Source organism: Dunckerocampus dactyliophorus, chromosome 13 (assembly GCF_027744805.1).
Source record: "Dunckerocampus dactyliophorus isolate RoL2022-P2 chromosome 13, RoL_Ddac_1.1, whole genome shotgun sequence".
NCBI lineage: Eukaryota > Metazoa > Chordata > Actinopteri > Syngnathiformes > Syngnathidae > Dunckerocampus > Dunckerocampus dactyliophorus.
The window spans coordinates 8,451,577-8,572,259 of NC_072831.1; the positions used below are offsets into that span (position 1 = coordinate 8,451,577).

General features: G+C 42.2%; 5 protein-coding genes across 25 annotated transcripts; 3 read left to right on the forward strand and 2 right to left on the reverse strand.

Annotated features, from left to right (window-relative positions):
- Window positions 1–2,880: 2,880 nt before the first annotated feature.
- Window positions 2,881–15,495, reverse strand: bag5 (BCL2 associated athanogene 5). Of its 3 annotated transcripts, none has more exons than XM_054795821.1 (3): window positions 15,418–15,495; window positions 8,005–8,889; window positions 2,881–7,934 (listed from the first exon to the last, which is right to left on the reverse strand). In XM_054795821.1, exons 2-3 carry the CDS (start codon window positions 8,853–8,855, stop codon window positions 7,394–7,396), a joined length of 1,392 nt encoding a protein of 463 aa, XP_054651796.1. In that variant the 5' UTR covers window positions 8,856–8,889; window positions 15,418–15,495; the 3' UTR covers window positions 2,881–7,393. The 3 variants fall into 3 exon arrangements, with proteins under 3 accessions (XP_054651796.1, XP_054651795.1, XP_054651794.1); XM_054795820.1 differs by lacking the exon at window positions 15,418–15,495 and adding an exon at window positions 10,851–11,174; XM_054795819.1 differs by lacking the exon at window positions 15,418–15,495 and adding an exon at window positions 10,460–10,809.
- On the forward strand, window positions 10,199–44,261 carry LOC129192152 (kinesin light chain 1). 14 transcript variants are annotated; one of them, XM_054795808.1, is made up of 20 exons: window positions 11,584–11,855; window positions 12,144–12,341; window positions 15,071–15,134; window positions 15,230–15,320; window positions 22,024–22,291; window positions 22,383–22,613; window positions 22,701–22,779; window positions 25,468–25,696; window positions 26,142–26,229; window positions 27,433–27,534; window positions 27,797–27,970; window positions 29,605–29,704; window positions 29,774–29,826; window positions 30,754–30,821; window positions 30,900–31,047; window positions 33,135–33,296; window positions 40,161–40,294; window positions 41,189–41,255; window positions 42,703–42,812; window positions 43,895–44,261. In XM_054795808.1, the coding sequence occupies exons 1-19, from the start codon at window positions 11,724–11,726 to the stop codon at window positions 42,766–42,768; spliced, it is 2,454 nt and encodes an 817-aa protein (XP_054651783.1). In that variant the 5' UTR covers window positions 11,584–11,723; the 3' UTR covers window positions 42,769–42,812; window positions 43,895–44,261. The 14 variants fall into 14 exon arrangements, 10 of the variants coding, with proteins under 10 accessions (XP_054651787.1, XP_054651783.1, XP_054651784.1 ...); XM_054795812.1 differs by lacking the exon at window positions 11,584–11,855 and adding an exon at window positions 10,199–10,332 and having other exon boundaries at window positions 42,703–44,261; XR_008573360.1 differs by lacking the exon at window positions 41,189–41,255 and having other exon boundaries at window positions 11,585–11,855.
- A 455-nt stretch (window positions 44,262–44,716) lies between these two features.
- Window positions 44,717–51,448, forward strand: zfyve21 (zinc finger, FYVE domain containing 21). 3 transcript variants are annotated; one of them, XM_054797653.1, is made up of 8 exons: window positions 44,717–44,917; window positions 45,864–45,914; window positions 46,059–46,227; window positions 46,391–46,466; window positions 47,507–47,615; window positions 47,893–47,946; window positions 48,213–48,343; window positions 49,510–51,448. In XM_054797653.1, the coding sequence occupies exons 1-8, from the start codon at window positions 44,792–44,794 to the stop codon at window positions 49,655–49,657; spliced, it is 864 nt and encodes a 287-aa protein (XP_054653628.1). In that variant the 5' UTR covers window positions 44,717–44,791; the 3' UTR covers window positions 49,658–51,448. The 3 variants fall into 3 exon arrangements, with proteins under 3 accessions (XP_054653628.1, XP_054653629.1, XP_054653630.1); XM_054797654.1 differs by having other exon boundaries at window positions 44,718–44,917; window positions 47,507–47,598; XM_054797655.1 differs by lacking the exon at window positions 47,893–47,946 and having other exon boundaries at window positions 44,718–44,917; window positions 47,507–47,598.
- A 2,200-nt stretch (window positions 51,449–53,648) lies between these two features.
- On the forward strand, window positions 53,649–116,858 carry brf1a (BRF1 RNA polymerase III transcription initiation factor subunit a). Of its 4 annotated transcripts, none has more exons than XM_054796556.1 (19): window positions 53,649–53,800; window positions 54,587–54,797; window positions 59,526–59,606; window positions 63,405–63,578; window positions 63,825–63,856; window positions 66,897–66,969; window positions 73,379–73,528; window positions 76,065–76,158; window positions 76,303–76,429; window positions 77,561–77,600; window positions 78,259–78,351; window positions 78,676–78,990; window positions 89,335–89,396; window positions 89,629–89,710; window positions 89,781–89,836; window positions 90,973–91,238; window positions 108,134–108,185; window positions 114,886–115,054; window positions 115,377–116,858. In XM_054796556.1, exons 2-19 carry the CDS (start codon window positions 54,617–54,619, stop codon window positions 115,409–115,411), a joined length of 2,082 nt encoding a protein of 693 aa, XP_054652531.1. In that variant the 5' UTR covers window positions 53,649–53,800; window positions 54,587–54,616; the 3' UTR covers window positions 115,412–116,858. The 4 variants fall into 4 exon arrangements, with proteins under 4 accessions (XP_054652531.1, XP_054652533.1, XP_054652534.1 ...); XM_054796557.1 differs by lacking the exon at window positions 53,649–53,800 and adding an exon at window positions 53,971–54,133; XM_054796558.1 differs by lacking the exon at window positions 78,259–78,351.
- On the reverse strand, window positions 67,445–71,381 carry LOC129192475 (BTB/POZ domain-containing protein 6-B-like). The gene is made up of 4 exons (XM_054796560.1): window positions 70,542–71,381; window positions 69,901–69,991; window positions 69,690–69,808; window positions 67,445–68,877 (listed from the first exon to the last, which is right to left on the reverse strand). The coding sequence occupies exons 1-4, from the start codon at window positions 70,940–70,942 to the stop codon at window positions 67,845–67,847; spliced, it is 1,644 nt and encodes a 547-aa protein (XP_054652535.1). The 5' UTR covers window positions 70,943–71,381; the 3' UTR covers window positions 67,445–67,844.
- Window positions 116,859–120,683: the final 3,825 nt, after the last annotated feature.

A 120,683-nucleotide genomic window follows, 5' to 3' on the forward strand; every position in this document is an offset into this window, starting at 1 on the left:
CTGTTTTGGCCTCGTGGCAGCCTGGCACGGATTGTGACGTAATCAGTGGACCTTCACCCAACCCTCTCATCCATGCAGCCATCAAGCCACTGGTCACGTGGCGTCCTCTAGTGGCAATGAGCAGAACTTCTTTGAAAATGAGTAACATCGTCACTTAAGTTTATTATCTTTAATTTGTGACTTTTTTTAATGTAACTTTTTGTGAGGACAGTATGTTCACATTATAGAAGCAGAGATAATAAGACCTGTCTTCTTTCTGCTCCCTTTCATTCTGTTTTGAAGAGTGTTTGTTTTTATGTCATATTGTTTTAATATTGTTAGTTTGTTTTCTTCTCTCTTGAATGAAATAAATGTAAAAAACAAAAAAAACACGTGCTTTCCAATTTGGTTTTCTTTTAACCTTTTGCAAAAAAAAGATTTAGCTAAAAACAAAAAAGATATAATTATAAATAATAAGTATATATTTGTAATTGTGTATTTTTTTTAATGTATATATTAAAAAAATAAAATTACTGATTTGAATAAAGCAAAAAATATACAATAAAAATATATTACTCTATGTTATATATATATATATATATATATATATATATATATATATATATATATATATATATATATATATATATATATATATATATATACATATATACTGTATATTATGCATTAAAAATAAAAAACACAGCATCGCTTCTGTTCTGAATGTTAATCTTAAATCTTAAATGTTTGTTTATTGAATGCTGTCATGTATAAGTGACTGACCGTGTTTTGTCGTCCTGGCGCCATTCGGCTGTATCGTTTTTGTATCCTTGTTAAAACATATTGCTCCTGTCGTCGTATTTTCCTCACACTGTTAGCATCTTCTGTTTCTTCTATTGTTTACAGTCACTGAACTCTATACTACTGGAAGGGGCGTCCCTGTTGACCGCATGAAGCCATTGGTCGGCCATCTTGTTTCACCCAAAAAAAGCACGCACGCATACACATACATGTATCTTCATTCACTACATTTATTATGGTTCGGTATAGAAATTAACACGAACTAACAGAAATTCAATTGAAACAGAGTAAATTTACTAGACCCAAATCTCAAAATTTCCCTCCAGTTTAAGTTTTTTTTCTACCTCTATTGTGTGAAATTACAATGCATAACAACTCAATTTCAGTGTTCACAAGGTATTTGTTATGAAAAGGATCTACGTACTATCAAAGTTAAATGCAACGCATACCTTTAGAAGATGATCAGGAAAGTCAAATATTGTTGGAACTGCATTTTGTCGTAATCTAACAGTCTGTCCGGTCCTGTCGAAGTTCTCCTCGGTGAAATGAGTACAACAGAGTTGCGATCTGGCTGCAGGAATCCACCTGTCTCTCCGCATATTTACTACCCATTGCTTTAGAAGTTGAGCATTGCAGTGTGGAAATCTAAAGGAAAATAAGGGGTAATTTACAACTACTTAGATGAAAAGATGCTTACAGATTTAAAGTATCTATTTTTTAAACTATTTTTATTATTTATAAGCATTTACCGACCTGTGAAATGTAAGTCCCTTCTCGCGATTTTCACGAGTATCACGATTTGTGCAATTAACAGCAGCACAAGACGGCATTTCGAATTCCTGTTAGTTCTGAGGCTTTCTTGTTTTGGGTGAAACAACATGGCGACTTCTATACTTCCGGTGGCTTCAAGCCTCCAATGCGCAGCAAGCGATCGGGGCCATTCCAGTTATAGAGTTCAGTGTTTACAGTATTAGCAGTTAGCAAGCAGCTCACACGGTTAGCTTGTTTGGTAGCCATGACCACAACAGGAGATGGCAAGGAGATTGATTGACAATGGTCTACAGTCTATCAGAACGCAGAAGACAATGGGCGGTGCAGACAGAAGAGAGAGAATAGAGAGACATCCCCATCGACGCCGCATCGAGCGCTGAGCCGTACGTCAACGTCGCTGCCATATTGGATGGGCCAAGGCTGCGCTGTAAATGAATACAAGTAAATGTACTTATTTTCATAAAGCACCTTTCTACAAAGAAATTTAAGTTAATTACTTTCATTTATACAGTCACACACGCACTAATATACTTGTGAAACAGTCAGGCACCGAAATCAATATGATTGTTTTTGTACAATGTGATTGTGATTGTTTTTGGTGCCTACATTCACTCATTTACAGTGCAGCCTTGACACATCCAATATGGCGGCGACGTTACGTACGGCCCAGTGCTCGATGCGGCGTCGATGTACATATATGTCTGTGACACCACCGCCTCATGCTAAAGCACAGAACTACAACTTCCCACAATGCAATTCTTCTTAAAGGGCCAAGCTCGGCCTGTAACAGCTTCACATGCTGTAAAAAAACAACAACCTACAATTGCAGTAAAAAATCCGCGAAAGGTGACCGCGATGGAGTGAGGGAACAATTTTACTTTATCATGTAATGACAGTGCCCCCTAGTGGTCGCACAAACCATCAGCTGTGTTACTTTGCAGCTCCAGAATTATTGACAACTCTCACAGCAGCTCAAGGTCACAGGTTTGAGTCCTGCCACAAAGAGCCTTAGAGACACTTACAACGACCCCTCCCTACCAGGATGCCCACTCTGGGGCTTCAGATAACACGTTAATGCACGTCTGCTGCAGCCAGCACATCTCAGGTGCATGAAATAGCTCTTAAGAAAGGAGGCTTAAAATAAGCCCAGAGAGCATCTTGACTGCTTTTAAAAATAAGTTCCTTGCATGCACACGCACACACATTACAATGCACTCTGCATTTGAACACACACACGCGCACACACGTGAGGAGCATTCACACTTTTATTTTTCTACAAGACTCTGAAAGTTGTTCTTGTAAATATTGAAAGACTTCTACAGCAACACATTCTCATCAGTAGCATTCTTTCTTTTCAGACACAAATTGAGCACATTCGTCCACATGAAAAGTGAAAAGCACTTCAAGTGTTGGCTATGCACAAAAGACTAAATTGTCTAAATCTAATGTTTGTGTTCACACAGCAGCTGTTTTCGCTTCTTCTCTTTGACCTGCTGGCTGCCCGAGTTACCATGGCAACCGTGAGTACACGTCATGTTCTCTTTTCGCTTGGATGGGAGACATCTGACATGGGACCAGTAAGACATATTAGACTGCTTGTTTCATGATGTCGTCTTTAGCTGCACCATAAATAACAAATATTACCAGTTAGAGCAGGCGTGTCCGAAGTGCAACACAAAGGCCATTTTCCGCCTGCGCCTCCGTTTTATCGGCCCTCTGCATACTGTAAAAATAAAAATCATCAATGAGATATATTATTAGATATGACACTAATTTGCTTTGTCACCTATAACACACAAGATTGTTTTGTTCAGATAGCTTTTTAATAATAATTTTCACGTTTTTATGTATAGACCCTGGCTGGAAACAGTCTGGATACACCTGAGTTAAAATGTTATAGTCAAACTATTCTTTTGTAAATGTGAAATAAAACATTCAGTGTAATGGAGTCTGGTTCCACAGACTGGACGCACGACTTTGCTTTTAGCGTCAAAATAGTGTGAATACACCCACCACATATTTGGTCCTGATCTGAAGAGTTTTAGACGAGTGCCCATGCACGTCAGTGAGAGCGGAGGACATTCTAGTAAAGCACAAGACACAGCGGCACCGTCTTGTATTTTAGAGCAAAATAAAAGGACTATCTTGTATTTTAGAGTAAAATAAAAGGACTGTCTTGTCCATCATGGACATATGACTTTTTAGTTATAACATGCATGTGCCATCTTTCAAATAAACCTAACATGACCTACATCCGGGGGGGGGGCAAACTTTTTACACCATGCTGACTAATCAAAAGGATGCGGGGGCATTTTTACATTTTTCATTTTGGATAAATAAAGACTAAAAATATTTTTTTTATACAGTGATACCTCTGTTTTCATCAGTTATCCATTCAAAAAGGTCAGATAAAAACCCAAACGTAACCAAAACCGATGCAATTTTTTTCATAGGAAATAATGTAACGCTAATTAATGCGTTACAGAGACCCAAAACATTAACAAAAAATACATTTTATAGAGAATATAGTTAGAAAACAATGCAAAAATAATGAATGGCTGGAAGCAATTATTGATACGGACTTCCAATGCATCCTGGCGAGATCGAATCCAGTTGTGTTTCTCACCTTATTTATCAACTTGCTGGCACGCACAACTTTCTTTAAAAGTGGTGGTTATTTAAAAGGTGGGTTATTTACTCTGTTGCACTCTCCATATAAGAGTTGCACGCAATAAAAAATGACAGTGAGTCAGCAACGCATAGGGTGCTTTGTTTGGGAATCCGATTCAGTGGAACGATACACTTCAGGGCATTTGAGAATACTTTGTTATGTGCGATACTCCATAAAAACGGACGCAAAATTTTAGCAGAATTTTCCGACGAAAACTGGGGGGATGGGGATGGGGGGGGGGGGGGGGGGGGGTACAAAAAACAAGGTTTGGCTGTCTTTAAAGATAAAAGGGTTCCTGGACAGATTTGTGTCAGGTGTACTCATGTGAGTGACTCGCTCTGGCGACTAACAGGGAAAAAGGAAGGGACATCATTTATTTAAAGACAAAACTGTGTTATAGGTGACAAAGTACACTCCTGATCAAAACTTTAAAGAACAGTTGAAAAATTGCAAGACTTTACATTTTGCACTGTTGGATCTTAAGGTTAAAGTAAGTAGAGCTTCAAAATGCAAAAAGAAGAAATTGGAGTGTGAAAAAAAAAAATTCAGTCAGCAATTTAACCATTAAATTGAAATAGTCTGTGTAACAGCTGATGAAAAGTTTGAAGAACATAACAAAAAAAAAAGACACACTGTAAAATACAATTTTTATTTTTTAAAAGGACTGAGTATGAGAATGAGTATCTGCACCATTTGATGCCAGTTTCCAGAAGGCCAATCCAGGTGAACGTGGCTTCACGGCAGGCATCTACTGAATGCAACTGATGTCCATTTTTGTAAACTTCCCTTGCCATCCATCCCCAAATGTTCTCAGTTGGATTTCGATCAGAGTGAAGTTATTCCTCTGTCAGGCGGGCAATGGTAACTGCAGCTTTGTCCTGGTGAAAAATCCAGTCATTACCACACAGACAAGGGCCGTCAGTAATGAGGGATGCCCCCTGCGAGATCTCCACATAGTCATCTGCCGTTTGACGCCCCTGCACAACCTGAAGCGCCATTGTTCCATTGACGGAAAACGCACCCCCGATTACGATGGTGCCCCCTCCGCTGTGCCGTGTGGAAAAAATCTCAGGTGGGATCTCCTTGTCATGCCAGTAATGTTGGACGCCATCAGGACTGTCAAGGTTACATTTTTTCTCATCAGAGAATAAAACTTTCTTCCACCTTTCCATGTCCCATGTTTGGAGCTCTTGTGCAAATTCCAAATGGACAGTTTTGTGGCGTTGAAGGAGATGAAGACATGTTTTGTTCTCTTGCAGATGCCTTCTGAAGGTTATTGCACTGCACTTGGCACCAGTAACAACCATCATTTGAGCCGGGGATCGTCTTGACAGTCAATCGGCTCCTCCGGCTCAGGGCTTGTGACATTTTTTGGGATCTACTATGTCACTTTTTTGTTCCATAACCCTCAGGATCTTTTAAGTTTAAAATGACTGTCTTACTGCGTCCAACCTCAGCAGTAATGGCACACTGCGAGAGGTGCTGCTTATGCAGCTCAGCAATCCCACCACGTTCAAAGAGAGAAAGCTATTTTGCCTTTGCCGTCAAGAGATAATGACAGTGTGAATACCTGACAGAAAATTACAATGAATCCACATTTTTTAAAAAGGCTGTGGCCTATATCAGTTTCATGGTTGTTGGCAATAAATTGCTTACTATTTTTTTTGTCTCACTCCCATTTCTTTTTGCATTGTGAAGCTCTACTTAGAACCTCCTTAAGATCCAACAGTGCAAAAAATGTAAATTCTTGCAATTTTTCAACTGGTCTTAAAATTTTGATCAGGAGTGTATTTAATTAGTATTAATATTATCTTGTTTGTTTTTCCCACCTTGGCTATAATTCTTTTCCCATAATGCTACTGGCCAATTAAAAAAAACAAAACAAGCAGCGGGCTGCACTTTGGACACCACTGACTCACATTAAAGCTAAAAAAAAAAAGCTCATTTAATCTCTGACCTCCTACAAACACTACTGTAACAAAAGCTACTGTTACAGAGCCTTACTTACATCACATTTAAGTCTGTCAATCTCAAAACAAATACTAATTAACTTAAATATGCTAAATATGAAAGATAATAAGGTGGTGAGAACACATTCCTGTCATCATTGAATTGTAAGGTGGCAATGCTTCACCTTCAATACTTGACACTTGCTCAGCTCTAATAACATGATATATGGTCTGAAGTGTTGGGACATGAGAGGTTGGGCTAGAGTCAGTGCACAAAGCAAGGTCGATAAAGGTATGCTTGGAGGAGTTTGCTGTGGACATACATCACCGATCGAAAAAAGTTCCCACATGGACACAGTTTTCCTGGAGAGCGGAAGCCTCTCTAGCTGCAGATACTCACTTCCCGTGGCTGTCCCAAAACCCTTGTACATGCAGTCTGTTTAACAAGTATATTTTTACGTCCCGGCCTACATGATACTCACTTATAGGACACCAAGTCCAGGTTGGACACTGCAGTGTAAATCAATACAGACTAAAGAGGACACATTAGTGCAAGTTTGTTGTGCTCTTCATGACACTCTGTGTTTGAGGACGGCGGTGATCAGAGGGTGCAGGTGTCTGGTCACATGATACAAGGCGGTTTGGGAAGCGTGAACATGAAGGCACAGAGATTCTACAAGGTTCCGCTGGCTACCATCTTCCTGCTTTATTTTTCAGCCTCGTGGACGTCAGTCGTCATCCTCATCTACAAACAGCCTCTTCATCCTCCTCCATTTGTCTCTGACTTCCTTTTATAGCCCAGCACGACATCACAAACGCTTCAAACAGGAAGTAGACGTCTCTGAGCTCGCCCCCCAGCTGCCGCACATCTACGCCCTGAGCTCATGCTTCTGGTTGTGGTTCACTCTACATGCCAGAACTCCATCATTCCCTTAAAGCACACAGCTCTGCTCTGTAGCCAAGCTCTCAAAGTCAAGGTGGGTTGCCTTCATGGTGTCTACATTGTTGAGGTTTAAACAGCAGGCGTCTACAGTCACACTACAACACAATGACACACACACACACACTGACAGTCTACAAAAAGCACTAAAGTGTTTCAAAGTAGTTTTTAGCAGGCTGCACAAGGAGAAGGAAAGTGGTGCTGCAGTGCATTCTGGTTTGAAGTCCATATTTACAGCCCATGTCATTGCTGCAGTGAAGTCCCATCATTGGTTAGCGAGGGTCAGTACTCCCACTCGTCCGTCTTCATGTCCAAATAGTTGAGAATGTTCTGGGCGAACTTCACCGCCTGCTTGCGCGCCACCTTGGTTCCCTCGTCGCCCTGCGGGTCCACGGCATCCAACGTCAGCAGCTGCTTGGTGAGCAGCTCCTCCAACATCATGTAGCTCTTGTCAGCGCGCTTGCCATCAAAGCCCAGCACCTGAGCCTGGAGGTCCGACAGGCTGCCCAGGACCAGCCACACAGCCCGGTGAGACGGGTGCTCACTGGGGCCCGGCTGGCGGCACACAAGGGCCTCGCGGAGGTCCAGGAAGGTGATTATGGCCTGGACCTCCACCACAGCGCGGCGGCGGGCCTCGCGGATACACGGGTTCTTGGCCGTGTCCACCTGGTCCAGGTGCGTGAGGAGGCTCTGCAGCTCAGCTTTGGGCCGGAAGCCCAGCTCGCCCATCATGCAGTGACGCAGGACGCCCTCACGCAGGTGCGACACGTGAGCGCGCACAGCCTCAATCTCACGAATGGAGTTGTTCTGAGCCAAGTCGTACCTACACACACAAAAATGGCACTAGCTAAGTTTCCTAACCAATTAGTCTACGTCCATGGCTAGCGTCTTACCTGCGAGTGTCTTCTCCCTCCCCCTCCAGGTCCAAATGCTTCAGCAGACCATTGATCTCCTCCACCACTTGTTTGCGATAGTTCCTGATGGCAGCGTTCCCGGACACGTCTAGAGCGTCCAGCTCCACCTGCATCTCCATCAGAAGCCGTGAGAGGTGAGCGCAGCTGTCCCTGCCGCTCAGACCCATCAGCAGGGCCACAAGCTGGCTGCGCGCCACGCTCACCTTCGCCATCACCTGGTTGATGCAGTGCACAGCAGTGTGGGTTTCGCCCGAGAGCGGCAGCGAGAGGGTCTGCTGCTGCGTGCGGCCCTCCATCACGTCTTGCACGGCGCACAGCCGCGTCAACGCCCGGTAGCGGGCCTTCCGCAGAGGTACCCTTCCCTCTGTCTTCACCTGTGTGAGCCTCAGCACCAGCTGCTGCAGCAACTCCACCAGCTCGTCATCGATCTCCGCGACACCCCCCGAGCGCTGTGGCGCCACCACGCGCTGGTCCATCAGCCGCCGCGCCTCATTGCTCAGCTCCTCAATGGCCAGACGAGACGGGTGTGTGGCGTTCTCCTCCAGGTAACGCAGGAGGCCCTCCACTTCCTGTGCAGCCCGCTTGCGCGCCCCCTGCAACTCCACTTTGCCCTCCGTATCCACCTGGTCCACCTCCAGCAGCAGGCGGGTCAGGTCGCGCTCCAGACGCTTGTAGTCGCGGTCGTCCTGCAGGCCGCTGAAGGTGCATACCTGAGGGCCCAGGGAGGTGACCTCCTTGTGCACCTCATAGAGACGAATCATGGCGGGGTGCTGAGGAGGGTACTGCTGTTCCATTGGCTGCTGCTGCTGCTGGGTCCCCCCATTATCCATCCTCTTCCCACCATCAAAGGGCTTCCCGAAGAGGCTGGAAAAGAGGCATAATATGCGGAAGGTTAGAATAACAGTGACATCCTCTGTGGCATTGTCTGCTGACCTCCAAAGTTGCCTTTCACTTCCTTGCAGAATGTCCAAATAAAGCTTGGACATCAGCCAAAGTCCACACCGCTTTAGAATATGGCCCCACAAGCCAGTGACGACAAAAGCGATTTTAGTTAGCTCACTTTTCAGAAGGTTTCTGATCACCTTGTATACAAAACAACCCCACATCAACTTTTGATGAACGCTGAAGAACCAGTAAACCAGGCATTTGCCGCATTTATGTCTCGTAACTAAACATTTAGTTATGATAACCAAGCACAGAATGGGCCTGGAACCAATGCACACACACACACACACACACACACACACACACACACACAGAGATGAGATGTGTGCACTAGAGAGAGTGAATGAGGCTAACCTACATTTGTTTTTTAGCCCACAACACCCACTCAAGAGGACAGCTTAGCTTGTCCGTTCATGCTTGATGAGCTGACACCACCACCAGCGCGCAATCATCCCAGACTTCCTTGGAACAGCACACTGAATCTATGACCCCTCTAGCGTTCATTAGCATTCAATACTCTTTATCCTTTATGACTGTTGCGTGTGCATGTATCCTCTCTCAGAGCTTTTTATGATGTTCATTTTCACTTCTATGGTGATAGCATTCCTTTTCTTTGGCGCACTGCTGATTGGGAGACATAATGATGTCTGAAAAGGTAACTAATAAGCAATGTTATTATTCTTCCTCAGTGTGATTGCGCAGGCACATACTGTATTCTTCCGCCCAGCACGAGGCACACACCGCATTCTTGTGCTGCGCATGGCGCATATTCTTCGGCCGGCGCCCGCTGTATATAGTGTAGATATGGGAGCGCATTTCTAACCCAGAAACTTCTTAACACGGAACGTCGAAAACCAAGGACCACCTGTATTGTGCTTGTACAAGTATACTGTAACACACATTAGTCTAATTATCTTTGTAAAGATTTTTTGTGGCCACCGCTTGACCCTGGAACAGACAAGTTTCCATATCCATAGTTTTCAATGAATGTTCATAACATTTAGCAACACTGCAAAACTGAATATTGAATGAATGAAAATATTGAATAATATTTCCCAAAAAAGTATTACGTAAGTGGGTGATGGACTGGTCATTTCTGGATGCAAGCATTCTACAGACCAAACCTATAGTACTACTGAGGCTAACATCAGCTATTTCTTCTAGGCTGGACCCACTTTCAACCTCGTTACATCCATGGCAGACAAGAGAGCGCCTCCAGGCTTTGTCTGACATGACGATCTTCATGCTAGGAAGCTAGTAGGAACCCTCCCTGTGGTCACACGATAAAATCCACGCAGCCACCGAGGAGGAGGGAAGATGCAGACCCTCCACAAAAGCTTTAGCATCGCCTTCCCACCACCGGTATGTCTATTCCCGCTTTGCAGTATTATGTCATACCAGGAAAGACAGCCGATCCACATGTGTCCGCGAGCACACACCTGCACATCTGTACACGCTCACATCTGCAAACACGGTGTCATCATCTCACCTCTTCAACACTCCGAACACATTGGCGCACATCTTAACTGGAGTGTCTTCCCATCAGGTGAAGCTCGGTGATGTTAGAAAGAAAATGCGGACCAAAAAAATGTGTTCTTTTTAAAGGAGCGACGCAGCTGTGCTCAGCATCAGCACCACTGCTGAGGGCTACTGTGGCCCCGCCCACAAACCTTCACATCTCTTTAAACGTCACCGAGGGCAGGACACACACTGGCAGCCAATTACTTAAAATTACATTTTAGCTGCAACAGAGCGACATCCGTTTGCCGTTAAAGCTGTATTTTGTTATGGAATAGAGGGACGTCGCTCACCTACCCTGCCCCGCCTAGCCTGTACAACTGTTTAACGCCTTTTAGCAGCAAAGCTTTTGTTATGCTTACCTGCACAGCCAGCGTACAGCCATGTGGAGTGTAGAACGAAGGTGCGCAGCTTCTTCTAGCAAAGCTAAACATTAGCTTCCCAAGCTAGCTTCTTCACTTTGTCGCTCACAAGGAGGAGCTAACACGGAGTTTATAAGCTCCCCGAGGTGCTCGCTTCAAGCAGCGTTATGTCTATTGTACAAATTAAACATGTATAGTGATAGTTAATATAGCCATGCGGGTTATTTGGTCCTTTCCACGAAGATCACAGGGCGTGACGTGTGTTTGATCACTAAGTCGGCTTCGTAACGGTGTGTAGGTTTTGTTTGGACAACCTGAATGCCTGCTCCATTTGAGGACCCGTATGTGCCGTCAGTAACGTGCCTGGGCGGGACCATGTGAAGCGATTTCCCCCCGATTTTGACTGCATGAAATCCACACAATGGCAAAAAGATGCATCACCAGGTCCATGAAGACACACCATGGAGAAAAATAAAGCATGCTAATATCAAACAAAGGAATGGAGGAATTGTATTAAGCTACAATAACTAAATCACTTGTATTTTACCCTTCGTTTTGTGTTGTGTATTATACTTTTTTGTAATGAGTCATTGTCACCTACGAAACCTCTCTAAGTAACCAATAAACGAATATGTTTCTGTTGCAGCACAATGAACCAAATACATGTGAGTGAACACGCCCGGTTACCATCAGAGGGTAGTCGGTCAATATTTGAAATGCACCTTCTGTTTGTCGTCACGTGACCGGAAGTATAGTGCAGCCCAGAGAAGTACGCCGGTGCTGACAATGCCGTCAGTCGCCGGTTTTTAACTAAGCTTTACCGACGGTGTGTTTTACGTTTGTTAGTGTTCGTCTTTTAGTGTCTTTGGCGTCATGGCTGTTAGAGCTGCTGCGGAAGGTTTGACGTGGCGCCGCTTGAGTTGTTTACGCCTGCAAAGTGTCATGGCGGCCATCAGCAGGCGACAGTGCAGCAAAGGGACAACCCAGCCGGACAAACTACACAAGGTCCGTACTATTTGAAACCATCCTCGTTTACAAAACCTGCTCTGCTTTATATCCTGAAACCGACCAACAGACGCCTTGAATGTTTGTATGGATACACGATTATTTGCCACAAAGCTTCTAATCTTGTGATACATTAACACTTTTAGCACAAACAAATCCAATTACCAAGCTATATGAACAAATTTCTGTAAAACTACAACATGATGCTGTCACCTCTTCCACGGTAGTTGAGGCAAATCACAATGAACACATTCAGTTTCATGTTTTGACTACTTTGTTGCTTTTCAGAGGTCAAAATTCAGGCCTACGCCCAGCCCCACACACGACTGGATCGGTCCACCAAACCCACTATCCAACCTGCGACCCGTCGTCTACCGCATCCCCGAGAACGAGTCAGAGCTGGAGGAACGCCTGAGGACTCTGAGGCAGGACACCGAGGACTGGAACCACAATTTCTGGACTAAACAGAACCTCAACTTCAGCAAGGTTTAACTGCCCTCACCATCAAACACTATCAAAGAAAAATGTTGCCATATACAGTGGATCTCTGCACACTTCAGATTCAAAAGTCGCAACCCCATTATTGGTAAAAAAAAAAAAAAAAAATAACAATTCTCTGAAAATGGGCAGTTTTCTCCACATAGAACACATGTCATTCACCCGAAATTGGCAATAATATACAGTATGTCACAAAAGTGAGTACACCCTTCACATTTCTGCAAATATTTTATTATATCTTTTCATGGGACACCACTGAAGAAATGAAACTTTGCTACAATGTAAGGTAGTCAGTGTACAGCTTGTATAACAGTGTAAATTTACTGTCCCCTCAAAATAACTCAATACACAGACCTTAATGTCTAAACTGCAGGCAACAAAAGTGAATACACCCCAAGTGAAAATCTCCAAATTGGGCCCAATTAGCCATTTTCTTTCCCCAGTGTCATGTGACCCATTAGTGTTACAAGGTCTCAGGTGTGAATGGGGAGCAGGTGTGTTAAATTTGGTTTTATCACTCTCACACTCTCTCATACTGGTCACTGGAAGTTTAACATGGCACCTCATGGCAAAGAACTCTCTGAGGATCTGAAAAAAAGAATTGTTGCGCTACACGAAGATGGCTTAGGCTATAAGAAGATTGCCAACACTCTGAAACTGAGCAGCAGCACGGTGGCCAAGACCATACAGCGGTTTAACATCACAGGTTCCACTCAGAACAGGCCTCGCCATGGTCGACCAAAGAAGTTGAGTGCACGTGCCCAGCGTCATATCCAGAGGTTGTCTTTGGAAAATACACGCCTGAGTGCTGCCAGCATTGCTGCAGAGGTTGAAGGGATGGGTGGTCAACCTGTCAGTGCTCAGACCATACGTCGCACTCTGCATCAAATTGGTCTGCATGGCTGTCATCCCAGAAAGAAGCCTCTTCTAAAGATGATGCATAAGAAAGCCCGCAAACAGTTTGCTGAAGATAAGCAGACTAAAGACATGGATTACTGGAACCATGTCCTGTGGTCTGATGAGACCAAGATAAACTTATTTGGTTCAGATGGTGTCAAGCATGTGTGGCGGAAACCAGGTGAGGAGTACAAAGACGAGTGTGTTTTACCTACAGTCAAACATGGTGGTGGGAGTGTCATGGTCTGGGGCTGCATGAGTGCTGCCGGCACTGGGGAGCTACAGTTCATTGAGGGAATCATGAATGCCAACATGTACTGTGACATCCTGAAGCAGAGCATGATCCCCTCCCTTCGGAAACTGGGCCGCAGGGCAGTATTCCAACATGACAACGACCCCAAACACACCTCCAAGACAACCACTGCTTTGCTAAAGAAGTTAAGGGTGAATGTGATGGACTGGCCAAGCATGTCTCCGGACCTAAATCCTATTGAGCATCTGTGGGGCATCCTCAAACTGAAGGTGAAGGAGCACAAGGTCTCTAACATCCACCAGCTCCGTGATGTCGTCATGGAGGAGTGGAAGAGGATTCCAGTGGCAACCTGTGAAGCTCTGGTGAACTCCATGCCCAAGAGGGTTAAGGCAGTGCTGGAAAATAATGGTGGCCACACAAAATATTGACACTTTTGGCCCAATTTGGACATTTTCACTTGGGGTGTATTCACTTTTGTTGCCTGCAGTTTAGACATTAAGGTCTGTGTATTGAGTTATTTTGAAGGGAACAGTAAATTTACACTGTTATACAAGCTGTACACTGACTACTTTACATTGTAGCAAAGTTTCATTTCTTCAGTGGTGTCCCATGAAAAGATATAATAAAATATTTGCAGAAATGTGAAGGGTGTACTCACTTTTGTGACATACTGTATGAATATGTGACAATACAGGTAAAACGTACGTACCCTGTGGTTGTCCGACACACTGGAGTGGCATTGCAAGGGAGGCAGAGACAGGCTTATTGGGAAGAGGAAGTCTCAATTATGAGAGCATTTTACGAAGTTGAATTTGATTTTACTTTTTACTTTCACTTTCCCTTTGGACCAACCAGAAACAATCATTGCAATCAGAATAGTCAGCCTCATGCTCGGGAGACATATTGAAGTGAAAAAGGTTAAAAGAACGAAAGTGACGTCCTTCCTAAAAGTAGCACTGCGCAACTATGTATTCTTCCGCCACGCGCATGTAACTAGTTCTCTTTTTGTACTGTATTAATAATTTTGGGGAGTACGTCGTAACCACGAAACATCGTAATATGTGGACCGCCTTTATATGTATTATTTTATATGTATTGATTGAAGTTGGTTCATGTATAACTTCATACACTTCATACAAGAGTCCTCACTTCAACTGGAAATTGAAGACTTGGTTTCCGTACATCAGAATCATTATTAGTAGCCAAGTATGTTGGGTGTTTTGGAATGTGTGTGTGTGTGTGTGGTTGTGCGCAGGACCATCAGTTTGATGCAAGTATTAACAGACTTAGGGATACAGATACTGTAAAAAAAAAGAAAAATTCCAAGCAGACAAGCAGCGCCTCAATGACGTCATTGAAGACGGAATCGCCCCGATTTCTGTGTGCAGTTACGTATTTTCACCAGCAGAGAACAGCATTACAAAACAATCTTTTTCCTTTCTACTATTTACCAGATGTAGGGCAGGAGAGCCAGTAGTTTGACGAATGTACTTTAATGCATTGTGCATAAGTCTACCTTTAGGTAACATCATATAACCATTAAGCATCATTTTTATGTTGTGTGCAGGAAAAAGACACTTTCATTGCCTCCCAGCTGAGGGCCAAAGGCATGTCTGAGCGGGATGAGCAAGGTGAGGCTGTGGAGACACACTATTGTCTTCACACATTTACCCATTTAGTAGATATTAGGTATGACAATAATTCAACTTGCATGCACCGCTTGCAGGACGACGTCGCACTCTAAGCAGTGAAGAAATGGCCGTGTTCTATAAAAATTTCTTGGACAAAAACCGAGAGCGACACGTTATTTACAACAAGTGAGTTGCTTTGGCAGCAGGGTGTCTCCCTCGGCACCCACCCACACACACACACACACACACACACACACGCACAGTCACTTTTCTTTTTACTTACTTTGCCTTGCAGGGAGTGGTATCGCCGCAACTTCACTATCACCTTCCTCATGGCCCGTGTCACCTTGCGCAACCTGTGGAGGAGCGTGATCAATAAACACAACAGATCTTCAACAACATGATCAGAAACACAACCACCCACCCGACAAGCATTTATTATGTAAATACACTTAAGTAAACACTTCATTAGGCACACCATCTAATGAGATCCAATATTAATAAAACAATTCTGCCGTTAAAATCTTCAGAGTGTGCCTATTGGGTCTGGAGCGTTGCTCCAAATAAAACTAAACTATATGAAATACAAATCAGTTTGAAGTCTGTTGATGAAAACAATATTTGAAAAATTTCAACAGCTCTTAATGTCTAATCATATGAAACTAATAATGGCAGCAGGCTCAGCTTTGAACAAAGGATGTTCATCCCAATATGGAGTGAAAGGTAAACAAGTGTCTCCTAGCAAGTCTTATGTTTCTATGATGAGATAGATACCTTTGTCTCCTATAGCGCGCTCCCCTGTATATCGGCGAGAACGTGCGCGCGCTCTCCTGTTTTTTTTCTAGACGTGTGACGCCATCGCTTCGGGGCAGTGGGCGGACCAGCTAACGCCATTTGTCGCCCCCACAAAGTCAGTCAGCGAACGAGCGAACTGTCACCTCCACGGGCTGACAATCGACTGGTACCCGGCCTCTTGAACGTCTCCTTTCTCGGAGTGACTCCTGTCATGGCAGCCCTGGAGAGGAGGCCTCTCCTGAGCGGCTCCGTCTAAAGGCTGGGCTGTGACAGCTAGCGCTTAGCTAGTTAGCTATGTAAGCCATTACCTGCTCCATCGTCTGGCGGCCAAACGGATTCCAGCCGGTGGGCTTCAGAGGACTGTTTGACAACTGCCTTTTTCACGGATAACCATTTGAACACAGTGGACACTTCGATCTTAAGAGCTTTTTATATCAAATAAAGACGGAGCGACACATTTTAGTTGCACAGACAACGGATGTCCTAGAGAACGGTAAGGCGGGCTCTGTGTATTTGTTGGAACGCCACATTAGCGCTTGAATCAGGTTGACTAACTGCAGTGCTGTAGTTACTGTGTTATAAAGTTAAATTACGAGCATTTAAATCGTGCCTTTTGTATCAGGTAAAAACAATTTATGCCTTAACCGCCCCGTGAGCGTTTTGTGTTTACATTATTTGCAGGAATTAGTCGGGTGAGCTGTGTGTGAGGAACATTGAATTCTGGATAACTGGTTCTGCAGGTCAAACTGTGTTTCACGAGGAAGCTCTGACAAAAGATATGCCAGCCACGGTTATGACATTGGTATTCAGCGCGGGTGGAGGTTCTTGAAAGGTTCTTGTGTTGAGCTGAGGCGGGACACAGTGGATGTCAGTGTGGGATCTACAGCTGGGATGGGGGGAAATAAAATGACTTGGCGCTGTCTGATAATACATAACTTGCATTGCTTTGACTCCGCAACCTAGCATGTCAACACGCGGGGCTCCGTCGTATACTCCTTGCTGCTAGTACACATGTGTCAATGGAGGGCCGAGACACTGCAGGGCTTCTCTTCAACCAGTTTCCCCAGCAAGTGATTTAATTGATGAGCTCCTTCCCTCAAATTGAAGGCGGTGCTGATCACAATCACCTGGGCTGGCAAGAAAACCTGCAGTGTCTCGGCCCTCCGTGGCACGAGTTTGACCCCTCTGTGCTAGTAGGACTTGTTCTCATGTTGTGTGCTGTGGTGCCCGGAGGGCCAATTAAACACACAAATTGCAGCTATTTCCGCCATGCAATCAGTGCAAAAAGTGTGGTTAACCTTTCCTTACTTCCTGTTTACGAAATGTGGAAGTGAAAGGCTGATGCAGATGTACGGAGCTGTGTTACATTTCATGTTCCCCCTCTGGACACATTTGACACACCATGCAACACACCACATCTCCACCATGGGTGCATATATGCAAATGTAGAGAAAGCAAGGCTTGTTATTAGGGGTAAGACAGTGGCTGTTGCTCAGTCTTAGGATGGCCAGTCTTTTGAGGCCAGATTAATTTTACATTGCATGCTTGTCTATATGTGCTGCTGACATGCAGCCAGCAAGTGAGACAACTCAAAGTGATGCACTTAAACAGAAAGCTGCAGTGAGACTTTCTCTGTTTTGGATTGAATCACGTCTCATATTATCGGTGAGCTCAAGCCCTCACAAGCTGACTAAGACTTCCTCCTCGTGCTAGAGATCAAACTTCCTGTCCTTGCACCACAGACTGTGCTGGAAATCCACACCAGTTTCACTACATCTCTGCAGCAGATGCTTCAGACCAGCTTTTTACATTTGAAGTGTGTGCGTGTGTGGTGGTCGATCCCCCATGAGGCCGCAGGGCTTTGATGGAGGCTGAAATCAAAGCAAAGACAGCAATGTGTGCTGTTGTGTGTGGAGCACTAATGTGCTATACAGTACATCCTGCAGTGCACTTTGGGAGTTAAACACTGAGACAACAAAAGTGTTGTTTTACGGAAGGCTTCAGCAAGAGTCCTTTGCCCCCAAAGCAATATTATTGATGAATGTTGTCCATGGACAGAAGATCATTTTTGCTTTTGTCTCAGTAGCATGAGTTTTTCCTTCCTGCGCCGCAGTCAGCTGACAACCTGCCCCTCCCTGTTTGAAGGGGCCCTATGCTACATTTGCAACTTTTCCGTCTCATGTACAGTGCATTCTTGGTTAGCGTCATTAGCTCGTTCCAGAAGGTCGACTCTAACCGAAGCAGACACTAACTGAATAAATTTTTCGTGTGAGAAAATGTGTAAATCCAATTAGTTCATTCCAGAGAGCCAAAAATATTAACACAAAACACGTTTTTTTTATAGCTTTACATATGGAAAACAATACAAAATGCATGTCAATGCATAAAAATGATGAATGAAAGGGATAAATGAACATATAAGGTTACTTTGACCTTCATTGGAAATGTGATTCTTGACCTGACGGTTCCCAAAGACACGATGTGGCAGCAAAATCGACACCTTTTTCTTCAATACCACTTTCCTGTATTGCAGATTAATTATTTCTTGAATTCAATCATGTTTCGCACCTCAATAATGCAAGTGTCAGAATTTTGATAAAGAAGGTGAGTAGGCCTGTCTCGATAATACATTTTTCTGGACAATAATTGTCCTACAAATTATTGTTGATAAATGATATTATTGTCAGCATTATTTTGAGACCATTTTTTCATTAATGTTATGATAATATATGGCATAATAATGCGAGTACTCCGCATCAAAAGCAACAAACTTTTATTATCTCCAGAGTATTTGACATTGTAATTGGAATGTCAAGCGCTTTTAAGTAAAATAAATTCAATGCATGGAAACATGATATTAAAAAAAAAATAGTTGCCCAAAGCGTATTGATTAAAAAAAAAATAGATGAGTAGAAAACCGAAAGGTAATCCGTACCATGGACACAATGCCATATTTCAGAATTTGAATCAGTGTCACTTCTGTTATGGTCTGAATATTGACAGAAAACCAGAAGTAAACTGAAAATACTCTAAAGTTCACATTGTGTGTCAATGCAGACGTCAGCTCATTTGCATATACTCTTCCTTGATTCACTTTTAGCAACGTTGTGTGTGAAATATGTTGTTTAATGTGGTGTAACGTGTCGGAATTTAGGTCAAAGTACATGTGCAGCAACCTGTGTTTGGTGCACAATGAGGTGTCATACTTTGAGAATCACGGCAGCTGAAAAGTAGGTTCCACCGTTTTATATTGATTATTTAAATGTCTTTGTCACAAACTTTTCCATGTCACAAAATAATGGGGGCCGACCCTCGACCCCTGACCAATCGCAACAGAATAGGCGTGTGGGGGAGGACGCTGCAGAATCCGAGTATCGGCCAAGAGAAGAAGAATGCAGATTTACTCTGTAAACAACTAGATGTTTACGGATTATGTTGTGCCCTACTGGGTTCCATATCATATCAGAAATGGGCAGTGTAGGACCCCTTCAATTTATGCACACTTGAAGAGACATGCGAGATGTGTTTTGGTTCATGTTGTCGCCTGGTTGCTCAGCAGCGTTCACGGCGTTGTCACTGTGGTGTGAGGGGATTAGACTGATCCTGGATCAGCGTACTTCCACGGAAAGCGGCGCAGTCATGAGTGTGTTTGGGAAGCTTTGCAGTATTTTACTGCCTGCAGAAATTCACCTATAATCCTCTTAAGAGGGTGTGTGTAATTGATACAAAGTCAGGATGGCGCGGAACAGAGTGCACTGTGTGTGTGTTCATGCACTGAACATACTTTTATAGAACAGTGACAAACACACACCTACGAATGATGTCTGCTGACACACACTTGCTGAAGGCACCACATCAATGAATAGTACTTTTGCTTATGTGCCGTTTCAATCAATTTAGCGATCTTAAATGTACTTTATGAATACAGTGACGAGAATCATAGATCTATGTCTATTTTTGTCAAGTGCAAGTTGTCGTCATCTCGGTGTTTCCCCCTACCGGGGTGCCGCTGGGTGGACTTGGTGCCCCGCACCCCCAAAAAGGTTGTTATTTTAATTTAATTGTAATTGTATGTTCTATATAATGCCAGATCACAACAGAAGCAATTGAAGGATACCTCTCATACAGAACAGGTATATACAGGTATACAGTGTTCATTTATTAAACTAAATATCTTCATATTTATCTCACATTTACAGTTGTCATCTGCTCTCTGTATCCTTTGTCGAGGAGCGATTGCATTAGTGAAAGACACGTCTTTGTTTTGAGTTTGTGGACTCATTTGTAAGGATGGGTATCAATTAGTGGTGTGTAGTCGGGGCCAGCAAGGCCTTCTCTGTTGGCCTAAACACAATCAGAAACACTGACCTATACAACTTCAATTCTAGTATTTGTTCTATGAGATTTTGTTAATTTATTTCCAACAGGCTTATTTTAATTTTTGTAGCATGTCTCTTAACTGTACTGCTTCCTTAGTGTATGTGTATGTAAAAAAAAAAAAAAAAAATTGTTTAGATTTCAGCTTCTGTCACAAAATCTCATGAGATTTCTCTTTTGGTGAAAAGCTGTATAGGGAGAACAGGGCAGTCAGAATCGAATCAAGTTTGAACTATGGCATTGCAGTAATATGGAAGTGGCAGTGCTGGAGGCATTATTGGAAGTGCACATTAAGTGCTTTAGATACACCTTGCAGCCCAACCTACCTTGGTGTTCTCAGCATCATTGAGTGATGTGTGGCTATTTTTTCCATCGGAGTTGCTGCTAATTAATGTCCAAGCTGAAGATGTAGTAAATAAACTATTGAATTCAAGAAATAAATATAGTCTATATAACTGACAATGCAAAATCGACGATGTCAATGCGATAAAAAATAAAAAATAAACAAGCAGGCATCCGTGTATTTTTTTGCGTGTTGATATCGACTTGATATTGAAGTATCGGGGGGAAATAAAACGAAATTTGGAAAAAAATAAATGCCACTGCCAAAAGCCCCAGAGTGGTAATATTTTGGTTTTAAACAGAATGAACACGGTGAGCGCCTGAACATCAACGAGCGACACGGACAGTTTCGTGCCGACTGTCAACGCTTACTGAGGCATTTGGTCGGCAAATGTAAACAAAACAGTGCAAAATGGTACACGCTCTTAGTGTCGCCGGCTACGCTGCAAAAACATACATACAGGCAACTGTGTCAAGCTAATGTCTCACATAGGTACACTGTACACTATACTTGAGTACCATCTAGTGGTTCAATTGTGAATTACACCTCCCATGACAATTATTGAAAAAATGGTCTCAAAAAATGTTGTCAATAACATCGATTATCGACAATAATTTGTAGCACAATTGTCGACCAGCAAAATCTGTTACTGTGCCACGCCTAGCCCCATGTAACTGTGGAGGAGTGATTGCAATACAGTCTACTACGCTGCATGTGTGCTATTTGTATTGATATATCGATTATCGGCGCAATGCCCCCAACACACACATACACGCTGTGCATGTCAAGTGTAACTGTGGAGCGGTCCCATTCGCGCACACATTTTGTTCACTCACCTTGTAGGTAGGCCTATCACGATAATCATCAATAAATCAATTAACCGCACGTTAAATAAAAACAAACTTGATCATTTTGCCCGCCTCGATGTATTGACATGTGCATGCGTGTTGGTTTTCCTCCTCTATCTCTACCAAACAGGCTGGATGACAAGAGCGTTCACTCTGCATCTGTCTCAACACCTGGGTGCGTTGGTTCTATAGTGAAATGAGTGGAGTGGGTGAACCCTCCTGTTAGCCATTTGAAGCCATAGCCATGTGAAAATATACTGCACACATATTGAATAAACAGGGGAAAGAGTGTTGAATTCTTTCTTTGTGCCTGCTGTGTAGAAGTGAAGACAGGATGAGAAAGTCAAGATCTGAAGGTTCTGTGTTTAACCGTGAACAAGCTCTGTGGTTAAATCCAATAACCACATGCTGGACTCATTCTGATGCTCCGTTCAATCACTTTCGTTATGTTTCATCACAGTCTGTTGCTCCTTTATGTGTCATGGTGACAACACCCCTCACATCATGACGTCTTCTATGACTTTAGGATGCGTGAGGACATGTCCACCATGGTGTGCGTGAAGGCGGAGGAGGACCCTGGTGAGAAGCTGTCCCAGGATGAGATCATCTCCCGCACCAAGCAGGTGATCCAGGGCCTGGAGGCCTTGAAGCAGGAACACCACTCGATCCTGGAGGGCTTGCTGGGAACGCTGCGCTGCCTAAAGCAAGATGAGGAGGGTGTGCTGGTGGAGGAGAAGTCACACATGATTCGCAAGTCCCTGGAGATGCTGGAGCTTGGGCTTAGCGAGGCACAGGTGCGTCTGCATAACAGCTACGGCATCCTGAATCTCACTATATTTATATGATGAACATAAAAAGAGATGCACTCTTTTTCCCTCCTGCTAGGTGATGATGGCTCTGTCCAGCCACCTGAGCTCGGTGGAGTCGGAGAAGCAGAAGCTTCGGGCTCAGGTGCGCCGCCTGTGTCAGGAGAACCAGTGGCTGAGAGACGAGCTGGCCGGGACCCAGCAGAAGCTGCAGAAGAGCGAACAGAGCGTGGCTCAGCTGGAAGAAGAGAAGAAGCACCTGGAGTTCATGAACCAGCTGAAGAAATACGACGAAGACTTGTCTCCCTCCGTGAGTCTATTTTCTGGTCCTCTGCAATGATTGAATAGCAGTGCTGACCACAATAACAAATGTCTTGTTTTACTCTATGTCCTACAGGAAGAGAAAAACTCAGAATCCAGCAAAGAGACTCTGGATGATCTCTTCCCAGATGACCATGATGACCAAGGTCCAGGCAGTAAGTAGGCCTCATACTCATTTGCTAACATAGGGGGTGCTATGTTAGCCTTGTATCAGGCTTTTTCTGCTTGACCAATTGATGTCCAAAAATATTTAAGCAAGCTAGCTTCACTTGTAACTAATAATATCATACTAATATAACTAACATAACTAATATAATATAATATAACTGATAATATTCACAGATATTATATTTTTCTGCCGATGATGATTTCTGTGCCCGAGTGATGACATGTTCCACGTAGCAACAAGCTTGCTAGCTCAGTGTGTCCACAGTGTGGAGATCATTCCAAGCGCTGGTTATCTTCCCTTAATACTCCTAATACGTTTCATTTATGCTGCATTCAAGAGTGATGTGCTGAATGAGCTCAGTTTATAATTTCACTGATTGTATGAGTCCAGCATTTCATAATTTGCATTTATAAGTAATTGGACTAACTGTAAATAAGACTAACCTGTCTTACCTGTTCATAGTAGGGGAACATGTTATTTTAATTGACTATTGGTCGTGATTTTTATAATGACTATTTTGTTGAGACAGTGTTTAAAATGAGTTTGATATGTTTATCTACAGCTTTTATTGCATATTGCAGCATATTGTTGTCTTATTTTGCACAAACAGTGTTTATTTCTGAAATACATCAAGTGGCATCACAGTAAAAGAAGCATCATGTGTTCATTCATTACACGAGATGTGACCTGATATTATTGGAGGGGAAGAGTTGCTGTCACTGTCTGTATCGGTTGATATTGGTATCTGTAATGAAGTGCTGGACAATATCGCTATATTGAATAGCGATAAGAAGGAACGCATTCATAATATTGCTTCTATTGCTTTGTAAACATACTGGGGATGTAAATCTTTATTCGCTTCGAATCTAGTAACACAGGTTATGATGTGATTCGAAAACAATACATTTAAAAAACAGAACGGTTTGATTTGATTCTACTGTTAATGTTTGTTGATGTAGACATTACTCTTACATTATAAAATAAAGATGCCATGTATATGAAATTGGCATTCGTACAGTATTTTTAATACTGAGCATCATATCCCCAAACATGCTGTAAGGCACTGGCAAAAATAAAGTCAACAGAATAACATGTCAAAGGTATTTTGTTTAGACACAGACCAAAAAAAGACCTGTTGAATGAACATCTTTGTTTGATGGCATCAATATTTTACATTCTATATTTTGTATCTAGATTTTTATAGCTGTTACATTTGGAACATTTAAGTTTTAACATGCCTTAATGGATGTGGTGCCAGCAAACTAAGTTTCGTTGTATACTGTGTGCAATGACAATAAACATCCTTCTATCTATATAAAATGTCACAATGAAAAAACAAGTCTTAACCTTCAGTCCAATCAATAATACAAAATAAAAAGCCCCTTAAATAATCACACATCTCTTCCAAGCACGATAAGTAAATAGAACTATTTGTGTGCAATGAAAATGCTGTTAGCTTGGAAAAGTAAACATCCCATTCTCAAAATGTCATAAAAATGGTAAGCGTGCAACATTTCAGACTGAGCATAGTGTTTTCAACACTCCAGGTAGGTAACAAAGGTGCAACAAAGTAAACAAGTTACAAAGCAAAAATATTACCATACTCGCCTCTGTTGGTCTGGCTGCTCAAGTTTTCCGCCCTTGTTGTAAAATCCAACAATGTTCCAAACTTTAGTTTTTGTTTTTTTTTTTTTTTTTGCTGATGTGTTGAAAATCTTTTGTGGTGACTTACGAGCTACAACACATCAGCAAAAAAAACGAACACAAAAAAATTGGTAGCTAGCGTGCCTGCTACTATGTACATCAATTCTCGTCTTCAGTCATGACAAGCTATGGAGCATATGTGATACCCGGTGCATATCTCTACAATCGATTAATCTAAAGCTTTATGGCTGATTGTTATCGATACAGGAGGCTGCTCCCGGCGCAGCCGAATCATTGGCTTGTCAAACCGGATATCAGGCCACATCGGTTTATCATTCACAACCATAAAACATACTCATTGTCTTCATTATTCACTTAGAAGGTAAGCAGTGTGGAGAGCCTTTGTAAGGGAATAATGTCTTGTGCGAGTTTATATAAAGCCGCTATATATGAAAGACAAATACACAAATATGAGGCAGCAGAAAATTGACTTTCAGGAACATAAATCGCAATAAATGAAACATCACTATGGCGGTCAATACTGTTGAATGTAAAGAAAGATATGGCGCCTCTCTTTTGAGTTATTTGGGAGTGCGGGTCATTTTTTTATTAGTATTCAGAGCTGCAAATAATTTTCCGATGCAAAAATAGGTTTTGAAAACTGCCTACTGTAAGCTGTAGTGTACGAGATGTCTTTGCTCTTGAGAGGAAGACATCATGGTAAATGTGTCCCGCTGCATCTAGAGCTCCATTTAGGGTGGCCTGCTGCCGACCCATACCTTCCCTTTTTAAGCGTGCCCAATGTATCTCCACAGAGATCATCATCCTCCAAAGGAATTGCCTGCTGCATTTTTTTATTCAAACTGCGTTAAAATTTTCTCTTGTTTGCTTGAGGTTGCTCTTATGCTTTTTGGTTGTGATTTCTTGATGTTGACATTCACATGCACTTCCCTTTTCTGTGAGGGTGTGGGCTTTTAACATGTCAGATGGGTCATACGGTTGTTGAAACGTTCCCCGCTTGTTATTCCAGTCCAGCCAGCCCATGGCAGTGCGGCTGCAGCCGCCGCCCAGCAGGGTGGCTACGAGATCCCGGCCCGCCTGAGGACCCTCCACAATCTTGTGATCCAGTATGCCTCCCAGGGCAGGTATGAGGTGGCTGTGCCTCTCTGCAAACAAGCCCTGGAGGACCTGGAGAAGACGTCTGGACACGACCACCCGGACGTGGCCACCATGCTGAACATTCTGGCCCTCGTCTACAGGTCAGCTGGTGGAAACACTGCCTTTTAACAGGCCTCATGACGTTTTCCTAGTTTTTCACACATAATTTTGCATTTTGTGTGTACTAATAAGATACAAATCAGCAAAGGGGAGATTGGAACTGCTGTAATAGTGGACAAAAACTCTCCTTGCATTGTGTGACTGGCTGCTAGACGACCATAAAGGTCCCTTTGGAACAGAGCAAACATGGCAGACAATTTACAGTACAGAGTCAATGTTCCAGTCTGAGCCCAACAAAGGAATGACCAAACTAGCTGGCCGAGAACCTTTATCCCCCCTCCACAAATCCTTTCTCTTTAATGGTCTGCTGAGATTTTTAGTTGGGACTCGAGTGTGGGAAAGCTACTAAGAAAGTGGCATCATGTCAGTGTTAGTAGTCCCTTGGCTTTATGTTTGCTGTCTTTTTTTTTTTTTTTTGTCTGTCAGAGATCAGAACAAATACAAGGAGGCCGCCAACCTGCTGAATGATGCCCTGGCCATCAGGGAGAAGACTCTGGGCCGGGACCACCCCGCTGTGAGTTCATCTCCTCTGTAATATAATGTCTTCCTAAAATGTTATTATTCATTTACACATGGACAATGTGAGTTAGCGTAGCATACTTCAACCATTCCAAACTGAAACATGATCACTACCGGTAATTTAATTATTTGACCTTATAGCGGGTCGTAGTTGACAGGGGGTTAATAAAACCATGCTGTTTCCTGTTTTTTTTCGTGTTGAAGATCTGCTAACGAGCTACCACCTGCAGTACAAGTTTACTGCAACCTCAGTTATTTTTCTTGGTTGATTGAGGCAGGGTGAATCATTCGCTGGTCTTTGTGGTCTCTAGCTTAGACTATCATCACCTTGACCTCTTTTTATCTTTGTGTATTTAGGAGGCTGCTGTGTACTGGTTCTCTCTTTGGCATCAATACTATTGATTTTTTTTAAAAAATCAATCTAGCCAGCTCCCTCTCAGACAGCATAGCCACTGCTTTTGTTTTTTCTCCTGGATTTGTCATTGTTGAAATCCCATTAAAGCTTTTTTAATATACGTATCCTTCAGCAGTGTAAATACCGGACCATAAATAGACAGAGAGGCTGCATTACTGTCCTGGGTGTTGAAGCCATGCCAACAAACTAACTATGTTAACCCCTTCAGGCCAATGTCACCATTGTCTGGATCTTCATCACTCTTCACTTTGTGAGGTCAGCCCTCCCCCATCCTCCCATCCTGCTTATCCACAAGAAAGTGATTCCATGTTGATTGTTGAAAGCAGTGATTCACAGTGTCATCCATCTTTTTCTCTCACCTGATTGGAATCTTAACTGCTCACGCTCAGTGCCACAAATATACCTGAGAGACAGGCTATACTCTTCACTTGTTGAAATGGTGAAAAAATACCCTGACAAATGTCACGACTTAGAATTACATTGTCCTTAAACTGCTCACCCCTCTTTCATATCTTCCTCCATCCACTCTGTCTTCACCTCGGCCTTGTCTGCATCCCAGATCAGAGTGGACCTTAAGTTTGATCACACCACCCATGGGATCAAATTACAACCCCCTCTAATGACTTCCTTTCTGCTTGTTGAGCCAGTGGCTTTCTCATCTGATCAGACGTTCACGGTCATCTTGATGGAGCAATCGCTCACTGTGCACGTGGGTGAAGGTGATGTGAGGCCTGCATGAAACATGTATTTAAAGTAACAAGTGTTGATGCTGTTTTTTGTCAGGTTGCTGCCACCCTCAATAACCTGGCCGTGCTGTATGGGAAGAGAGGCAAGTACAAGGAGGCAGAGCCTCTTTGCAAGAGAGCGCTGGAGATCAGAGAGAAGGTGAGTCGCTGAAATCTCTCAACTTCCCAGCATAGATCATCTTCTTGGGGCCCCCGTACGAAACTCTGCATATCTGAATCAACATGAAAACCACACCTTGGTAGCATCTAAATACGGTGTACACACAAGTACCTCGTTTAAAAAGTTAACACTGCACATGAGAATTTTAACTCCACATTAGTCACATGGAACACTGCTGTTTAAACCTTCAAGTGTTTCAGTATTGTCTTTAGCGCCCCCTCCTGTTGGTGTTGTCGTCCAGGTGCTAGGAAAAGACCACCCGGACGTGGCCAAGCAGCTCAACAACCTGGCGTTGTTGTGCCAGAACCAGGGCAAGTACGAGGAGGTGGAGTACTACTACATGAGAGCACTGGAGATCTACCAAACCAAGCTGGGGCCCGACGACCCCAACGTGGCCAAAACCAAGAACAACTTGGTAAGATGGGCACATTAATATTCTATTTGGTAATGGTCATGTATTTTTTTTTTTGTTGTTGTTGTAGTTAAGTTTTTCAAGCATGCTTAAAGGGACCCATCTTGCCCATTTCAAGGGCTTTTAGAGTCACACTAGATCCCATTTTCTATACCGCTTGTCCTCATTAGGGTCACTGGTAGCCAAGTGCCTGTACCAGCTGACCTCAGGGTACACCCCGTACCATAGGACACAAATATACTTACAAACATTCACACTCGCATTCACACCTCACAAAGTAGCGTCTACAATTAAAAACCTAACCCAGGGGTCTTCAACCTTTTTTTCTTCTCAGTGCTACCCATTTTTGTAACATTAATTGGTCACACTTGACAATAAGGTACCGTACACAAAAATACGGTATTTACTGAGGAACTAATGAGTTGCGTATTTACTGAGGAACTAAAGGAAATAAATTTTGAGTAGTTACTGAGGAACTAATGAGTAGTGGTTAGGGTTAGGTAGGTAGGTTCCTCATTAACTACTGTAATTTTGTGTACCTTTTATTGTAAAGTGTTACCCATTAATTTTCATATCTTATTTCAACCCAAACAGAATAAGCTTGTTTTGCCAGAACATTGACAAAATGCTGGTATCCACAGCTCATATTTTGTATTTAAAAATCAACAAAAAATGTTGTTAGTCTGCATTTTGTATTTCAGTATGCATTTCTTTCTAGTGCAGGGGTCTCCAACTTTCATCTGTTGTATTTATGTGGCTGGCAGCATTTAAACTGTACTTTATTTACAAAGCAGATGTACACTCAAACCATGTCGTCATTGTCTTTGTTTTCTTGTGGTAATTTGTTATTAAATAAAGGCATAATGTCTGAATTGAACAGTTAAAAAATACAAAGAGTTGAAGCAAATATTCCTTCACCCTTTGGTGAGTTTCTCAAAATCAGCCGGCCAGCTACCTGTTGGAGACCCCTGACCTAATGTACATATTTTTGGGATGTGAGAGGAAGCTGGAGTACCCGGAGAAAACCCACGCATACATACGGAGAACAGGCAAACTCCACACGGAGATGCCCAAAGAGAGATTCGAACCCTCCATCTCCAGACGGTGCAGCCAGCATGCTAAACACCAAGTCACCGTGTGGCCTGATAGTATGTTTCTTTTAATAAAATAGGGAAAGGTTCTTGGCTGAAACACTCGGCAGCCTCCTCCCTCGACTGTGCCCACTCTATTGCGAGTGGTCAGGGATCGAGTGTTGGCGCCAACCCCATCACCTCTCCGCCACCATTCAGAGCGGTTGCATGCGAATGGTTATCAGCAAATAGTAAAGAAGAATTGGATATTGGATATATATTGGGTCAATATTTGAGATTCTGGCATCAAACTGTGCTTTGTTCACAAATAGCTGTCCGTGAAGTGGCGAGAACAGAGGAGCAGTAAACATGACGGAGGTCTTTAGCGCACTCGAAAAGAAAATATCTTCTTTATTGCTGCCGTATTTTGTTGTAGATACACAATGCTTACATCTGAAAAAACACTTTTCTTTGCAAAATTAAACGATTGCAAATAATTGAAACACTGGCACCTGGTAGTAGTAGTTACCATCCCTACTCATTTTAAATGTTCTCCACCTCTCCCAGGCCTCCTGTTACCTCAAGCAGGGCAAGTTCAAGCAAGCAGAGACTCTTTACAAAGAAATCCTCACTCGGGCCCATGAGAGAGAGTTTGGCTCTGTTGATGGTAGGATGTACACATGTCATGAATGAGGCCACACATGAGCTTCTCACATCTCTGATGTTCACACCACAGGTGAGAACAAACCAATTTGGATGCATGCGGAGGAGAGAGAGGAGCAAAGCAAGGTGAGGGTGAATTTAATAACTTTATACTTCAGAGCTACTAGCTACATCAGCGCTAATGATAAATGTTTTAATAGCACAAACGGCATTCTCATTTTTGCATGAATTCCAGTGTGTGCCACAAGACAGCAATCTATCTGTCCAATTTGCACAAGTGGCCGTGACTTGTGTGTCATGACTGCTTTGAGGCCATGTCTGCACAAGTGCGGATTTTTAAACGCATATTTTCTTCTGAGTTTTGGCCTATCATCCACATGCAAACGTAATTTTTTTTTGTCATTAAAAACTGAGCTTTTTGAAAACTCTAGCCAGAGTGAAGATTTTTTTAAAACACGGCTCAGTGTTTGTGTGTGGACAGGTAAGACAGAGCTTTTTGGACTGTGTCATAAGAAATGTGCGGCATGATCTCATGTTTTTAAAACTTATTTAACAACAGAACATGAAGTTATTATGGATTATCCTAACTGGTGTTTTCTGGAGTACATTTAGCGAATTAATAGATATGATTAGATATGATTTTGATCAAGGACAAATTTTGCTTTATTCAGTAATGATACATGATGTATTGCCAATTCTTTAAAAAAAAAAAAAAAAAAAAAAAAACAAGTAACAAAATCTATTTGTGGCGAGGCACACTGGGAAACACTGAATTCATGTGTCACGATGGTGACTTGACCAGTAATGACATGATGAACGTAGAAGCTACGTTGTGAAGAAAAGCAAATCAGCGCATTCGTTTGAAGCTGGAGTAAGAAGGGCTAATGCAGAGGCCGTTATAAACCCACCACCAATACTTAACTTCAGCTTTAACTTTTGACATTGGTTCATTTCCAGCATAAACTGCTTTAAGTGTGAGAGGTATTAACTAAATCACACGTGGCTGTTGATTGCTGCTGGAGGATATTTATTAAAGGCCTTCTTTTCTCATAGGGGAAGCAGAAAGATGGCACGCCTTTCGGAGAGTACGGAGGCTGGTACAAAGCTTGTAAAGTCGACAGGTGATTAAAACAAGCCAAAGCATGAGGTTCTTCACAACATGATTGTTTGTGATGAGATGTTCCCACTGGTTTGTACAGCCCCACGGTAACCACCACCCTGAAGAACCTGGGTGCACTCTACAAGCGTCAGGGCAAGTTTGAGGCGGCCGAGACTCTGGAGGAAGCAGCCATGCGTTCTAGGAAGCAGGTGTGGCATTTTTGTCACGTGGCCAATAACAAGTTTGAAGTATGCTAACCTGTCCTTATTAGCATTGGCATACACCCTTCTTCTGTCCATATAAGGGCATGTGACTGCAGGGTTGTGTGCACAAACAAATTGAACAATGGAGTTGTGACAGAGCAATGATTTAACCACATTTAAACAATATTAACATTACAAGATAAAACAACTAGTATTGACGAAATCACTGGAACACACAGGCAATGATAAGAGACAAGAAATTGTGACTAAAGCTACGTCCTTCTTGAAAAAGAACCTCTATTTGGTTTATAAACTTTGGGAGTGAGGCCAAACAACTCATAAAGCAGGGATGTCCAAACATTTTCCAGTAAATTACATACTGGAAAATTACATACAAATTTAAGGATGTGGGGCCACATCTTAGCTTTGTATAATAGTAATACTTGAATATTATTTTGGAACCTTGGTTTTCATCATTAATCTGTTCCAAAAGAGCAGACAAAAACTGAATCGTAGGAAAACCAAATACATTTTTCCCATAAGTAATGGGATAATGTAAATCCACTTATTCACCCAACACCCAAAAATATTATCACAAAACACATACTGCAGAGAATTATTATAGTTCTACATGCACAAAACCGAGCAAAATACATGTAAATGACGAATTAAACTGGCAAATGAACATTTAACATAGCTTTGACCTTTTAAAGACTTGTTGGTGAGCCAGCTAATGAGTGGAGGGAGGAGGAGAGGCGATGGAAGACTCAAGTGTACGTTGTTTCATTCTAGTCCATTACAAATTTTAAAGAGTGGACGGGTAGAGATTTATACTTACTCACTTGAACTTTATTGTAAACTTTAGTAGCAGATAGAATAGTCATTACGCAATACGTACCGTAATTGGTGCTGCGCATGTGCGAGACCTACATCACTTCCTCCTTTAGCAAATTTTTAGGACAGCGCTTCTGCGACGTCACGTGCTGTGGTAGTTATTTTTTAAATGTATGAACATAAATGGTCAATAACCTTACTTATATACCATATACACTTTTATTTTTATATATATATATATATATATATAAAATTACATTACACAGACGGACAGACGGAAACGTCCTATGCAGCTACATATAGATACATAAATAAGTGTTTTTGTTTCTTTCTAAATGGAGAAATACCATTCAGCCAAACTTATTTTGTGTGTATTTTTTCAGCGCCAAAAAACGTGAAATAATTTATGCACCCAAGAAAATAGGGATTATAATTTATCCATTTGCACCATCAATATGATAAAAGAACAAAAAAAAGATCGATTTATGTTGTAATTTCTCAAATCTTAATAAAGCTTTTGGGAGTGAGAGGACGTAGAGTATATTGCTCCTGTAAAATAGAGCGACGGGCGACTTAGAGTACACATGCCTAACGTGTGACTGCCGAAAAATAGGCCGACCGGATGTGGACGCGTTCTGCACATGCGTAGAACCAATTCTGTTTCCGGTACGTATTGCACAATGACACGCACACAGGCCTAGCTCACTTTCTGTTATGTGTCTCCCAGTTCTTCCGGCAATCCGTGTTAAAGGTACCTTTACATTACAATCCTAATGTGACAGACACTACATTTGTTCTTTGCTATGACTTTTTTCTTGAATTCGATGGTGTTTCTCACCTTCTTTGTCAAAGTTCTGACACTTGCAACTTTGTTTGCAGCTGTTTTTTTTTTTTTTAATGAAACATTTTTTGTAACGCAATTTGTGTAACACTTAATACGTACTGCACTTGAACACATCATCAGCCATCCTCGCACTGTGGTTATTTAGAGGAAGGAAATTCAGTTATTGCAATCGGGAACCAATAAACAGTATTTAGAAGGTCACGAAAAAGTTTTATATGCTCTATGAGAATATAGCATGTATTAATATTGAATTCTACTTTGTGGAAAGTCACACGGTCAAGTCTGGAACCAATTAACTGCGATGAACGAGGGATTACTGTATGCTGTGGGCCATTTATAAAAAATAAAATAAAAAAAAAAATAAAAAAAGCTTCAACCCGAAAATGACCCCTGCCCGACACTTCAGATGACCCTGCCTTAAACCATCTCCTGTGTCATGTTGATGTTGGTTCAGGGTCTGGATACCGTGCACAAGCAGCGTGTGGCTGACGTCCTGAGTGAGCCGGAGGCCCGCGAGAAGCAGCGAAGCCGAGAGAGCTTGACCTCCGACACGGTCAAGTATGAGAGCGGGCCTGACGGCGGCGAGGAAGTGAGTATGAGCGTGGAGTGGAACGGGGTAAGTACAGTACACAGCCCTCGCCACTACCTCGCCACTCACTAGCTCTGTGACCAGGAAATGATGCATATCTTAAGCTTACTCTGAGCATTATTTCATTGATAGAATGTTTCCTGAAAGATGTTGTTCATCAGAGAGGTCACAGGTCAGGTCATGTGATGCTGATTGACTGTTAGAAGCCTGTACTAGATATTTTACTTATTCACCTCTAGGCCACTTTCCACCTAGCAGGGGGTACCAACTTGTCTTGATCTTTTTGGAACCCTTCATTTGGCATACCAAGCATAGTGGTAGGGTACCTAAAGGGGCGCTGCCGGACACAATTGAGTGTTGATTATTAGACACAGAAAGGTCAAGACAAACAGTGTTTCTGACATGATTGCGATCTGTTTGTTGGAGTAGGTTTGGGGGGGTGGACTCTACATTACAACATTGTTTGATTTGCATACTTAGCCCTGACGTATGTGCATGTAATTTTACAAAAAAGGCTAACCCCATCCACATTTAAAAACAAATCTTTGTGTGTGTATTAGCTATTAATATCAACATTTCAGCTTTTTCTTATTACATTATGCATTTTTGCTGTTTTTTTTTTGTTTTGTTTATTTTATTTTTACATAATGCTACGGGGCCCAAAAGCAAACAAGCCGCGGTCCGCAAATAGCCACGGAGCTGCACTTTGGACACCCCTTGTGTATGTATTTTTACCGGCAAGACGATGAGTTAACAAACAACGGAAGAGCTCCTCCAGGCTCTGTCTTCCTAGCACGATCACTAGTCAAAGCTGAGCTGCACGCTTATGGCAGTAATCTGCACGCTTCCATACCTCGCCTTTCTCAGCAGTGGCAATGCACACTTCTCGTACTTGTGGAGGGACCCTGAATATCTGGCTCTCCTCTCCCGTGGCATATATTTTGCCTTTCGGGACCTCTTGAATACAATTACAAAGCAAATGCATGACGCAAGAAACGCTTCCCGTCTTTCAATGTTAGCAGGTAGCACTAAATCAGTCTAAATATGTTAATGGCAGACTGCATCAAATAATTGAATGTGTGGGGAAAGACTGGAAAGATACCCTCCATTGTTATACTTGATTTCATCTTCTTTGTTGAATGAAGACACATCAGGATCTACACTTCCAAACACTGTACTGCTTGGTGGAAACGTGCATTTATTTAGTCATGTACTTGCATGTAGTAAGTTTTATCTCACCTGTAGTCAGAGAAAACTCACATGTAGACTAGTGTTGTAGTTTCTTCAGGTGTACATCTTGCTTTCACTCTTGACTAAGCATTTTTTCTCTAATAATATTGCAACTGACTCAGTGTTCTATAAAAAAAAGTGCTTCCTCAGCTGCAAAACTGGTCTCACGTCATCCTCCCCTCCCCCTGCCACTAAAGTCTCCACAAGAATCGTCTTATTTCTCCTGCTGCACTGCTCGCATAGCAACAGTAGTCATAGCGCCCCCTCCATCCTTGACAACCAATCAGCATCTCTCACTGCGAATCCCCCCTACGCACTGCAGCCTGTCATACACTTGTTTGTTGCCAAACAAGTGTGCACATCAGGCTGGCAGGAAGTGAGGCTTTTAAGTGCAAGTTATGAAGGTCATCTGTGAAAAGAAGGTGCATTGTAGATGTTCTCTCAGCAGGTACATTTGCTTCATGCCTACTATGAGTATGTCAACATGGGCTCTGTACTGTACTCCTTTATGTTTGGTGTGCGTGCGTGCGTGCGTGCGTGCGTGCGTGCGTGCGTGCGTGTGTGTGTGCGTGCATGTGTGTGCGTGCGCATGTCATTGAAAGGTTGAGGTTGACGCTTTTCTTCTTTGCATAAACTGTTAGAATGTCAGCAGCCAGAGAAGTAGGATGTGTCGGCTAAACTAACAAGAACTTAAACTAAATGCTAACCTTTTGTACAGAGTTTGTCTGGCTGCTGCCATCTGACCTTTCTACTTTTATGTTAAATAAAATGTACGCTGCAGATGCAGTACATTTCCAACTTTTTACTGCTCACATGTGCCGCCTGGTGACGAGAGAAGTAGACCAGTGTGTCCTTGAGTCTTTTCAGAATTTATTAATGAGGACTTTATCACGAAAGCCATTTTGGATAAGTACTGCGTCTGCCGTGTGCAGCTGGCTTTATTAACCTCTGCTGTTGTCTTTCTTCATCTCCTCTTCCTCCCGTCTTCATCGTCTTTCTCCCCTTTGTGTCTTTTCCTGCTGATCGTGTGACTGGACCTGCAGGCCTAATTCCAGATGCCTTCTAACGCTTCTAAAAGCTCGTCTTCTGTGACGGACGCCTCGCCTCAAAACACTTCTCCAGCTTTTGCCGTTTTCTTCACTTCTGACACGCCCCCCAACATCTCCCAACCTCTTCCCACACCACCTCTGTCTATCCTCTTCCACCTTCGACCTCTGTTGGGAGCTGTCATGCCAGGGTGCTCATTTTGCACCCGGCTACAGGACGTGTCTGAGGGTTTGGCTGTTGATGGGACTTCTGACTTTGTTGTTGCTTTTCTTCAACTTTAGCTTCTTCTCTTCTTTCTCTCTTCATTATCTTCCTCTTGTGCAGGGGTGTCCAAACTTTTTCCAGTGATGGTCGCATACATAAAAATGAAAGGATGGAGGGGCACTTTCACACATTTTGTACATTAAAGATGCTAAATGTATATGTTAAGCTATCTGAACAAAATATTGTAGCTTTGGGTTATATGTGACAAAACAAATTAGCATAATATCGAACAAATCATCAAAAATGTGTTTATTAATAGGCCGAGCTCCCAATAAAGAATTAGCTGCAGGCCACAAATGATGCTCGGGCTGCACTTTGAACATCCCTGCTCTAACGTACATACATAGTGCTCACACAACACACACGTCAACCAGATCTATATGTAGGTCCACTCAAACATCAACTTCACACCCCAGTCAAAAGTCGGCCAAACCGATGACATCATAGTCATGTGACCAATAAAGACTTATCCTGCGTTCCAGTAAGTGATGTTCTATTGCAGTTTTTTGAGAAGTTCTCTCTTACACACTAGAGTCATTCGTGGTGTCTGTAAATTGATAAATCAAGGCACTGTAGATATTTAAACTAAACGTAACATGCGTAAATGGTGCTTAGTGTGTCTCATGAAGAGGTGAAAGGTCACAGTAGTTGAGCTTCGGTTTGCTTGTGATTCACATGAAGCTTTAGTATCGTGCATGCCCATGTTCATTCTTTCCCCCAGAGCTGCAATCTATTTGTGGTAGTGGATTGGGGGTGGGATAGTAGGCTGCATGACGTCATTGTCGAATTTGCATAATTGGCCATGACGCATGTGCATGTCACTTTTGCGGACGCTGTGGGAGACAAAAAGTGAGTTAATAAAACATGAAAAGCAAAAGCAATATGTTTAAAAATAGAAATGAAATTCTTTTGTCACTTTTTTGTGTGTGTTGTTTTGTTTGTTTTTTTAAATGTCGCAACCAAGATGGAATTGGCTGTGAGTGCTTTTCGACGGAGGATGATGGGGCCTACAGCAGCACCGGCTGCTCATTGAGAAAAGTGATACATGCTTTCATGTTAGCCTGTCCTAAAGCAGTGGTCCCCAACCTTTTTTGACCCACGGAGCGGCTTGTGCTCCCACAAATCTCCCTGGGAGAGGGGGGGTTTCGTACATTATAGCCATATAATTTATTTATTATGTATTGTGTAAAACTAAGACATGAATAACATCACATTAAAAGCACAAAGTGAATGCCGACCCACCATCCACCAGTTCAAGTTCCAGCCAAGTTTTTCCAGAGAGATGATTGCATCGCTGTTTGACGTGTGTGGTAAAAGCTAGCTAGCATGAATTAACTTAAAAAAAAATGTACACATTAGCACTCAATAAGTCATCAAAACTTACCTTCATGCATTCCCACATAGTATCAGCATTTCACACCAAATATGAGGTGAAAGAAAAATGGTAAAAATACAGTAGTACTCTTATCTGTGGGGCATTTGATAAAGTTAGCACACGCACAGTGGATATGGCTTCAAGTGAGACGGATGTAATAGAGAGAATCCGGCCACTTTTCAAAATAAAACATTAAAAAAAATTAAATAATGGAAATTGTTTTTTCTTTCTGTGCGGCCCGGTACCAAATGACACACGACCCGGGGGTTGGAGACCACTGTCCTAAAGCGTCCAGTAAGACCAGAAAAAGTCTCTAGATTCAGTTGCTAGTCGCTTTTTTGAAACAGAATTCAGAGGTCTGAATACTTGAAAAATGTAGCAACAAAGTCACTAAGTGGGCAACACTGATCCCTCCTGCTACGTAATCTATGGTAGACCAGGTGCATAGGAGGTTTAAGAAGAGTTACGATGCCAACTACTGTACGGAGCTACGTTCTCTAGACAGTCCCATTGTGATGTGTTTGAGCGAGGGCGAACAGGAAGCGCAAAATCTGTTGGCCGCCACAAATAAATGATTGCAGGAAAGACACTGATGTCCTGTATATGACTGTATATAGACATTTTGGTTGGGGGAGTATTTGAACATGTAAAGGTCCACTGGATGAAAGTACGTCATGTGTTATTCTACTTCTATGTCTGTGAATATTCTCAGTCAGGCCATTGTATTGTCAGGGCATGCAAATCGATGGCAACAGGACTGTTCAGGTTGGCTTGGAAAACGTTTTCTTTCTCATTCGAGTAGGCTTCATCAATGCATGCTCAACGACTAGGTGGGACAACTTTAGTCTGTCCAGATAGGACAGGTCTAGTCTGAGGGGTTGGTGCAGGATCCAAAGTATTATTACTCTGAAGGTAGAGGCATGCCCAGACAAGAACGGTTTCTTTGTTGTGGTACAAAATGAATATGCAATGGAATGGAGCCTCTGCCAGCCAAAGACCGTTATTCCAGCCAAACGACGTTTGTGTATTAACTTATGAAGCCTGCTTGGATGTAAGGTTGGGTAATATGGACCTTAGCATGTATCACGATATTTTAGGGCTGTATCACGATGATGATATACTGTAATTAAATTCAGCAGAGTCTTGTATAAAAAGCTACAAACCTTAACCCATATAATTTAAAAAAATATATAAAAATTAATTAATTAATAAATTAAAAGTAAGCTTACCCATGGCACTGTGTAGCAAGTGTCCAAAGCAAGCCGGTCTATTCCACTTTCACAACATTAGATACACTGTCAGTAGTTACACATACTTGTTTCTTCTCATCTCAGTCCCATTCCTGGAGAAACACCTTCAACTCACTTGCGATGTTTTTACCTGTGTGTTCCTCTGGGAAAAACAACTAGTCTAGAGACAGGACGATTTCAAAGTCTAGTCGCTGGTTATATAGTGAACCGTGAGGCTAATATATAGGATATAATATAACACAGTATAATATACAGTAATATAATATATACTGCTCTACCGAAACCAAACCACTTCCATATTACAGAGGTACCGTACATCCTCGTTTAGCAACAATTTCTTTGTCTACAGTCTCTGCCTTCAGCTATGCTAATTGTCTCTCTTTTGGTTGTTTTGTTGTTTGCTCTGCTTTCTCCGTCACCACTGGACCATTCTGTGGTAGAGGCACAGGCGTCAAAACAGTGAGCCGCGGCGCGCAGTCGCAGGAAAAACACGTCATCAACTCGTTTGTTTATTTCTGTTTTAAAAATATGACTTATACTGGTATAAGTCATTGGATGAGAGGTGAAACATCCTCTAAGACAACCTGAACAGTCCAGTTGCTGTTGATTCAATGCCTTGAGTATTCTACTTCTACTAATATCCCCCTGCTTGTGCTCTCTTCTGTGTGCATCTTGTAATAAAACTTGAACTTTCTGCTCACGTCAACTTTTTAAGTGTTATGCTTCTTGGTATGAGCTGCTTCACTCCTTCAGCTTTTATGACACTTGTGTTTGCTTTTAATGAACATCTACACACTGCAATTTTTGCAGTCGCTCCTCTACAGGGCATCCCCCTTATACAATACAGTGGAACCTCAGTTTTTCCTCTTTGCTCGTTCCAAAAGGTCTGACGAAAACCGATTTTTTTTTTTTCCCCCTCCCTATAGGAAATAATGTAAATCCAATTAATCCGTTCCAGACACTGAAAAATATGAACACATTTTGAAAGAATAATTCTAGTTTTAAATGCAAAATGATTATGAATGACGAATGGATGGAATTCCTGTTGAGATCAAATTCAATAGTGTTTCTCACCTTCTTTATCAAATTTCTGGCGCTTGCAACTTTCTTTGGCCCCACGGCGGCTTATTTAGCAGCCACACTTAATAAGAAATGCATGGACAGAGAGTCAGTAACACCTAGGGTGCTTTGTTTGCGCACTTCATTTTGCACAACGATACAGTACAGGGAAAACGGGCTAGTTTGTTAATGGCAATATTGTACGAAAAACTGAGGAAAAAGTTTAGCGAAACGGTGTAGGAAAACCAAGATTTGATTGTATGCTGTAATACTCACAAGACGTTAGAGGATGTTTCAGATACATTTCAGGATGAACCTAAAATGTACAACTGTATAACCTTTACAGATGAACTTCATTTGAGATTCTCTAATTGAATGGACATGTCCAACATGTTCAATACTTATCGCACAACTTGCGGTTCTCTAACATAACAGTTGTGCATATCAGAGGCCACTGATGTTGGACCTGTTGTAGTTCTTCCACAGTTGTACACTGGAAGAATGAAGATTCAGATTTCCTAAGCACTCTAGCTCAACCTCTTATTCATTAATTCATCCTTAAGTCCCAATACTTTTGTCAATATGGTGCACACGAACGGATCAGAGACAGTTCTCAGTATGATTTAGAACAGTGCTGGTGTAACTGTGTGTGGCGTGTCCCCTCAGGACGGCTCGGGGGCGTTGAGGAGGAGCGGCTCCTTCAGCAAATTGCGAGCGTCCATCCGCCGCAGCAGCGAGAAGCTGGTGCGCAAACTGAAAGGCGGCAGCTCGTCTCGGGACTGCGAGCCCAAAAACCCTGGGTAACTATTCCCCGACATCAACCCCACCCCCACTTGAGACATCAGGGGCACAAGACGGAGGGAGCTCTGGGCCTGAAGGCGGCGCCTGACGCACTAACAAACTAAAGAGTGGATTTGCCTTTGAAGCTGTTAGCAATGGAGGCAGATTCCTATTTTCTCCTTTTGCATCACTGCTTTTCTTTCAGGCGATTTGATACTAGAATGCTGACAAAGCACTAGGATGATGCAATGCGCATAACGTGCACACAAACATTTCAATGCCTGGTTATGTCCACTAATATCTATTTATTGCACCTTGGGGCTTTCCTGCAGGTTATTTTATTCGTTCATAAACTTGATTTATGAAATTTCACTTTGGACTCCACTGTGGGCCTTTTTCAATTTTTTTTTCCTCTCTGGGTGCTTTTTATTTTGAAAGTGTTTGCATGGCTGTTTATTTTTATTTAAGAAGAATAAATGTTATTCGAATGTGGAGCAGCATGTCTCACTGTGTGTGTGTGTGTGTGTGTGTGTGTGTGTGTGTGCGCGCGCGTGCGTGTGCGCGCGCGCACGTGCACACGGCCGTGGGTTCACTTTCTGCTTCCTGTATGTCTTTTTCTGGCGCTTCCTGATGAAGAGAGATGATGTCACTGCCACCATCATCACCATATTGACCAATGTGGCACAACACTTTTCTTCATCATCAGCATCACGTGTCATTGATATATTTTTTGTCTATCATGTTTTATTAATGTCTGTTAGTTAATAATTTGACTGACACAACTAACTGTTAGCGTGTGTTATCATGGATGTTATTAACCAACGCTCAATGTCCACCCTCGCGTCCCCCCCCAACCCTCACCTCTGAACCCTGACCCCATGACCCTCCCCCGCATGGCGCCACTTGGGGTGCAGCTTGAAGCGAGCCAGCTCACTGGGGGTTCTAAACGTGGCGGACGAGGCGCTAACTGACCATTACCAAGTAAGGAGGCCTCAATGACTTATCACCTCAACCATGCAGAATGCTATTTTCATTCATTTCCGTCATGTTGTTCACATTGATATTATGATTTTCAATGACTGTCTAATCTCATCCTGAGAGGCTTTTTTTTAAATGCACTGCATCCTTAGAGGTTTCCATTGGAATATGCTAGCTTTATAATATTCACAGGGTTTACATTTCAAGACCACCTGTGGATAAATACGACTAATTGAGATGCTCAAAAGTATTTTTTTCCACTCCAAAAGCATGGATTATGCACCACCGTATGCTACGCCGGCTCGCTCCTCCCCCTCCACACCCTCCTGCTAGCTTGATGTAGACTTCCTGATTTCTGATCATTTGCAATAAAAGTGACTAATTATCTTGAACTCCAATAACCCTCCCCATATCCTCTATTTAACTGCTATTGTTTACTCACAACAAAGGAAGATAACAAGATAAATGCATCAAAGCATAATCCAGGGTAAAGTCATAAATATGCCTCACATATTTATTGAACACATCTTAAAGTGTAAAATGTATTGGTGTAATAGGTGATGATGGAAAATGATCCATGAACAGATGAAATCGGAGTTAGGTTAGTGCAGGCCCAAGCAGCCCGAGAAGGTGTTTCTCCACTCTGCGTCTCCACACTCCTTGCCTGTTGTAATTCCAGTAACAATTTACCATCTTATGATTTGTGGTCACCTCACTGCAAGTTCTGAGGCTGGATTATAAAAAAGTTGACTGTAGAAGATAGCACTTTTATGCTTTATTATTACGTACTTTTAAAATATTGCTGATATTAGGGTGAATGAGTTGTGTTTTTTGTGAAAACCTGCCTATTTTTGTGGAGAAAGGGCACAAGTGGGCCGGTTTTCCCGCAAATAAAAAAAATAATTTCACCAAGTCTGCAAATTTGCAGAGACGTGAACACTGAATCAAGTGTTTATACATGTGTCTACTTATGAATATAGCTAAAAATGGTAGTATGCTAAGGTTAGCATGCTAGCAATGCTAACTGCTAACATGATAGCGCAATGTATGGGGAAGGCTAATTGCCTCGAATGAGTTGCGAATTTTGACTTTGGAACGGTCTGAATCGGTTGAGAAATGTGGAAGTAATTAGAACTCTTTAGATCAGGGGTGTCAAACTCGTGTCATGGAGGGCCGAGACACTGCAGGTTTTCTTTCCAGCCAGTCATACCAGAGGGCGCACCCAGGCTGTAACTTTTGATGCGCTGCGATCAAGCTAACGTAAAGACGTTACTTCAGTCACAGTTTAGTCTTCAACTATTTCAAAATGACATGTGATGCACCACTGTGTCAACCATCTTAGTTATTGTTTATGATGTAATGCTGTTAAGTGTATTTAAATTACATTTGCATTCGTTTATCTCTCCATATTGGTGATGACTCTCATCTCAATCTGTTTGCCTTGGTTCAGGAACGAAATCATCGTCTGAGAAAGAGTCGCGACCTGAGTGCCAGCCACACAGACCTGGCACATTGAAGGTCTTTTTGACGTCTGCTGGAGTGACGGATGGAGGCTTAAAGGTCACTGAAGACACATTGATGTAAATAAAAATGCTTTGTTTGACACACAGAGAGCTCGTGAAGGTTATGAGGACATATCGTAACATAAACATGGCTGCTGTATCTCCATAAGTGGCTTTTAATGTCTTTAGGTGTGTTTAATAGTCTGTGCCCTTTAAGCCCTGTACTCCATTTTTGCATTTGTCTGTTTGTTTGGTAAAACTTGCTTTGAAATGTTTCTCACGTTTCCTTTTGAAGACTTGGTCTTGTGTTACATGAAGTTTACATGTTGGGCTTCTGCTGAGTGTGTGTGTTTAAGGATGTTGTTAAAGGGGCACATGAAGACGACACTCTCAGGACTTCATCTGTGGTAGTTTGACGCACTGACTCGTTAGTTTTGCTTCTGTGTTGGAGAAAAGTTACCAGACGACAACTTTGCATCATGAGTTAAGCTTTACTCCCGAGAAATAATCCATGTTTGTCCAGAATAACTTGGATGTAAAGTGGTACCTCGGTTACCATAGTACGAGTGTGCCTAACAAACCAGTTGGCGGAATTAAGTGCCCAAACAAAGCATCGCGTTGGTGACTCAGCCTCTATCAAGCATAGACAGTGGTTCTTTTTTAGCATTGGGACACTACGGACAGATTCCGGCCAGGAATTGATTAAAACATTTCATCAGATCTTTTGGAACAGATTATGACGAAAACTGAGGTTCCACTGTAGGTTATTCAATAGGCTGCACAACAGAAGCCAATTAGTTGCTTTAACCCCCATCTTCACGTTATCTAAATGATGTAGTCTCATGATGACTCCAATTAGGTCTTGATAGTTTTATATTTCATGGTATGCATTTAGTGTGTAAAGTGTGACCAAAAAAGACTCTTGTTATGACCTAATGCTTTTACTGCAATATCTTTATCATACTTTTTGCAGGGCTGTGCAATAAGCTTTGTTCCGAATGTAAAAAAAAAAAAGTTAATATGAAGGATGCTATTTCTTGCAAAATTGTTTTGTGTGAATCCCTCAAATGTAAATAGAGGAATGCATATAATACAACTGAATATTCTGTATTACAAAATTGTATTTTTTTTTTTTTTTAGGGAAATGACATGTACTTCATTGCTGACTGTTGATCAGTCTGTTAAGTCGTTATTTGATAGTCTGACTGCGGTGATGGACGGAAAAACAACAGCAGGAGTGTAAAGTCGAGAATTATGAATGATGAACGACATAAAATACATAGTCACAATGTGAGTTTTTCAAGTCACAGCGCCATCTGGCGGCCATAAAATGTAACTGGCAGGAAGTGATGCATCAGCAAAACTGTTTCTTCTGACACCCCTGCTTTTTCTTTTCTTACTTACTGTAATTGAGGCCAAAGTAGAATCTATTGCTACTCCATGTGCAGTAATGTTGAAAAGCACGGATTAACTGTTACTGAAGAATAAAACGGTGTGGTTTGTTCTGCATTGTCTTGAAATATGCTGTCAACTTGTCTTTGTCTTCAGTGCCCTCTGCTGAACACTAATAGTTAATACAGCCTACAGTTCCTCAAATGAATTTTCGTTATTGTCACAACATGAAAATAATTTGCTACTACAAATGGTGAATAAAGTTGACGAGGAATGTTGAAAAACACTAGTGTTTCAAACAATAATGCATACACCCCATAAACTATATGAACTTTAATTGCACCATCCGACCACATAGTTCAGTATAAAACCATTTAATTCGTTTTTATTAGTAACGCAACCCTGCTCAACACAAAAACATACGCACAGGAGGCGAAAATGACGAATTTGTGCGGAAAAAGTGACACGAAAACGTGTTCACTGGGTGTGGCAACAAAAACCAAAACACTACTGAGCCGTTTAAACCACGGGATGTCATCTCTGCGCTTTCATTGGCTGATCAGAGTGTCAATCTGGCATGTGGAGGGCGTGTCCAGAACGCCTGGACTGTGATTGTCAGAGGCGACTACAACGACGAGGGACAAAATGTCTTCAGTGCCTAATGGGAAAAAGCTCGTCAGGAGCCCGAGTGGCCTTCGCATGGTGCCTGAAAACGGCGCCTTCAACAGCCCTTTCTCCTTGAACGAGCCGCAGTGGGTTCCTGATAAAGACGTAAGATATTTGTCAGCTCGAACGTACCCGAACTGCAATAGCAGCTACCAGAAGCTTTGATGAAGTAGACTGTACTATTCCGCTTGGTACTATCAAAATAAAACGCTCGTCGACTGAGTTACTCTCAAAAAGACTAAATGGGCGATGAACGAAGAGCTCAACCTGACATTTCGATTAAGCTCTTGTCGTAGATCAGCACTTTACGTTAACTTTGTTTTATAAAAGCGTCGTTCGTCGTCGATTACGTTACGTTGTTTGATGAACATCCGGCGTTGTCCTTGCTAAATTCTTTGAACTGTACTCTGCTCTTAGCCTCGTAGTTGGCAGCTGAGCTATGTTTGGCTTGGTAGGTTGGCAGCTAAAGACGAACAAACTAAAAAGATTGTTATTTCGCTGGAGAACATCCCATTGACCGCAGTTATGACACTCCTCTGCAGCAGACATCGTTATAAAAGATAAAGAAGCGATTATTTGGCGTGACATAAGAAGCTAGCTTGTTTAGCTAGCTGGCAGAGTGCTAGCATAGAGCATCATATTGTCAAGTTCAAAAGACAACACGGCATAAAGACAAATATTCTCTGTCTGGCAGTTGGTGACAAACAGCTTCATCTGGAGTTCCGCCAGAATTACTCACTTTTCAATATAGTACCTATGTACAATGTAGTTGTTTTGCATTAATATGATCTACACTTACAGAAAATGACTTTTCTTCCCCTGCATTGCTGCTGAAATAAAATGTGATCATTGAATTGCTTGCAGCTGTTTGTTCAGCGTTGCTAGTGTATTGTGTCACTAAACAATGTACGCAAATGAAGCTGTGATTTGGAAGGGCTCTATTGAACTCGTGTTGCTGTGATAATTTCCACAGGAATATGCTGTCAGCCTGTCTGGTGACATGAGAGCAATAAAGTTTGGTTGTGTAACTTCCTGATTTTCTTCTTTGCAGTGTCCCAGATGTATGCAGTGTGACACCAAGTTTGACTTTATTAAAAGAAAGGTGGGTATTTGGCACTTGAGCAAATGTGAAAATGAAGCTCCAGCCCACCATGCTTGCTCTTTGTTTATTTGCCGTGGAAAGACCGCTGTTAGCACTTTAAAGTGAAACCTGTCTGCTGACATAACTGAATGTGTTTCCATGCAGCATCACTGTCGACGGTGTGGCCGCTGTTTCTGTGACAAGTGCTGCAACAAGAAGATGGCACTGCCCCGCATGTGCTTTGTCGATCCGGTGAGGCAGTGTGCTGACTGCAGCCTGCTTTCACAAAAGGAGAGCGACTTCTACGACAAGCAGCTCAAAGTGCTTCTGACAGGTGAGCCTTCAACAACATCTGACACTTCACAAGTATTAGGACGGTTTTATCATTTTGCCTCCATGCACCACCACGGTGGATTTGTAATAAAAAAAAAACAACATGGGACTTAAGTGCAGACTTTAGCTGAAGAAAAATGTCATATTTTGTTTACTACCTTCAGGAAGCACCTTTGTCGTCACTCTGGGAACGTCAAACAAGTCTGAAACCATGACGTGCCGCCTCGCCAACAACCACAGGTCACTTTAACTTTATTTCGTTTCATTGTTTCACATTAATGATGAATCATGTAATATACAATAGAGCCCTGCTTTTCAAGAGGGTTACTTATCTTCACCACCAGCGAATGGTGAAAAACCGCAAGCACAGTGGAACTTGGATTGCTTACGCCACAATTTTCATGCTATTCATTTTTTGACTGTAATTATTGTCACAAATATATCTTGGGTTTCATACACATACCTTCCTTACCCCTTTCAAGCACTGCGCCGTGCACCAATGAGGTGTTGAAGCACACTGTGTATTTCTGCGTTACCGGAATCTTTTTTTTTTTTTAGGATGATGTGGGGGGAAAAAAAAAGTTGCAAGTGTCCAAACTTTGACTAAGAATATGAGAAACACTGTTGAATTCAAGAAAGAAGTTGTAGCAAAGTAAAGGTAGCGTCTGTTAAGACAGAATTGTAATGTAAAGGTTCCTACGTTAACACATGGGGAATGAATTAAGGGAGACACGACAGAAAGAGAGCCAGGCCAGTGTGTGTAATGATGATTGTACATACTGCAGGAGTTTACAATTAAGTTCAAGTGCGCAAGTATCCAGATCTAATTGCCCACTCTTTAAAGTTTGTAACAGACTAGAATGAAAGCGCTCGTCCGTCTCCTCCCCTCTCTACTCTACTATTCTCGACTATATGCTTCACATATTTAATCATAATCATAATAAATGATAATGTAAGATGTTCCATGAACAAATTAAATCAGAGTCACGGTTTAGCCTTACAGAACATAACTATGGTGCATTCAAGGACTACAAAAATGTGAAATTTCAACGCTTGATGAAAAAACATTAGTATAGCAGGATTATTTATATTGCAGTATAACTATCAATTATCACGGACTTAAGGGGAATCAGATGTTTTCTGCTAGAAAAAAACTATTTTCAGACAAAAAAAAAAAACAACAAAAATGTGTTAATTTGCAGAGCTGTGAATGCTGAATCACGAGTGTGCAGAGATCTACTGTAACATATTGTCATTGTTATCATTGCCTGTCCATGCAGGTACATGTTCCTGGACGGGGAAAGCCACTTTGAGGTGGAGTTGTCTCGTATCTCCAGCATGCAGATTCTGACAGATGGAACTAGTCCAGGAGGTGAGAATCAGTGCGAGGTATTTTAAAATACACTCTTATCTGCAGACACTTAATTGGATACACCTGCATTTATTTAATGGCATCCACTGCAATCCCTAAGCATAATAATAAACAGATTGTTATGCTGTTTTAACGGCGTCAATCCAAAGTGAACATCTCGTTGGGTGGTGTACCTAATGAAGTGGCATAGAGGGACACTGTTTCCAAAGACTAATGCATTTATTTGATTTTTCTCTTATGAATTAACTCTTTTTCCACCTTGACTTGGCTCGGCCTGGCCTGGCTTGGTTTCAGAAAATGACATTCACACTTACACCAGCCTGCTGGACAGTCAGTGTGCTGACGAAGGTTAGCATGACCTTGCCTATTATTCCTTCCATCCATACATCAGTCTGCATGAAGCCATGCCAAGCTTTTTGTTTGAGCTCATTTTCTCCTGAGACCCCTTTGCCGTTCTGCTCTGAACCCTCGGTTCTACCAAACAATGGCATTGTTTTGTTTTGAAAGGCATGTCAGAGTGATCCCACCCTTCTTCACTCGGAGGATCCAGCATCCATCAACTGTTGTTCAGTCCAGCGTTAGCATTGATGTTCATGCTGTTTTCCTGCCTGCAGGAGTGCCGTCGTGGGCCAGCGGTATGCTCGTCCACTACAAGCCAATGGGCTGCCAGGATCTTCAGGAGCTTCACTTGGAGGCGGTGGATGACAAGAAGGTGGCAGCGCTATGGCTGGCCGCCATGCACAAGGTGACCAACTCACCAGCAGACACGACTGTCATTCTTCTTTTCTTAACAAGGGATATTTGACCCGCTAAAACAAGAACCTTGTTGATTTTTGACTGAGACAAGACAAGATGGCCGTTGTGGCCGGAGTTCGAAGGTCAAATTAGTACTTGTTCCTTGTCACACTCTCAACAGTCACAGTGCTTGACTCTGAATTCTTGTTTTATGTCAGCACAAGAACACTATTCACTTTCAATAGGCTATTTATTTTTAATTCTATTATATCTGAGATGATTGGGGTCCAAGGTCATATCAGCAACACACACTTGTGGTGTAACAGTAATGCAGTACAAACAAGGCAGGTAAAATTAGGCTTATCTCTGGCACCACCTGGTGGCCAAATTATGTGCATGGAGACGTTGGCAGTGTCTCAAATGGTACATTTGAGTACACTTCACTTCACTGTGAACAATAGATGCTAACAAGCCAGTATCAGAGTCGTTCATACCCAATTCAGGGAGCGACACTTCCCTTTTATCGTAGGTGTGAATAACAGGATAGGATTATACCACTGCTCCGCCCAGGCTTAGTGTAACGAACCAATAGGAGGAGGGTGTTGGCACACCAATTCCGCCCACTCTTACTGTATTTAAGGCCTAAGCTACCAGCACTTATTAGTTTGCTGACGAAGCTCTTCGGATGAGGAGCGAAACGTCCGACACCTTCTACACAGAAGTACAGATGACGTCTCAAGAAGCCTTTTCCTCGACTTCACTAAGTACTCTGTGTACACTGCATACTTGGTTCTGGAGAGTGTAAATGTTGAGTGTAGTGATGTCCTAAATCCATTATTGTCGTTGTACACTTAGCAGAAATGACAATCAATATTTACCTTCTACTCTGTACTACTTTCCCCCACTACGGGTTGCTTCTCAGCCACCATTATTTCAAATTAGTCCCTCCCCTTCCACTACGTAGCCAAGATGGTGACTATTGAGGGTGGTAAGTGTAAGTCACTGCACATTTTGAGTGTTATAAATGCAACATACAGGGTAATGACAGAGCACTGAATTTTGCCAAGTTTATGCAGCACTTGTGTGCACTTGTGCAAGTATGTAAGTTCACCCCAGTTGAGACACAGACAAAAGTAGGCGTTTCCCCTCAGTTCTTTGACCACTTCCTGTCTCCAGGCGGCCAAGCTGCTGTATGAAGCGAGGGTCCAGTGAGACAACGTCCAGTCAGGCAGCGCACACACCAGACCGAGCCATCTCTGTCCCGCCTCCTTGGCGGTCCTCCAACGTGGTCCACATCAATCTGGTCTCTGGTCACACATGTTGACAGCAGAACCTCTCACAGCCAAATGTTTTTAATCTCTGTGGGCACAACCTTTGTACTCTTCCTGTTTACCTGCATCATTTTAGGACACTTGAACACAGTCCACCATGGTGTCTCCTGATCTTGTAAGAACCTCAGCAGGACATCTGGTGCTCTTACTTGCTGGTTTACACTATAACCTTCTCTTTCGTGAAGAAAAAGGCCAGAAAGTAAGCCAAACAAAGCTGGGCTTGTTGACGCAAACTATTTGGTTGGTGTCAGTCTTCCACATGGAGCTCATACCTGTCAACCATCTTGCTTTTGGCAGTTTCCTTCTTTCCAGACGCTCTCCCGTTTTAACACTTTCACATATTTTAACTTTCATGAAAAAAGAACAAAATGGCAGTAAAATTTGCTACAAAATAGGCAGTCAGGTATTTATACCAGCTGCCCATTCCCGACCATCTGGCTAGAAATTTGGAAAGGGGGGGAGGGGCGGGTTTGCTCTTGTGGTTGTGGTGGAAAGACCAGAATTTCCCTCATTTTATTTTACCTAATTTTCTGAAAAATGTCCTTTTTCAAATGCAAACATTGACAGGAGCTTCCTCAGTTCTTCCTGAGCAGGGGTGTCCAAACCTTTTCCACTGAGGGCCAAATGGAAGCGTGTGGTGGCCAAAAGTGGTAGAAGACATGTTAAAAAGTGAAATTGCATAAAACAATCAATTAGTATGATAGCTTCTTGCTCTCATAGATCTTGTCCCCCCCCCACCATGTTTAATTTCATTTTCAGAATAAATTCAATAAAAATAAATAAATAAATAAATAAATAAAGGCCCCCAAGCTGCACTTTGGACACCCTTGTTGTAGTTCTACGGTGTTGTACACCTTTTCATGTACTTTGCTAGTAAATTACTTGAGTCTGAGGACCTTCTCAGTGGCCTGCTCCAGGTCCAGATGAAGTGAACCAGTCCATCTCGGATCCTTACACTCCAGCAGTGAACGGCATTGTGGGTAATGTAGGCTTATCAGGCGACGCAAGAACACCATCCATGCTGTCACGTGGACTTTGGACCTTGGTCTTCATTCCAGTGAAGACTTGAACGACTCATGTGGAAGTTTGATAAAAGCTATTTTGTTAAATCCTACTTCGAGTCAAGTGCTTACCTTTATACATTTTGACGTTGTCTTCCGATGTCTTATAATAGCCCTAGATGGACCTATTTTGGATAAAAACAACTGCAGTCACAGCAGCACAACATTGAAGCTTGGAACTGTTCCAAAACTCCCACTTAATGTGTCTTTGTAACAATTTGAGACAACAGGAAGGGCACAAACAAAAGTATCTGTTTTGTATTTGACAACTTGACAGTTGATGGATGGATACATAGTTTGTACACCACCATGTATTTCTACTTTTATATGAGGTGAATCATCGATAATACATTCCTGCTAACTGTCTTCTGAGAAGATGCACACTATTGACATTTACTTTACTGAATGAAGCATTTTAAATTGTAATTAGCACAGAAAATCATAGATGAAGATGGAGGGCAAAAAGAAACTTGCATGACAAAAATCTGAATGTTAACTTTGACACAACGTGCAGCTGCTACACACTTGGAAATGTACTTAAACTTTAGCTTCCTTATCACCATAATCAGCAACAGTTTATTTTTCTAAGCAAATCACTAAGTTTCTTAACATCAGTGCATCAAAGTTGTTCTCTGCTGCTTCAATAAAACATTTAAATGTAAATGCGGTTAAAAAATGTCATATTGGGTTCATGTATGGGCGATAAATAAAAACTTGTTTCTACTTTGGAGTGCTTGAGTGGATGTGTTGTCTTTTGGCCTTAATTCTGGAATTGATCGGTGTAGTAATGTACTCTATGATGACACCTGTTACTAATGCCACACTTACAAATTTTAGGGTTACAGTTGATCCCCACTTAGTAGGCGTTACGGTTCAAGACCATTTGTGAATGGCGAATTTGCAAGTAATTGATGCACCCATAAAGTATTTTTTCACAACACTTAGCTTCTTCCACTCCAAACCCTCTTATTAGCTTGATGTTGACGTTCTCCGATTCCGGATCAAAATTTGCAATAGAAGTGACTGTTCAGCTCCAGAACCCTCCACTTCCCAGAGAATTTTCACAGGCACTTCATTTGCCATTGTTCACAGGCGACACAATCCAGGTTTAAGTCCTAAATATGCCTTGCACACCTATTAAACACATTTAAGGTATAAAATGTATATATATAGACTCACAAATTGATAATGTAAGATGATCCATGAATAGACGGTATCAGTCACATTGTAGTCTTTAGCCAGATCATCAGGGTAGCGCTATAGAGAAGGCGTTTCTCCAACATAATCTGCTTGCCTGTTGTAATCATATTAACTTGTGTTCACCTTGGTGCAGGTTTTGAGGCTGAATTGACTAGAAGCTAGTGTTTTCATAGCCAAGCAAAACCTTTGCGTCTCAGCACACAACTATGGTGCATAGGGCCGGCAAACAAAGTCCAAAATCTCACCGCTTGAGGAAAAAGCATGATCGGTGATGCAAAAAGACATGTAAACATTGTGGGCTTTTCTAACAGTGGTACATGAATGCTGCACATTTTACCTGTATTATCACTCATTTATAAATTAACGGTGAATGAGATGTTTTCTGCAGAAAAAACGGCCTATTTTCGAAGAGAAAAAAAGGTTGACAATTTTTTTCACCAGAAATCTGAACGCTAAATGTGCGGGGATCCGCTGTATCAGTGGCGGTTCTAGCTATGGGCCACGTGGGCAATTACCCAGGGCGGCATTCCCTTGGGGGACGCTGCGAGGGGCAATCACATTTATTTGTGTTCAGCGCTTATCAAATCAGGATATGTGGCAGATGGGCACCCTCTACAGGTGGATACACGCGCCCCCATGCTGCTCAGAAGTCATCAAATGTCCGCCACGTGATCAAAGCAAACGCTGTGCCTCATCCCTCAGGTTAATTATACTGTTATTTTATCGCAGACCAAGAGTCTCAAACATGTTATTTCACTACTAAAATGAGAAATAAAAAAGGAATTGTGAGTCTATGAGCTGGTGTAGCCTTGACTGCTAGTTGAGTGACGGTGGGAGATGACATTTAGTGCCGTACTTTTGTCAACAAAACATGAAAAAGACAGTCAAAGCCATCAGGTGCACAATTTAGAGAGAAGAGAAAATGGGGGTAAAGTTACATGTATAACTTAATATAGTTGGAAAAATAGCTTTTGTAAAGAAAAACATAGTAAAAGTAAAACCATTGGGGTGGCGGTCACGCCACAGCATCGGTCCGCCCAGGGCATCATCCAAGAAAGAACCGCCACTGCTCTTTATTGCACTTATTTTTTGATGAATTAATTTCAGCTTCATGTTTTGAGCCAAGTGAGTATTTTTATGAGTTCACATTTTTTAATTACAAATAATATTATTAACATTATTAATATACAGTATATAGTAGTAGGTCGTTCAGGCTTTTTGAAGTGAATGAGAAAGCTTTTTTTCTCATCTGTTTTTCTGTCAAAGCCGCACCTGATTTTGACAAAATTTTTACACTGAGCAGAAGACCCCCATAAATTGAGATGTGGTGACTAGGAGCCGGGGTCTTTCAAGGGGCCCAGATTTTCTGGCAGCACCACTGCCTGGATGCGCCTTTTTCTTTTTAGTTTTGCACATTTTAATTTCTATTTGGTTGAATAATGTTTTGGTGCCTAACTGTTTCTCAAGTATATTAGTGCGTGTGTAAATGTATAAACGAAAGGTATTAACTGAAATGTCTTTGTAGAAAGGCGCTTTATGAAAGTAAGTACATTTACGTGTATTCATTTACAGCGCAGGCTTGACACATCCAATATGGCGACTACGTTGACGTATCACAGCAGTGGACAAACCCACTCGATGCGGCATCTGTCTATGTCTATGGACATGACCACCCCTCCCTTCCCAGCTGAGTTGGTATGGTCCAGCATAGTCAACACGTGTGTGTGCGAGAGATGCTTTTTTTGCTATTATTGAACGAACTTGATGTGGACTGTCACTACAACACACATACACGCTACAGGAGACTCCTTGGACAGTTTAACTTCAACAAGTGTGGGGGCGAGCACGCGCCCCGTGCGCCTTTCATAGCTAGAGGTACGTACTGTGCACACGCAAAGACACACGCGCACCGGCATGACGTGCACGCTTGTGATGTCCAGCACGTTGCATCATGTTGGTGTGTACTTTGGCTAGCAGCTAGCTGTCAAATTGCAATACTCACTGACAACACGAACGGAACCACACGCGTGGACACCTTTAAAAAGTCCGTTCTGGTTCTAGTGGGTTCTTGTGGACTTTTTTCGGTGTGTCATCACGATTGTAAAGTGAAGTGTTGTTGGAGCTCAAAGTGCTGACTGAGCTTGAAGGTGCCACGTAGCTAGCCGGCTAAGAGGCTGCTTCAGTGTATGGGAATACTTCTTCTTGACGGTATCTTACTTCCTCGCGTCACACTCTAACGGCACTTTTAAGTCTACTTTCATTCATTTGTCCTCTCGTAAGATGTCATCACTGACTGACGTTAATCAGTGCATAGTCATTGTACGTCCCTCTATGACGTCACATTACTCCATGTTTGTTTGGGGCAAAAAGCTACATGTATGGGTGCTAGCAGGGATCACTTCACTGTTGACATCCACTGAGGAGGTTCATGTTTTTTTTCGCACTTTATTTAAACTGTTCACATTTGTAGTCCAATCAGCTGTTCAACTTTTGAGGCTTCATTCTAGTAAATATTTTGGTCATGTTCTGGTTTGTGCAACCTTTTCTGGCATTATAATGTTTTTTTCTGTGTGTGTGTGTGTATATATGTGTATATGTATGTATGTATGTATATGGTATATGTATGTATGTATATTTATATAATAAATTTCCTGTGTCCAGCACCGCTGTTGAGACTAGCGCCCTGGTGCCATGACGAGGACGTGTAAGAACTGTGGCAGCACGGACATTGATGTGGACCATGCACGGGGTGACGCCGTCTGCATGGCCTGCGGCTCCGTGCTGGAGGACAACATCATTGTTTCCGAGGTCGAGTTTGTAGAGACGGGAGGTGGAGGGTCGCTGGCTGTAGGACAGTTTGTGTCCTCAGAAGGTGAGCACTGTCATTTTGTATTTGTACTTTATTTATCCCACAGCGGGGAAATTCACTCTCATCAAACAATATATTTATTAGAACTTTACACTGTGTTCCAAATTATTATGCAAATACAATTTTAGTATCATAAACGTAATTTTTTTTGTTTTTCAATTAAATTCATGGTTGTATTGTGTCTTGGGGCTCTTTGGGTTACTGATATCAATCATAATTAGTTTGCCAGGTGAGCCCAATTAAAAGAAAACTACTTAAAACGATGTTGCACATTATTAAGCATGCCACAGATTTCAAGCAAAAAGGGAAAGAAAAAGGGCCTCTCTGCTGACAAAAAAGCGTTAAATATTGCAATGCCTTGGACACGACATGAAAACTTTCAATAATTCACAAAAACTTTCGTACGGTGAAGAAATTTGTGGCTGATTCATTTGGCAGCCGCGATAGTGCTGAATTTATCGAATCAAGAGAGCACCTGCTAAAAAAAACCCAAAACATTACAAAGCAGGAGGTAGGTATTTGAAGCGGCTGGTGCCTCGAACCTGAACCTCAAGGTGTAGGATCCTTCAGAGGCTTGCAGTTATGCATGAACCTAACATTTGGCCACCCCTAACCAATACTCACAAGCAGAAATGGTTGCAGTGGGCCAACAAATACATGAAGATTAATTTTCAAACAATCCCGTTTACTGATGAGGGCCGTGCAACCTTCGGTGGTCCGGATGGATGAAGTATGAGTATGGCCAGCATATCTCAACAAGGCTGTAATGTCAGCAAGGAGGTGGCTGAGTCATGTTTTGGATCAGAATCAATGGGAGAGAGCTGGTAGGCCCTTTATGGTCATTGAAGGCGTGAAAATGACCTCAGCAAAGTATGAAACGTTTCTGACTGACCACTTTCTTCCATGATACCATATGAAGTACCGTACCTTCTCTAGCAAAATGACCTTCATGCATGCCAACGCACCATCTGATGATGCAAAGAATACATACTTCTCTGTCATTGGCTGTTATGGGCATAAAAGGAGAGAAACTTATGGTTTGGCCCCCTTATTTCTCCTGACCTCAACCCAATTGAGAACCCATGGAGCATCGTCAAGCAAAAAATCATCGAGGGTGGGAGGCTGATCACAACAAAACAGCAGCTGTGGGAGGCTATTCTGACATCTTGCAAAGGAATTCAAGCAGAAACGCTCCAAAAACTCACAAGTTCAATGTAAGAATTGTGAGGGTTGTATCAAAGAGGGGATCTTTTGTTGACATGCAACTTCCATCCATCCATTTTCCATGGCGCTTGTACTCATTATGGTTGCAGGGGTATGCTGGGGCATATCCCAGCTGCCTTTGGGCGAGAGGCCGGGTACACCCTAGACCGGTCGCCAGCCAATCGCAGGGCTTCACTTGGCCTGTTAAAATGTTAGTGATTGAAATAGCGTTTGCTTTCAGTGAATATGACCTCCTCCTTTTGCTGCAAATTCAACAAATGACCAATTTTGGTTCTTAACAACCAGTGAAAGCTTTGAAACTTTGTTGTGCATAATAATGTGGAACAGTGCATTTTAAGTTTTTATTTTTGAAAAAATACTGTTATCATTGGGAGGTTTGTTCAGTAACATTCAAATTGTACACTAAAGGTTGATGACTTGACAATGATGACTGTAATTTATATTGACTATTTAACCAAATCAGAGAAAAATATAATTTGCATCATAATCTGGTACACAGAGTAGATGTACCAGTTGACGAAAACTACACATGTTCTAAGCAGTGCGTCATGTCTTTATCAGTCCAAACATTACATAACTTTTTTTTTTTTTTTATTTGGGGATTGCTCTGGAAGAAGCTCTTGAATTGTGCTTTGAGACAGAGAAAAATTCTAGGAGACGAATATTTAAGATGCAAAACCCTGCAGTTATATCAGGGGACAAACACAAGTTGTTCTATCTCGAGAACAAACGCATAAGATGTTCCAGAAGACAGACCCTGAAGATGTCCTAGAGCAGGGGTTACCATTAATGCAACTTCTGGTACCGCATGGTTTTGCACCTTACTCCTTTTCTTTCTTTTTGCCATCTTTGTCGTCGAAAGGGGTTGCTTTGCAGAATTAGCTATGACAATTTGATCAAAGGAGGGAAGTTTACTTTGTGACCTCTCAATGACCCGGGTAGGCTACCGCATTATTCAGTAATAAGCGAGTTTTGGTGTCTAACCCGCAACCAACCGCATCGTGGTACAAAATGGATGGATGGATGGATTAAAATGCATTAAAAAAAAGTTTTATATTTTGAACGTTATTGTGATTCTTGTAATGTTTCACTTTAAAATATCAGTGAAAAAACTGAAATAAATACATTTTATTGTGTTAAGAAATGTCTTAGAGTCAGATGCAGTCATCAAAAGAGCCACATCTGGCTCCCTACCCCTGTGCTAGAGGATAAATACATGAGCTGTTCGAAAAGGTAAACTCTGAAGATGTTCTTATCTAGAACCTAACAAGTTCTAGAAGGGATACCCTGAAGATGTTCCAGAGGATAAACATCAAGGGAACAAATGTTAAGATGCAAAATCCTGCAGATTTATCAGGGGGAAACTCATAAGATGTTGTAAAAGACAGATCCTGAAGATGTCCCAAAGCATTGGTCCCCAAACTTTTTACAACGGCGTTCCCCTTCAGACATTTGACCTGAAGCCATCTACCCTCTACTCCTGCACACTTAAAAAAACAAAAACCTTTTTATCTGAATTAACTTGAAATATTGCACTTAATTTGATTGGTTAATTAATTCTATAGTAATTCCGGATCAAAAGTGTGTATTTTGCATGGTCACATTTTGATAACGTTTGACATGAGCGCTGATAAATAGACGAGTAATCATCCTACATATGTTTTATTCCAGTCTGATGATGGCGTCCTTCCGTTTGAATGGGTTGAATTTGAACTTCTTTTTTGTCCCTTCACACTGGCTATGGTTTAAGTCTGCATATTAATTTAATACCAAATTGAAGGGGAAAGTTTATCAGATAAAGCAGCATCCAAAGTACAGAAATACATACAACCAACAAAGCCTAATTTTCCCACTTTCCCACTCACAGTGACGGGTTTTCACCGCTGCACCGTGCGGGGATTGGAACACCAATATTAAAGAAATCTTAATAATCATCAAACTTACTTATTTGTTCATATGGTGCACACAGAGCAATGAACAACTTCATGCTCTGTCTCCTTTCTGCTCCATTCTCCTTGAGCTGTGACACGTTCAGGCGCACTCGTAATTGTGAGTGTTAGGTGCTAATTGTTTTTATTTTTATTCACTTACCCCCTATTGCAACTGGGGTGCCTCTGGGGGATATGCCTACCCCACTTTGTGAACCTAGGTCCTAGAAGATAAACACATGAGATGTTCTTATCTAGAGGACAAACACCTGGTATGTTCAATAAGGTAAACCCTGAAGATGTTCTTACCTAAAGGACAAACACTTAACATGTACTAGAAGGTAAATCCTGTTCCGGAAGACAAACACTAAGATGTTTGTAAACCCTGGAAATGTTCCAGAGGACAAACACTCTAGATGTCCTAGAAGGTAATCCCTGAAGATGTTCTTTATCTAGAGGACAAACACTTAGTGTGTTCTAGAAGGTAAACCTTGAAGATGTTCTTATCTAGAGGAGAACAAACACTTAACATGTACTAGAAGGTACATCCTGTTCCAGAGGACATACAACAAGATGTTCTACAAGGTAAAACCTGAAGATATTCCAGAGGACAAACACTCTAGATGTCCTAGAAAGTAATCCCTGTTGATGTTCTTTATCTAGAGGACAAACACTTAGTGTGTTCTAGAAGGTAAACCTTGAAGATGTTCCAGATGACAAGCACTCTAGATGTCCTAGAAAGTAAACCCTGAAGATTTCCAGAGGACAATCACTTACAATATTCAAGAAGATAAACTCTGAAGATATTCCAGAGGACAAAAAAGATGTTCTGGAAGGTGAACTCTGAAGATATTCCAGGGGGCAAACACTTTGTTGATGTTGGACAAGGCAAGGTGTTCTAGAGGATAAACTTGGTGTTCAATAATTTCACTCCTTGCTACATTCTAGAAGACAAGATTTGAACTTGTTCTTGAAGAAAAACTAATATGAAGATGTTCTAGAAGTTAATTGCTTGATGCATTATAAAAGACAAAAACTTGAGATGTTTGAGGCGACAACACAGAGGTTCTAGAGGGTGAAAATCAACAGGATAAACAATTGAGATGTTCTAGAAGTTTTAATTCAGTCCTGAATATTAACACTAGAGGTCTTCTTGAACACAAACCCTTTATGTACTAAAAGAACACTTGAAGAGCTACAGCAGATGAGCTCAGACTAACAGAGGTGTTGGGGTATTCTAGAATAATAGTGGTCTAGAGAATACATTCTAGAGCACCGTAACTTCTTGAAAATAATGTAGAAGATGGTTGTCGTAGTAATTGTAGTACATATTGTGCCTGCATGTAACAAAGGGAGTGTGATTTTTTTTGTTCCATGAAAGAACATTGCATTCTTTCCTGGCGCAGTCAGCTGTCTATCTGTCACGTGGCAGTCATATCTGCTCGGACCTTCAGCCTGTACAACCTGTGTCATGTGGCCAGTGGTCTGCTGTGACGTGTGTTGTAGTTCATAGGTTGTCTGCTAGGGTTTGCTATTGTGTCTGTTTTGAGCTAATAATGTTTTTGTTTGGCGTGTTGAGGTGGAGCAAAGCTTCCGTCTTTTGGAGATGGTCACCTGGCCAGTGCGGGCAAGGAGTCGCGAGCTCAGACGCTGCAGAGAGGTGAGTGGACAGCAGAGGGCGACACATGCATGTCCTACATTGGAAGCTTAGTCAGGTATGTCTGTGTGGTGTCAAGTGCTGTCCTCGGGCCATTTGTGGTCTGTAGAAGTTTTTTTTTTTTTTTGAGCAGTTTTTTTTATTGGCCTGCGGCACATTCTAAAAATATAATTTAATTAGAAAACTTAAAAAAAAAAAAAGAAATTGAAAAATCAGCAAACATTTTTCAAGAATAAAGTCGAAATATTAAGATTTAAAGCGAGAGTTAATCTCCAAGAAGAAATAGTTGGAAAATACAATGGAGGGGAAAAAACAGCTGTCATTTTGCAAGATTAAAGTCAATATTAAGAAGGAAAAAGTCGTATTCTAACAAGAAAACAAACTCATTTTATGAGGGGAAAAAAATTCATTTTATTAGCATAGAGTTGAAATATATGAGAAAACAATACATTATTTTTTTTATTAAGTCGTAAAATGAGAAACTAACAAAAGAAAATGAAGTAATTTTTTGAAAATTGGGTTGGGGAAGATTTTAGTTTAATTTAATAGTCAAAATATTTAGGAAATAGTCATAATATTATGAAAAAATCTACGAAGATTGTTTCTGAAGGAATTTGAAATATTTTGAAAAATTAAAAAAAAAAAGAACAGTAAAAATGGGAAAAAAAGAGCAAGGTTTGTTCTAATAATAAGCTTTTCTACCTATATGACAAAGCTGAGATGCAGTCTTTTCTTGAAATATATATAACTTCTTGGAATATGCTTTAAAAAAATATGAAAGTGGCTCTTGCACCCTGTCATTTTTCAGTGTGTGGCCCTCGGTGGAAAAGGTTTGGGTGCCCCTGCTTAAAGTCTCATGACACCAAAACTCATGTTCATTTTGTTATTTTTGTGTGTTTGCAAGCGAGCTCGAGACATTGCCACAGAGCGCTGGCAGCGCGTCACAGAAAAGGAGCTCTTGATTTACTGTCATAACCCACCTACAGCACAGTGTGGATAATCTCAACTCATTGGAGCTTTTTTTTTTTTAATCGGTTATCAGTACTATTTTAGAATGTTTTCAGATTTATTGTATGACATCAGAATTCCTCATATCGGCCCGTCGGTAATTATTGTGCACCACAAGTTGTTTTGATAATGTGCCTCAGGAAAGGAAAGTTTGGAGCTGAATGTGTATTACTGGAGGGTGCTTCTACCATCAGCTGACTATCTTTCCACAACCCAGACCAGGAGCTGTGAGTGAAAACACACTGACTGGATAGACATAAACAAAAAGTCAAAAACCGTGGAAAAGCCTGCCAAGGTGGCAGTAAGTAAATAACGTTTTTGCTACTAGATATATTCTATGAATTTACAATAACAATATGGGTTTTCATGCCTAATTTCAAGCCTAGCTCAACGGGGTCCGCTGGTCACTCATTGTGTGCCTTGCAATCTCTGCATAGATCAGTCAAACAACACACCAGTTGTGGTGTTTTTTTTAAAGCGTTATATCAGTTGCTCAATGAACTGCTGTGGCAAGTAGAGACAGCTCTGGCTTCTGAAATTGATATAGCGCCAGTCGACAGCACTTATTCTGTAAATGTTGAAAAACTAATGTATACATGTACTGTATGTAGAAACAATGTACAATGCACTAATAACTACTCATCACAGCATATTATCACTCAATATTATTTTTATTGTTGCAAATGTTTCTCTTTCTTTGTGTTGCTGCATGTCCGTGGCTGTGTTTTGATCAGTTTGGTTGCCGGGAAGTGTTCTTGGCGTCACGTCACAGTCAAGATGGAGGCGGTTCAGAAAGCTCGCTGGGGATTGTTTGATAATCACAATTTCGTTTCGCTCGTATTTTACAGTTGTTTACTGGCGGATGACAGCAGGATGACAAAAACAAAGTTTTAATTGAATACAAGGGATGCTCGGATCAGGTTTTTATGCTGCCGATACTGATCATCAAATCGACCGATACCGATCACATAGATGAAGTGTACATTTTTAAATGTACTTTTGGCTATATCAGGGGTCACCAATGTTTGTTCTTGTGAGAGCTACTTTTCCAAAAATGAAATTGGCCAAGAGCTACTCATTTTGGGAACATTTATTTTCATAGCTTATTTCAAGCCAAACAAAGCGAATATGCTTGTTTTACCAGAACATTAACAAAATGCTGGTATCCACAACTCATATTTCGTATTTCAGAATGCATTTCTTTCTACTGTTCTCACATTATTAAAGGGATAGTTTGGATTTTTTGACATGACGTTGTATGACATCCCCATCAGCATCGTAGTCCAATAACAGAGACTTACCCCCCACTTGGTCTCCTAAGTCCAGTTCTGGGCAAATTTCTGTGAAGAACGTAGTTCCGCTTAGTTGCTGGGGACAATTAAGTAAAGAGGTTGGCTTCTCAAAACAATAAGTGTTCAAAAGATATAATACATTTGCATCACAAAAATGCCTTATGAAAAAAATCAAACCTCACAAAACGCTTGGCGTTATATCTGTCTCCCGCTGCATCCCTGCGCACTGTCGCCTGTGCATTCACGTGAATGTGACGAAGATGCTCGTGTCTTCTTCCACTGTGGAACACATACGCAAACAAGATGGCCGTGGCGCTCCGTCGCGGAAGTACATGCAAGCATCTTTGTCACATACACCAGAATGCACAGGCGACTGTGTGCATGAATATGGCGGGAGACAAATATAGCACAGTGTTTTGTGAGGCTGTGATTTTTTTTAATTTTTTTTTTTTTGAGAAGGCGTTTTTGTGATGCTAAGTATGAATCTTTTGAACACATATTGTTTTGAGAAGCCAAACTCTTTACTTAATTGTCCCCAGAAACTAAGCGGAACTACGTTCTTCATCACAGAAATCTGACCAGAACTGGACTTAGGAGACCAAGTGGGGGGTAAGTTGCTGTTATTGGACTACGATGCTGATGGGGATGTCAATCAGCTTCATCTAAAAAAAAAAAAAATCCAAACCATCTCTTTAACTGAAAACCTGAATGAAAAGCAGGCTTGCAGGCGCCTCATGTGGTCGTGGGGGGCTCACGTTGGTGACCCCTGGGCTATATGATACAAAAGGGGAACCATAAAATTTTGACAAAAACATATTTGACTTTTTCTAAATCACTGGTGCAACTTGGACTATCACGCATCTTCTTTAAGGGGACTTTGGATGCAAGAGCAGTGATGGCGCTCCAGCAGGACCCCCTGGCAGTCGGCAAACCCGGTGTCTTCCACCACCACCACCACCACCACCACCACCACCGACGGCCGGCCATCCAGTCCGACAAATCCAACCACTTTTCGGGCTATCCGCCTTAGACCTCCGACTACCACGCACACATCGCGAGCCGCGAAAACTCACCACACCCTGCCAAGTGCCTGTTCCCAAATGCCGCACCAAACTAAAAGATTTTTAAGCCGCCAACCCGGCAACATATTTTTCTCTCACACTGACAGGAAGTCCCACACAGCAAACATGCTTATTTTGGCTTTGTGAAGGGAAAGTAGGCGTGAGACTGTGTCTATAGGCTGGATGCTGCAATGGGGGCGGATCTGATCGAAGGTGATCTGCATTAAAATGAAGTATCTGCATATGCTGATACCATGCTTTTCCTGGAAATTGGCCGATACTGATCGGTGGCCGACTGATTGGCGCACCCCTAGTGAATACTTTTTTAAAAATAGCTTTTTTCAAACATTTTTTGTTGCCATGAGCACTTTAAGTGACTGTGACCATGTTGACACCAACATAATACACACATTTTATCATGCACGTTTGTGTAATTGCAGCCAAGCAGCACATCACCACGCTGGGGCATCAGCTGCAGCTCAACCAACACTGTCTTGACACCGCCTTCAACTTCTACAAGATGGCGCTCGCCAAGCACCTGACGAGCGGACGCAGGTCTGCGCACGTCATGGCCGCCTGCATCTACATGGTGTGTCGCACCGAGGGAACTCCGCGTATCCTTTTTACCGTCATTTTCTGTCTCGACTGTTCGTCATCCCGCTAATGATGTCTGCTGAGGGTGACTCAGCACTTTCATCACTTTCATCCCCTCTGCTACTAGAAAATATGGAAATCTTTTTTTTCTTTTTTACCACAAGTTCACACTGGTTGACTTGAAGTAGTTAAGTTGTTGTTTTGAAGTGGGGAACATTCCCTGTGAATTATTTTTTGCATAAGTGGACTTAACTGGTTGTTGTCAGACATGCTTTTGGACCTCAGTGACATCTTACAGGTAAGAGTTGCTTAAATTTGTCACTTAAATTAATTTGCTTTTAACATAAATGGTTTAACACCTCCCTGATAGAAGGGTGGCCTCTGTGTCGTAGTTGACATAGTTGTCCACCAGAGTGTGCTGTTTATACACTAAACAGCACATTTGTGGCTTTTGAACACACGAGTATAACTACCTGTATGTATCATTTGCACATACACTACTCACAAAAAGTTAGGGATAGTTGGCTTTTCGGTATAATTTCAGGATGAAGCCAAAATATATTGTGACCATTACAGAAGAACTTAATTTGACCTTCTCAAACCTTTTAACTTTTTGTGAGTTGTACAGTATATACTGTACTTAGTGTCTCAGAAATGCTGCAGAAGTCATATGACACTGATGAGCTGTTAATAGGCATAAAGCAGGGGTGTCCAAAGTGTACTGCGGGGACCCTTTGCGGGCCCGCCCTTTATTTTTAATAGACCCCGTGACAATGACAAATACAATTACAGAAAAACACACAAAAAACTGTGTGGAAAAAATATTTTTTTATTTGCAGTGTTGATGCTAATAAAACAAAGCTGACAGCTCTTTTTCTTTATATGTAACTTAGCATAAATATAAAAAAATAGCCCGCACATACTTGGATATTTCAATGTGGGACCTTCAGTGGAAAATGTTTGGACACCCCTTGCATCAAGTGTTTGTTGCATGGAATCTTGTAATGTTGTGACTCAGGCTGAGTCGTGTGTGCATAAGTTTAGAAGTGAGTAAAGAAGGGTGGGGGGCACAGCTGGTTGGGTTGGGGGTGTATTTATATCCGACCAGCTGTCCTGGAGGAGGCACACCACCCCCCCCAGTCCACACTGACCTCCAGGCATGTGTACAGACTGTCTGTGTATGTGATGAATCAATCAGTCACATGTGATGACATGAGGGGAATCAAGCATGCATCCTTTTGATATCACATCTTACTGTCCTGTTAATGTGAACAACCAGACAGAGGCGCTACTTTCTGTGTTACAAAGAGGACAGTCTTGTACTGAACACTGAAGCAGTTGTCTGTCACGTGTGGAATGATTGTTTAGATTTGACACAAAATTAGACCCAAGGCAGGAAAAAATGTTCTCCAATTTAGAACTTGATGGTTTGCTCAAGAGGAACATTTAGCTGAGAGTTTTGTTGATTTTTGGAGCTTCCAGTGTGTTTACGTGATCTTTTTATGTTGACTAAATAGCTGCCTGACCCTTTACAGCAGTAGATGGCGCTGTAGCACAGGAACAAGATGATGTTTGCACGAAAACTAGCTGCAAGCTCATTTTGTTGCCAGTTCGAGGAGTAAGGTGGCAAACTCTGCAAACGCAAATGATATCAAACCAAAACCATAAAACACATGCAACAGCAAAATGCTGCAATTACATAAACATTAGGGCCGCACGGTGGTCTAGTGGTTAGCACGTTGGCCAATACGGGAACAGCAGATCGGGAAGACCTGGGTTTGATTCTCCCCTGGGCATTTCTGTGTGGAGTTTGCATGTTCTCCCCGTGTGCGCGTGGGTTTTCTCCGGGCACTCCGGCTTCCTCCCACATTCCCAAAAACATGCAGGTGAGGTTAATTGGCAACTCTAAATTGTCCATAGGTATGAATGTGAGTGTGAATGGTTGTTTGTCTATATGTGCCCTGCGATTGGCTGGCGACCAGTCCAGGGTGTACCCCGCCTGTCGCCCGAAGTCAGCTGGGATAGGCTCCAGCATGCCCCCGCGACCCTAATGAAGATGAAGCGGTATAGAAAATGGATGGACATAAACACTACAGGATCAAAAACAAATGCAGGCCGCATATACCAAAAACATACACAAATCCGCAAAACAACTGCATGAGAGTAACGCTGCAAGTTCACTGAAGTTGGCCAGGATACCAGGAAGTTAGCCAGGCTACCAGTGGTGCCAGACATGAGGGATATCCGTCTTTGAAGACATGAGTGGGATGGCCGGAAGAAAGTTAGCCAAATAAAAATGTACATATTTTTTTCTTTGTTAAACACTTACCTGTAAAAATCGGTTGTTCTAGAATACTGGAAAATATTAAGTTTCAAGTCTTTACAGACGGATATCCCCGGTTACCTTCTGTCTTGTTCCGTGAACTTGCAGCATTTCTGTCATACAGTTGTTTTAGTGGGTTTGTGTGTGTGTTTGGCATTTAAAGCAATTTTCTTTAAAAATTTTAATGTGCAACATTTCCCCTTTTGCGTGTGTTTTAGGATTTGGATAATTTCTGTATTCGCAACATTTGGGTGTTGCTGTGCGTTTGCCCGTCAGCCCCCATGTAAGAGTGAAAGCTTTGCCACATTTAACACATGAAATGTAAGGAGTTGTTTTCCGTCAGACAACATTCCTGCGTTTGCATCTAAATTCCCAGCTGGAATCCTCTTCCCAGAATAGCAGTGTGTCTGTGTCGCCTGTTGAATCCTTAAGGGGGTGGGGGTTGAGAGATTCCAAACATGTCCACCCCCCAAGGGCAGTGCCAGAGATCAGAGGCCTTCTGTGCACGCGTCATTGTGTTGTGTGACGGCAAAGGAAGTCAAAAGACGTGTGGCCTCGCGTCTTTGTCATGCAGCACGGCCTTTCACTAGCAGTCAAGAGGAGGAGAGGGTGGCACTACAAGCCTCCTGGAGGTGTCCTGGCTCCAGTACAATGAAACATCTGTGGTGGGAGGGGCCACTGACCGCACATTTGGCTTTAGGCCGCTGCCCACCTGTCTCACTCTCGCCATAATTGATCAGATGGTTTCTCTAAACACAATTTTTTCCAAATCTTGAATTCTTGTTTCAAGGTAGAGAATGATTTGGGGTACTCTGGTGGGGTCTCGATATGCTACCCAATGAATTCTGTTTCCTGTTCTTCCCTCCAATAAGAGACGATAGGTACAGGAAGTCCATTTGAAGACCAGAACTGATTGCAGAACTTTTTAACATAAAAATGAAACCTTTTGAGTGGTTACAATCAGAACACGGATGTGGAACATGGGTCATGGTGTTGTTGTCGTCCTCCTCCACAGGTCAACGTGTACACTTTAGGGAGAACCTTCCTGGCCCTGTCCAAAGAGCTGTGCATCAAGGCTCCAGCTATAGGTACTGTCCTCACCTTCTTCACAAATTCAGCATTTACAAAGATAATGTTCACTTTTGATTGACACACTCAGAAGTATTCATTTAACATTGTTTTTTTGTTGTTGCTGTTACAATTACACTAGTTGTAATGTTTAGACCCTCAAATGTATCTAATCGTGATCAAAAGATGAGAAGCAGGTCTCAGTATGATACGGTACAGTTGTACAAGCACATACACCTATTTAATGAATATAAGCAATGTATTGGAATTCATTAGTTATCCATTTTACCTAATGTTGTGATCATGAGTGTTTGCTGAATAACACGTCAAAATGTATTGCGTATGTAGAATATGTAAGTGAACATGATTGAAGTTGTTTTGACCCATACAGTATGAATACTATGAGGTGAAGTTCACTCTGAACAGGGCAGAGGGCGCTGCTGCGCCTTAAATGTCCACCCCTCCCACACAGAAACCAGAACCAATGCAACGTGAGCAGCTTGGATGGCATTAAAACCTTTATGTCATCAAGTGTCAGCATCAAGCTGTTACAATTTCAAAGAAAAGACATCAAACTGAGGCTGTGTCCTCAAGTGCAAAACAACAACATCCCTACTTATTTTTGCATTTAAGAACCAGAACATTAAGTTCCGCTCGGTAGAAGAGCAGCAAGACAAACTTCGGTCCAGTAGCTTTGCTCGGCTGGATCGCATGACCACCGCTGTGTTTCCATGGCAACAGCAGAGCAAAGAAAGAGTTTAAATTAAAGAATAACGTTAAATTAAATAAGTGGAGCACACCGTGGCTTCTAGAAGAGTCTGAGAACTAGCAGCTCATGAGTGTTTGTGATGCTACATGACTGGAAGGCCATGAGGAGAACCCTCACTTCCTGTCCTTAGGCGTAGAAGACCAGCTCAGGGATCTGCCCCCCCTGCACTCCAGTGCCATTGGTGCTGTCCGAGGAACACTGGAACTGAAAGGTCACCTTCCCACACTGCACCTCTGTCATTCCCTCCTGGCCAAAGTAGCTGAGCTCGTTGCCATCCAGCACGGCACTGACCGTGTAGAAGGCATCCTGCTCCACCTGCACCGGGTGCTCAAACCACACGGGGAAGGTGCTGCTCGATCCGTCCGACACAAACTTTGTCAAATTTTGGGCCAGGATGATGCCCTGCCTCTTGAGTTCGATCCTGACGCTGTACTCGGCCTTGCCACCGCTGGAACCGTACAGTCCCAGCCCGGCGATAAAGATCCGTTTGTCCACGGCGAACTGGATGCTGTCACAGCGGCCGCGGTACCGCCACTGGTTGCTCCGGTAGGCCGAGGACTGGAAGCGGTGGCACCTCTGTGGCGCCAGGCCCTTCCTGGTAGTCAGGGGGAAGTCCACTTTGGGTTTTTTGGCGGCTGTGTACCACAGAAACATATTGTGCGTCTCCTCCAGAGTGAGGATGTCGGACTGGGCCGCCCCATTGGCAAACTCCTCCAGGCTCATGGTAGGGATGCGTACCAAGAACAGCGCCTTCCCTAATGCCTGACGCTTGTTGCGTGTGGTGGGCCCCAGCCCTTGTCTCTGGCATTCGGCGACAGCCCAGCTCATGACCGCCTCGAACACCACCGCCTCCTTGGTGTTGAGCGTCTCCCGCCGCAGGATGATCTCCAGCGTCTGCAGGTCGATCTCGCAGAAGCCCTCGGAGTGCAGTGCCAGCTCGGCCTGGGCATCGATCACCTCCCAGCAGCGCTGCGTCAGCTCAGGCTCTTCAAATAGGCGACTCTGCGAGAGCAAGACGCAGGCGTTCTTGGCCTCCAGGCTCGTCTCCAGGAAGTTAACGCAGGCTCTGGCCAGCGCCGGGACGATATACTTTTTGGCAGCATACAGGGTGGCCAGCACCGTGTCCGCCTCAAGCTCGATCTCGTCGCTGTACATGTACCTGGAACATGGAGGAAAGATTTTTTTTTTAATCACAAGCAACTACTTTTTCTTGTTTTGTACTAAATTAGCAGGATAATGCCAAAACTGCATTACCAATATCCACAAAACAGGTTTTTATGTGGATCTGGATAAAGCCGGAGATTTTCTATTAACTTCACTGCTTGAATTCCTATGGTGTGAATGGAACAGTCAAACTCATGATCAAGATATTGTGAACCAGGAAGTAGCCTGCTAACAAACACAAACACAAGCTGTGCCGCAATTGAGAGGCTTTGGAGGATGCCGTTGGGGGATTAGATTCAGTGGGACACAGTTACAGATTTTGCACTCCATGGCCTTGGCAGAGGTCTCGACAGTTGAGGACTGTTCAGTTTTGTCTAGTTGAACTGCTCTCTGGCGGGCCATTTGCCATTCAGTCTTTTCATAGTGTTGTAGGTTAGATTCTTTGCTCGCTTCGTCATCCCTCCAGAAACTAGTACCGTATTCCATTGTTTTTCACCTGCGACCTCGTGGTCCTGAACCACCACAGTGAACCACTGCTGCTCTGTTAGTGGCCACCCCCACCCAGAACAAAACACAGCCCCCAGAAGGCTTTCCAGGTTATTTTTAAATCTCTGCTCTGCATGTTTCTCTACCAAGATAATTGTCAGGTTTTTTTTAAGGAGGGGGGTGTATAGCGAGCTGCTCATAGCTGAACAAAGAGTAGGAGAGAAAAGCAGCAATTACAGAGCACTGCTCCCAGCGTTCCTGGCAATGCGATGAGTAATAAGGAGCTTTGAAGTGACACTGACGGCCCGGTGGCTCACTCACTTGAGTAGAATTAGGAAAGCAGCGGGCTCCACATCTGGGATATGGATCTCAGACTCCTCCTCCGCCAGATCGCCGTAAAACATGGCACAGAAGACGGAGCTTCCCACGGCCAGCACATACTGTGACAAGGGGTAGTGGGGGTGGGAGTGATGCATCAGTACACAATCTGTGTGCCAAGTCACAGCATCTCATTGAGCTTCTTCATCTTTACCTTGTGTGCTGGAACCCTCTGTGACCCCCCCGGAGGCCCCACGATGAAGTGGACGTCAGCCATCAGCTCGTTGTTGAACATCAAGGCGTTCCTAAAAAACAACAGAGAAACGGATAAATCTCAGTGCTAGGGAACATCTCGTCCTACCGCACTATTTACTTATTTATTGAAGACGATAAACAAGTACTGACACAAAGTACAAGCTTTCAGTGTTGACACTCTTCATGAGTTTTGATGTTTAAAAAAACATCACAGTAAAAGGTCATTCATGTTACATTAAATGTCCCCAAACATGTTCTTCTGGTAATCTTACATGGTTTTAACCGAAAGTCATTAAATCAACAAGGTTATTCTACCTTTTACAAAAGATAATGCTGACTTTTGATTGACATTGTCACTCACAACAATATGCTTATTATTGTGCTAGTACACACTGAGAAAACTGTTTCTAATTTTCCGCTCAACTACAAACACAATAATTAACATTCATTAATAAAAAGTCAGCATTGTCCTTGTAGTAGCTGATTTTCAGTACTGGATCTCATCACACGGTGTACCTAAAGAAGTATTTTGGTAGACTTAAGAGACTATAGTAGACAATATTTTAGTATTAATATGTGAAAATGTGGTTGTGGCAGTACCTCTCCCTCAGTGTGGGGTGGCTACACTGCCAGCTTCTGGGTTCCACGGTGTTGTTGTTGCTGATGTTCTGCTGGGTGGTCGGGCTGGTGGCCGCCGCGCCTCCTTCGCCCTCTCCGTCGCCGCTGCCTCCACTGGCGGCCTGGTTGACCGGCGCCTCCTTGGTCTTCTCGGCGTCAGCCACCGTGGTACCGCTGGCCAGGTTGCCGTTGCCGGCGGGACATAGCTCCGCGGCCATCTTCTTGTGCTTCTTGCTGCTCGGGACGTCGTAAGACAGTGGCAGCCTGCCCGGGAGCCCGCTGAGCTTCTTGGACTTTCTCAGGGTGTCTGGCAGCAGGAGGAGGCAGGTCAGGCACCTCATGATCCGGCCATGATGGAGCAGCCTGCAGTCTGCCGTGGGCATCGGCACAAGCGTGCGGTCTTGTCTGCGCGCTGTCCCGCGGTAGACGAGCCGAGTGTTTCCGCAGGATGCAGCCCCTTCCCCCCTTCCTCTACGCGGCGTTAACTCGGCGTCGAAGGCCAATGCTGCGTGTAAAAATCAAATTTCAGACTGGGTCCAGTGTTGTTGTCCCTCATCCACATCTAACTTGTTCCTGTGTCGTGACCGTCAGCTCATCTCCAAGCCTTTTTTCCCCCTTTTCCAGCCGTCATCAAATCCGCACCTGACACTTCCGCTCTCGGTTGCTCCTTAGTGGCCGTACACAGAGACGAAGCCGACCGTGGAGCTCCTTGTGTGGGTGACAGCTCCTCGTTAGAAGATGTTTGTTGTGGAGACTTTTCAAGGGCTGATCTTTTATTTTCTCTTTTTTACTCCTCGATCGTTTCCCCATTTTCTCCCCGCCCCCGCCCTGCGCGGACCAATTACATTCACGCATGCCTAACGTCACAGTCAGCAATGCTCTGCCCATAGCTGCTGCGCAGAGTGCGTCACAGCACGAAAAAGTCCTCCCCTCCGCCTCGCTGGTTAGAGCCGAATAAATAATCAATTATTAACGGGATATCAACGCCAGACCCGAGATGAAAACACTCGCACTTTTGAATGTGCTGTTATAGATGAAAGTAGCAGTAGAAGTTATCTGAAATACTGTAAACACAACTGAAGGTGGAATTTAATATATTTAAGCATTTGTACAAGTAAATTGGTCATTTGTGCAGTTGGTGTAAGGTGAAAGCAGGATTAGTATAACAATGGTAGGTTATGTACATTTAAACACAGTTAATATACATTTGTTAAAGTCACCTGCTTTTCCCTCATGGAAATGTTATTCTTCAGGTGTTTTATCTAATGCTGATCTAATCCACTTTCTGCATCTGCAGGCACAGGGGGAAAAAAATGTTTTGCAGGTGCAAGTGTTAAAGATCGTCGCTTTAGTGCTTTAATTCTTTACGTCTCGGTCACCAGTTTTATTGGAAGGAGAAATATTTTATGAGTGCGGTCCTTTCTGGGTCAGTGTTTGGTAAAAGGAGGAGGGCATTTGTTGTGTTTTGACAATAAACAGTGATTCCTTCTCAGTTTGATTGTATTAGCCTTTCAAAAGAAGGTTAGACGTGTCCTGTGACTCAGTAGCAAGCAGACAGCAGCAGAAGAAGCGTTGCACACGTATGATTACGTGGTGCAGCGGGGGAAGGGATCAGTCTGGATCTTATTACCAGCTGGCTCGGCCTGCAGCCGCTGACTTCAAAGTTATTTGACTCTGCTGTCATCAAACTCTCCTTTTCGTCTTCTGGAGAAAGAGTACCCCCCCTCTCCTAAGTTTAGACAATTGGATCCCTCAGCACAGTAAAGTGATTTTTAAAGGGGAAAAAAAGCCTGAAATTGGCCACCTGCCACATTGTTTTCACGGTCAGAAGCATGTGATGACTTTTCCTCTCCTCCTCGGATAAAGCAGACGTTTTCCCATAAACGTCATTCACGCTACAGTGTTCACGTGCAGCTTTTAAGAAGAGACTTTTCCTCTTCCAACCTGCCAGCGGACAACACGCAAAGCTGCAGAATGCACTTCAACTTAAATGTTAATCCTCTAGTCTCCAGTGGCACCAATTAGTAGCTAACTGTAGTAGGTAACTGGATGTCTTTAAGTCTACACCACTTGGGCAAAAGTATTGGGACACAGCTCCTGCTCAATCAATCATCCATTTTTGTACAGCACTTGAACTCATTAGGATCACAATGTGCTGGAGCATATCCCAACTGATTTTGGGTGAGAGGCGGGGTACGACCTGGACCTTCTAACTTTGGCAATACCAGTGACTGCGGTGAGGTTCATGGCTGGTGAGGCACTCACTCCTTTGAAGTTTTTTTATGTTAATAGAGGTAGCTCATTAAGAGGTTAACAAGGAAAACTAATTATTCAGTTTGGTTAAAAATGCTGTTTTCAAATACTTACTAGTCCCATTTCATTTTTTTTTTTTTTTTATAAAGGGAAAAACATCTGTGATCTTATTTTATTCGTATATGTGCACTATCTTTCTCCAAGAAGAGCTCTGATACTTTGTTGTAAAAGTCTGACCACCTACTGTTGAGCTTGGGTATATATTCTTCCGTTTTGACAATCAAATTCATTCATTCATTCGGCATAGCATAAATATATCTGTAATGCATTTGACTTGCTGCAATACTGCAAATGAGAATGGACAAAAGTAAAAAAAAAAATTAAAAATAAAAAAAAAGTAATGTAAATAATAAATAAATTGAATTGCCAACATTCTCATGTTTTTTTCCTTGGCCTGTGTCCTGCCCTTCCACAAAGTAGTGAGTCCGATATACTAACCACTAGTCCACCTTACAGCCCCTTGAAAATGAATGAAATAAAACTAAACATGTGCTTGTCTCTACCAGACCCGTGCCTTTATATTCCACGCTTTGCCCAGCTGCTGGAATTTGGCGAGAAGAACCATGACGTGTCCATGACAGCACTAAGGCTGGTTCAGAGGATGAAGAGGGACTGGATGCACACTGGACGAAGGCCCTCTGGACTCTGTGGAGCAGGTACCACTCCAGCAAGTAGACTCGGCCTTAATGTCCTCTTTTTAACATTGTCACTGTTTATTTGACGCTGTGACTACCATTAAGTCTTTGAAGCTGCTATATGTAATGGATAATAAGCTGCTTTCAAGAGGGCGCTAACTTTCAGCCGTGCTGCAATCATTATATACCGCATTTTTCCTGCTCACTTGTAAATGACGCTCTATGTAACGCATATGTATGCGCATTAGTTATAACTCATGTCAGCTAACGTTAGCGCATTTGGCAAAGTTAGCTACCAATGTTACGCTACAAACCTAAGATTGGCATGCCTGAAAATTGTATGTGCATGCTACAGACATTTACGTGAATGGTTGGTGAGGCACTGACTGTTTTGGAGTTTTTTATGTTAATATAGGTTGCTCATAGGATAGCAACAAAAAGAAGAGTAATTGACTTTCATTGAGGAAAAGCTCTGATACTTTGTAAAAGTCTGATTCCCTTGTGGTGAGCTTGGATAGGTAATCCTTTGTGTTGGCAGTCAAATTCATTCATTCATTCAGCAGAGCATAAAAAATATATTTAATGCATTTGGCTTGCTGCTCTCCACCTGGTGCTGCTGTCAAAAAAAGGGCGGCAATGACAATCACCTTCCAGCTCACGCATGGCCCTGCCCTGCCCCCTTCACGTAGGGTGTAGTACTGCAGCACCTCTGCGTATGTCATTTGTATGGATTTTCTTGTCCAATTAGCAAGAATAATGATGTCAAACTTGCATTAAAGACATTACAAGGGCAGTAGAAAGTCATGGTGTATAGTAAATGTTTCTGCAAACATTATATTGGTGACCTGCTGACAAATAGAAAACTGGCTTGTGCCATGATCCCACTCAGTGCACTCGAGTGCACTCAGACAGTAGGCTGGGCTTGCGTACTAAGCCGGGAAGAGAAGCTTGCGGCAGCCTAATCTCACCTCTCCGTCCTTTATTTAATCAGGAAATATGCAAGTTCAGCGATTTTTACTTCAGAAAATGTTGTAATCATACATAAACCACATTTATAATACAGTTTGATAAACATATTAATATTTGATTGTCTTTATTAGTTTTTTATTTTTTCATCATTGCCTCTCCTAACTGCATGTAACTGTTGAATACAAGACAGTCGTGAGTGGCAGTCATCTTAGACAATTTACACCAATTTTTATGAAGTTTTTGATTTGGGAAAAATATTGAAATTTTTTTGTACAATCTGTACAAAAACTATTGGTAATATGCTAGTCAGTGGTGGTGGTGTTCTTTTTTTGGTTTAAAATAAAAAAAGAAATTGTAATTTGGAGCCAAAAAGGGAACAGCACCTTTAATAAAAAAAAAAAAATTAATCATTGTACTTGTGGTCCAGCTCAAAGTTTTCAGCTCCATGTTTAGCTTGGTCGACCTGATCTTACCTGATATCAAATTCTTCCTTCACTATGGCCCGCGTGCGTGTGCTTTCCTCTGCTGGCCCGCCTGAATGTTTAATCCGTCATCATAAATCATAGAGATGGATGCACTTGCATGTTGAAAGCAAAAGTTTGAGGACGTTGTTTTGTAAAATGACTTTTTAAGCACCAATAGCAAAACGGCTGATTTGGAGTCGCGTGCGCCAAGATGGCGATGGCGGCTTGTGAGAAAGTGGTCTTTTGGAGTGTTAAAGCCGCCACTTCACTCTTGGTGGAGGAGCGTGCACATGGAAGTAAAAAGCATGCATGTATCTTTTAGCAGGCTCTGCAGCCCAGGCGCTCTAATGAAGGTTATGTAAGTGTTCTCCTTTAAGGCTCGCTACGCTGCTCATTGCATAACATTAGCAGGCTTCTTCTCTCTTGTTGAATTTTTTCATCAACCTTATTTTGCTGCGGGGGTGGCCTCGTTGCACCTGAGAGGCCCAAACATTGTTTTTTTTTTTCTGTTACGCTGTGTTTTTGGTGCCAAATTGCGAGAAGCTGTGCGCTTTTACGCTTTTACGTTGCACTGATGTCATTATAATGTCTTAATTATCACAGTAGTATGTCGAATTTAGTTAGTATAAATTGCATACTAAATAAACATCAATGGATAAGCCACTTCCTTACACATTTGTCTTTACATGAACTTCATTTAATGATTGTAATCGTCCATCCAATTTCTATGCCGCTTATCCTCATAAGAGCCTATCCCAGCTGTAGCTGACTTCAGGCAAGAGGCGGTACACCAGCCAATCGCATGGCACATATAGAAAACAACCTATGGACATGCATGTTTTTGGACTGTGGGAGGACACCAGAGTACCCGGAGAAAACCCACGTACACACGACACATGAACCCAGATCTTCCCGATCTCCTGACTGTATAGCCAGCATGCTAACCACTCGGCCAGCGTGCCGCCCACAATGATTTTATGTTTTATGGGATGATTTTATGAAGTGATTTTTGCCTTCTTTTCTGTAAAGCACTTTGTATGACCTTGTGTACGAATTATGCTCTACAAATAAACTTGCCTTGCCTTACAAAGATAATAATGTTCTAAATGCATTTGTGTTTGCAGCACTTCTAGTGGCCGCTCGCATGCACGACTTTCGCCGTACCATCAAAGAAATCATTGACGTAGTGAAAGTGTGTGAAAACACGGTCAGAAAAAGGTGGGTGGCAGATTTTGACATGTGGAATTGGCGTCCGGTTGCTTCCATCAAACCTTGCAGAAAACAGCCAAACTGTATGCCGTAAACATTAACTAGCTTGTGTTTTGTTCCCGTTGAATGATGGACTTGATGGTGCTGCGTCAGACTGGCCGAGTTTGAAGACACGCCCACCAGTCTGCTGACCATTGAGGAGTTCAAGAAGGTGGACCTAGACCAGGAGTGTGACCCGCCATGCTACACTGCAGGGATTAGAAAGAAAAAAGTCCAGCAGGTAATTTAATGAAACCATATTGACAGGCCAGTTGGAAACCTGAAGGAAGTCATGGAGGCAACAGACACAATAACAACAACGGTGCATGGAGTAGATGAGAAGCAAACATCTTAGGTTGTGTCCCAAATAGAATACTTCCATTAGTACACTTCAATAAGTACACTGTGTACTTAGTTCCTGAGTTCCTTGTTCTTCTTCTCTTTCTTTTACTGGTCAATTGCAACCACTCAGCAAAACTTTTGGATCGCTTCATAAAATATCTGCCTGCTTTTTCCCCCACATTTCTCCATTGTACCACGATTCATAACAGAAACATGATCCGTTCTGCACGTGCAGAAGGCCTGCATCACTTCCTCCACTCAAAAGTTTTGCATGACTGAGTTTCACAGCATGTTCACAAATTTAGAAAATACTAATATTTTCTAAATTTGTGAACATAAATGGTCGTTAACCATACTTCGTGTAGACACAGCAAACAAAAAGGAAAAAACAAATACATAAACAGATACAATATTTTTGAAAAGCATAAAACGCTGTGATAATTGAATGTAAAACGATCGTAAGCCGAGTGCAAAGATGGATTCGTCCATGTATTAGCAGCTATGGGGTTTGCTTCTAAATGGAGAAATACCATCCATCCAAACATATAGGTACTGTTGTTTGGATGGATTTTTTGGGGGTGGGGAGAATGACGTATATTGCCCATGCATAGTACAAATTGTGTTGCTTGATGATTGCACAAACTGTAACTGCCGTAAAATAGGTTGACTGATGACGTAGTTTGCACATGCGTAGTACATTTCTGGTTGCCTGACACGTGACTGCCGTAAAATAGTTAGAAAAGCTGCTGAACCGATGTAGATAGATTAATGCAAATGCGCTGAATGGATTGTGTTTCCAGTACGGTTCGTGTAGTGGAAGGTGCTAAGTCTCCATCACCGCACACTCACCATTTTGAGTGTTTTATTGCAACATCAGGGTACTGACAGTGCACTGCATTTTGCCGTGCTTCTCAGTGTAAAGTGTGCAAGAGCACCAATGGAGACACAGCCCTCCACTTAAATATATAGTTAACAAACATTAAGTAAACAATATGTGGAAAACAACTAAATATAATGTATGTTGTTGCAGCTGGAAGTGGAGCTAAGGAAGAAGATGGATGACATTGAAGGTATAAACCTTTTTCTGGTTTTTTTATGTCAGCTCACAGCGGCAGATGTGCCTTCACGTTTAAAAGAAAAAAATGTTGGCTTAATGATTGGGGACAGCACTACACTGTCAAAATTCACACACTCAGGAACGAAGTATGCAGTGTACTTAGTCACGCACGTAGATGCCGCACACACGGACAAACTGGTGAGGAAGGCAGGCTCTGTCATTGGCACTGAACTGGACAGCCTGACATCTGTGGCACTGAGGACACTGAGGAGACTCCCTTCCATCATGGACAACCAGCATCATCCAATGCACAGCATCAGAAGAGCAGTTTCAGTGGCAGATTACTATCACTGCCCTGCTCCACTGATAAAACGAGCAGATCATTCCTGTCCCACGCCATGCGACTTTTCAACACAACAGAGGGGGAGCGGTAAAAACACACACAGGACAGGACTTATTATTGAAGTTCAAGTGATCTGTTACGTATTTATTTATTCTTATATTTTCCTAATTTTCTTAACTCTCCTATTTTGCTCTGTTTGTTTTTTATGTGATTACATTTATTAGGACACTTTTACAGAGCTGCTGCAAACTTGAATTTCTCTTGGACATAAAGTATCTGCCCATCTATAGACACAGTACACTTGTTAGAGTTTACTGACATGTTGCAGGTGAGATTGAAGGCTACCAGGACGAGATTGACACCAAGCTGGAGAGCAGTCGACCCAAACTGAAAGGAATTTACGCTGCTTATGCCAAAGAAGGTATGGGGGGCCTGGTGGGTGTCCTGCACACTGAGGGCTGGCGGTTTGCTTCCTGCAGTCGTTGCATCGCATTAACAGTTTCAGTGTAGAAATAGAATCACTAGAATTGAGCGTCACCCTCAGTGTTCCATGAAATAAGTGATCCATATCGAGCACAGTAGAATGGTACCTCGGGGGCGGAGCTAGGGAGGATTTTATATGTAAATGAAACTTAAGTTTCCTGTTGTTGTGGTAACCATGACAACCAAGCCAGATTCCTTCATCCACTTGTTTTCATTAAAAATGTAAACATTCAAGTGGATTCATCGCTCCCGCCTTTCACAGCCATCGAGAACGACCTGGATGACGTCATCTCATCCTCCTCAAGGATGGCGGATGGCAAGGTAGACGACGAAGAGGAGGAAGATGATGTACTCCAGGCGGTGGCCAAGCATTTTGGTAAGGAGCTGGCCGAGCTCACCGTGGAGTCGCTCATCAAGTTGGAGCAGAATGGGGCTGCTGAGGCGGAGGATGAGGAGGACGCGCCCAAGCGGAAAGGCCCGTCTCTGGCGTCCATCTTGGGGACGAGCTTACCCACAGCGGCTACGCTGGGCTTGAGCAAGCCCATCGGCAGCTGTGCCAAAGGAGCGGAAGAAAATGGTGAGTGTCATTTTTGTGTTTGTATGTGTTAGTGCTGTTCAAACAACACAAGTGGTGGTTTAGCATAATTAGCTAATTACACATGTGGGAAGTTGCCATAGTAACTCTTTGAGCGTAAATATTGACATTTCGTCTCTCCCAGAGATGAGCATCCAATGTACTTACTGTCTGAAGTGCCCAAAGCGACCATAAACCCCCACACCCCGCCCTTTACTGCCAGTGAGCTCATGCGTCATGTGACTTGCATGCGTATTTCCACCTTGTTTGTTGTGATGTCATTCCAAGATGGCTCCTTTTGCACTTGATCGCAGCAGGGGAGTGTTAGGTTAGAGAGGGGACGCGTTCTCCTTTGGAGTTCCTGGAGCAGGTCCAAGTCTCCATGGGGCCTTAGCGGAGGCCATCAACATTTTTGGTGAATTTTGTGTATATATTGTGATGTAGGTGGTGACTGTTTTTACCAGACATGGTGTGTTCATGTTTGTGTTTGTGTGTGTGTGTGTGTGTGTGTGTGTGTGTGTGTGTGTGTGTGTGTGTGAAAACCTGGAGAGATTGGTGTGTCCCCTCGCTCCATCTTTGAAGTATGAATTGGACCTTGTCATTACAACCAAGCCTTTCATCTGTGTGTGGGTGTGTGTGTGTGTGTGTGTGTGTGTGCGCGCATCAGCATAGGGCACGTTGGGAAGGTTGTAATTTTCATGAGAAAACCAAAAAAAAAATCAAAACAGACTTATTGCTTGTGCTGAACTTTTGACTTGACCAGAGTTGTTAGCTTTTATGCTTTTTACAAGCATCTTACAAAGACTTTTAAATCACTCTGCCTATTTTTCTGAAAAATTGACTTTGGTGGAATTTTACTACGGCTAAAACACACCTTCCTGTTCGATGACACGTAAGTGGAGCATGCCATGTTGTTGAGAACATTTATACAAAGAGTTGTGGTCTCTTTCAGGCTGCAAACATCTGCTCGCAGTCTGTGTATTTAATAGTATAAACTCCTGACTGTGGTGTGTTTGACTCACTCCACCAAAGAGATCACACGCGCACACACACACTAGGTGACCATCTTGACATGCAACGTTAGTGAGGCTAACTATTTAAAAATTATAAGTTTATCCAGAGACGAGATCAGTTGGACACTCTTTCTGTACTTTCTGTACTGTGTTCCCTCGCTACATCGCAGTTCACCTTTCGCGTATCCTCTCTTTCGCAGATTTTGCGATTTTGCAGGGTTGTTTTTTTAAAAGCGTATAAACACGTGTCGTGTTCTGCGTCCTTGTGGTGTCTTAGTGCGATCTATCGGTGCTGTGTTGCATGTGTCTGTTATTCTATTTACAACTGCTACCAGTAGAGGGTGTTGTATACTCATGTGAGAGTTGAAGACGTGTCCAGAGTATACGTTCTCCCAGGCAGTTCGTACTGTCTGTCAAACATTTCTAACATTTCCCGAAATGTTGGCTTTTCAAGCGTATTGAAAGGTTGCATTTCTTTTGCAATGTAGCGAGCGGCACAGTCTGTGAGCGCGCACCATTTTACGCTGTTTCGTTTCATATTTAGTTTGCCAACTGACAGGAGGGTTCACTCTCTCTGTTCATTCCACTATAGAACCAATGCACACAGACACATCCAGAGTGAACCCTCTTGTCATCCAGCTTGTGTGGTACAGAGAGAGATGAGAAACAAACAGGCATATATGCAAACGTTTATTTATCTCGGTGGCAAAATTATCAACGTCCTTTTTTTTCTTTTATCATTCAATTAATCGACTTATTGATTATCGTTACAGACCTACTTGAAAAGGTTTGAAAAAATGTTAAAATGCCCTGGTAGCGCTAAATCTATCTGTGGCGGTGCAAAGTTAATGGTGACGGACTGCCACATATTAATGTATGGGAAACACTGGACTTTAGTGAAACAAAACTTATAAGCTGCATCCAAAAATGTTCTTGTTAGTGCTGCATTGTCATGCATAACTCGCTGGTAGATTGCTAATAGCATCTACAACCCCTGGCAAAAATTATGGAATCACCAGTCTCGGAGGATGTTCATTCAGTTGTTTAAATTTATAGAAAAAAAGCAGATCACAGACATGACACAAAACTAAAGTCATTTCAAATGGCAACTTTCTGGCTTTAAGAAACACTAAAAGAAATCAAGAAAAAAAGATGTGGTAGTCAGTAACAGTTACTTTTTTAGACCAATCAGAGGGAAAAAATTACGGAATCACTCAATTCTGAGGAAAAAATTATGGAATCATCCTGTAAATTTCCATTCCCAAAACTAATACCTGCATCAGATTAGATCTGCTCCTTAGTCTGCAGTTAAACAGGAGTGATCACACCTTGGAGAGCTGTTGCACCAAGTAGACTGACATGAATCATGGCTCCAACACAAGAGATGTCAATTGAAACAAAGGAGAGGATTATCAAACTTCTTAAAGAAGGTAAATCATCACGCAATGTTGCAAAAGATGTTGGTTGTTCACAGTCAGCTGTGTCTAAAATCTGGACCAAGTACAAACAACATGGGAAGGTTGTTAAAGGCAAGCATACTGGTAGATCAAGGAAGACATCAAAGCGTCAAGACAGAAAACAAAGCAATATGTCTTGAAAACAGAAAATGCACAGCAAAACAAATGAGGAACAAATGGGAGGAAACTGGAGTCAACGTCTGTGACCGAACTGTAAGAAACCGCCTAAAGGAAATGGGATTTACATACAGGAAAGCTAAACGAAAGCCATCATTAACACCTAAACAGAAAAAAAACAAGGTTACAATGGGCTAAGGAAAAGCAATCGTGGACTGTGGATGACTGGATGAAAGTCATATTCAGTGATGAATCGCGAATCTGCACTGGGCAAGGTGATGATGCTGGAACTTTTGTTTGGTGCCGTTCCAATGAGATTTATGAAGACGACTGCCTGAAGAAAACATGCAAATTTCCACAGTCATTGATGATATGGGGCTGCATGTCAGGTAAAGGCACTGGGGAGATGGCTGTCATTACATCTTCAATAAATGCACAAGTTTACGTTGACATTTTGGACACTTTTGTTATCCCATCAATTAAAAGGGCGTTTGGGGATGATGAAATCATTTTTCAGGATGATAATGCATCTTGCCATAGAGCAAAAACCGTGAAAACATTCCTTGAAGAAAGACACATGAGGTCAATGTCATGGTCTGCAAATAGTCCGGATCTCAATCCAATTGAAAATCTGTGGTGGAAGTTGAAGAAAATGGTCCATGACAAGGCTCCAACCTGCAAAGCTGATCTGGCAAAAGCAATCAGAGAAAGTTGGAGCCAGATTGATGAAGAGTACTGTTTGTCACTCATTAAGTCCATGCCTCTGAGACTGCGAGCTGTTATAAAAGCCAGAGGTGGTGCAACAAAGTACTAGTGGTGTGTTGAAGTATTCTTTTGTTGTTGTTTTTTTCATGATTCCATAATTTTTTCCTCAGAATTGAATGATTCCATAATTTTTTCCCTCTGATTGGTCTAAAAAAGTAACTGTTACTGACTACCATATTTTTTTTTCTTGATTTCTTTTAGTGTTTCTTAAAGCCAGAAAGTTGCTATTTGAAATGACTTTAGTTTTGTGTCATGTCTGTGATCTGCTTTTTTTCTACAAAATTAAACAACTGAATGAACATCCTCCGAGACTGGTGATTCCATAATTTTTGTCAGGGGTTGTAGTAAGTAAATCGTTATTTGCGTAGTTAAGAGCATAGAAAACCTGTTTATGACTTTCTCAATACATTTTTTACCATTATTAGAGCCCTGTAGACATTAAGTAACACCCCTATAGTCACCTTTACAGTCCTGTTATTCTGTGTTTACACCACATTGCGCAACAGTTATGCTCAGGCTACGGCAGGGACACAAGATGGCTGCTGCTTTTAGCAAAGCATGCAACCGAGCTAACTAGTTAGGCTCCAATTTATTTATTCTAACCTTAAGCAAGGGTTTCAAATGAAGTGGGGAAGAAGGACACAATGAAGATTGTTTGTAAATACACAGGACTTGATGGAAAATGTCCTTTTGTGCCAATAAATGGTAATCACATGAGGCGTGAATGTTGAGTGGCGTGGGAACTTTATCTCAGTCATGGGAAGGATGTAAATTTTGGGACACATGGTCGGATGGTGTCCATTTCCTTCCCATCAACAGAGGTGGTGCAGCATTGCTGATGGTCTGATCTCTGGAGTCCTTCAATGTCATCTGTCGTCTCACTTTGGAGCACTGATATTCTTCAGTAAGGCTTGTGATGGGTAGTTCAAGGACTCCTTTGCCGTAGATGCTGATGTCAGACAGCGTGGCACCCCAAGCCACTTCTTCACATATGAAGTTATGTTTCGCTCCATCTTCTCCATCATTGTAATTGGGACCTCATAGATCTTGAGTGGCCACATTGCCTGAGGGAGAAGTCCAAATTGTAGGCACCAGACTTTGAGCTTCCCTGGCAGCATTGTCTTGTTGATAGTGTCCAGAATGGTGGTGATGTACTGCCTTAGTACCTGCACCTGGTCTTTGTCCCTGAGACTTGCATTGTACCACCTTCCCAGGCTTTTGACAGGTTGCTCTGACACCATCGGTATTGGGTCATCCCCAATGCAGAACCTAAGTTTCTAATAGCTACCATTTAGCTTGCCTACTCGGCAGAATGAGCAAAGTGTTGTAGAGTATTCCGCATCTATCTGTCCAAGTAAGTAAACCATGGAGTGTCCTCCAGTGTGACGCTGCTCCATCATTTCCATCAGAGGTGAGATTGCGGGTTGTCCATCAGCACCTCCAGATGACTTTGTCACCTTACTGTGTTGCCTAGGTCTTCAGGGAGATTTGTCCCGCACATTTAGAGTCAGCATCGATCCGTCCAGGCTGTTTTGCCCCAGCACTTAAGTCCAATCAATGAACTTTGGCCACACATTAACTACCTCCTTCACTTTCAACTTTCACATCTAAAAACGTTTAAGAGAGGAAAGAAAAAAGCAACATGGCTCCGCAGATGTCATCTGTAAACTTTTTCTCACTAAAATCACGGCCACAATCCAGTGTCTGAGCTGCTGACTCATTTCTAACTGAGGCGAGCAGCGTCAGATGAGGAAGAAGAAACTTCCTTTGTCATGCTGGTCCCTTTGCTGTGCGAATGAGACCCCGGATCATCACTTGAATTGCAAACCTCCATTTTCATCATTGCATCCTCTTTCATGCATAGATGCTGCAAAATAGCTGTACCAGAGCCGTAACAGATGATTTATCCACCCGTCTTTTCAGACTCTTGTCTGTAGACTCCATTGGTCTTTGGAGGTTCTAATGGACTCATTAGTGACTTTAAATGCAAGCACACCTGTTAAATGAATATTTGACATGCAGCGTGTGTTTAATAATCTTAAACCTCCTGGCAGCTTTTTTTCCTCCCTACTTGGTCCCCCTTGAATTAATAATGACTCATTACTCATTAATGGACGATGATTATCCATGGGTACATTTGCTCATCGTGCTGATGTCCTCTAGGCCGCTGGGACAGCTGGGACGATGATGACATGTGGCCGCACCGGAAGAACACAAGAAAATGGAGTGTCTCCGTGGACGCATTAGCACTTAGCTAGCCTGTCATGATTGGACTCCTCTGGCACATCCTCTGGCTCTCCAGTAAGGAAGCCATCATGTTTGGCGCCGCAATGATGGGGGTGTCATGTGTTCTCTCATTAGCATTGCAAAACCAACATTACTATTTTTGACTTGTAGCTGCTTATATAAACAGGTGTCTCCATCAAGCCTCGGTGGGAGTTACCATACTATCCCCCCTCCCTCTAAGTCTAGGAGGGGTGAAGGAGGGAGGGGGGAGCAGGTGGTTGAGTGGGTGTCCGCTCGTCCAAGGTCGGCCAGGTCACGTTTTAATGGGCTCGCCCCGGCCCCCCGTGTCAGCGAGAATCTCGCACTCTATTTATTGCCTGGGCTTGTTTCTGTGGGTGGGTGGGGTGTGTGCTGTAAGTAGGCGGGGGGGCGGTAGCTGGCACCGAGCTTGATGACCTCACAGCGCTGTCCAGGCGGAGCTTCCACGCAACCACCTGCTTTGTGCTTGTTTTTAGGAGACCTGGAGATAAGATGGCTGCAAGAGTGCACATCACAAAGTAGCAAAGTTTAACATCTCCCACCCCCAAAAAGTTTATATTAGGTGGTCTAACCTGACCCTCTGAACACCTGAAGGCCAGGAGAGGAGTTAAAATGTCTACCTTTTTGGGCTTGAAGAGCTTTTCACATTAAGGAAAGGTTGGTCATGGAGTGAACGTGTTTACACCAGGGGTGTCCAAGGGACCATTTATGGCCGTGTGTTATTTATTGGCTCTGGGTACATTCTAAAAACAAAATTAAACAAGAAAAGTAAATCATAATTTAAAAAAGCAGTAATTTTACAACAATAAAGACAACTCTAATAAGATGGACTGCTCTGCATTGCAGGCATGCCCATAATTAAGAGACTGAAGTCGTAAAATTGGAGGAAAAAAATGCATAATTTTCGTAAATGAAAAAGTCATATTATGAGAAACGAAGAATAAAGTTGGAATTTCGGGAAAATTGGGTTGGGGAAATTACAACAAGTCAAAGCATTATGTGAATAAAGTAATGATACAAGAAAAAGATGTACAAGAAGAAAATTGAAATGTTTTTAAAAGTAATAATATAAAAAAAATCAAAAAAGTGTATGTTCACACTAATAATATGCTTTGGTGCCAATAACACAAAGCTGAGATGCAGGCTGCTTTCTTTCTTTAAATATGAAAAACATCTCAGCATATCTACATGAGTTGGTTTAAAAAATTAAAAAGTGGCCTCCTCACCCTTTGTGATTTTTCAGTATGCGGTCCTCTTTGGAAAAAGTTTGGACACCCCTGGTCTACATCCCTCCCGCCCCCTAATCCTGCAGCTCATATGCGCAGTGTCCTCTGCAGGGGGAGGGAGTGGACAGGAGAAGAAGAAAAAGAGGAGGAGGAGGATGATGATGGAGGAAAAGAGCTTTGTGGGAGTCAGCAGTCTTTTTTTTTGTGTGTGTGACTTTGTGTGCTTGTCGGGTCAGACTGCAATGGTAAAAGGATCAGGATTAGAAAATGAGGATTAGAAGATCAGGATTAGAAATTCTTGATTTTTGGTCTTCATCTGGTTCTGCTAGCTTGTCTTCCTCCTGAAAGGTCTCCTTTGTCCTCTCCCGTTCCTTCCCGTCTCCTGCTAGCATTCGTTTGTCTTTGTCTTTGCATCCGGAAGCATCTTTCTGTCCTGACCACATCACACATGTCTGCCTGACAGGCTGACTTTGGGGGTGTGGGGAGGGCGGGGGGCTCCAGAGGGAGAGCTCATTAGACGTACAGCAAGTAGCTGAACAAGCATCGTGGAACTGTTGAGCTGACACCTTTTAGCATCTTCTTTGTGTTTTTATTGTGTCAATACCATCGCTTTTTGTGCTGACATCTTTTTTTCTTCCTTCTTTTGAAATGGATAATCATGTACAGCAGAGGCGCGTTTTTGACAAAAGACACCATAGACACATTTCTCATAGCAGATAATGTCAATAGAAAGAATCTGTTCCAGGGTCAATCTGTGGCGATCATAAAAGCTTCATTAAGTGAACAGGCAATGTTTTAAGTCACATTTTAGCATTCAGGCGGATACAAGTGTAAAAATAAGTGAAGCAGCGCTAGTAGTATAAAATGTTAATTGCTTAGGAGTCAGTGTTTCCCACAAGACTACAATCTCTTTGTGTTGGTGGGTTGCAGGGGAGGGTCTAAATTATGTAATCGTCTAATTTGCATAATTGGCCATAAACGTGCATGTACATTTTTAAAAGGCTAAAATCAAACGGTATTTATATATTTAAATACAAATCTCATATTAACATTGCAGCCTTTTCTCATTATATTATGCCTTTTTGCTCTTTTGCTCCTTTTTTCTATTTATGTGCAAAAAAAAAACCCCAACAAAAAAACAAACAAAAAACATATACTGTCTTCAAATGGCACCCGTGCTGGACTTTGGACACCCTTGTTTACCTATTTCACGGAGAAGGCAAAGTGTTACCATATGACTGCAGAGTGTCTTCTTAGCACTATCGCTATCATGACTCCCGCTTGTGGAGCTGCACACTTCTACACTTCGCCTTTCATGGCGGTTAGGTGCCACCACCGCGCGGGATTTTACAGCAGTTATGATGCATACCGCTACCAACCACTCAAACAAATTCCTTCTTTGCGGATTGTATGGGAAACACGGCAAGTGAGTTAGCGTATAGTGGCGCTGGAGTCTTACTACTTTGAATGCGATGTAACTTCCTGTCTATATTCTTCTCTTAACACCACTTGATGATACATTCAAAAAAGACAAAAAGCGAAACACACAGTTAATCTTTTGATGCTCTGTGAACTGAGCTCTCATGAGGTTTTGCGTGACGTCATACACGGTGGTGGTTCGCACTTTGAAGTGTTTGTGGCAAAGTATTTTATTACCACCAAAATTTCGGTTGAATTCAGACTTTTACAACCTCAGAGCCATAGGACTTTTGACGTTCCACAGTGGAACCTTCAAGGAACACAAGTTATTTCAAAAAAACTTTTAGCGCATAGGAAATAATTTGTTCCAAGGTCAAACTGTGGCCATCATAAAAGCTTTTAAGTGTACAGGCAATGTTAGGTCACATTTTAGTAAGTGTAAAAAGAAGTGAGGCAGTGTTAATGGTATAAAATGTTAACTTTGCTAGTGAGTTATTTTATAGTGACGCATACAGCTGTGAATGTAGCTTTCTGCCTACATTCCTCTTCTCTGAACACCTTTTGTTATAAGCAGTGTTGACAAATAAAAAGACAGCACATGAGCATATAATGGCATATGATATATTGATGTTATGTATAGGACTACAATGTGAGGTATTTTTTATGACATTGTGTCTTTCCTCAGTTTGGCTGTAAACGACACTAAAAAAGTAATTGCTTCACTCAGCTTTGCATTTGATTTTTAGTAGTGTGATGAAATTAGCAAGTGTATCTATCAAAGCTGCAGTTGAATAATGATACACTAAGTGGCCCCCTCGCCCCCAGTCTTATCATGAGTCTCCGTGCTGGCTCTTATCTCCCCTCAGGCTTCACGCACAGGAACTTCTTAGAGGGCTGGGCCCGCCTGATAGCAAGTGACCCGAGTGGATCAACTGGATTTTTTTTTTAACTCATTGAGGAGGGGTTAAGATTAGGTTCTCTTAATGAAGTGCTGCCTCAATGGGGTCATGTGGAGGTCTTACTAGTCATAGACCACTTTTTTATAGCCTGAAATCTATTATTGTTTCACTTTAGAAGCTGAAAATGGTCTTGGCTTGCAACCAGTCCAGGTTCTACTCCGCCTCTCTACTGAAGTCAGCTGTGATAAGCTCCAGCATACCCGCGACCCTAGTGAGGATAAGTGGCATAGAAGATGGATGGAGAAACATATACATACTGCAGTCAAGATTTTGACTGAATTGGTCAATTTATAAGTAATTTCTGTATAAAAATTGAGCAATAACTTATTAGTAATAATAAATCAAATATTTCTTCATGTTGACATTTTTTATTGTGGCGTTATTGTCGGTTGTTGTTCATTTTCAGCTGCATCAAGTCTTTGTGAGTTGTGTTTTTAATATTCTTGTAGTCGAGATGATGTTTGCTCAGTTACTTGATGGCTTTGACAACAAGCACTGTAGTGTCAGCCGGTCTAACATTTCACTTGGTGCAGATTTGCAGTTGGAGCTCCACATGTGTTGAGCTTCCTTAACTCGCGCACTTTCTTGGCGACGTCAGAGTTACGTTTTTCCAGAGCCTCATTGATTTTGACGTTTGTGTCTTTCAGCTTGTTCTTCTGCCAGCAATTTCACCTTTTTTTTTTTTTTTAACTTTATGATGATGACTGGTGTGGTGGTGGTACTCCTGCCAGAAATTGAAATGCATGTATCAATGTTTTGACATCCACATCCACCCCCTTTGATTGCAGAAAGTCCACCTGGCCACCTGTTGCTCTGTTGAAGCAACATCATCTTGTCGTCCTCGTGTTATCAGCTCCCCTTGCATAAGACCTGTAATGTGGAGCCCTGTCACAATCGTGACGTAGACAGTTCTAAATCATCAATGCTGCACATCACTTGCATTATAACGCAATCCTTTTTATGAGTGCGTGAGTGCGTGAGTGTGTGTGTGTGTGTGTGTGTGTGTGTGTGTGTGTGTGTGTGTGTGTGTGTGTGTGTGTGTGTGAGGCGATCAAACGCTTTTTGACAAAAATGACAACGCTTAAAACAAAAATTGCTGTTAAAAATGTCTGTGTTTTTGTGACAGGTGACTCTGTTGAAGGCGGTGAGCTGGACCTTAGCGGCATAGATGACAGCGAGATAGAGCTGGTACGCACGCACGCACGCACACGCGCGCACGCACACACACACACACACACACACACACACACGTAGTCAGCACTCAAAGAGAAAATGAGAAATGATGTAGATGTCTGTGACCATGTAGTGGCTTGACCTTCAACCCCTCCACCTTGACTCATTTCATTAGCTATCATTCAAAATCAGTAATATATGACAGCAGTTCTTGGAGTGATAGTAAGCTGCTGGCTCATGTGTGCAGTACCTGCTGAGTGACCAGGAGATCCAAGTGAAGACGGCGCTGTGGATGGCTGAAAACTCAGACTACCTGAAAGAGCAGAAAGGTTTGTTAGGCCACTATCTTGTTGTGATGAAACAATGTGGGCCAAGCTGAAATGTTGCTTCTGTTTGCAGCGAAGGAAGCCAAGATAGCCATGGAGAAGGAGCAAGGCATCTACAAGGAGAAGAAGGTCAGTAGCATCTGTTAAGTACATTTATTGTGCAAGAACAACTAACACTGCTGTTTGAGGATATTGTGACAGGATAGATCCTGCTTAAGTGGTTCTTCATTTGCTGCTAGCGTGTAGCATGTGTTGACTGGATGAGCAGCGCTGTCTCTAATGAGAAGCGCGGCCTCCTGACAGCGCTAATCCCGCCATTAACACACTGCTTCCACAAACACACAGTAGTCCAAACTGAGCTATGTTCTTGATCTTCTTCATCTTCTTCAAGTCATCTTCTTCTTGTTGTTATTCTTGTCGTTTTTCAATCTTCTTGGTCTTATGGTTGTTTTTGTTGTCCTTATTCTAGTTGTTATGTGTTCTTCTTGTTCCTATAGTTTTTGTTCTTCTTGTTCATGTTGTTCTTCTTGTAGCTGTTTTTGTTCTTCTTGTACTTTGTATTTGTATTTTGTTGTTCTTTTGTGGTTATTTTTGTTATTTCTGCTTCAGTCTTCTTGTTCTTTTTCTTATTGCTGTTCTTTTTGTTCTTCTAGTTTTTGTTCTTGTTTGTTTTCTAGTTCTTGTAGTTTTTGTGCTTGTTCTTGTAGTTGTTGTTGTTATTTGTCTCGTTATTGATCAATCCTCTTGTTAATGTTGCTCTTATTGCGCTTCGTCTTATTATTATTGTTCTTGTTGTTGTTGTTTTTGTGCTTGTTCTTGTAGTTGTTGTTGTTATTTGTCTTGTTATTGATCAATCCTCTTGCTAATGTTGCTCTTATTGCGCTTTGTCTTATTATTCTTGTTCTTGTTGTTGTTGTTTTTGTTCTTCTTCGTCTTCTAGTTCTTGTAGTTGTTTTTGTGTTTGTTCTTCTAGTTATTTTAGTTGTTGTTCTTGTTTTTGTGTTTGCTCTTCTTGTAGTGTTTGTTTTTGTTCTTCCAGTTGTTCTTTACTTGTATGACAAAAGGTACGATAGGTAGAATGGCTACACTCTTGTGGTGTTTTCATCCACTTATGTATTGCAGTGTTTCAGTTTATATTGTGGTTGTCATTTGTAAAGGCAGCTCTACAAAGAGTGTCCCCTAAAGAAGTGTCCAGCAAGTGTGAAGTGATGCCAATGTGAATGTAAAATCATTTCAAAGTAGTGAATGCATCATCTTTTCTTCAGCCCCGAGCAAAGCCGAGGAGGCACGCACCGATCAGAGCCAACACGGCCGACGAGGCCATTGAGAAGATGCTGGAGCAGAAGAAGATCTCGTCCAAGATCAATTACGATGTGCTGAAGGACCTCAACGTCAAGCCTGACGCCGCTAGCCCCGCACGCAGGGCCGAGTCTCCCAGAGGACAGAGCACCGCCAGGCTGAGCGGACGCAACCGAAGGCCTGTCCGTGCGCCGCTCAGCCTAAGCACGCCGCTCAGCTCGCTGGGAAAAAGGTTAGTACATCTCCGAAATGTTCATTCATTCAGGTTTGCTTATTATTCTCACTTTAACAGATGAATATAAACAAGTCAGAAAACAGCTGTCTTTGAACAAATGGTCATTTATTAACAACTAGAGGAGGTCCTTGGTTTACTTGCTTGTTCCGTTCCTACGGTGGCATGGAGGTGGTGTTTTAGTGCAAGTCGGAACTTAAAGCTAAATGAACACCTAAGTCACTCTCACTGTACACTGTATGAAAGTTGTATACAGTACAGTCATAAAATGATTTAAAAACAAGCAAAACTGTAATAAAAAATATATATTATTTATCCTTGTGGTTGTATTGCACACTGGAAGGGGCTTTGCAAGGGATAGAAGGGCAGCTTATTGGGAGGAGGAAGTGTCAATAATGGGAGCACTATGCTGCTTAGTTATCATTGTCCATTTCATCTGAGCAGATCCTTCAAGGATACCATCTTTATCATTCACGATGGTTGCGGTATTTGAGCGGCTTGGACTGGGCATGCAACCAATTTTGATTTCTCCACTTTGTGAACATTTTACCATGGCTAATTTCACTTCACTTTTCACATTGACTTTCCTTTTCTTTGACACCCTGCAGAAGAGCCTGTGTCATGAGATATAATAAAGAGCAAAAGTTTAACTAAAAAGAACAAAAGTGACATTGTCCCTCCTCAGTGTAGTGACGCTATGTATTCCTTTGTAGCAAGTTATTTTTCTACAGTATTAATACGTAAGTGCGCGATGACCGCCTGCATTACATAGCATACATAGCTACAACAGAACCAACCTTGAATAGTTGTAAGAAGCCCACTGCTTAGTCAGCACTGATGAGGTGATTGAAAACAATACCACGGCCAGGGTAACATGCATGACTTTCACACCAACAGGTGACTAGCAACATTTTACAGTGCGTGCAGTAGCTGTATAAAGCTGCTTAATGCTGACCACTGTCATCTTGCCGAATTAATAGAAAAACTACATCAGTAAGTTTCCTACAGCCACAGCCTTTGTGAGCAATTGAATAGAGGAGTTAATTGGAGAGAGAGAGAGAGGTAAAATGAAAACAGCTCATATCCCAATACTTTTGTCCACATATGGAACACAGATTGTACAGGCGGTGGTCTATTCATCTAATAGTGTATTTTGACATGTGTAATGGTAGCGTGTTGTGCTTAAACAAAATGATCTATTAGCGCCCATATGAGGGACAACACCTCCCTGACATAAATCCATATTTAATCATGGTCGCCATCCAATAATAATCCTCCAGTATACAGCAGATGCTGTATGGAGGAGAGATGGAGATGGATGGAGACTGTTGTTTAGTCTGGCACCATGTCTTCACGTCCACGCACACATGGCGCCTCGTCTGTCACTCGCAATAATCACCTGTGACAGAAGGACAGATGCTCCCCCCTTTCCAATCCTCATCCTCATCCCTGCTCTTCCGCGCATCCGCCACTTGTCTTTTCTGCTCCTTTGCTCCCTTGGGATTTTCCTTTCTTTTCCCAAACGTGCTTCTTCTGCAGGCCGCTCTCGTTCCGTTACGTGCGTTCCCGCTGCTGATCCTCGTTGAGCCTTTCAGATGGACTTAAAGGGTTTCTGCAGCAGGCGCGAAGCTGCAGCCGTGTTCACTTTGTCGCTGCTGGGGGAGGAAATTGGTTTCCTATGACTGTTCTTTTTTAAAAATCCCTTTGAGTACAGCTTTGCCCGAGCCAAATAGAGGTGGCTGCTCGGCCGTGAATGGTGTCAACCTTCCTGGCTCCGCCTCATGTGGACCGTTGACATCCGCTGGCATGCCGCTCTTTGCTCTTGTGGCGAGCAAGACTTAAACCAAACATGTACTGCGTGCCGCCTCCTTCATGTTGAGACAAGAAAATGAGACGCTTAAATCTGACTGACTTATTGTCAGATGCTATAAAGGTCTTGTTTTTGTTTTTGTTTTTTTTGCCCCAGAGTGTGTTATTTTTTACATGCTAAACGTGGTCATGCTGCTGCTCTCTTCTGTGCAAATAACCTTAGAATCTAATGTCCCTTAAATCTGGACATACTGTATATTAAACACATATATAGATTATACAAAAAAGGAAGATACATACAATAATTTAATTAATATATTTATTCATTATAGGAGTAAGTCTCCTAAAAGGGGTACCAGAGAGGGTGCCGTCACTTCGAGGGGCATGGCGCACAGACAGTGATTTGCAGCTAACTAAATATAAACTGCAAACACATGGAATAAACATGAGAAACAGTGTCAAATACTTTGTCTGTTGTGTATAAAGCACGATCTGATGTTAATTTCAGCCCGTTTGCGCATCGCAATTTTGTGACATGCAAAAGTGTGTCACAAAGACAATGAAAGAAATAATACAAAATGGTGGAACCTACATTTCAGCTGCGACCTCATTGTGCACCAAACGCACTTTGCTGCATCCAAAACATGTACTTTGACCAAACTCTGACAAAACGCGTATGCCTCGAACACATAACAAGCGTAATCTGCACGCAGTGGACCTAAAATTGAATCAGTGAAGACTATATGCAAATGAGCTGACCTCTGTCTTGACACACCAGGCGAACTTCAGAATATCCATCCATCCATTTTCTATACCACTTACCCTCATTAGGGTCGCGGGGGTATGCTGAAGCCTATCCCAGCTGACTTTGGGCGAGAGGCGTGGTACACCCTGGAGTGGTTGCCAGCCAATCACAGGGCGACTTCAGAATATTTGCGTGTTTTTTTTGTTAAAATTCAAACAATAATGAAAGTGACACTGATTCATAATCAGAAATATGGCGTAATGTCCAGGATGTGTGTTATCCTCAGGATTTCTGCTGATCAATTTTTCTAATCAGTACACTTTGGAGAACTGTTTTTTTACGTTATGCTTCCATGGAATGTGAAGTGTGTTACTGCAGTGCTAAATGTCAGTGTTTTAAAGAACACCGTGAGTGTTGAATCTCGCATGGAGTTTGAAGGGAGGGCCATCCACTAACCCAGATACATCGCCATTTTGGAGCATGACAATTTTAGGTAAGTTTAAAGCATTAACAGTATAGTGATAGACATAGATGATATAGCGCTGTCTATTAAAGTGATACTTTATTTTAATATGGAAATTGGTTAGAAAATAACTTTCAATATTGCTTGCTGTGTCACGCATTTGATACCCCTTTCAGGAGACTGACCCTTATCGCCTTATTCCAAAATGGAATAAGCTGTTAATGTACAAATATGAATAATCGTGTCTTGCCATTTATCTTTGTGTTGATGAAATACAGTAAAAATTGGCACATATCAGACATACAGTAGTTGCATATGGTGATTAATCATGATTAATTTGACAAGGGATTAATCTGATTAAAGTTGTATTCATATGTCAGCCCAAAGAATAATAATAAATACAATTTAAAAAGAAGAAAATATTTTATTTAGTTAATATCATGTAATATAAAAAAAGAAATAGGAAATATAAATATTTAAAAAAATTACAATACATGCTTTTTGCCTGTGTTCAGACTTTAGGGACACACTGTAGAACCCAAGCACAAACTGAAAATAATAAATAATGAATGTAAATACTGTTATGACTTAATGGTTTAAAGGCCCTCCTTCCGACAAGATGATTGATTGCACCAATGACGGGCACATTAAAGTCGTGGACGTTAATGTAACGCTCTATTGATTGCTGTGGGGAAATTGTCTTGTGTACTCTCTGAGGGAGGTCACAGGTCGAACAGATCTGTTGATGTTGGTAGTGATCTTGTCAAGGACACGCCATTCCACAACTTTAAATGCTATTGTTTTCAGCTACGTTGAAAACTGTAAGGTGGAATTTTGAAATAACCGGTTCCAGTGTCATTCTGTGGCCATCATAAGAGCTTTAAATGTACAGGCACATTAACTGTAATACAAGTGTAAAAAGAAAGTAAGCAGTCCTCCTGATGCTTGTGTTGAATGCAAGCGGTGGCCGTGTTTCCATCAAACAAGAAGCCATTGTTGGATTTGATGTGCTCCATTTGGCAAATGGCTTCTTCCGGAATGGTAAATGTCTTCCTGGGAAAGCTGACATGCTTCATGAATGAAAAAGCATCTCAGGTTTCATGTTTGGGCTCTTTGAGGAAAAAGTGGGCCACAGTGTGTTTTTTTTTAAGAATGGATGCTCCTAAAGTGTCGAGAAAGTTGAAAGGCAGTTGTCAATGAATCATTGATGGCGTCTGTTTCTGCATCATTCATTCTTCACTTTGCCCAGGATGCAGCTTTTACACACAAAAGGCTAAAATGTGCACTTTATCACTCAGTGAGATACAAACAGGTCAGCAACATGGTGATAATCTCACCATCTTCCTAACTGCGGCCTGGAAACAGCCCAAAAAGGATTCAAAGCAGTGACGGTTGGGGTGCAGAATGGTCCCCTTTCAGCGTGGCAGCCCCTGAAAAGCTTGTTGTGGGGGTTATTGAAAGAGGGCAGAGTTGTGGTGTCGGGAAGAGTGGGCCGAGGCAGGAGAAGGTCTGCTGACAGTGCAGCCATTGTGCCTTGTTACTGAGGGGCCACACTGACGCTTTGTGGGGCTCCCTGCATCCCCCTGCGCTCCCTCATGCTCTCCGCTCGAGGGGCTGCACTCAGCCTGGAGGTTCCCCACTTTTACATCCTTGTGATGTTTTCTCATGGCACCGCTTTGATCGCTATCCACTTTCTTTTTAGAATTTTTCCATGCCAGAGTACATTTCTGGCTTTTAGTTTTCTGAAATGCACATCAATATGATCAAAATGATTTTCAACACTCTTGGTTGTGACTTTGTCTTTGCTGACAAAGTGTTTGCTGAGGAGGGCCAGTCACAACGGAAGGAGTAATGGGTGCGAGGCTTAAAAAGAAATGATAAATTAAAATGATAAAAAACAATTATGCGTCATTATAGATTTCATAGATTAGATAGGCATTTCATAGATTAGCATTAACCTTTTACAGCAGGGGTCAACAAAACATCGATCACGATCGACCAGTAGTTCTTTGGGACTTTGCCAGTCGATCACGATAATATTAGAAAAAGAATGTGTTATTACATCAGTGCCCTCCCCTCCCAGAGAGTGACCAACAGGCACACATTTTGACCACTGAACACGCCCGTACACCTTGCCGCTCTCCAGACACGCAAGCTCCAGCCAGGAGCCCAGTCCCCCAAACCCGGCCGAAGGCACCAGCGCACGCATACTGATTCGCCTCGCCTGCGAGCAACAGGCATTGAGCGACAAGTGAGAGAGTGCGTTCGGGACTGCAGCGATGCCTTTGCTACCTCAAAATTAAGGAACAAATATAACTCCATAGACGTGCACCTCCAAAAAAATCTTTGAGTTGCGGTTACGCAGCTCATTGGGGCTGACTGTTGTAATGCATTCACCAGCCACTCTCTTCAACCAACATCGCTTGCCACAACACTAAATCAACAAGCTAAGTAGAGTTGTAGTTTGCTCATAGAGCCGACACCAAAAGCCCAACCCTGACGAAGATCCACAAAAGTAGAGGTGCTCAAAGTGGGGCCCGGTGGCTCATTGTTCATTGCATCACTGCAGAAACTAAATACAATTTAAAGAAATGGCAAAAATGGTAAAAATAGAACAAAAGGCACAATGACAAAAAGCTGATTTGTTGACACCAGAAACAAATAACAAAGCTTTCTATTTAAAGACGGAAGCTTTAAATATGTACCACTTTTTACTTTACTTTAAAAACCTTTCTATAAAAAAATATATATATGTATGCATACATACATATCTATATATATATATATATATATATATATATAGATATCTCTCTCTCTCTCTCTCTCTCTCTCTCTCTCTCTCTCTCTCTCTCTCTCTCTCTCTCTCTCTCTCTCTCTCTCTCTCTCTCTCTCTCTCTATATATATAGATCTCTCTCTCTCTCTCTCTATATATATATAGATCTCTCTCTCTCTCTATATATATATATATCTCTATATCTTTATCTACTGTCACTGTCATTTATCTTTCTGTTAATTAAATACAGAAAAAAATTACATATTTCAGACATAGTTGCTAATGGTGATTAATCATTAGTTAATTTTAAAACTGATTAATCTGAGGAAATAATCATTTGAAAGCCCTAGTTTTTATAGTTTTAAAATTAACGTTTTACATGCATAAAACAATTCTAAATGCATATAAATAACAAATGAAAAAGATAAATTAAGTTTTAAGGTTACTTTTACCTTCATTGAAGATGTGACTGTTGTCAAAGACATGACGTGGCAGCAAGACACCACACAGAGAAATGAAGGTGAGAAACACTATTGAATTCAAGAAATAACTCATGGCACAACAGGAAGGGGGTGACCGTGTGGTATCTCACTGCCACATGGTGTGTTTGGGAACAGTCACGTCAAGAATCACATCTTCAGTGAAGGTAAAAGTAAACTTACATGTTCATTTATCCCTTTCATTCATATATATTTTTATGCATTTTGAATTGTTTTATGCATGTAAATCTATAACTGTTAAAGTAGAAGAAGGTGTTTTGGGTTTGTGTTTTGTGGCTTTGTGTAACAGGTTAATTGGATTAAGGTTATTTCTTATGTGAAAAATTACTTTGGTTAGCGTCCGTTTCTGGAACGAACTAGACTTTAGGGACACTGTGTAGTAGACACCAAAATAAGAACATTAGCACGATAAAGTTCCTGTGCTTGACTGTTGTCGCTGCTACAAAATGTAGATGTGTATTTTAAAAAGAAATTCACCATGTGTTTTGTTTCCAGTCGTTGCAGTGATAATTAAACATCAAAAGCCTTCAGCATCATTTCACTGTTTGCTTTTGTATCATTTGCACTTGAAGGCAATGCGTGGGTGTTTTTTTCCTGGCAGCACAAATTTGATATCCGAAGGAGAAACAAAGGTTTGACAGTTTTGACTGATGGCTCAATCCACTTGTTTTGTTCATTAAAAGACTGAAAGCTGCTTTTGTCTTCTGTCTGTTTGGAGGCACAGCGAACTGACTTTCTGTTCTTCTTAGCAATCAGTCTTATTGATCAAGTGATTGGTAAGGCTCAAACCTTAACCTTAATTGGTTACTAATGGAAGGCTGTGATGCGGAGTGGAGGATGACATGATCTGCTCTGAGGTGCCTGTTTAAATTCAGCTTTGGAGCTGTTGACTGCAAGATGTTGATGAGAAACAGGGGAATGAGTGTTAATTGTTTTAATTTAGTAGTTGTTGTGACAACTGTGTCAGAAGTGGGATGCTTAGCTGTAAGGGCTTCCATGATGTCCCCAGTTTGAGGTAGGCAACCCTTGTGTGATAGGCTCCAGACATGCACCTTGGGAATGGTGATGTGGTGTCTTACCATCCCCTCAGTGTACAGGATTTTTTAACCCCAAATCTGACCCAATAGTGACAAGTGGTGTCAGAAGTGGGATGGTTAACTGTGACCGTCTTGGTGGAATTGTAGTTGATGCTTCTGCAGAGATGGGTGAAGACTCTGGGTTAAGACTACCACTCCTCAGAATTCCGGCCAAATGGCATCAAAAGTGGGGGGCCTAGCTGTGAGGCCTTCCACAGTGTGCCCAGTTTGAGGTTGATGAGGTGGTTTGAGGTCGTGTAATAGCCTCCAGAGATGCCATGCCATGGTCAGTGTACAGGATTTTTAACCAAATCGATTATATTTCAAGGGTACTACTGTGACAAATGGTGTTAAAAGAGGGATGTTTCGCTGTAACCAGCTTGACTGAACCTTGGGATAGGTGATGCCTCTGCAGTAGACTCAGGATATGGGTGAAGAAACTGGGTTAAGATTATGACTCCTCAGAGTTCTGTCCAAATGGTGTCAGAAGTGGGAAAATGATACTGCTACTCAGGCTTCTGTCACAGCCTCCCATGAAAACGTGCGAGGTAGAAGCAACATCATTTCAGTGCAAAGCCAGATAGTCTGCTTCTTTGTGAAGAAAAAACAATCCAATTCCAAAACATTCATTCCTTGTTTCAGTCTTTTGGCCCTCAGTGTTTTTATATTGTCGGGATATGAAAGCACTCCTCCACCAACCCCCCACCACCTCCCTGCCGCCTCCATCCGGCTGCCAAACAGCCCATCCCTTCTCCCTCCATCCTCAGTGGAGCGTTCCAGAAATAGCCCACATAATTGCCCTCTAGTGGTATTTTCTTCCTTCCCTCTTCTGCTCTTTGTGCCTCCATATGTTGTTCTCCCACTTTCCTCCTCCCTGCACCACCTCATTCTCAGACCTTTTTTTTTTTAAATTTGGAGAAAGAAGGAATAAAGAGAATTCCTGATGGGATTTGGATTCCTGGGAGCGAGAGTCTGTGTTGGTTTTCCACAAATGTAAATGCGAGCCACAGATGCAGGGGACAGCTCAGCACTTTAGCAGCCAGATGTTGCTGCTGCTGCCTCCGCTGGAAGGTTGCGACCTGGCGGGAGGCAGGCGGCAGGGCCAAGAAACACTTCCATTAGGAGTTTTTTCAGGCTGTGGCAGCAGGTGTCAGTCACAGGAGACTCTGGCTGCAGACGGTATCACTTCTGGCCGGCCCACTTCATCCAAGTGCATGTTCCTTCTCTACATATTGGGGAGGGGATGGGGGAGATGTGAAAATAAATGTGCCTCTCCCTGTGGCCTCTCTTTGCCCCTCCTCCCTGATAATCACCTCAGATGCTGCTGGTATTTGACAGCTTGTGGATTCTGACCAAAATTTCTGCAGTCATGAAGTACACAGTATACACAATCTACTTCTGGAAGTGTATTGATTGAAGTATTTGTATTTTGTGCACTTCTGTACTTAGACTTAGTCTTTTGAGTGCATAAGTGCGTTCACACTGTACAGCAGATTGCAGTGCGGCGTCAGTACCTGGATGGGGGGGAGGGAGAGACTACCTGGAGTGGTTGCAACTCATTAAAAAAGAGGGAAGAAGAGCGGTAAATATTGCCATAGTCATTCATGGTAAGTGTTTACGACAACTGTCAACAATTTGGTACAGCCACTACACTGTCATCACTCAAGAACCAAGTACACAGTGGATATACAGTTTACTCGTTGAAGTGTACTGATGGAAGTATTCCATATTTACAAATGTAAACCTAGCATCAGTTGAAAAACAAACAATGGTTATGGTTCCATCTCCTCTCTGCTCTCTCAACATTGTCCAACGAGTGAACCTTTTGTTCTGCAGCGAGACCCAGCCAGAATTAACGTACAAAGCTTGGGTTGGAATGTTGAGGGTTCCATGAAAAAAATGGACTGTTTGGAAAATGCCCCGTTTAGGATGTGACCAGACCACAGCAAAAGAAGAGTTGTGCTTGTGGCTTTGTCCTTCAGTATGGTACACATTCTTGTGTGTTTCCATTGTAAAGTTGTGAAGGGTACCAAAATAACTGGTCCACGCTGGACCACTGTTTGGCGCTACTCAGTGGAGAGGTGCCTAAAGGGGTGGGGCCAGACTGAGTGGAGTTTGTTTGTGGAAACAAGGATTTAGAGACTCAGCACTTGACAAAGATGCTTCCACTTTCCTCTTTTGTCCGTCTTCATCCTGAGGCTCTCGCCAAATTGAAGATGCCTTAGTTCGATTTATCTCCCTCTATATATTTAGCTCCCTCTATGGTCTTTTTCTTTGCACTCCCCCCCCCACCCCCAACCCCTCCCAAAAGTCCCCCAAACTAGCGGCGCTTGTCAGCCGCTGGCTAAAAGCCCTGCGTCAATCGCCTTTGCAGCTCAGGCGGCGTCTCATTGGCAGTAAGCTGATTAGGAAGCGGCCGCTAAAGCCGGCAGCCACTGATAGCCTAACAGAGGGAGGTACGGCCCCGTTGAGGGAGGAGGGAGGGTGAAAGTGTACAACTTTAACCTGACTGACAGACGATAAGGAGATTAATCAATAGCAAGTATGTGGTGTCTGGAGTCTTCATTAAAGAGATTGAATACAAGAAATTCTGCTTTACAAAGTTCTTATTAACTTAAGTTGTTAGTGCAGTGTACCTAATAAACAGGCAGGTGCGTTCAGAGGGGAAGAGAGTGGTGAAGAGGATGGTGCTTTTTAAGGAAGTGGCAGGAAGGGAGTCTGTGTTGGAGATGGAGCGAAAGCTGTGTCGTCCCCAATGAAGCAGGAAGATAAACATAGCAGCAGTGATGGAGGTGAAGAACAAAGGGAGGAAGCTCAAACACCGCAGACCTACAGCAGCTCCTCCTCCACTGCTTGTCATTACACCGGACCTAATAATGTGACCTGTGATTGTGCTCGGAGTTGATGTGGGGATAAGAATAACAATCTGAAGGAGGACGTGACTCAGCAAAGGATGTTTGCAGGAAGGGGTGAAGATCTCGCCTGAAGGCAAAACACTTCCTCAATGCACAACAAAGTCTACAACTCAGCAGAAAAGTCTTCATTTGCCTTTTGGAGTGCAACAACTTTATAAACCACTAACATCATTTAGTGTGTAGTTGCTTTTGTAGTGTTTCTATTACAATTTATGTGTCTTCACCACGACATACAGTTTGTCGTAGAAATGCTACAAAAGCAGAACAAAAAACCAAGAACGTGACTGATCAAATGTGTGGAAAGAAATGAAGATTACAGTAATACATAAAGAGATTAAAATGTAATCTTACTAGGTGCAAGTCACATTCAATAAAAAAAAATAAAGATTCAATGCAAGCATGGTTCATCGAGCCTTCACAACTTACATTTACTGAGGACTTAGGTCGAGTAAGGTCATTTTGTGAAAAAAAGGTGTAATATTGCAAGAATAAAGTTAATAAGGGAAATAAAATATAATCAAGCCTTAATTCCCAATTTCACAAAACAAAAGGAATACTGTAAAAACGACAACATTTAAGACAAAAATGGTATAATATGAAAGAAGTCATTGCCTCACAAAAAAGAGGTGCCTCTGTATGCTATGCCGGCTCGCTCCTCAGCCTCCAAACCCTCGTGCGAGTTTGACGTTGACCTCCGATTTCAGATCAACATTTGCAATAATAGTGATTGTTGTAATTATTACATTCGATTCAGCTCCAGAACCCTCCCTGTCTCTCTTTAATTGTCATTGTTCACTTGTGACTAAGGAAGCTAAATGTATTGAAGCATAGTACAGGTTTAAGTCCTCAGTATGTCTCACACACCTATTAGACACATTTAAAGTATAAAATGTATATGTACTTGCCACTAATGAATGAAAATGCAAGACGAAGGATAGGAGAGCAGTAATTGGAGGCACAGTCTATCCTTTAGCCATAGAGATAGCGGAGCATAAAAATGGAGAGCAGGGTTGCACATTCTAAAAATAACAATTAAACTTGTGATGTAAGGAGAAAGTTGAAATGTTATTACAGCAATTAATCAATGGATCGATGATTAATCAGTTATCCAGTTACATAGACAACTTTTGGTGTTCGATTACTCTTTTTTTTTTTTTTAAATGTTATAATATCCTCTGATTTCAGCCTCTAAAGTATGAATATTTTTACATGTACTTCTTCAGCCATGAAAGCAGATCTTATTATATTTGTGTTTTAAGCAGAACAAGATATTCACACACGGCAACTTTGACTTTGGAAAACAGTGATCAACATTTTTGCCTCTTTTCTGATATGTTGCGGACCAAACCACTAACTGTTTGTGTTAGTTTCATATTGATTTGCAATCGAACAACAAGCTTCAGATGGATCGACTAGGAAAATAATTGTTAGTTGCAGCCCTAGTGTTGACTAGTGATGGCTTTCGTCTTGCGTTGTAACTTCCTGGTTATTTGTACCGATGGCGGCCATTAGATGATTTACCTGTATAGCAAAAAAGGTGATCAAATATTTGTCTCAATGTTCACAAAACCCCTCTGACTCAGAAGCTGAACGGAGTCATTCTTGAGCTGCCTGTGGTGCAGCGTCTATGAGAACGCCACATATGCACCATTGTTGTTCTGAAGGGGTCTGGGGGTGATTAATACGCCACCCCTCTGAGTGGCACAGCCAGCGCCGACTGGGCGTCAGGAGCCACTCCCCGCTGCTGTAAACGGAGACGGAGAGCTGCCTGAGAGTCTGCCTGTTTGAACTCTGACCTCCACAAGTGACTCCTAGCTAGCTGAGATGAATGTCTGCTGTCGTAACGTGCGGAAGATTTGACTCAACCAAATGCTTTCTTTCTCAGCTTGTGTTATAAGTACAAATGAATTAAGCTTCTTTGAGTCATGTTTGTTTCCTGGAGGCTGTTTGGACAACATCAACAGACTTACAGGAAAACACATCCTATCATGGTTGTTCTTGAAGTGGTTGCAACTTTCCTTAAAAGACCTTTTTAGTTTCCATGGCAGCTGATGACCACATGTTTTCAGTCTCAGCAGCACTTGGCAGAAGCGCTTGTCATGCATGGTGACCGATGTTGCTGAGCCCAGAAGGAGAACCTATGGAGAGCGTGTTCCTTCATGGATGGTCCAGATGTTTGGAAGTTTAAGTGGGAATTTCTATCTCTCAGTCACTGCTCTGTATCGTACAGGTCCTGAAAGACCTCAAACCGTTATACTGCTTTGTTGGAAGCTTTCAAAACATTTAATTGTGATGCAATGTCTTTAAGACAAGGGTTTCCAAAGTGCGGCCCGGAAGCCCTTTGCAGCCCACAGTTTGTTTTTATTAGCCTAAAAATACATTTAAACAAGAAAAAAAGCAAAAGCAAAAATGAGCAAAAACCTGTAAATTTAAGGTTGAAAAGTTGAAATGTTAAATGTTGAAATCATACGCTTTGTCAGCTATAACACAAAAGCTTTGGGGCTTCTGTGCTGGCTGATAATAGATAAATCTCACATTCCCGCTCCAGTGTGCAGTCAGTGGTTAATCTCATCCCACCAGTCACTGCTCTCAAATACGTGTGAGGGACGGGACCACTGCTACGAGGAGCAAAGTGACCCGGAAAACATGTCGCATCCCTCGTCCAGCAGCCTCGCTTGGCTGAGCGGGTTATTAAAAATGGCCGCTCCCTGGTTTGCGTGTGTGTGAGAGATGAGGTTGGCAGCCGGCTTTATCATCCTTTTATTTACAGCGGACCTCCTCTCAGAACTAATTTCATCCCACCCCCATTTGCATCCTTCCTCCTCCTCAGCGCTTGATTGAATTAGCGTGTGCAGCTTGCTGCGCTACTCGCCCCTCCCACCCCCGCATGGCTGTCAGTCTGCTAATTTGGGTCGAGCTGAACAGTCAACAGAAGAGATCTCGCAAAAATAACCAAGAGGAATTTTGTAAGAAACATGTCACCTTGACACTAACGAGCAGCAAACGCCAGAATAAAGATTGACATTGATCAGATGTTTTCATGAATGAATAATGACATCCATAAGTATTTATGACAGTTTGACCTTAAGAAATTGATCACCCCCACACCTTGAGGAGTCAGGGTCTCGTCAAACACATGTTTGACTTGGACCCTGAACAGCGCGGAGCATTTCGCCATCCTGGCTGGGATTTTCTCCCGTCTATCCCTCGTCCGCCCCTTCTGCTTAAGGCAGATTAATTAGGAGCTCAGTCTTATCAGTGAGAGTCGAGCATTTACTGTAAGCCACCAGGGAGCGACGCACTCGCACGGGGGGGGAGGCGGGGGAGACATTGCTGCCGCTACCGCCTGGGGGAACGCTGCGAGCGATGCTCCCGCTGCTCCCGCTGCTGCTGATTGTGCGAGCAAGTGTCTGAAAGGAGATTGTAGCTGTCAGTCAGAAGATGTACATCAGGGGCTTCAAACTCATGGGCCGTTTGCAGCCCACTTGACCATATTTTGCGATGCCCTGAAGTTTAGTATAAGTGCAACTTGCTTGGCTGCTTGGTCAACAATGAAATCACAGTGTGCGTGTTGGGGGACGGTACTAGCCAGAACAAGGTGCAAACAGAAGAACGCACATAGGACAACTGCTACTACTAGGGGGAATAATAATAAACTATGTTAACTTTACCAACTTCTTACAACACGTGCTGGGAAGCCGGAAGCACTACCAGTCCAGAGTGATGCTGGCTTCCAGTATGCCTTGCAACACCTTTTTGTAAATAGTTGCTCAAAGTACATGTTTAGAGTTCAGGGTTTCCGTTAGGATTTTCTGAAGCTGTGGTGGTGGGCTGCATGGGACTGCTGCCGCTGCTGCATTTGCAGTTTTTTAAAATTTTTTATTATGACATATTTCTTTTATGACTTAAATTTATGACTTAATTTAAGCCTTATGACTTAATTTATTTATTAACTTAACGTTTTTCAACACCCAGCAAAACATCAACAGAGAACATCACAAAACTGTTAATTTAATGACAAAGTTGCTGAGAGCACTTAAGTGAGAGTTGAAATTGTTGCCTCTTTTTGTTACTAGAACCTATATAGTCACATTTTGTACTATTTGACACAAACCAACATTTAATTTGATGCCTGTTTTAGAGTAAAACTAATACATGGGAAATGAATTGTTCAATAATATGTCGATTTTTTTAGTTCAAAATAACACAATTAACAAAATAAAATCATTAAAATATTTTTGTTACAGAAATGTGTCGTGTACAAACAGTATAAATTGAGAGTCCAGGGTTATGATAGCACAGGTGTATCCAACTTACAGCATTATTAAATCTACTATGACAAAAAGCAAGGAGAGGTGAGCTATTTTATGTGACTGACAACATTTAATTTAGCTTATTTACAAAATAAGTCTCCACTCAGTGTGCTTGTTTGTCATTAAATACAGGTGTCATGTTTTAATAGAACACTTATAAAACTACTAAGAGGTGAAGCAAATATTATTGATGAACTACTAAACATAACCACAAAACGCTAGCACCACATAGCGTGTGCCGCAACATTAGCAAGTGCCGACACGGCAGAGAGCCGATTTTAGGTGCATGTTTTTCAAAATAAAGCACAGTGAAACATTTTTATGATATTTCAAATTGTTTCTGATCAAATTGTGGTCAATATGTGCGTAAACAATAAGCTATATATAGTATATATCTTTATAGCATATGCAGTTTTTACATTCATACAATATATATTACTTAACATCGTTTTCAAATGAAATTTTAAGGTGTGGCAGCTTTTATTTTGTCGTGGCGGGCCGCCACGATCAATTACATGTAGCGGAAACCGTGGAGTTAAAGTAGTTTATTATCCTTCACTAGTAGTAGACCTCCTACCATGCCGACAAGCTCATTGCAAGTTCTTTTTTGGCTAAAGCTTGTCCAAATAAAGAACAATTTCCTTTAAGCAAGCTGACGTGCATATGGCCATCTGTTGTGCAACTCAAGAGCACCGCAATATTACATTTTTATATTTATGTCCTACGGTAGCTCATGTACCTGACAGCTTGGTGTTTGTTGACAAGTTAGTCATTTGGTTGAAACATGATTCTAGACGGAATATTTGATGCGACACAGAGTCTTCCTCCAGCGGCCCCCAGTTAAATGAAGTTTGAGACCCCTGATGTGCATATTACTCATGCCATCATGTGACAATATGTAATAATAACGTTCATATTCTACTTTTGGACGTTACCCAGTCAGCACCAAGGGAGCGTCTGATAAGTGTTGGATGGCTAACTGTTTCATTAACATCTTAATATTTATTTAATTTATAAATCATTAATGTGTCTTTCAAACAAAAATCCCTCAGAACAGTCGACCTAGCGTTTTTTTTCCCCACACCTTTGCCTTTCCCACATAACCCATCTTGGTGGAATATTTCAGTAACTTTGTGTACTTTTACACAGTCACGGCATCCCTCAATCACAAAATTATGTCAGCATTAACATAAAATAATTGTCCGACAGCGACAATTGCTTATAACACAACAGGAGACGTGTTAAGCCTCACACATTTGTCAGTGCCGTTTACACAGAACAGAGACACAGGAAAAAGACAGCTTTTAAGGACAGTTGGAGGGGCCAATGCATCTTAATGCAGTGGACACTTTGGATGACAACCAATTATGAAGCTGATAATTAACTGTAGTAGAATTCATCATTTCCAGACCTTTGCAATCATCAGGCATGTACAGGTGATGTTTTAAGTAACATTTTTGCATTACAGTGTTCCCTCATTTATCGCGGGGCATAGGTTCCCAAAATAGCCCGCAATAAAAATACGCGAATTAGCCAACTTCATTTATTTACAATTATTATATATGTTTTAAGGCTTTAAAACCCCTCACCAAACACTTTGTACACTTTTCTCAGACAGGCAATAACATTTTCTCACATTTCTCTCTTGTTTAAACACTCTCAGAAAAGTTCAAACCTTCTTGTGAATTTTAATGATTAACCTACAGGTTGGACACAATAAATTATTAAGTATTTCGCTCTTGTGACCGTGCCTTTTCGTCCTGGCGCCGTTCCGCTGTACTGTAGCGTTTTTTTATCCTTGTTAAAACATATTGTTGCAGTACTCCTCCTGTTGTAGTCCTCCTCCTTCAAACCAAAGATTCATTTACAAGCTATCAAGCAAGCAAGCTAGCGATGACGCAGGAGCGGCAGGGCGGCACGAAGGAGATCCAATCAGGATGCAGAAAACAATGGGCATTGCAGACAGACGAGCGAGGGGAGAGAGAGGGACACTCAACTTCCCACAATGCAATTCTTCTTAAAGACCGGGCTCAGTGTTCATACCCTGTAATAAAAAAAGAAGCACAAAAAAAATTATGCAAAACGGCAAATCTGTGAAAGGTGAACCGCGATAGAGCGAGGGAACACTGTATTCATTGTCATGTAAGTGTACAAAGAAGTTACACAAATCACTGTTAATAGCCAACCTTTAGAAACAATAAAAGTTGCAGCAAAGTTTTATATTGGCCATGACCAATCATTCTATTTATACATAATTACCTTGTAAAACTGACTGTTGTTGTTGTTGTTGTTGTTGTCAGGTTACAGCCATTTGTCACAGGGCAGCCCAACAAGAAGATGGCAATGCAGCAGGTAAGATCATCATTAGGGTGCAACCGATATGATTTTTGGAGGCTGATACCGATATTTGGGGAATAAACAACTCTGATAACCGGTATATCGGCCGATTTTTTAATTTTTATGTCTTTGAATTTAAAAAAAAGAAAAGAAATAGGAAATACCTGCTTTTGACTTAAATATAGTTCCAACCACTTGTTGCAAAGTTATAAATTGAAGGGAAAACATTTTTCTATTTTAGAAATACTTTTATTATCGGAAATTGTGTGGAGCAAGGAGCATATGAACAATTTGAACATAAAATAAATCCTAAATGTGATGTGCAAATAAATGTATGATGGCCAGTAAACCTCTGGGAAATAAGTCATGCAAAGTCTATATGAATGAAGACATTTACTTACACATGTCAAGACCTGCCAACATTTGGTGTCTTCAATCCAGTGGATGGCCCATGGGAGTTTTTACAATTAACTTTTATACAAGCGCATCTCAATAAATTAGAATACGGTGCAAAATGTATTTGAGTTCAGGAGTTCACTTAAAACAAGGAGACCAATTAAAGCTTAGGAAGCTTTTCCATTTCATTTTTGAAGTAGAACGTGAAGCAGTAGTTTACAATGTTGAAGTTTTTGACAATTTTTCAAATTTTAGATACTGAAAGATACTGAATTTGTTTTTTTCTGAGCTGTAAATGGTAATATACACTACCGGTCAAAAGTTTTACAACACCCCAATTTTTCCAGTCATTTATTGTAATTCAAGCCGTTCAAGTCCAATGAATAGCTTGAAATGGTACAAAGGTAAGTGGTGAAGTGCCAGAGGTTAAAACAAAAGGTAAGGTTACCCACAAGTGGAAGGGTCCACAAAACGGGTCAACAATTTAAAGCTGTTCTGCAGAAATGGAGGTTGAGCAAGCCTTGGCATTTGGTGCAACATTCCTACAGGTGTTCCAAGTTCTGGAGTACGTACTACCTCGTCTGCATGCAGAAAAACAGTGTTCGGAACACACTGGGGTACTATACCCTCGTGAACATCAATTGAACAGCATTGTACTGGAGAAAGTCATTTGTTGCTACAAAAATGGCAAGAAAAAAGGGAATTAACAATGGAAGAGAGACAGACCATCGTTTTTCCTCCAGGGAAATTGGAGTGTTCTGGAACTTTTGACCGGTAGTGTATATAAAATAGTATATTAAAGTATATAACAAGTATAATATCATCAAAACGATTAAGAAACACATTGTAATATTTCACTTTCTGTGTAGTGAATTCATAGAATACAAGAGTTTCACATTTTAAATTGAACTACTACCAAGACTCTCAACCTCTGCAGCAATGCTGGCAGAACTCATGTGTCTATTATCTAATAACAACCTCCGATAAGCACGTGCACTTTGGTGGACTATACCGAGGCCTGTTCTGAGTGGAACCTGTCCTGTTAAAGTGCTGCTGCTCAGTTTCAGGGTGTTCAATTTTGTTATAGCCTAGATAGAAGATTTTTTATGTAGCGTGACAATTCTTTTATTCACATCCTCAGAGTGTTCTTTGCCGTGAAGTGCCACGATGAACTTCTAGTGACCAGTATGAAGAGTGTGAGAGTGATAACACCAAATTTAACACATTTGCTCCGCATTTCCACCAAAGACCTTGCGTGCGTTGACTTATTTTGAGGGGACAGTAAATTTACATTGTTAAACAAGCTGTACACTGACTACTTACGCTGTATCAAAGAGTTGTTTCTTCAGTGTTGTCTCAGTGTTGTCCATCCATCAATCCATCCGTTTTCTATACCGCTTCATCCTCATTAGGGTCGCAGGGGCATGCTGGAGCCTATCCCAGCTGACTTCTGGCGACAGGCGGGGTACACCCTGGACTGGTCACCAGCCAATTGCAGGGCACATATATAGACAAACAACCATTCACACTCACATTCATACCTATTATTTACCTACAATTTAGAGTCGCCAATTAACCTCCAGTGTTGTCCAATGGAAATAAATAATACAAGATTAGCAGGAATGTGAGGGGTGTACTCACTTTTGTACAGTACTGTACAGATACATGGTTACAACCAGGAAGGACACCACCCCAACGAGTTTTAAGTCAAAGTAATTATTGTGAGATAATTTACTTCACTGGTTGTTGTGCAATGTGTGTCTTGGTGTCTATGCTGTTTGTTGTAACATGTGACCAAAAGTGGTCGTGGCTTTACACGAGCAGGTTTCATCTTCACTTTATGAGCTAGTGTGACAGCGTATAGGAACATGTCTAACAATGTATGAAGATGATGGGAGGCAAGCAGCTTCCTGTCTCCAGTCACAGAAACGCTGTAACATCCCCAGGAGGAGAACATGTTACCCACTCGGCCATCTCACATTTAATTACTCTAAACTCCTGCCGGGAGCCTTGGGAGGAATAAATCTACACTAGCGGAGTTCAACTTCACTTTCTTTGTTTCTTTGCCCTTCACACCAGCCTACCCCCCCTCATTTCCAGTCTCCTGGCAGGAAGGTCCTAAAATCAAATCCCTTTAAGTCCAAATGTCTTCAGCAGCACTTTTTCACTCTGCTGCGGTGTGATGGACTTGTGTTGGCTCCTGGCCAGTGGTTAGATGGAGCTGCAACACTATGCTTGTCTGCTGCAGTGTGTGTGCGTGCATATACACCAAGTCACACTTCCTGTCAGCTACACTTTCTTCCCCAACAGGCTGAAATAAGCTGTTTTTACCGTCACCACCTTGTTTGTCACTTTGATTTGAAAAATGCACCCACACTGGATGGGAAAGTTAATTTAGCTTCCTGGATGTTCTTCCTGTATCTGCTCACACACGTTTGCCTTTCGTGCATTCCCTCTTCTCACCATGTTCTTCTCCATCAAAATGACAGAAAGAAGAACATTACTGATTTTGAACGGGATCAAGACTACAAACTATTTGCTTGTTTTTTGTTTGTTTTACACTTTAGCCCTCATGTTTCCTTCTCTGATGTCCCGCCTACTTCCACCTCACTTCCTGTTTGGGCTTCTCTCTCATGTCATTGTCAATAACATCCACCACCCCCACCCCGCTTTCATCCATCACGTGCTGGGATAAAACATTTTCAGCGGGTGGGAGGCAGGTCAACAAGCCTTGTTACTTAGCAACCCCCCACCCCACATGGGAACTGGAAGCGAGCGTCCGTGGTCATTGGCTGAGGTTGTTCCCCTGCCGCAGCTCCTCTTATGTAATGTTGCAGATTAGAAGAGATGTGGGCCAGGAATTAGACTGTACCATTCTAAGCCCACAGAGATGTTTACTGAATGGACCCTCCTGCAAATCAGCCTGATATAGAGTGGTCCGAAGGAGTTCGGCTTTGATGTCCTGGAGACTGACCTGACCTGTCGCAGTTTGTTTTGTTGTTGATTGCTCATTTGGATTGTCCTCCTAACGAGCACTTTCTTTGTTAGTGTAGTTACTTTCCCCTTTCCATCTCACTGCCACGTTTGGCTGCAACTATTTCTCAGCTTAGCTTGAGCTTTAATTAAAGACGCTGGAAGAGAAGCATCCTTCTTCTCGACCCATTTAGCAGCTCTCACCTGCTAATTAGTTTGTTGACGCTGCTGCTGCATGCTGGTGTCAGCAAGAAGGAAGTAAAAAAGGTTTGAAGTGGGGGGAAGGGGGGTGTAGCAACACAGGAGAGTGTGAAGGAAGGCTGGAGGATGCAGTGAGAAGGATGGAGGGCAAGAAGGCCCACCGGGGACTTTTCCTTCACTGTGGACCTCCAGCATAATCATTATTGTTGTTTTTATTATTATAAGTCCTGCCTGCAAGGTGAAGAGTGCAGGTCTCCTCACGGTTGCCATGGAGATGAGAAGATGAGTAGCTTTGAAATAAACAGAGTGAGACACTCTGACAAACATTCACTCTTTGGTCCTTTGTGGCGAACAATATCAACACTAAGTTGAATGAGAGTTGACATGTACTGTATATTATTACCTCTGCCAGGGAGCTACAGTACATCTTATTCGTGGTTGTGTGTGTTTGTGGTGAAGCGAGCATGAGCCAAAACAATTTCATCTGTTGATCTTGGATTTTGTTTTGTTTTATTTTTACTTTTTTATAATAATTCTGAAAAAAGGGGCAGTGGACATGTCTTGAGATATTTGGTAACTTGTCAAGCACTTACTTACTGCCACCTGCAGGACTGGAGTGGAACATTACTGAACTTAACTTACGAGTGTTCACGTTTACGATCATAATTTTATGATCGCAAGCACAGGGGTTGCCCACATCTCAGGATTTTGGTCAGAGAAACATCCCCAAAGAGGAAAGTTTCCACCTCCATGTTTGATAGTAGGGATGCTCTTGTTGGACTCGCATTCACCAGTTCTCTGCCTCCAAACATGTCCAGTCCACTTGCCAAGGAGTTCCATTTTGGTGTCATGTGACAACATCACATTCTCAATCCATGACAGCAAAGTTTCTTATGAATGCTTTGCTTGCTGACTGTGCTCCCAACTCCTTTAACGTCATGAACCAGCTCCTCCCTTGTCATTCTGGGCTGCTCCCACACCTTTATCACAGTCATCCTTACCCCACCAGGTGAAATCTTGTATGAAGTCTTGAGCAGGTGTACAGTCTTTTCCCTGAGGTCCCCTGAATGCACTTTGGTCTTGCCTGAAGGCGCTTTCTAGAGCAGCTAAGATGTTTGTGTGAGTGGCAACAGCGGGCAACGCATCCTGGAAAACATTTGGGTAGATGAACCAGTTGAATGGTCGACCCTCTGCTCGTATCCTCCTCCAACCCTATGAGCTACAATACCCAACTATAATCTCCTGGATATTATATGGTCACATGATGGCATACATATTTAGAATAATGAAAACAATCAATTCCTTTAATTTATTTACAAGAAACTAGGGCTGCAAGTAATTATTATTTTCTTAGTAATTAGTAGATTAATAGATTAGGGTTAATCTGTTTATTGTTTTTGATTAATCGTATAATCTCTTAAATCGTAGATAGACCAAATCAACATGAACCAAACACAAACATCGGTTTGGTCCGCAACATATCAGAAAAGAGGCAAAGTCAAAGCTGATGTGTGTGAATATTAGGGGTGAAACAATTCCTTGAGTAATTCAGTTACAAAAGTATTTTTTTCTGCCTCAAGGAATCCCTTACATCACCAACACGGAGGAAGAAAGAAGCGGGTGTTTAGTTGAAGGAGCGAGAATAACGAGACGAAAGAGAAGGAAAACAAAATTCACAAACACAGATATGTTGAACGTGTAAGAGCATTTCAGGCTAAACAGCAAGTTGAACACCATGACATGTCAGGGTTCTCGCTACATGTAATGAATCGTGGTGCAACGCCACGGTAAATTAAAAGCCACCCACCTTGGAAATTTATTTATTTTTATTTTTTAAAGTGAAAACAATGTTAAGTAATACAGTGTATGAATGGACATATATGCTATATCAGGGTGCCCGTTGCGCTGATCGCAAAGGTAGTCAGTCAGCTGACATTAAGTCCCCTCCTGATTTGCTCTTTTGTTTTGGCGGCAAAAAAAGGTGGAGAACAGATGTCAGCAGTCACACACAAAAGCACATCTTCAGTATTGTAGCAACTCCGAAGACACCCAGAATGGAGCGAAAGACCCGAGGCAAAGTAAAATTAACGTAGCAATTAGCGTATCAATGATATAAACGTTACCGTACCTTACAAACATAACATTACCCGTGTGGAGGGCTAGCGTTCTCTTAATTATGCTTACTGACAAATGTGTAGGTATTTTATTACGACTGTTAACATGACTTAATACAGGGTTTATTTAATTTGCAGAAAGACATCGCTGTGCGTTAAGATGGAAAATAAAAACATTTTAGCGCAATAATCAGTAGCTGGTCATTTCCAGCAGACAATACTGTGTAATGGAGCGAGGAAGTGTGTGTCTCACTTTAGTGGGTGATGAATCAAATATCCGAATGTATTCCAATACAGTAAGGGTTTTGATCTCTGTAAAAACTCCAATCTTATTAAAAAAAATAGTTTTTTTCTAGTCAGCTGGTGTAAGCTTAGGGTTCATAAATAAATGCACAGCCATCAACATACAGGAATATGTTTTCCAGTAAATCATTACAGAATACCAAAATAGTTGTTGATTAGTTGGATAACTGATTAATCATTGAGTCATCGATTAATTGTTGCAGCTCTAATGATGCACAAAAATGTACTGCGTCTGGAGAAAGTATGGAATTTTGAAATGTCAAATCCATAGGAAGCCTGCAATTTTGTTTTTTTTCCAGCCACAAAATAATACACTGTTCATATCTTTGTGAGGGGGTAAACTTACAAAAGCAGGGGATCAAATACTTACTTTCGTCACTGTACATCTTGAATCAACTCACTACAACAAAGACCTTGACAAACAAGTTTTTGACAAACAATTAAACTTGCTCTTTCCAGCAATGGACATCAGTTATTTTATCAGTTCGTCAGGCTGCTGCTTTTGTCTTCTGCTTCTTTTGTCTTCTGCTCGTCAACAGCCAACACAAGTAATGATGAAAAACCATGCAAACACACAAGCGTGCTGGCCATGTTTATTACTGGCAGTGTCATTGTGGAAATGAAGCGAGGCGTCGCAGATATCAACTCCGGCCTGCTGCCTTCCAAACACCCCCCCCCCCTTTCAACTAGATTAAAGATATCTCCCATAATATTCCATGTTTGCTCAGACTTCCAGCCCCGCCCCCCTTCCTGTGCCAGCCACCGCCCCCACACCCCCCTCCGTGCTGGTGGAGAGCGGCCCGGTGGTCTACGAAGACGGCGCAGCGGCGGAGGAGGAGGAGGATGAGCAGGACGAGGAGACCTGTGTCAGCGCCATGGAGCTGATGGGCAGTCAAGGTCAGTGGAAGGTCACGCGCATTTAAATGTCATTAGCTCCAATTAGCTGAGTCACTTAGCGTCACCTCGCTGTGAGACGTCTGGAGCGCACACACTCGTTGGGATGGTATTTTAATAAGTGGGACTCTCGGGTGGGGTGGAGGGGTGGGGGCGTCTGGCTGTTAAAGTTCTCTGACTTTTCCGCAATAAAACAAGTTAATTAAATCCTGCGGGAAAAGTCTGTCTCTACCGAACAGGTCCAGGTCAGCCTTAAAACAGTACAGCCAGGTCGGCTATTAAGGGCGCCCTCTTTAATTTAAATCTTTTTCTTCCTGTTTTGTAGATTATGGCTGCGATGACTACGATGACGCCTTCTAGCGATGACTTCTTTTCCCGTTGGGGTCCACTTTGCACATATTCAACGTTTACAAACTGGGACACAATCTTACCGCACTCTGAGAGACGCGGGTGAGATGACTGAGATGACAGTGGGGTGCCGTCACGCAAACGAGGGACTTAGGCGGCAACATGACATAAAAATGTATTTGCATTTAAAACGACAAAAGGACGTCTCCTTCACAATCTTTGAACCTGCACTTGACTAGACATAATCGCCATAACAACAAGTGGCGGGATTTCACATTGTAAATAAACACAAAGCTTCAAGTGGTTCATGTGACACTGGCTCGGCTGTTTGAAACAGGAAGTAACATGCGTCCACTTAAAGCTGCTGTGTGTCACCATTTTTTGAAACCAAAAAGAACACTACAGGTATATAATGTCCTGCTATTCAACGCTGACATGTTACCAAGAGTGGTTTAAGAGAACAGGTTGCGCAAAAAATGTGTCATCTTTCACAACTACAAGTTAAACTGTAGGAAAAATGGAATAAATTGTCGTGCGGACTCACAGCTTTCTGGTGTTCGCGTACGCACCTAAAAGCAGTCTGACAGAGGCGAGCAACAAATTGCAGTCACGTTGTTATGACTGGCTACACATTCAATGATGGCTAACGCTAGTAGCTAAACTTTGTCATATTGCTATCACTAGCTGACAAACAAATATTGTGTGTGTGTATTATGCAGGGCATGGCTAAGTATTCAACACAGGAAGAGGGTGAGCAATAAGATGTATAATACACTGGAAAGTTAGCACACTCTAGGCAGCCGCTCTCTGTGACATACAGCAGCTTTGAAGAAGAAGAGTGGCAATGATGGACCCTACCTGCTAGAGGTCCTGCGACAAACGCTGGCAGAAGGTTCCGTTATTCGAAAGGAAGGTCAACAATCTGTTTAGGTGAAAACCATAATCCATACAGAGGCAATCCTTATTTATTTAGCCCTTTAATTCATTTATTTATTAGCATCTTAGGGAGCGTTTGTTTGATGATATTCTGAAAATGTTATTTTCGCTCCTCGTGAATTCTTTTTCTCCGGACTAGCTTCAAGGATGTTGTCCAGCAAGCAGACAGGTTTTTTTTTTTTTTTTAATATTGATATTTATTTAGGCTTTTATAATTTTTGTGTTGGAAAGAGGACACTGGAGATGTGACAGTGAGGTCACATGACATGCATGTATGAACGGGAGGTGCTGGTAAATATATGAATAATGAACACTGGTCTTATTCTCTTTCTTTGACTGTTTTGTTGTCTCAAATGGAATAATTCCATCAGTGCACTACAGTAAGTATTCTGTATACACTGTGTGTTCCAGAGTGTGTGAATTTTGACAGTGTAGTCCATTTTTGTTGTCGTACATTTACTGGAAATGACAATTACGATATTTATTATTCTTTTTAGTGGTGAATTGCAGCCACTCGAGCATTATCACCAACGTTTGGATTGTCCCATAAAATATCTGCGAGCTTCCCCTCCCCACTTCTCCCTTGTACAATCATTCAAAAGTCTTTTTTCTGGCTTGCTTCAAATGAAAATGCATTCGGACATGATGCTATGTAGTATTCGACAATGGTCACTAGGTGTCAGTAAGTAACACAAAAGTAACAATTATCATAATAACGCGGGATACTGTTACGGCCGTAATTCACTCCATTCTAAAACTCAGCTCTGAACCCCAGAGGTCACTTCCAATCCTCCACACGCCCGAAACACATTTACTATATTGCATAATATGAGTGTAAAGGTCACTATAGGGGTGTTACTTCCTGTCTACAGGGCTCTAATAATGTTAAAACCCATCTTTAGAAGGTCGGAAATAGGTTTTCTATGCTGTTATCTACGAAAATGTTTGAAAGAATCCTACTTTGCATAAATTCACTTATCACGGTCAGATCTGGAACCAATTAACTGCGATAAATGAAGGATTACTGTACACTCAAAAGTTTGTGTAAGTATGCAAGTGCACCAATTGAGACGTACCATTTGTGTTTTACTTAAATGAGAAAAGTTGACTTTCAATTCAAAGAACTTTTTTTTTTTTTTTTTAATTCCCTGCCAAAAACGAAGCTACATTTGAACGTTCCCGCGGCTGAATTAGCACAGTCTGTTGTAATGAGCGTGACCTCGGGCTGTGCCTTGTTATAAGAAGCGTGAAGCTTAACGAGCCGCTTCTTAACGAGGAAAGATTCAATTAGTGCCGGCGGTTCATTGCGAGTGCACCTAAAGGAGACTCATTAGCGGTCCATTAGATGCCGTAAAGCGACGCCTCCTCAGGACTTTTACTGCTGAGAAAAGTGTGAAATGACTTTCTGTGCAACCTGACACCATTTTACCTTTTTTTTTTTTTTTTTTTTTTTAACCACCAGAAAACCTTTCACAATTTGAGGTTTTATGGCCATTCTGGTCGTCTTTGTGGCCCTGGCCCTTTTTGTCTCACTTAACACATCAACATGCCTCAGTAATTCCTCATGCTCCAAACAACATTTATTCAGTCTGTCTTAGAATTTCTCATGTCCTCATGCCAGTCTCTTATTTATTATCCTCCATTATCCTCATCAGACATTCTCATCACCAGCCCTCTCATTTGCATCTAACATTTGCTTATCTTCCTCATAGCATACTCAACCTCGTCTACAGTATGCTCGTCATCGTCCAGCCTATATGGCACATGTGTCAAACTCCAAAATCCAGCCCGCGCTGCAGTTTCATCCAGCCTGTGCAACTGTTTGGAAATAAATAAACTACTCCTCTGGCATTTTCATTTTAAAAGCGGAAACAATATTGGAGATGGCATGAAATTCACAACCACTCCTAAACAGGGTGCCAGATTCAGACAAAAAGTCAAAATAATTTAAGTGTACACGGCCAAAAACAGCAGCACTTTAACTATTACAACCCATCTGTACAAAATAACACCTTAAAGAAGCATAAGACAGTCAAAAGTGCTCATTTTAACTCAAATTTTTAACGCAAAGCATGCTGGGGAAATGCATACTCTGCCCATTCCACAGTTGCAAACTCTTTCGGGTTACACATCTCATGGATTGTGATGTCTTTGTGTTGATATAAAATTCAGTTGCTTTTGCCCGGACATTGAGAGAATGACAAAGAGGTGGTCGATCAACAGTCAGTATTGAAATGAACAACCACGTCAAAACAACCATAGTTTTATATCCGCAGACTATTGGAAAGTGGATATTTCAAGCAGGAATGAACAGAAACGAAAACTTGCACATTTCCCCCACTCCCATGTTTAAAAAAATAAAAATAAAAAAAGTGTCCATGCACAACCTGAAAACAAGCACAGGAGTGCATTATATGGTTTATTGGGCTATATCCTGTCATGTTGGCAACTTCAAACGAGCATCTGTGTGTGTGCACTGATGATGCATATGAGTGTGCTTCATTCACCAATCATGTTGGTTAAAAGGACAAGAAGGTTTTACTTTCAGGATAAATAAGAAAGATACAAATTTGTGGGGTGGGGAGTAATGTCCAGTTTGGCCCACACCCTAAAGTAGGCCGTGAGTTTTGGCCCCCTGTGCAGTTGAGTTTGACACTCCTGCCATATGGTATGGTCATCGTCATGGTCATCATCATTCATTCTCAACAAAGTCACCTCACCATCCTCATCCATCCTTGTTTTAACATGTATTTCCTTCATCATTGTCATCTTCCTCCTCCATACTCATCTACCATGCCATCCCCCTCCCCATAGGATTCTCACCCTCAATATTTTCATCAGTCGTCACCATTCTCATCCTCATTTAAATCTGTATATCCTTACCATCCATTATTATTCACATCTTCCTTCTTCCACCATAGTTCCTAATTCTCAGGCCCCCTCCTAACATGGCATCCTTTTCATCGTAGGATTCTCATCCTCCAACCTTCTCATTTGCATTATTCATTCTCATCACCTCCATTAATATTGCCATTTTCTATCATCCTGATCCTCACGCCCCTCATCCTCATGCTCCTTTGTGTTGTAGTGTGTGTCCGTCCGTGATTTAAATGAGACAGAGTAGGGTCGTGGTGTGTGTTGATGTAGGCTGGCATTTCTGTCATTCAATTCATTAAGGAATAACTGAGGCGCGTCTGTGGAGACCACTCCCGTGAGGAACATCACGCACACACACAAATAAAATGCTCATCTCTCTCTACAATGGGTGTAAACAGTGAAGACGTTTTAAACGAGCCAATAGCAAAGCAGCACGCCTCCTTCCTAGTTAGTGCACACTAATTGAATTCAACTTTACTTGGTCAGAACCTGCTTGTTACAGGTCACATGACACACATCGCTCCATTATGGCGGCTATAATGAATCATTTTGGGCGCGGGGCTTATGATTCAGTATCATCGTGGTCCAAGAAGACGAATGACAACATCTCAGCTTTCATTGGTGACAAATTCATCCATCTTGTTTCCACTTCCTGCTGAGACCAGCATGTGTCACTGTTATTTATTTTTTACATTTATAGCAAACACACAGATGGATGACACACATACTCCCTGCTGAGGGTGTGTGTGTGTGTGTGTTTCCTTGTAATTACCTGTAGTCAGATGTGCTTGTGTAGTGCAGGTGGGAGAGAGAATTTAATTACAGGGAGGAAGCCGACTGCAGCCCACCTGTGACCCTGTGTGTGTGTGTGTGTGTGTGTATGGTGTTGTTCCTTCCGCACAAAGCGTGTTTTTACAGTAACTTGTTGCTGCTGTAGTTATTGTTAGAAGCTGACACCTGAGGATTTTATTGCTCGTTGGGGCTGTTTTGACGGCCATCTTTTAGCACACATGCTGGGGTGAAAGGTCACATTAATAAAGCCCACGTCAATGTACCCCTTCTGACTCTCGTCTATATACATTGGAACCTCGGTTAGTCTAAGCCCCGGTGCACATATGTTTCGAATTACATTGAAATTATTTGCAAAGACTTGGTTTGCCATGGTTTGCATACACCCTAGGTTCCCAAAGTGGTCACAATTACGAGTGCGCGTGAACGCCTCATGGCTCAAGGAGAATGGAGCTGAAAGTTGTTCATTGCTCTGTGTGCATCACATGAACATATAAGTCAGTTTGATGATTATTTCGTGTATTAAAAGTGTTTCATATTGAAGATTCCATTTATATTGGTGTTCCAATGCCCGCACGGCGCAGCCGTGAAAACCTGTCACTGTGACCGGGGATTCCCCTCGAAAATGAGGCTTTATCGTTGGTTGTATCAGTCCAAATCGTCTAAAATGACCGGAACTGCA

Excerpts from the sequence above, each read along its gene's own strand:
- brf1a (XM_054796556.1), top strand. The coding sequence starts at position 54,617 with ATGACGAGGACGTGTAAGAACTGTGGCAGCACGGACATTGATGTGGAC. Across the intron at positions 76,430-77,560 it reads GAAAGAAAAAAGTCCAGCAG|CTGGAAGTGGAGCTAAGGAA; the intron begins GTAATTTAATGA and ends ATGTTGTTGCAG. Across the intron at positions 78,352-78,675 it reads CGCTGCTTATGCCAAAGAAG|CCATCGAGAACGACCTGGAT; the intron begins GTATGGGGGGCC and ends CGCCTTTCACAG.
- LOC129192475 (XM_054796560.1), bottom strand. The coding sequence starts at position 70,942 with ATGCCCACGGCAGACTGCAGGCTGCTCCATCATGGCCGGATCATGAGG. Across the intron at positions 69,992-70,541 it reads CACCCCACACTGAGGGAGAG|GAACGCCTTGATGTTCAACA; the intron begins GTACTGCCACAA and ends GTTGTTTTTTAG. Across the intron at positions 68,878-69,689 it reads GCTTTCCTAATTCTACTCAA|GTACATGTACAGCGACGAGA; the intron begins GTGAGTGAGCCA and ends TCCATGTTCCAG.
- zfyve21 (XM_054797653.1), top strand. The coding sequence starts at position 44,792 with ATGTCTTCAGTGCCTAATGGGAAAAAGCTCGTCAGGAGCCCGAGTGGC. Across the intron at positions 46,228-46,390 it reads GCTCAAAGTGCTTCTGACAG|GAAGCACCTTTGTCGTCACT; the intron begins GTGAGCCTTCAA and ends TACTACCTTCAG. Across the intron at positions 48,344-49,509 it reads GGCTGGCCGCCATGCACAAG|GCGGCCAAGCTGCTGTATGA; the intron begins GTGACCAACTCA and ends TCCTGTCTCCAG.
- bag5 (XM_054795819.1), bottom strand. The coding sequence starts at position 10,491 with ATGTGCGCCAATGTGTTCGGAGTGTTGAAGAG. Across the intron at positions 8,890-10,459 it reads GTGTTCGGAGTGTTGAAGAG|CCTCTTCGGGAAGCCCTTTG; the intron begins GTGAGATGATGA and ends CCTCTTTTCCAG. Across the intron at positions 7,935-8,004 it reads GAGGGAGAAGACACTCGCAG|GTACGACTTGGCTCAGAACA; the intron begins GTAAGACGCTAG and ends TTGTGTGTGTAG.
- LOC129192152 (XM_054795808.1), top strand. The coding sequence starts at position 11,724 with ATGGCTGTTAGAGCTGCTGCGGAAGGTTTGACGTGGCGCCGCTTGAGT. Across the intron at positions 22,614-22,700 it reads ACGAAGACTTGTCTCCCTCC|GAAGAGAAAAACTCAGAATC; the intron begins GTGAGTCTATTT and ends TATGTCCTACAG. Across the intron at positions 40,295-41,188 it reads TGCGAGCCCAAAAACCCTGG|CTTGAAGCGAGCCAGCTCAC; the intron begins GTAACTATTCCC and ends CTTGGGGTGCAG.